This window comes from Rhinolophus hipposideros (genome assembly GCF_964194185.1).
Source record: "Rhinolophus hipposideros genome assembly, chromosome: 1".
Taxonomy (NCBI): Eukaryota; Metazoa; Chordata; class Mammalia; order Chiroptera; family Rhinolophidae; genus Rhinolophus; species Rhinolophus hipposideros.
The window spans coordinates 51,301,890-51,414,685 of NC_138047.1; the positions used below are offsets into that span (position 1 = coordinate 51,301,890).

Genomic DNA, 112,796 nt, shown 5'->3' on the forward strand with positions numbered 1-112,796 from the left:
TGCTAACTGCTGCAGATGCAGAGATGATTAATAGTTAGTATTTATTAAATATTTGCCATGTACTAGGTATGTATCACCTCATTTAAACTTTACAACAACTTTGTGAGGTGGTACTGTTCTAAATAAAGAGGGAGGTTAGAAATAAAAACACCTACAGAGTGCTAAGGTACTTTTGTAAGCACTTTGTACTTCCTTTTTCCTCACAATAGCTCATGTGGTAAATTCTATTATCCATATTTTAAAGATAAAGAAACTGACAAAGAGAAGTGACTTTCTCAAGGTCATAGCTATTGGTCTTTCTGGCTTTAGAGTCCTTTACTTCCTTTTATGATATCGTATATAAAGTATATAAAATGTAGTTTTTGGAGTTAACTTACTAGTATCATTTTCAGTTAATTACTGCAGACTCATTTTCTTCATCTGTATGGTATAATTATACCTACCTTGAAAAAGAGATATAATGGTTAAGAGCTGTGAGATCACAGGAAGTATATATACTGATGATTCCTGGCACAGAGCTCCTTTAAAACCCTTGTAAATTCCTAAGTAATAAGAGCACTAGGAGCATCTTTTGTTCTAATGAGGTCACTCTGCATGGGGTCTGAATGGCTTCTGGATGGGGACTGGTGATCAGAAAGACCAAACCACGAATAGACGCTTGGAATTTATAGCCCCACTCCCACTCTCCAAAAAGGGGCGAGGGGCTGGAAACGGAGTTAATGATTGATTATGCCTGTCTAAGGAAGTCTTCATAAAATTCCAATAGTATGGGGTTTAGGAGTTTCCAAGTTGAACACATACCAGGAGAGTAATGCATCCCAACTCCACCCGGAGAAGCTCCTGCACTCAGGACGCTCCCAAACCTAGTGCTATCAATGTACCATGTTTCCCCGAAAATAAGACTTAGCTGGACAATTAGCTCTAATGCGGCGTTTGGAGCAAAAATTAATGTAAGACCCGGTTTTATATTTAAGACCAGTCTTAGAGCTGACTGTCTGGCTAGGTCTTATTTTCAGGGAAACACGGTATTTCTTTCTGACTGTTCATCTATATCCTTTAGCAAACTCGTAAACATAAGTAAGTGATTGCATAAGTTCTGTAAGCAAAATAATCAAACTCTGGGGGTGGGGGGTCCTGGAGACCTAGGATTTTAAAGCTGATCAGTCAGAGAAGCGCAGGTGACAACTTGGACTATCTCCAGATAGGTAATTGAGTTGAACTGGAGGACACCCAGATGGTGTCACAGAATTGTTTGGTGGGGGAAACCCCAAACGCATCTGGTATCAAAGTACTGTGAGTTGTAGTAGTAGTGTAAGTGTAAAGGGGAAACACACAGGTGGAAAACAGGTTTTCTAATTCAAGGGCAGACTAGACTAACCAGGTTCCTAACCCAGCTCCATCACTTATTACCTAACTTTGGGCAAGTTACTTGATCTCTCTGTTCCTTAGTCTTTTCAACTAAACTAGAGATAGTAGTAGTACCTACTTCATAAAATTATGAGAATTAAGTCAGTTAATACATGTAAAGCACTTAGAACAATGCCTGTTATACAGTAATCACCTAAAAAGTGTTGACTTTCTACAAGGTTTTTTTTGTTTGTTTTTTTTAAAGACTTTATTGGGGAAGGAGAGCAGGACTTTATTGGGGAACAGTGTGTACTTCCAGGACATTTTTTCCAAGTCAAGTTGTTGACCTTTCAATCTTAGCTGTGGAGGGCGCAGCTCAGCTCCAGGTCCAGTTGCCCTTGCATCTGGGAGCTCAGCGGCAGCTCAGCTCACGGTGCCGTGTTCAATCTTAGTTGCAGGGGGCACTGCCCACCATCCCTTGCGGGACTTGAGGAATTGAACCGGCAACCTAGTGGTTGAGAACCCACTGGCCAATGTGGGAATCCAACCGGCAGCCTTTGGAGTTAGGAGCACGGAGCTCTTAACTGCCTAAGCCACGGGGCCGGCCCTCTACAAGGTTTTGAGAATTGACATTTGGCACATAGATGCTCAATAAATTGTAGCTAATAGTATAGGGATTCCTATTCATTACAGAAACATAGAAAATAAAGTGTAGTCATATATGTAAAAATGCATGAGAAATTAATATCCTAAGTTTGGAAGGAGCAGAGCATTGGGTAAGAACATGAAGAGATATAGAAAATCTGGCACAGGACAAAAAGCAAGGAAATGAATAGAAGTTGAAAGTGTTTGATGTTCTATGTCGAATTCCTGACATCTGTATATAAAGTGGTGAGGAAAAAAATGTTTTAAAGGAAGAAAAACCTTTTCTTTTAGGAAAGTGGAAAAAAATGAAGTCTGTTATATATTCCTCTGGATATATCAAACATTCCTGCAGAGAACTCACAACACTAAATATTAATTCATTCTGGAATAGCCAGGATATAGATGGCGCTATCCTATTTTATAAATGTAAAAAGTGGCATTACCTGGTGTAAATTAGTAGCAAAAGAAGTAACAAATCGTTGGATTTAATATTTACATTGTAATCCAAATTTTATATTTTCTTAAACATTTAAAGAGCACCAAGATGTGCTGAATACTATCCTAGCACATGAATAATAAATTGTTAACTACTCAAGGTGATCATTTTTCATAGAGACTCACTTTTTGAACTCCAGAGAGTCTCATGGACCAGAGTTCCAGTAGATTATACTGGCTATGAGGGATCAATACAAAACAACCTGTTAGTTTTGTTAGCATGTTAAGCTACAGGCAACTATTGAAAACGTAAAATAAAAAATAAGAAAAAGCAGACTAGTGAACCAGTGACTTACTCTGTCACTAACCAGCTGACTGACTTTGGGCTAGTCAATTTCTCTAAGGCACAGTTTCTTACCTATATTCTTAACTATGAAGGAGTTAAATAAAATAAACATATCCATTTAATTTTTGTATAGAAATTTAATTGCTTATCAGATCTCTACAACTACCTTAATAGTCAAAGCTTCTAGCAAACTGGAAAATAATTTTTGTGATCTTAAAGATAAAAATTAGCTTAGACAACTTGAATAACTTCACATACCTGACAAAAAATATTTGATGTATCTGAGGAATGGCTGGAGTTGGTTATTTTTCCTTGCTGGTTGTATGAAGTAAAAGCATTTTAATATGTTAAAGTAATATGACTTTATATTACTTTAAAGTTCACATTACCAAAATAATTTGTGAAAGGTGAAAATCAGTATAATTTAGATCTCAGGGATCACAATGATGAACATGTACCACTGTCTGAATAGTAGGTGATACCAAAAAAGAAAAATCACGTACAATTCAAGGAGAGTTCCAAATCATTCAAAATGCATATTGCTTCAGGTAATAAATCAGATTTTTAAAATTGTTTTAGATACTGATTCTTTTAAAACCATTTGTATTTTGCTATTGAAAGTTGAAACAGTACAGAAAATTTAAAACCACCCAAATCAACAAATGTTAACGTGTTTTTGCTTAGTGTATTTTCTCATATCAAAATTTGTATTTTAATATACTTGACTTAAGCCATGTATTTCAGATGTTTTCTTGATTCAGCTATTCGTTTTTGAAAAAAACGATTTTTTTTTCACATTTGCTGCAAAGTGAACCTTTAAATTACAGTAAATATCAAGAATCAACATTTTTTAAACTGCAAAAAAACCCACCAGAATAAACTAGTAAAATTGTTCTATCTTAAGAGAAACAATGTAGGGTAGTAATTAGGAACTTGACCTCTGGAGCCAGATTGAATTTAAATCCACTTCACCACTTATGTTGTGTCTACTTAACTTTTTTCTATGTTCAATTTCCTCACATTGAATAACACATGACTGTTATAGCCATTTAAATGGTTAAGCCATATAATACACACTTAGAACAGCACCTGGCAGGTAGTGCTTAGTATTAGTTACTACTAATCCATTTTTTAAAAAAACTATAAACATTTGAAAGAGTTCATTTTTTCCTTGGTTTTTTCATAATGGTTCTTAAACCAGAATGTCTAAGGATCAGTTACTTGTGCCCTCTACAGTTTCTGATTTAACTGGCCTGATTTTGACCCAGGGATGTGTATTTTTAACAGGTGCCTCAGATGATACCATCAGATGGTCTATAGAACATACTTTGGAAACACTGCTCTGGGCACACTGAATTTTAGGTTTCTCTTAGCTAATAAAAGACATATGAATGAAATTAATTACAAGAATGAAATACGATGTGGTATCACCATGGAACTACAGAACCTTGAGGGTAGCCCCATCGGAATTGTTGAAAGCAATGGACCTTCCCACCGCCAAAAAAAAAGAACAGGCCTAATCACACCATTTTACATACCACATCAGTGTGTTCCTAGACTCTGAAACCAAGAGCCCTTGGACTTCAGGAAAACTTATACTAGGGGACTGACAGTTCCTTTTACCCTTAAGCATTGCTTCGTTAATATGTATACTAGGTATCTGATCATCTTACTGTGGGTGGGAGAGGGGATTACTCAAAGTAAGTAGGTGACTGAACAAAATTTTATTAGCACCTAGAATTTTTTAATATTAAGTGAGCTCTTTTAGACATGCATTTCTAACTATATCATGTTTGAACATACAAAAAAAGGAAAATTAAGGCCAAGTAAATAAGTTTATTTTTTAAATTTCATAATCTAATTTTTCTTAATCACTTCTATCCAGGGTCCCTGATGGCCACAGAAATAAGAACTTTTGATAGGATTTTAGAAAGAAAAAATGAGTTTTTAATAAAAGGAATGGTTGAGAACTACTAGAATAAAGGGGTTATGCATTGTAAAAACTCAAAGATGTCAACTTTGGGAGTAGACATTTTGGTAGAAGAAATAGACACACTACAGTAAGCGCCATTACTGTTTAGTTAGGATGCAATAGGACCTCAAAAGAGGCATGTACCTCTCCACAGAAGGAGGGCAGAGATCTGTTTGAGTGGAATCTTGGAAGAAGAATAGGTGTGGCAATATGAATAAGGCCAAACCTTCAAGTTACCCAAAGGGGACAAGAGTGTGAGGAAGGTAGAACATGATACTGGAAAGGAATTGTGGGGAGGGGTTAGATCATTAAAGACTTTAAGGAGCTTAGATTATATTCCAGATATGGAGAAGGTAATCTCCGTAAGAGATTGTTTAAGAATCAGTGTGACATAATAAGAGCATCCTTCAGAAAAGCAAATTACTTTAGCTTCTGTAGAACAATGAAGTTGGAATAGATGAAAAACAGGCAGGAAACCCAGCTAGGAGTCCTTTGCAATAATACAGGCAAGAAAAGATGAAGATTTCAGTTAAAGCAGAACAAATTAAGGGATGAATTTGTGAGAAATTTAGAAGAGCATCTGAAAAAGTGCCTGGGATTTAGAACAAACTGTTATCATAGAAGGTCAGCAAAAGCAAACCACCAAATAATTTCAGCAACACAAATTTTAAAAGTCTAAAAGACTAAGTATGATAAGCTCTTCTAGGAGAGGAATTCTACTTCTCCACAGTATACAAAGTGAACACAACTTTGCTGTTAGCAGATCTTCATTAAAAAGAATAATTATCAAAATATTAATCAAAATAGTCCCTCAACGTGATTTATTTTCTACTATAAAGTTAACATTCACTATAAACTACTTGCAAATACACAAAAGTGGAAAAATGGAAAAATACATCCTTATTTCCACCACCCAAAGAAAACTGCCATTGTTTGACCTGGACTGAATACATTGCTTAAAATAAATACCTTTCTTAAGGGTGCATTGTACTCTTAAGAGTATTACATTAAAAATAGTGCTATTTTTTCTTAAGAGTATTATACATACAATAAATATGGAAAGGAAGTATATATTGTCTAAGCATTTTTGTAATTAATGTTTGAAAAACTAAGTCAATAACAGACATCAAAACGTAGTAATTCAAAAGTAAAGAACAGCGGACTTATAGGAGAGCTTTCACATGAAGGCTTTACGTTAACTAATTAGTGTAAGTAAATTCCTGCATTTATTAAAATCAGAAGTTTAACATGAATTAATTGCCTGGTTTTCAAGTAAGACTTTTCCCAAATACTGCACTATGAAAAACAAATGCTTAATAAAGCCATTATTACAGAATCATAAAACCCATATACTATACTGAAAAAAAAAAAATCAACCCTCCCAAGCGGTATCTTTTCTCTGATCACAGCTCTAAGAAGCTTATGTTAAAAGTATATCTTGACATTGATCTCTAAAAAGCTTTGTAATATATTTTAAGTGTCCATCCTGAATATCAGTTTCTAAAAACCAAACATGGATAAATAAATGCAGGTAAAGTTGAAAAGTACCTCTTGCTTTATTTTACAAGAAAATTAATAGAGCTTGATTCTTCAAGTGCTTTGATTTTGTCACTTTAAAAGAGTGTAAGATGATACTCTGTGCATTTTCAAGAAGGAGCAACATGTTTAGGCTTGTTTTCATAATCTTGGCTTCCCTAGATGTGTGCAGCAGCTGAATCAGCCCTTTATGTCAGTAGAGCTTATGCAGAGCTGTGATTAGATTGATCCAACAGCCAAAAGCATAAGAAACTAGGAACTTGGAGTACCATCCACTTTTAAAGAAACTGCTCATAAATAGCCTTGCCTGTACAATCTAAAGGACTCATATTTCAGCTGATTTTCTATATTCATTACACTGCCACTTAATTAATGACAAAGCATAAATAGAACTGTTTTTTAAAAGTAGAAAGGCATAAAAAAACAATACACTGTAAAATTCCAAGCATGTCAGTATTCCTAATACCTATAGGTATCCTGGCTAACTAGAAGGGAGAACTCTAGCAATTTATAGAGTAGATAGTGTTTCATGTGTTAACTTGGTGACTCCCTTGACTCCTTATTAGCCTTTCTAAAGAGTGATTTGTGAGGACTCTGCTCTTTTTTCTTCTACTTACAACGCCATAAGTGTATATTCTTGTCAAATTCTTTACTGGAACATTGCAAAATATCTCCGTGTAGGAACCTGACAAAAATACAATGATACTTTGAAACTTCCGCCAAGAAAAACTAGGCAAAAGATCCAATTAAGGATGGGTGTTAAAACCATATAATGCAGGGTTGGTGTGCTGGGGGAAAAGGTAAAGGGATTAAGTACAAATGGGCAGTTACAAAAGTCACCGGAATGTAAAGTACAGCATAGGGAATATAATCTAATATTGTAATTACTATTCATGGTGCCAGGTGGGTACTAGACTTAAGAGGGATCACCTCCTAAGTTATATGAATGTCTAATGACTATGTTGTACACCTAAAACTAATATATTGAATCTCAACTGTAACTGAAAAGTGGGGGAAAAATTAAAGTGAGAAAACTGATGCAGATAACAAGCTTTTAGAACAAATTGTGAATTTTGTGTCAGGTTCCAATAACTGAAATCTGTCTTAACCTGTACGCAACTTATGTCTGGGGGCTAAAATAAAATGTCAACAGTTCTTTACAGAATATATATATATATATATGTCATCTGGAATCTTACAGTTTTTTCTTTTCAAGGTATTATACAGTTTGCAAATACTAAAAGGCAAATATGTTTTCTTATAAAGACTCACCCTCACCAAAACTGAAAAGACCCATCAGACTTCCAAAATTGTAAAGATATGATGAAAAGCCTCCCCCCAATTTTGTTTTTATTATCATAAGTTATACGCTGTTCTGTCAAAATGATAAAATATAGCTAATAATTATTTTACCCTATGCCAGACCCTGTTTTAAAGGCTTTATTTATTTTTTATTTAACCCTCATAATATTTCTATGAACAACTAATAAAATCACTTTTACAGAAGAGGAATCCAGGTTCAGAGGACAAATAACTTACTGAAGTAGGCAGCAGGGCTGGGATCTACAGGTTAGGGAAATGCGAGAAAGTGAAAAGCTATTAAGAAATGTTTTGATTGCTTGAAGTTAGCTTCTTGTAGACATCTCCCTTTTAAATGTTTCTTGTTTAAAAGATTTGGTGGAAGATAATATTAGAAGTCTCATGGCGATTTCTTGTGGTAATTTCAAGAGTGATTTTTGGAGAATAATACCAATAATAAAAAGGTTTCCTTTTCCTTTCAGAGAAGTATAACTTCCCCTACAGAGGGAAAGACAGACCAGAGAAGGAGGAAAAAGCAGGTGGGCAAAGTGTTACACAACAGTGATTTTAAATTATGAGTTAACATGGATTCTATGCCAGCATTTTGCAACCGGAACACAAAGCTAATCAGGAAATACGGTGGCACGTTCATGGAAGCAGCATAAGGAATAATGACAGTAACAAGAAACTGTTTTTAATAGAGAAAGAAATGTTTACTTACGGGAATTACTGGATCAGTAATCATTGATTGAAATATTCAAAATAGAGCAGCAGTGGCCAATTACTAGCGAGACACAGGCAGTATGAAAGTGAAAACTGTCGACCCGTAGTAGACGCTTGTCACATGAATTCTAAACTATTTGGCTTAAAATGCATTCATTCAAACCCGGAGCACCAGATTTCTATACAGCGCCCATGACAGGGAACAAAAGAGGTGGTGGGAGGAAGTGACCCACCTCTAGAATTTCACGTAAAACAGCTCCTGAATCAAAACCGTGAATCAACGGTTAAAGTTCGAGTTTGTGAAAGGCAAATGGTACAGTTTAACACCGGAGGGGAGGGGGAACGGGGGTCCTTTTTAAAATAGCTTTTGCCTCTCATTCAACCCGGATCTTTGTGCCTCCGCGCTACCGATAAAGTTAGGCGGTTACACACAAAACGCCGCTAGACGTTTCGCCAGGTCTGCCACCTTTCAAGTCCCGGGGGGGCGGGGGGGACACACCTGCCCGCTGAGGAGGGTCAGGCCCGGGGCGGGTAAGGACCAGGCACAGGGCGCCGTCTCCTCCCGGGGTCCGCAGGGAGAGCGGCGCCTCGGGGGGGAAACCAACGCCGGGAAGCGGAGGACACCGCCCCCTGGGGGAGCCGCGCGCCAGCTGGAGGCCGGGGCGGGAGGGGCAGACGAGAGGAGGCTGCCGGTAAGGAGGCCGAGCCGTCGGGCGGGGCTGTCCCCGCGCTGGCTCGGACCCCGGCGGGGCGGGCTGGAGACTGAGCGGCGGAGCCCAGACGCCCGCCCGTGGCCAAGGAGAAAGGCGGCGGCGGCGGCGCGGATCGGCCGGGGCAGCGGCTCCCGGCCGTGACCCTCTGCTCCCCCGCCCGGACCTGGGTGCGAGTCGGAGGCGGCGGTGTAGAAAGAAGCCAGCATGGCTGAGACTTCGCCGCCGCCCACCTCCGTCAGCGAAAGTTGCAACGAGGAGCCGGCGAGGGGCGGAGAGCATGGGCTGGAGGAGCCGCGCCGCGCTCCGGCCGGGGTCGCGGACCGAGAGGGTGAGGCCGAGCTGCCGCTGGCCTCTCCGGGCGGGCAGTCGGAGCCGGACTCGCCGGTGGCCGCCCCCTTCTTCCTGCTCTACCCGGGCGATGGAGGCGCGGGTTTCGCGGCGCGCCCGCCGCCGCAGCAGCAACAGCGCGCCTGGAGGACCCCGCCGTCGCCGGGCTCCCCGCTGCCCTTCCTGCTGCTGAGCTACCCGAGCGGCGGCGGCGGCAAGCACCGTGAGTGGCGGCGGGGAAGGGGGAACCCCGGCGGGGAAGGGCCGGCCGGGCCGCGGGGCGCGGGGAGGGCGGCCGCGCAGGGGAGGCTCCTGTCTCGGGGCGCGGGGGGCGGCGACGGTCCGGGCGCCGGATCATTTTCCTCCGAGTCTCCCAGGCCGCGGGCTTCCGCCCGGCCGGGCCTCTCCTCTCGGGGCCGGGCGCTCACGTGCTCGCCGCGTCCCAGACCCGGTCCCGGCTGGGGGAAGCCTCTCCCGGGGTAGCCGAGGAGGGGGCGGCTCCCAGAGGCCCGGCAGCCCCGCTGGCCCGCCTTCTCCCGGCTGCGGGCGCCGCGGCAGCCAAGTAGGTGTGGCTCCGGCGCCGCCGCCGCCAGGGCGGCCTCAGTGGTACCACTGAATTTTTTACGAGCGTTCACTCCATACCCATAAATATTACAGATCCGTCCCCCGAATGGGAAGAGAAATCAGGAACGGTGCGCGAGACAACAAGAAGGGAATGGGTGGCTTTGCAGGGCACCACCCAGGATTATATCGTTTGGCAGGAAGAGGCCTTCCCTTTTTGAAACCACTGTCACGGGAGCCCTGTGGACGTAGCTGACCCCACTGGGTGCTCTCTAAGTCACCAAATGTTTATTGATCCATGTAATGAGCCGGGCCCGATAGAGTAGCCACTGTGTATAAAAGACTGTTAGAGGAGTGTTACATCTGGTTTAAAAAGACAAGATCTTACAGTACGAAAATGTGACTGAAGATACAAGGCATGATATAAATGCCAAACACTCTGCTGTATGAGTTCTGTAAAGGGAGAGAAGGTTGCCTAGGGTAATGAGGGAACCTCTCTCTCTCCCTTTCTCTCCCTCCCTCTCTCTTTTCACCCCCCCAAATTTTAACAGTTCTGCACTGCCAAGAAACTCTGACTTTGCCTTTTCTGCTCTGTGATCCACCCGCCAGGAAAAGATTAATGTTAGTTGAATATTTCCTATGTGCATCTACTATGATTATCATCGTTAATCCTCCCGTCTCTGTGAGCCATAAATACAATGCTACTTTTTCAGATGAGCAGCTGAAGATCAATATGATTAAGTGATTTGTCCAAAGTAACAGAGTAAGGGAAGGAATGAAGTTGACCCAGATTCCTTGCCTACCAATCTCATGCTCTTTAAGCAAACACCAGACATCCAAAACTGTGGTGGATGGTTCCTGCTAGATTAGGGTCCATTGCATTCAGCGACATGTACTCCAGTGTCACATTTATTACTTTATTTCTTTCTGTTTATTACTTTATTACTTATCTAGAAGGAGAGCCAACACTGACCATTGACTAAGAGTCTTAGTAAAACTGTAATTTGGGTGTTGCAGTGGTCAGCCTGAATCTCCAGGTGGGAGTATCAAATCAGGACAGAAATTAGTCCTTTTATAAAAATATTCTCAATACTGCTTTTCATTTTCTAAGGAATCTGCTTTCTACTTTAAGCACAGCATCTTTTTTATTTCTGTGTAATCTGTTTATTAACCACAACACTGTAGAATGAAGACAGTTCTATCAATTCTTCATAACTGTAACAGTTGTGGTACAAGGTTTGATGTAGGAAAAATGTTCAGCTGTTGGCCAGTATCAGTTGTGGGGGTTAATCTGAATTTCAGTTAATTATATTTGATTACTTCCTTTTATCAAGGGGTGACACTTTTTTAAAGTAATGTTAGAAAACTGGAGCCTAGGCATGATCGAGATCAGGAATGGAAGACTTAAAGCTAAAATTTCTTAAGTGTGAAATCTTAGTCTCTACAACAGTAGCAAATGGATGGCACGATTGGTTAGCACATAGAGTTCTAATAGTTCCTGATGGGTTTATTTCTGGAATAGTTTATTGGTGTGTAAGAGCTCAGAAATATTGCTGAGAAAATGCATGTGTCCCACTCCACTGTTTTTAAAGACCAGTTACTGAGGACATTTCATATTAGTAAAAGATCACTGGTACATATTTTTTCAAATAGAAAATGGACTTAAAATAGTTCTTGTTTTAGACTGTGAGTTTTTATTTTTACCTGCTTTTTAAATATGTACTTTATAACCCATGCATGCTTGGAAAAAGGAATGCTCTGTTTATTAATAAAAATACTTTCTTGTTGCTGCCCTGCAGAGTCAGTGCAATATTGCTTTCTATGACGTACCTGGATATCAGAACCCTGCATATCCTGTCTATTTGAGACTAAACAGTTTCTAAAAGACCTCTCATTGCAATTACAGGATAGTAAATGTACTCAGCCTCTCCACCGGATGAATATTTACCTCATCAATACCTCATTTTTAACTCTCACGAATGTATTTGCCAAAAGTGCATAATATATAATAACTTTGAGAGATGGTATATTAAGGCAGTATTATCTTTTTTATTTCAGAATCTGTACTCAGATTTTTAGTTAACCTTTACATTTGAGTTCAGAAGCTTTGCTTTAAATGACACTGATGAAGAGAGCAAAATGTGTGCCGAAGAGGTAGCCTAAACTTTTTCAGGGTTTGTGACGTGTACTGTGTCAGTGTAAAGTTCTGCAGGATATAAAGTCCATATAACATGCTTCAATGCAATATAAAAGAAAGGTTTCTGATGTGCCCTACTGGGTAATGTTTCTTTCTGAAGCTTTTGAGCACTGGTAACCTCATAAAGTTTTGTGCTTCTAACTTTTAAATCTCATAAAAGTTCTACCATGCTATTTTTTCATTGATTTATAAAAATTGCAAGTAACACATGGATCTATTCTCATTTTTAGATATTTTATAATACACAAGTACATTGAGTACAAAGTGAATTTTCCTCTCTGTTGGCCCCCAATCCCCCTATCACCACCACCATTTATTAGCAAAAACCACCACCTTTGAGTTCGGTGAGTTTTCCTTCAGAACTTTTGCATACGTTCATAGACATGTTGATGGTTATTTAATAGGGCCTTTTTCCCTTTGGGAAAAAGACAACTTTTTAATATAATTCACGTAGAGAAGTGCCGCATTTACAATATTGTGATTCACAAATCTGTTAGCATTCAGCTCTTTTCCAACTGTGTTCAGAATGCAAAGAGCTACTTTCTGATCCATTAAATGCTGCTTTGTCAAACGGCAGATATAAGGGTCCATAAAAACAGAAAAAATCCTCAGAAACGTAGCATCTTCAGACAGTGTGTAATTGTAGATTAGTGACTACCAGAGCACAGGAGTTTAGCCCTTAAGAGTATCAAAATGCAGGTGGGTTCTTTCCACACTCATCTGAAATGACCTGGGACATCCTGAGCTTCTGAGGTACAGGGAGCTGGATCATGCCCCCATTTTCTGCCTTATGATTTATCAGCCTGTTTGCTTGCCTACCTGATTTGGCTTTTATCACCACTCTGCCTAAACTATCACAACTTGTCTTTCCAGCCAATTTCTCCTTTCTCTTCTGCCTTCCTTTTTTTTGTACTTACCTATCCTTCTAGCCCGGTCTTTATCAGAAAGTCAGATCATACTTCTGATTGACAAAGCAACAATTCTAGAATGTTGTCTTTGACTTAGGTTTGGCTGCTCCCGTCTTGATAACCATAATCTCATCTTCTTTTTTTTTTAACTTTTATTTATTTTAAGTGTGTTCTTCCAGGACCCATGAGCTTCAAGTCAAGTAGTTGTTTCAATCTAGCTGTGGAGGGCACAGCTCACAGTGGCCCATGTGGGGATTGAACCACCAACTTTTGTTGTTAAGAGCACTACGCTCTAACCAACTGAGCTAACCAGCCACCCCCTTAATCTCATTTTTTATAGACATGAGTTTTCTTATTTCTGATCATCGCTTCATTCTGTATGCTAGAGGATCCTATCAAGCTCTTTATTAAGTAACAAAAGTTTTGCTGTAGTTATGTAACCCAAACAATTATGAATAAAGAATGTGACTAGTAAGATAATAATGGTATTTAGTGACTACCATTATAAGGTATTTTTTATGTGCCAGGCAAAGAGCTAAAAAATTCACATATACCATTACTTATAAATTTTTTGCTATATTTATAAGAGGTATTTCTTTAAATTTCCAATAGATAGTAGAGCCAATACATAAAACTACTCACTTAATAATGAAAGCTGAAAATAAAAAAATGGGGAGGAGGAAGAGTCCATATAGACTTCACCTAAGTAGATGGATGTAACATATGCTTTTCATAAGACTATTTAGTGTCTCTAGAGTGACTTACCTAAATTATTATAAAATTCAAAAAAATCTGATAGGATAACCTTGGATTTAGAAGATTATATTCTGGACATACAGGTTCTATGGTTTTAGGAAAGGTCTTATCTCAAATTTAACACACATCAAAATCACCTGAAGGTCTTCTTAACCGATTTCTGGCCCTATCCCCAGAGGTGTGTCTTTTAGTTTTGTTTGTTGTTTTTATTGCAGTATAATTGACATATTATATTAATTTCAGGTGTACAACATAAATATAATGATTCAATATTTCTGTATGTTGAAATTTTTTAAAACTGAAGGACAGATAATGAATCCATATTCCTGAATCGTCTGACTCCAAAGATCATGTTCTAAGTATGTGCTCCCTAAACAAAGGCCTTAAAGAAACCAGTTTGGGTCTAGAGGGCAGTAAAGTTGCTGTGTGGGAGAGAGAGCACAAGAAAGATGGCAAAAACAGCTTTTCAGACTGAAAGACTGGTGTTGGCCTCAAAACATACTCACCTGACTGTATTCTGTCTTGCATCTTTTCCCTTTTTGTATGACTTTTAACAGAAATCTGTGTATTAAAGAGGTAGAATTTTATGAAGAAGCTAAGAGAACATATTTTTCTAGTGTAGGTTATAGGTAGTAAAAAGTCTAGGTGGATGATGAGAGTGTGGCAGAATTAACTGAATGAAATAATGCTATTTCTTTGTTGGCCAGTGTTTTTGAAAATTCCTTAAATAATTAAAAGAGTTGCCTAAAAAATAGGCTTCCCCTTTATCATTGCACTATAGGTAACCTGTAGCCATCATAATAAAACTAGAATCTCATTTTAATGAATTTTGCAGGACGTCACAATGTTTATATTTCTACTTAAACGTTATTAACATCAAAACTTCTTACTATAGTGCAAAGTGGTTCAAGTATGAACTTTAAAATTTAAAGCTTTATTTTGAGAAGTTAGTAGTGCAGCATATGCATTAAAGAATCGGCTTGAAATTATGTGAAAGGAACTGCTTTTAGTTGCAAAGCAGTGGTATTTGAGGGTAGCTTTCAATATGGCCACGGCCTGTACTGTAGCTATATTTGAATAATTATTAAAAGTTCACAGTCTTCCTGAAACATATCAAGAGTTGAGAGCTGCTGGGCAACATGATATTCCTTTTTGCAAAGCCCATCTTAGTGACTGTCTGGTTCTATAGTTGCTCCATACCAAATGGACATGACACGCAGCATGTCAGAGAGAGTGGCGTGGAGGGGAGGGCGGAGGAGGAAAAGTTTGAATGAAACCTCATAATCATAGGAGAGGAGAAATGGCAGGCTGTGATAGCAGGAAGCATGTAGAAAGCAGAAGTTGTTTCAGCATGGTGGCTTTTAGAATGTGGTTCATCTAACTTTAGCATCCGTTTAGGGACTCTCCACAGACATCTATCTCCTTCCCTTGCCTTTTTATGAACTTAGGAACTCTGGTCACCTGATGTGATTGCTGGTAAAATTCTGACCCCAACTCTTCTTCCTTCCTCAAGGCCAGAGAGATACACCAGCATACCCTTTGCTTGGATCTCCTTTTTATTTTCCTCTGCCGCAGTCCCATGGCATTCATCACTACTGACTTTTGTTTCATGTGATGATATAGGTTTTGCTTTTTGGTTTTTCTTTCCAGAACTCTCAAAGGCAGAAGCACTTATAAAGATGACAATGCTGACATTTACTGACTACTTACTTTGTGCCAAGCACCGTGCTAAGCATTTTACTTGCATTGATTCATTTAACTCTGAAGTAGCTAATATTGTTATCCCCATTTTGTCAGTGAAGAAACAGGCACAGAAACAAGCAATTTGCCAAGGTTACTGAGCTTCTAGTGGTGGTCTAGGATTCACTGTGGGCGTCTGACTGCAGAGTCCACATGCTCTCTCAGCCTTCTCCACTGTCTCCCATGACTGGAATCATGTCCTTAACTATAAATTAATGCTTAACAGGCAGCAGCAGCCCTTCTAGTTCCTTGTCCTACTCAGTAAAGCCACATTTGCTATGAATGAATGATTCACAAGTCACCAATTTGATAGAGAAAATACGTATATAAATAACACTGAATAGCCATCAGTGTGACAAAGACTTAGGAATTTCTAAAACACCTGTAATTGTCTTTTTCTTGTCTATTGCCTTGTTCTTTCTTCATACCCCTAGTATCTAGCACATAGTAGATATTCTATACCTGTTAGATAAATGATTCTGTTAGGCATAAATGAATAAAGCCTGTTTGTTGGGGCATAAAAATGTAACTTAATTTTATAGAACTTGGAGGTTTTGTGGTTAAAGTGAAACAGGAAGGCGGAAATATACCACTGCAAGAATATGGAGTACTTTAGAGTAACATCTACGAGTATAGCAACAAGAATCTATTGAGAGTCTAGTATTTGGTAGGTATTGTGTTAAGCAGATGTATAATCGTGTGCAAATCAGGCAAAGTTATTCTCATGGAGCTTATGACCTTTGTGAAGCAATTTATTTAGTTTCATTTTATAGAGAGCAAATTGAGACAAGGGGATAAATTTTCCGAGGTCATTAATAAGTCTTTGGTAGCTTAACATCTGTAAATCATTGCCTATTGCCATTTAGCCATGAAATCAGTTTTAGTTATTAAGGTAGGAGTTATTTCTAGTCTTATTCTGGTTAATTTTAACAAGTGAAAAAGATTATGCATTATGTAATACTCTTGGTGATGTTTGTTTCTAACAAAAACAACAGCTTAGGTATAATCATTTTATAGTAAGAGGTCTGACAATTAAGTACATGAATTCATCTAGAAAAAGTGCTACATATGTCATTACTGAATATCAGTACAGTCACCTTTGAAGTACTCCCCTTGGGAAGCTGTGCACTGATGCCACCACCTAGTCTACCCTTCAAAGCAATTTTGAAACTCATTCTGGAACAGCCATCAGAGCTGTCATCATATTATCCTTGATGTCCTGAATGTCATCAAAATGTCTTCCTTTCAATATTTCCTTTATATTTGGGTAAAGAAAGAAGTCATTGGGGGCCAGATCAGGTGAGTAGGGAGGGTGTTCCAATACACCAGTTATTTGTTTACTGGCTAAAAACTCCCTCACAGACAGTGTTATGTGAGCTGGTGCTTTGTCGTGATGCAAGAGCCATGAATTGCTGGTGAAAAGTTCAGGTAGTTTTATTTAACTTTTTCATGAGCCTTTTCAGCACTTCCAAATAGTAAACTTGGTTAACTATTTGTCCAGCTGGTACAAATTTGTAATGAATAATCCCTCTGATATCAAAAAAGGTTAGCAACATCGTTGCAATAAGTTTGCAAACTTAATTGTCAGACCTCTATTACTATACTAAGTAGTACTGAGTCTGCCGAATATATAAATCTAAAATTATAGAAATATCAGCATCAGGGGTTAGCATAATAGATCAGGTAAGTAGGGAAGTGAAAGGGAGGGAAGACTGGAACATGTGAAAAAAATCATAATTGTTCTATTGAATAATCTAATTTAGCAAAACATCTGGGCTTTCCACCAATGTTGTCATGACAATAATTTATCAAGGAGACCCTTTTGTGGTTAAAGCAACTACTGAAACAGGGGTGGGAGTGGGGGGGGGCGAAGATGAGGGTTTTTTTTTTCTTTTTAAATTTTAAAACCTTGATCCAGGAAGCTTTGGGAAACAGAACTTGTGAAACTTACAAACTGATTTAGTTGCACAAGTTGACACACTTTAAGAAGCATCATTATGTGTAAAATAGGAGACATCTAACTATAAAAGAAATACCCTCAAACTTGTTAGGCATCCTTGCAAGAAATTACTTCTGAAAAGTATCTAAATAATATCATTTAAAATGAAAAAATTAGAAATAACCCAAATGCTCACCACCATGAAAATGGATCAGAATATTGTTTATACATGCAGTGGAATATTACCTTATAATAATAGCAGCTAATATATCTTCACACTACAATGTGGGTGAATCTTAGAAAACACAATATTGAATGGAAGGTTTAGAAGGTTGAAACAGCATTAAACCCTTTCTATAAAGTAAAAAAAACAATTAAAGCTAAATCTATTGTTTAGGCATCTGTATATTTGTAATATTTTGAAATTAAGATAACAATTTACACCAAATTCAGAAGTGGTTACACAGCAGGAAAGATCCATGCTGGGTTCTGTTTCTCAGAAGATGCCCACTTACTTTTTAAAAACCTGATCTAAATGTGTAAGGATAACTAAGTGGGATACATTGTGAAGCATTAAGGTATAAAGTGTGAAAGCTTTTTTCTTCAAATCCTAAATTTGTTGAAATTCATATTTAGGAAATTTCATGAGGACCTTTCCTGTGTTTTTTAGTTTGTTTCTTTTTATTTTCCCTGAGGAAAACGTAATCATTGGCATGGAGTATTGATGTTGCAATGCATAGAAGAAAACACGGACTTTGGGACATCTAGACATAAACAGCTTGGAATCGCGTATCTGCCACTTGCTAATTAGGTGATCTTCAGCCAGTCACTTGGCTTACCTTTGGTTTGCGTGTATGTGAGGAGGGGATATTACGTATCTACTATGCAGGATTCTTGTGAGGATTTGCTATGGTATTTATAAAGCATCTAACGGAAAATAGAAATTCAATAAATAATAGCTACCTTAAGTAATAATTTTTCCTCATTGTGTAATAGGGACATTGGGCATAACAAATCGGTCTGTCTGATAATAGTAACTGAATACATATACTTTAAAAGGAGTGTAACTTCTAACTTTGAAACGTGAATCTCATTTGCTTTGAATCAATCATAATGTGGAAAATTCGGACTGTGTAAGCAGCTAGAACAGTGTTATTTAGATCATCATCTTGGATTTGAACTTCACATAAGCCTATTAATTCTGTTTTAGGGCCACAGAGTGTACCCCAGCCCTTCTCACCACTATCTTACAAATAATACCTTTATTCAAAAGTGGGTTCAAATGAAAACATAGTTCAGTACATTTTATATGTTTATGAGAAAAAATGAGAATATGAGCTAAAATGTTCAAGGTTTGTCTTGAACCTTGACAAGGTTTGTCTTGTCTTACTGAGGACTTGATATAATATTACCTTTATATTCTAAGCTAATATGTTTACTTCGTAAAAACCCACATGTAAAAACAGCACTAAGCAATATTTAGAATTATTTTATTAGTCTTCTGAAAGTATTGCTTGTTTTCATAGTAAATTCATTGCTTGTGAGCAATGAGTAACTGTTCGTGCTGAAGAGTCAAGGGTGTTTACTTGTAAACAGGTATAACTAGGTAATGGAAGTACAGGTTTTCCTGCCTACCTAGATCTTATTTCTGAAATGGATGCTAATACCTACTCAAACTGGCAGACCTGGGAAACTCAAAGGTAACCAGTGCAGGAAGGTTTTTCTCTTCTTGGCAAAAGGTTTAGTTGCTTTGGGCTGCCCTCCCTGTGTCCTCTAACTGGAGAGACGACTTTTGGAAGGAAGATTAACCGAGTTTCTCTGCTTATTAACCTAGACATTCTTGTGCTGGTATGTTGTAATCAACCCGAACCTCCTGTTCAGGGTTCGTAAGTGCTTATTGGTTGGTTGGTGGTAAGATTGTTGGTCATGGTTTGTGTGACAGGCTGACTTGGCGTATTGGTGGACCCCAGGTAATCCCAGAGCGTTCAGATTCGTTCATATAGTCCCCATTCTATTTTTAAAGAATGTGTCAGTGATGTAGACACATGTACAGAGAGGACTGTGTGGCATTGTAGTTCCGGGAGCTATTCGACGTGAGTTTAACTTAAAAGTTTTAATGCCTACGTGCTACGTTTTGAAGTATTGCCTGGCTTAAAATGAAACTGTACGCTATCCCCTTTAAGCTTTAATGTATAAGATGGAAATATGTCTAGCTAGAAAGGAATCAAACTGCAGTTAAACGTGAAAGTGTTTAATGAAGGCTTGTATTCAGTGTTTGGATATGCCAGCCCCGGTTCCTGGAAAAAGTGATCCTGTCTAAGTGCTACATGCCCAGCGCCTGGATTGCTGCCTGGCAGGTGGAGTACTCTCAGTGAATATTGACTGAATGGATGAATGAATGAATCAATGAATGACTAACAAATAACTCTGGGTCCAGATGTAAGATAATGTTGGAAGATATTTAAATAGAACTGACGAAATCTGGACTATTTTATTTTCCTTAGTAACTTCCTGATCTTTTTCCTAATTTTAAATATGCATATACTTATATGTATTCTTACATTGTGCCAGTTTGCCTTCCTCTAACAATATGAAAAATGCCTATTTACCTACAGAATCTGGTTCTTTGAGCTCAGTCTCAAATTAGGATTAAGCATTTATGAAATTTTAATTAACTCAAGGATAATTGTTTTTAGTTTTCAGTAATTAGTAAATCTAGGTATCCCTCTGATAAGAAACCCCTAAAACAAAATAAATCATCTTGGGATGTATTTCTTGAAGTTTATGTTCCTCCTTAAAACCAAACCCTTAAATAGAAAGAACACTTGTTTTCAATAGTCCAAAACATTTTCAAAGAAATCTTTATTATCCTTATCTCCTTGTTGTTTATGTAGTTCAGAAAGCAAGTACCTAACTTTCTGCCACCAAGGTATAAATGCCTCATTGGATAATGTAGATGTAGGTGGATGGATGGGTGAGTTGGATGGTTGGTTGAAGAGAATATGATAATGTGCCCTTTAGGATGTTCCAGCATGGGAGAGTTTTTAAAATATAACAGTTTTATCTTCTGATTAGAAACATAATACATATTTAATGCAAAAACTTGGTAAATACAGCAACATCAAAAAGAGTGGAGTTGCTATCAATTGGAAAGGATTTTACTTTTTAAACAAATATTAAATTTATTGGGGTAACATTGGTTGATAAAATTATATTTGTTTCAAGTATACACTTCTAAATACATCATCTGTATATTGCATTGTGTGTTCACCACTCAAAGTCAAATCTCCTTACATCACCATATTTTTGACCCCCTTTACTCTCTCCAATCTTCCTCCCTTACCCCTTCCCTTCTGGTAAACACTGAACTGTTGTCTGTGTCTGTGAGTTTTGTTTGTCTGTTGCTTTCAGTTTTATATTCCACATATGAGTAAAGTCATATGGTTCTCGACTTTTTCTGTCTGACTTATTTCACTTAGCATGATATCCTCAAGATCCATCCATGCTGTCACAAATGGCAGTATTTCATCTTGTCTTATGGCTGAGTATATGTGTACCACATATATATATGTGCCACATCTTCTTTATCCAATCATCGATTGAAGGACACTTTGGTTGTTTCCATGTCTTGGCTATCATGAATAATGCTGCAATGAACAGAGGGTACATATATCTTTATAAATAAATGTTTTCAAGTTTTGCGGGTAGACACCCAGAAGGAAAATTGCTGGGTCATATGGTAACTCTAGTCTTAATTTTTCGAGGAAGCTCCATACTGTTTCCCATAGTGGCTTTACCAATTTACACTCCCACCAACAGTGTACTGAGAGTTCCTTTTTCTCCACAACCTCTCCAATACATATTATTACTTGTCTTGTTGATAATAGCCACTCTAACAGGTATGAGGTGGTATCTCGTTGTGGTTTTGATTTGCATTTCCTTATTAGCTCGTGATGTTGAGCAGTTTTTCATATATCTGTTGGCCATTTGTATGTCTTCTTGGGAGAAGTGTCTGTTTAGGTCCTCTGCCCATTTTTTAATTGAATTGTTTGTTTTTTGTTGTTGACTTGTATGAGTTCTTTATATATTTTGGATATTAGCCCCTTTTGGAGGTGTTGTTTGCAAATATATTCTCCCATTCGAGTGGTTGCCTTTTTGTTTTGTTGATGGTTTCTTTTGTGTGTGGAAGCTTTCTGGATTGATACAATCCCATTCATTTATTTTTGCTTTTACTTCTCTTGCCTTTGAGGTCAAAGTCATAAAATCCTCTCTAAGACCAGGTTCGTAAGTTTGGTACCTACGTTTTCTTCTATATATTTTATTGTTTTAGGTCTTACATTTAGGTGCTTGATCCATTTTGAGTTAATTTTTTGTGTATGGTGGTAAATAGCAGTCTCATTTCATACTTTTGCATGTGGCTTTCCAGTTTTCCCAGCACCATTTATTGAAGAGGCTTTCTTTTCTCCATTTTATGTTTATGGCTCCTTTGTTGAAAATTATTTGCCCAAACAAATGGGGGTTTATTTCTGGGCTCTGAATTCTGTTCCATTGGTCTGTGTGTCTGTTTTTACTTTTTTAACTTCAAGGTTTTTTTTCCTTGCGTTTCTGTCCAGTCTGAAAAATTCAGGTTTTTGTACCTTTGAGAAGGAAGTTATACAGGCCTGAGAATGATATTTAAATTGAAAAATCTGCTTTAGCTTTTCTTAAAACACCACTTTTAGCAGAGTAAAGAATATTAATTGGCATGTAAGGATAAAAGATAGAAGTGAATTATGTGTTTGTTGAATTAATTTAACTGCCTCTTTTACCATCTTTGCTATGGAGTATTATTACCCAGTGTTAACTGTCCTCCTGTTATCCAGCCCTTTTACCCAAAGTGAGGGGAATTGATGAGGATATGTGCGTTGTGTTATGTCTGATCACAGTTTGACTAGCACAGTCTGGAAGTGGGTTGTGCAGGATGAGAGCGAGCAGCTTAATTGCTCCCCCTGCATCAGCAGCATCTATAAAGCATCCTGGGAATTGCTCGCCCGACGTTCAGAGCAGCTGGTCACATGAGCCTGAATTTTCAGTTCAGTTCATTAGTCAGCCATTTTGGTCAACACCCTGCTTACTGCGCACAACCAATCCTATTAGAACTCAGCATCCTGGCTCGTCTGAGCAGATCCTGGAAGTGATTTCTGCAGTTCAGGATTTTTTTAAAGCTAAATTGAAAATACCGGTTTATTTTTCATTCATTTTTTTTTCTTTTGTATTTTTTTTCTCCACCAAGAAGGAAGATTTTTTACTTATTCTTGCGGAGGACAGTTTTCAAAGCCCGCTAAGGTGGCATCGACTGTGCAGGATTTAAAGCCTTATAGCTCAACTGAAAAAGAACGGGGTAGGGAAGGGAAGATAGGACAGAAGCTGGGAGAAGACAAGCATCACCTTATTTTGCTATGTGGTAGGAACTGTCTATGAGAAAAGATAGCATAATACTGTTTATCTTGAACAGTTGGTTCTTAAACCATAAGGTATTTTTCCTTGTGTGTGTTTTTTTTTAACCTCCCCCACCCCTTTTCTTGAGAGCTTTGTTCCAGAGCCTTGGATTTGGGGTTTTTTTGGTGAGGAGGTTTTATTTATTTGTGTGTGTGTGTGTGTGTGTGTGTGTGTGTGTGTGTTGTGGTCCCAGCTGAGTCATCATGTCTGCCCTGACGCCTCCAACCGATATGCCAACCCCCACCACTGACAAGATCACACAGGCTGCCATGGAGACCATCTACCTTTGCAAATTCCGGGTGTCTATGGATGGAGAATGGCTCTGCCTGCGAGAGCTGGATGACATCTCACTTACGCCTGACCCAGAGCCTACCCATGAAGGTATGGTCAGACCTCATCCACTAGTATCTCACCAGCATCCTCATTGTTACAATGGGCTGGGAGGGTTAGGGAGAGGTAGGAAGAACCCACACTCTAAACTCTAAACTGTTAACAACCCTGAAAACCTTTCGTCTGTCTACTGCCCAGCTCCCCTTCTCTACTGGGAAAAAATATTTTTCCCTCTCCCCTGAGGTATCCTTTCAAAAGGTGCTGGTCTCACTTAGAGTTCTTTGTCTTTAAGCCTCCAAATGAGAACATTTGAGGTCACTTATCACATCTGACCCTAATCGATAATGAAAAAGCTATTAATTTTAATTATATACTAAACTATTGCGGAAATCACACTGATTCTTAATAGAGTGAGTTAAGACAGCATGACTATTATTGTAGGATTATACATGACAGTTAAAATGTTTGAGGAGTATCGTATCATCGGGATGTAATGTTAACCAGGCTATGTGTGATATCTAGAAAAATATTTGCCAAACATTATTGTTTTTTAATAATATGGATTATTAGGTTAGGCAAGAAAGCAGTTTTTACATTCAGTGCTTGTTTAATGAATGTAGACTCTTTAAAAAAGCATAATGCGTGAAAAAGTTAAACATGATCAATAAGGTAATTTCTACTCATGGAATCTATTAGCTATTGCTTTTTGTAAGTTATTTGTGGTAACTATGATGACCCATTTGACATTTCTAGTCAGTAGTTCTGAGTCCTTTGTAGTCTCTTGGCTTGTGACTTTCTTCCAGAACCTTTTCTAAATTATGAGAGGTTTGTAGCCTATCCCCCTTAATTCTTTTAACTTAGTACCATAAGGAAGAGAATGAATTTTAGTCGTAGCCTCAAATTGTTTTGTTTTTTTATATGGTAGTGGCCTCTTAGCTAGTGTTTATTTTGTACTGTAAAAATGAAGACAAATGCTCACATGAAGAGAAATTCTTCATAAACATCTTTCTAATGTTTAGGCATATCTATAGGACAGAGGGCAGAAGGTGAATTGCACATAGCAGATTGTGTTAGGAAAAGTGATTCCTTGTCCTTAACCTTGCCCTGCAATCTTACCATGACTCAGATTTCACCCACTGGGTCTGATAAGGATTTTATTTTCCCAGTTAGACTTAGCCTTGAGAAATTATTGGAGAGGGTTGGCATCACAGAACACAAAGTAGTCATTTGGGGTGTGTCTTTAGGGGCAATGTTTAAGTAGTTTTTAAGACCCTCTGTATCATTGAACAATTGCTTTGTCAGTTGGACACTTCCTTTGGCTGTGAGTTTCAGAATGTGCACAAGGGTTGGAAGACATCAACTGGAGTTCCATACAATGTCAGTGCTGTTTAAAACAGCTGCTAGGGATGAAAAATACATTTTTAGAAGGCTACCTAGAAGTCTTTTAGCAAATGCCTCAGTGTACATATTTTATTTTAAAAAACATTCCCATCCATTTTGAAAGTCATGCAATATGAAATATTCCCTTAATTATAAAATCCAGTGTAAAAAAAGCCAGTGGTATCAGTGCCTCAAAGAGTTTCGAATAATTTTAGTACTTTGTATATAGATTTGTTTTTTGATCGAGATTCCTATGAGTGAGCAAAAGTGAGCTGTTTGATTCATGTAAGCATTTGTAGCAGTGCTGTTTGAGTTCATGGAGAAATTGTGACAGAAAAATGTATGAGGGCTGCAACGTAAAGTATAAGTGACATACCCTCCGATTAAGGAAAATAGACAAATAGGAAGTTCCCAACACCTTACAAGCAACTATAGAGGATGTGGAGGAAAAATAGAGAAATGCTGACAATGAATTTTGGAATTTTGCCTTAAACTTTGCAAGAGAAGCAAGAATTTCATATGGTTAGAAATGGAAATAATAGAAGAAAGCGCAGGCCCGGGAAAGGCATCGGTAGGTTAGTGATCTAGGAAACTAGGTGGCGCTTTATGGGCTTCTTATCTCCTTGCTCCACTGGCTAACCCTGGATGTGTACACAGTCATTTGGACATAAGAAATGTCTGCTTTCATATTAATACCAGTGACAACTATTAGGTTTAATTTAGCTATCAGCATTTAAGTGGTGGCCACCAGGCCAGTTGATAATGCACATTTCACCTTGTTGACAAAATGGAGCCCCTGGTGCCTGGACCCACAGGAGTATTCACAGAATACTTCCTAGCTGAGCAGTAGAGGGAAAACCATCTGACCACACAAATCCTCCACTGGGCCCCCTGACTCCCACAACAGAAAGTGGGCAAAAAGCATAATGAACCCTCTTAAGATGATAATGTAGATGGTGTAGCCTCAGCAATAGAAGTTTTATGGTTTCCAGTTTTTGTTTTCTGATAACAGAGTTCCCGCCTCACTGCAGCCCACAGTGTAGGCCTGGACCTAAAGTTTCTGCCCAACTTAACCTTTAAACACATTGGAATAAATAAAAACTTTCACTTCATTATGTTTATGCCCATTGGTGGTCAAGTTGGTGATCTCTCTTTCTTTTTGTTTTTAATTAAACATACTTTTTAAAAAAACCAGAAGCTAATCTACAAATCTTTGATTGTAAGTAGATTTTCCCCAAAGACAGAAGCCTACAATTGACTCCACAGAAAAGGAGAAGGTTCAGGAAAGGCTTTATCCACTAAGTGAGAGGGGCTGGACCCTGTGCAGTAACTAAGTGACCACCAAGCAGATGTGGCGAGGAGGGCAGTTCAAACAGGGCATAGTGAGCTGGCCGAGCGGGGGCATAGCTAGTAGTTAGGTGGGCTACCTACCTGATTGTAAGTTAGGGGGATTAAATGGGATAATTAATGTAAAGCACCTTATAAACATTACTTATTTGTGTAATAGTTAGTCAAACTATAACAGTTTCAGCCACCTTCTTAAATATATTACCAATTTAATATATATTTCTGTTCTTATATCTAACCTTCTGAAATAGTCTAAACTCATTGTTTACCAGACACACTAAAAGTGAATATGAGTTGCTTAAATTCATGTTTTAGCATTAAATAAAACTCAGGTAGCAAGAAATACTTGTTTTCCTATTAACCTTCTTTTGGGGAATCTGATATTGAAAAGTGATGCAAGGTGTTCAGTTTAATAAAATATACCATTTGGTTACAAAGACAATTATAAGCTTTGAAATTACTTTTTTAACTTAGAAAACTTTCTTCTCAAATACAGATAATAAGAGACAGACTGAAGAAATGATATATTCGACAGACACATTAAGAAGAGAACCTTTCTCAAGTCTTTGATTTTAGGGTTACTGTGCAGAACTATGTGATGGCAGACTTCATACATGCTGTACATACTATTGCATAGCTACAGTTTTGGCAGTAGCATTTTGCTTTAGTTTTCATTTAGGATATCTGACATTCATACCGTAATGTATAAAGTGAGAGCTTATATGAAACATCTGTGTGTGTAGAAAAAGTACTGCACTACACTCACGGAATGTGTTTTAAGTCTGTCAGTTGTTCAGAAATATTTATTGGGCATCGCCTGATGCAAAGTCCAGTTGTAGGGACTAAAACAGACAGGCCTTTAGTGAGTTCACTGTCAAGATAAGGAGATGAAACAAAGATGTCAGAGGCTGCTGTAAAACAAATGTGAAGCACTTAGTTGCCAAAGGACTACTCTGTTTCTTAGTAACTGGGACATGAGTTCAAAGCCACACAGCATTTAGAGTGATCACATTTCCCAAAAGACAGTGTGGGTGCAGATTTGGGATCAGGTTTTTCCAGTCAATAGGGAATACTCTACTGATAGGATATAAGCAGGGGAAAATCCCCTGAAGATGAAATGGAAAGTGTTTGTTATTCAGTGTCTGTGGGAAGTGTCTGGTGCTGAGATAACTCCAGTGACATTTACTAAGGTACTTTTACTCATTAATATCACTGCATGCTAGTGTACCCCATCCTGCCTGGGGACTGCATGTTTTAATGAAAAAAGTGCACGTCCCAATGGGCATTTTGGCAGGAGAAGTCAAATGGCTGTTTACCAAGAAACTTTATAGCATGAATTCACTCAGGTCTAGTGCAGGACTTCTAATCCTGGGATCCACGATCTTAAAAATTATATATAAAATCTTATATCTGTGCATTTTTTTTCTGGGGGAGAATCCTTAGTGTTCATTAGAACCCCCAAAGGGAAAAAAAGTAATTCTTAAGAAACATGTAGTTTTTATCGTAAGATCAGACCCTTGGCCCTTCATTCAACACACATTTAAGTGTCCCACTTATAATTGATGTCCCACACTGCACTAGGTCCTAAGGTTCAGCACAGTGAGCAAACCCAGTCCTCTGTGCTTTCCGACCGCATTAGCAATGGGGAGGGGGGTCGGGGACTTCAAACAAGTACAATGGCAATTGTTGCCATACAATAGTATAGAGTCAAAAATCTAATCTTAGGGAGTTCCAGGGAGGATTTCCAGTTGAAGTAATGTTTGGGGTCAGACCTAAAAGGTGTGCAAGACTTATCTGGGCATTAACTGGAGGCAGTGGGATGCAGTGAGGTGAGGTGGGGAGACAGCGCTTTCAGAAACCCAAAAGCCAGAACTGGAAGATTTCCAGTATATATTTTCAGCCCCTTTCCAAATTTCCTTTCCATTAAATTTGATCAGAAATGCGATCTGTTTCACCTCTTTGCTCAGAAATGTTAATAAAGCCACATGCTCTACTCTGGACAAAATGGTAGGGGTAGTGATAAAATAGATTTTTTTTCTTTTCTGGTTGTGCACAGTATTAATTTTTTAACATTAAAATCTGAATATTTTAACAGTGAATAAGTTCATTATGTGTGTACATTTATTTCTATACTTTAATAAAATAAGGGTGTAGTAAATCATATAAGACTTAACCAGAATCATTTCTCCCAATTAATAGAAAAATAAAATGATTACTTAATATTGAATATCAGTAACATACAAATTTGTGACTAGGCTTCCTATTTTCACTTATTTATGTGTGAACCTTCCCTTATCTTTTTTATGACAAACATGTATTTCTTCTACTAAGAAAACTATAAGCATGTAATGAATGCTCAAATTGACATTCGAGGATACAAGTATAATAAGTAGTAGAGCCAGGATACAAACACGGGCAGCCACAGTTAACCTGTGATACAGCACTCCTGTACCAGAATTCAGTGAGCATAAGTCCAACAACAGACCTTTATATAATAAGGGATGTCTTCTTCCCAGTTTCTGGTGACATATTTCCAGCAGTTATGTACACAGTTGAACACAGCGTTGGCCAGCTTAAGTCCAGTGAGCATCCAAATGAGGCCAAAGGCAAGTCATTTGGGACAAATATTTACATAGTTGTACAGATACTGCCAAACAGCAAAAATGGCACATGGCTGAAACTGACCTGGCTGGCAGGCAGCACCTTTATGTGTTAAATTTAAAGTATTTCTCAAGCAGATGTACAAAATGATGTGAAAAGCTGTTGTCATAGCAGTAGTGTTCATAATTATGGATTGTTTGCAGTAGTAACTACATTGAATCCTTACTCTTTAGCCAAGTATTCCTGTGCCCTTCTTTGAGTGATCTTACTTATCCAATGTTTTGTCAAACTCCTTTTCAGTACTTACCTACTTACCTGGAAGTACCTTCAGTACTTCCAGCTAGGCTGTTGCTTCTGTACTTCGCCAAAACCCTAATTATTCTTGTTACACTACTCCCTCTTGAGATTATTCATGCTGACATTAAATTAGGAAAGGGAAAGGACCCGTGACTCCCTTCATCCCCAAGGCCTTCTCTAACAATCCAACACCCTCATCTTCTGAGTCATTGGGTACTGTCTGCGTCACTTGATTGAATGCGCTTGGAATCACTCTCCAGTGACTTATTTACGTATTTTAATCCATGTGATTCCTCTTTTGCGTCCTTCAGAAGGCCTCACAGTACTGTGTACTGTTTATGATAGATATCCAGCACACTTGAAGTGAACTCATTAATGCCCCATAACCCTAGAAAATAATGCGTTTTAAAAGAAAAGATTATTGGAATACCTTCCCTCCATTGCACACAATTTATAATTTCTAGGTTTTTAAATTTTTCTTTCTTTTTAAATCGTTTATCTCATATTCCAGACTCACTGTATCTTATTTAGAAAATAGAAGTTTACATAAGTGAAAATATAATTTATTGTTGTTTAAAATATCGGTGAGTAATATTTAGTGCTGATGAAAAGTATGAGAAGACTCAGGAAGAGGCTCTGCTAGCAGAGTATTACATTGGTACAGCCTTTTTGAAAATCACTTTATTAGTATGTATCAAGAACCTTAAAAAATTAGTTCCCAGTGATTATACCAGACATCGATCCTAAGAAAATAATCAGAGAGATAGACAAAAAGTTTGCATATGTATGTTTATCATGGTATTGTGATTTATTGTAGCAAAACCTTAAAAGCACCTTTAACAACCTAACAGGAAAATTGTTCAATAAATTCTAGAACATCTGGACAATGAACACTAAAAATGGTGTTGTAGAAGAATATTTAATAGCATAGGGTATTATTTAGAACATAATAGTCGTGTACACTATGATCACAATTTGTTTAGAATCACAAATTGTTTAGAATATAAAAAGTAGTATACACTATGATCACAACTTGTTATAAATGTAGGTACACATACACACAAGTAAAAGGGAATGTACCAAAAATGTAAAAAGGGATTATTCCTGGACAGTGGAACTACAGGTGATTTTTATAATAGTCTTCAAAGTTCTTTATATTTTTCAAATATCCTACAAGAGCATATTAATATATAATCAGGAAAAATGCTATTTTTTTTTAAAGAAAAAAGCTTTATGTAAACTATAGGTATGCAATCATCCGTCCATCTGACTCACATTTATTAAGTACCGTCTGTGACAGAGTTTCACACAGCGATGAACAAGAGCAGTCGCTTAGAAGTGGAGCCACTGCTTTGGATTCAGTTTCCAGTATCATTTTTGTCTATTTGTAGTAGACATTTTGGATTTTTCCAGGTCACAGGCCTGTGTTTTCTTACTGCCACGCTTTGTTTTCAGAGCTTTCTAAAGGCTGCGAGTAGGGCAGCTTTTTAAATGCTGCGACCCACAGTGCCTGACCTTAGTGCGTTCTGTACAGCATTTGACGTATATCTTCCCTAAGTGTTCAGAAAATAACACCTGAGTCGTTGGGAATCTTCCCCCACACACACAGAATCATGTTATTGTTCTTTGCTTTCTGTATGGCACGCATCCTTTTGTCATCTGCCCTTGGTGAGATTACTGGAACATTTGTTGTTCCGCCCAGTTAACCTCATATTTATACCTTATCAGGTTCTCTGGGTGATTACATTACATGCACGAGGCGGTCTTTGTGAACTTCTCAACGTGAGAAGGTGGTAGCCTTTTATGCCGTCTCAGACACCTGCAGGGCAAAGTTCTTTGGGCATGGTTCATCCCAGCTTGTTGCTCTGCTCTGGGAATAGCCCAACTAGACACCCTTTCAAGGTAAGTTTTACCCAGTCGGGGATTTTTGTAAAATCCTAAACTGGGAAGGGATATCAGCAGAGCATCATGTGCACCCCAGTCTGTATTCAACTCTCCTGAAAGCTATATGGTGCCTCTGGGCTGACTGTATCGTGCTTTCCCTGAAATCAGCTTTCTCCTCCTTCCCATTTCAGGTCTGCTTTCACTTTATTCCCAATCCCTTAATACTCTTGCACTGCTGTCCACTTTAGTGCACTGTCATGAACCACGTGCCTTACTGTCTTTCCTCCCTATTGGTGAGCCCTTTCGGGATCTTTCTTAGAACAGAGCTTTTACTGTAATCTTTTATTTGTGCCTTTCCTAATAGAGTTCATGTTTACTCTTTGGATTATCAGCTTCCAACACCAAAAGGTCATTTGTTCTAAACTAATCCCTGACATATTTATCATTTTCCTGAGGTAAACGCTGTGTCAGAATGAGATAACTAGTACTCAGTGATGGAACTCAGATTGGAATTCAAGTTGTTGATTCCCAAAACCAGGTGCCTCTGAGACCTGGCTGGCAAGAGAGCAAGTGCTGTCATGTGAGAGAACCCACACAATTCTCTGCTCTTCAGTTGTAGTTCTGTATTGTTTTGCTTCATTTTTTTTCTTTTTGGTGGTGCCCCTTTTGGGGAGGTGGTGGTACAGAGTGTAATGGGGCACAATTTTCAGTAGTGGTTCCTCCAACCCCTCACCAGTTGACTGACTGCTATGAAGTACTTTTGAATACAGGGGTATAAATACTAAAATCTGTTCCCTTGCAATATTTGGTATTTGAACTTTTATGAAGAACACATAGAAGGATTTGATGAGCTTGGAAGCATAAGTATGGAGAACAGTGAAATGGCCCCTAAATAATTATTGATTTTTCATCATAATTAAATATTCCCATAATAAAATGATAAAATGTACATGTCAGTGTGGTGAATATAGTGTGTGTGTATGTGTGTGTGTGTGTGTGTGTGTGTGTGTGTGTGTGTGTGGAAACTAGTGTTACAGAATACAGAAAAGTAGAAGATACAACATAGTATAATTCATCTAAAATTTTAAAACCTATCAATAACCACTGATCAGATTAATCACCAGATTTTTTTAAAATATATACACACAGAGTTCACCTATAAGCTCACACAATTTTATACTTGTAAAATCATACCATATCTGTGTTGTGTGAACTACCTTTTTCTCTGCAGTATCTTTCCACATCAGTAAATAGAAATCTGTATCTCCTCACTTAATGTCTTCAGTTGCTTGAATTTGCCATAATTTCTTTGACTTCCTACAGATGTACCACAGATAGTTTTGGTACATTATTATATTTATAACTTGAACACTTTACCAGTTTTCATTTTCAGAAGTGGAATTTCTGGGTGAAGTAGTAATATATTTTAATTTTTTAAGGCACATTTCCAAGCTGCTGTGAACATTTAAAAAAATATGTATGTAATAGCATGGCATCATGAACTTCCATATTGGCTACTTCTTTGCAACTCATTTTTGTCTTTTGCTGCTGTACTTGGTTGTGGTTTCTCACACTATTAAAATACGAGCTTTCCAAAGGAGACAGTTACGGTTTTTTAGAACAGTTGATTCAGCACCTGAAAAAATGCATGATACTGGGTTTTTCTTTGTTTGTTTTTTTTCTTTAAGCTAATGGCAATGTCCTAAGCAGAAGAGGGTGAGTTTTACTATTAATGTGCAATGAGAAATTTCATGCTTTTCTAAGAGCACTAGAGTTTGCTTTCTGGGATGAAAAGGCTACTGGGATTTCTTTTTTCTTTCTCCTAAAGAAGTAAAATAGAGTGTGTATGAGAAGTGCTATGTTTCATCTGAGAATCCCACAATGTCTAGTATTGTGGGCAGCAGCTTCCCAGTTGAGGTGTATCAGAGACATTCTCTGCCATTGCAGCCATTCAGGCAAGAGGGCAAAGGACCTACCGATGGGGGCCCTTTTCCTCATCCCCTCACCATCAGGCCCTGGCCTCCCTAGCCTTCCAGTGTCACCTAGCTGCTCACCTGACTTAGGAATCCGTTTTATCTTCTCTCATCTTTCTAATACCAATCCCTTTTGACCTTGTGCTATAGCTGCTTAGTTCTCCTTAAGGATGATGTTTATGGATATTTCATCTTTGGAACGTCTGTACAAACTACTGTACAAACTGCCTTACTAAATTCCTTTGCTCAACATACATGCCCAGTAAATATTAAATTTATGACTCTGTATATCTGGAGATAGCATCTCATCCTACAGGTTAAGGCCTCAGTCCCATGAGAGTGCTCCTGCACCCCTATCCCAACCCCTCCCCACCCCCCCTCCTCCCACACACACCCTTCAAATGCCAATCGAAAGTTAAGAATTTATAAGGATTTCAGGAGCCCTTTGTTAGGGACTGGGAATGAAGACCAAATATGTATTTTTTATTATAAATCACAATAATGTTACTTTTTCCAGAACGATTTTAGTTTCTGTGCTGTTTTTTGTTGTTACTGTACTCTGGGGAGAAGATAGACCTTGGACTAAATTACTGGTTTATTGGAACAACACTGCTTAATCATTTTTTGAAATTAGCTTGACAGTTCCTTTGTTAATTTTTATCATTATGTTACCAAGCTAATTATATTATTGTTAGTTTAACAGCACCTCAGCTGTTAAATATGTCATTTGGTCTACTTACATTTGACTTTTTCCCCCTGTGTTCAATATTTAGTTTTTTAATACCATCCCCTCTGTTTTCTTTGAATAATTATGGCAAATAGAGGAATCCAGTTTGTAGCCAAATCAGATTACAGGGGCACACATTGGTTTCTTGTAAAGGTAAAGTAGACATTGAGGATCTGTGATATGCTAAGAACCTTAAATTTGTTAGCTTTTATTTTTACAACAATCCTTTAAAAGTTATTTGTGATCAGTAATTGGGGCTTCAGGTAGGATTTTCCCCAAGAACAAATAAACTTTTAAAAAGTAGCACTCTAAATAAAAGACAGCCTCAAGGAGATATATAACTTGGTTACATTTGTCTATAAACTTGACTGTAACTCTGTTGTCTACAGTAATAATACTCCTGCAGAAAGAATATATCAAGAAGAAGCAAGATCTTACAAACATGTTTACATAAACAGTGGAGAGGCACTTTGAGCCTATTCAAGTGCTGCTTCTAAGGAGGGAAGAAGTTTCATCCAGTTCCCTCATCCAAATTAAAAAGCAGTAACTAGAGCAGTATCTCCACCCCAGGTCTGTCTCAGTGCCAAAGCCAGCACCCCTTCTACCAGACCACACTGCTGTCATCATTGAGTCACTATGGACTTACTGTATGATCAGTTATTTTGCAGTACAACTTAATTGAATATTTCCAGAGCTACATAAATTAGTCTATTGATTTATTCTTAGACCTGAAACAGAATAATAGCCAAGAAAACAGTAAACGTCAAATAAGCCATGCATCTAATTCGGGGCCCTTAAACAGTTCCAACCTTGTCTATTTTCTCTTGACTTTAAAAAATGCTTTTGTTCATATACATCTTAAAAATAAGATTGTAGAGTCTGTTAGGCGCAGCATTTTTAACCATTTAATGGAGGCGATTGGAGTGGAGTGGTGGTCCTGACATTTTGTTACCAGTCTTATGATACCACTCGCAGTGACAGTACCCTTCGCATTTCTGAACTGTTCATTCCTTTCCTTGTGACTCAGTGTGGTGAGTGGGAACTGAGGCTGTTCAACCACAGTAACTAGAAGCTCCCCCTTACTTTTTGCTTTAACATTTACAGTACATATCTGGCACAATTCTGATCGGTACAACTGTAGATTATGCATTATCTGCAGCAATATTTTAATCCAGACCTATCTTCAGTATCAACTAGCCAGCCTTTAGATTACTCCTCTGTGCAATTTGTGAATATGTGTTTTAATGATACAAATTAAAGTTAATATAGTTTTTTAGACAAGACAAACCATGCTCAAGGCAGCCAAATATTATGTCTTGAGAAATTAAATGTTCTGGGAAAGAAACAAAGTTGTCCATGCTACCATCCACCTCTTTGATTCATGTATTAGATGCTTCTGTTGTTTTAATAATTTGAAGATATTTCAGAGGGCACACTTTTTAAAAAATATTTTATAAATCCTTCTTTTGGGGTTGTAGAGAACAGCATTGTATCCATTCTTGAAAACAATAAAATCCTGACCATGCCAAGGTAAAGTGGAGAACAACTTCAAAAGGACATAACACGTCTTTGACCTTTCAGGGGAGGAGGACTCTTTTAAATTGATTCCATTGCTCTGACTCTCATAACTTTAAATTTTGTTTAAAAAGCCAAAACAGAGAATATCTAGTTGGAACAGAAAAGTGCTCTAGATGGGTCATGCTGAAGGAAAAGTTGGAGAGATAGATCCTTGTACTTACCACCCATTTCTACCTAGAACTTCACTTTCTACAGCTCTTTGCACTAATCTTGGAGGAATTTTTTATTTTGCTGTAATAAGGTAGACTTTTGTTTTATTAGGTGACAAGTATGGTTTCTAGTTCAAGAAAATAAAGAATAAAATAAGAATATTTTCCTTACTGATGTTCACAAGGTTGCATAGCAAGTCTGTAGGGCAAACTGATGTAACAGTTAAAAGAGTACATTCTTGTGAATATATAATCCTACAAAGACATACGAATCTGTAACATTGTCATAGGAATATACCTGAAATTATATTTGCAAATATATCTATGTAATATATTTTGACACTAATTTACTATAAAATAATAGTAGCTAACACTTATATTGTGCTTTCTCTGTATGAGACTCTTTCTAAGTACTTCACACATACAGATCCACAATTGCAAAATCCAAAACTCTGGATTTTTCTTAAATTTGCCTGGACTCATTTGGTGCTAAAACATGACCTGAATTTACTTGAGGCTCTATATAATCTTTATTCATCCTATTTAATTTGAATATTTATTTCATGCAAAAGTATTAATGTGTTTGATTGTGAAGTGCTGTCCCCAGACCCTGCTAGTTCTGCATGTTTGTAGGCCTCGCGATGTACCATTTTACTTTTGTAAAATCAAATATATATTCTGAGTTTCAAAATACATTTAGCCAGAAAATATTTAGATAAAGGATTTAGGACCTATGTTTACTCTTTTACTCCTCACCACAGTACTGTGAGACAGGTACTGTTCTTCTCCCTGTTTTATCGATGAGGAAACTGGCTGAGGCAAAAGGGATGAAGTACCGTACCTGGACCAGTCATACAGCCAGTAAGGGAAGGAGCTGGGATGTGAGCCCAGGCCTCTAGCTCTTGAGTCTGTTCTCTCAACTGCTACGGTTTCCTACCTCTGTTTATAAAATGACTTCCTTGGGATAGTGACGGAAATTAGGAATTTAACCCTGGTTCTAAAAAATGTTCAACATGTTTTTTAGCTTCACTGAAGTGATTAAATGTTGAATGAGGTCAACATTGTGTACACTTAGACTACAAAGAACCTAATCTTTATTTTCAGTGGGGGAAAAAAATCTGCGTTACTTTTTTATGGGATATGAATCTTTGTTTCCTTTTATTAGAAACTTTGAAATTATTAATCTTAGCTTGAAACATATTTAATATAGTTGATACCTCTGCTTAGTTAGTGTCATATTCCTCCCGAGTGTGTTCCCAGCCCTTTTCACTGTTAATCTCTGGGTTAAGTGGAAAGAGTTCTAGAAATCTCCCTTCCAATTATCCCTTTTGAAACCTTGTTTTTAATAGCACTTTTCTTTCTTGGCTTGCATGACACTTTATCTTTCTTTTCCTTTCTTTTTGCCGTTTGCAAAGACTCTTGGGAGGATTTGACAGATTTGGTGGAGCAAATGCGCGATGATACAGAAGGTGCGTGCCACACCAACATCTTTCAGCTTTTTTCTTTCTTTTTTTCAAAAAATTTTCTAATCACCTTTTGATTGTTTTCCATAAGAGGGAATGTGAGCTTTAGGTTTTATTTCCCATGGCAATAACTGGCGCAATAAGCATATTTGCCAGGTTTTCCATACAGGATTAGGGTTTTCACAGTCTTGCATTTAAAAACTTTATCCTTGTGGTTTCAAGTAAAGTGGCATTAACATATGTTTATACTGTTCCTTTAGGATATTTGTTAAACGACATGTTCAAAAGGGACTTTATTTCAGGATTCTATCACGTTTTTCTATGGCTGTTTCTTCATTTGTGTGTTGGGAAGATGTAAATTTTTTTTAATCATTCATGAAAGTATATTTATACATATTTAATTATATATATACTATGTATACTATATACATTTTATATGTGTGTGTGTGTATATGTATTTGTGTGTGTGTGTATGTGTATATATGTATATTTGTGTGTGGGGGGTGTGTGGGGGGGGTGTGTATGAATCCCACAGTCGTCAAAAGAAACACATCCCAGTAATCTAAAGTATTTGGTCTGGAATGTTGCTCTGACTTGTAGCTTTCCATGACATGAAGCACTTTGAGCTTGGTCGGCATTCCTTTCTGGTGGAATTACTTTGAAAAGTAGCACGTATGTTTTAATGTATGAAGGTTCCCAATTGTTCAGTAGTTGGCACCTAACTTTAGGGAGCTCAAGGTTTACATGTTTTATAATAAAAATAGAAAAATTCAAGTTTGGCTCTACTTTGCTATATCATCTTACATTATTCTCTCTTTGCCTGGGCAACTAAAGGTCTCCCAGCTTTAGCACACATTCTCCTCGTGTGCACACACTGCTCTGCACACACTGGCCTTTACACCGCTGCAGCCTCTCCTGCCTTGTTCCTGTGACATCCCACTCAGTGCATTTACTGTCCTTCTCCCTGCCCATGGGCCACCCGCATCACCCTCGGTGTGGCTGAGAGCTCCAGGAGGTGCATGTACCTCGACAGCTTTGGCCTATATTCATTTCTCCATTCACTCAAGTCCTGAAGAACTTGGAGCTTAAAACTCTTTTTCTCTGGTTCTTGTGCGTTTATCATCCTTGTTACAGTGTTAAATCCTGGAGAGCAGAGATTGTCTGAAACTTCTTGGTATCCAAATCAGGCCGGGGATGGTCACACAGACAAAACCAAGGCAGTTTTCCCTCGGCAGCGATGCCAAATCTTCTTCTGCACTTTGCTTTGAATCAGTAAATTATCCTGCATTTCATCTCATGTCCTATAGTGAAACTATTTTTTATTACATCTTTGATTCTGCTTTTAATACAATTAGTTATGTGTAATTCAATGAAAAAACAAATCAGTATCATCTGGTTGATTGGCAGTTCATAGAAAAAAAAAGAGGATGATGTTGATTCATTCAATGAATAGTTTCCTATTATGTTAGCTGCTATTATTATTTACCAGGCACAATACAGGTTTAAGCTTCCTTTAATAGATTAGGTACTTTAAAAATGCTACATAAAAGCCAACAAATCTATGCCCTTCTTAAGGTCTTCTTTGACTCAACCCTGGCAAAATTCCATTTTTTTTAATACAAAGTACTACTGCAAGAATCAAGTCTACTGTGAGAGTCAGCCTCCTGTTTCATTTTGTTTTTGCTGGAATTTTACAATAACAAACTCTAGGTTTCAGATTTGATCTGATAGCTTTTGGGGTTTTGTTTTTGTTTTAATTTTGGCAAGATTGAAGGTTTTTCTGGTGAACTGACTTTTTATAGTGATGGTTGGTTTTACATTCGGTGTGTTTGCAACTCCTGTCTAATATAATGTGAAGTGTCTTCTTAGGGTAGAATAGTATCGTGCTTACAATATTGATTAATTATCTTGCATCTTATTATATGCTACTAATTTGTGTCTACAACTTTGAAACTCAGTAGAAAATTATGAAGATTAAATGAAATAGTAAAATGGACATAATTTACTGTCTTTCGTTTCTCAATAAATATTGAACTCCTTTCTGTGCTCATTACAAGCCTTTTAAAAAGATTCTGTGAATTTGCAGTTGCCCAGATTACTACTTATCTCTCTGAGCATTGAAATGGTCGGGACATTACTTGAATTAGAGAAATAATATAGATGTGTGAAACATTACCTGATTAAGATTGCTTACTGGTTCTTTGAACTGTTTTCTTTTGGGTTAAGATTTTATGTCTACCATCTTAAAAAATGGAAGGAACATATCTAATAATAGATTTTCTTAGCATCTAGCACTCTGTCATGTACTGATTCAATAGAGGTTTATTTTAAATTAAATAAAATTGTAGTACTTATATTTATGAAAGACCATAATACTTTTAATAGCTAATAATTTTTTTGTGCTTAGTATGCCCAAGCATTTCTAAATACTTAACATATATGAACTTGTTTAATCTTCAAAACCCTATTATCATTTTATAGATGAGGAAAGTGAGGCCTACAGAGTAAGAAACTTTCCCAGTCGAATACTACTCAGCTATAAAATGGAACAAACTTCTGATGCACGCAACAACCTAAAAGAATCTCTAAAGAATTATGCTGAATGAAAAAAGCCAGTTAAAAAGTTGCATACTATATGATTCCACTTATATAACATTCTTGAAATGACAAAAACTATGTAAATGAAGGCTAAATTAGCAGTTGCCAAGGGTTAGGAGAGGGTAGGGAGCAGGAGGAAAGTAGATCTGGCTACAAAAGGGTGATATGAGTGATCCTTGTGTTGATGGAAACATTCTGTCTTGACTGTAATTCAACGTCTGTATCCTGGTTTTGATAATGTTTTCTAGTATTGCAAGGTGTTACCTTTGGGGGAAATAGGTTATGGGTACACAGTATCTGTATTAAAACGTACAGCGGCATGTGAAACTGTAATTATCGAGAGAGAAAGAGAGAGAGAGAGAGAGAGAGAGAGAGAGAGAGAGAAATATTCTGAGTCACACAACTTGGGAAGGGTTTTAGTTGAGTTTAAACTCCAGCAGGCTTGCTACAGAGCTTATGCTTTTTCAAACAATTTTGATTCAAGATCCACTGTAAAAACATATTTTCATCAAAACTCAGCACACGCATCATTTATGTTTGTATATCTAGAACAAAAGTGTCAGGAAGCAATACATGACCTTACTATGTGGAACATACTAAATCAATTTTATACTGCACTAAGAGGTATGACCTTTATTTAGTTCAGGACACTCCAATATCCTGTACTGCCTCTCTGCTTTGTATCCATTTCAAAGACATAAGCTACTAAGATATAAGCAAAAGAATGCTTCCTGAAATGACTCTTTTGAGTTCTGTTTCCAGCCTATAATTGTTGGCACCCTTTAAAGGCTGGGTCAGTAACCTCGAATCTCCCTATTTCCCTTTAAACCATCTCTTTTGGTGAAAGCATCTTTTCTAATACGTACTGTTATTATCCTTACACTAGTGATTATCCAACACCAAACTAATTTTATTTACAACTATGCGATGAAAATTATGCTGACAATGTTTCCATGTAAATATCCTTTACTGTATCCCAAACCAAGCTGATTTTTACTCCTTAGCTCTATAGTAGTTACTCAGTGTTTTCGTTTCTATTTCCAGTCTCATAGGGCAAAAACCCTGAGTTATTTTTTTTTCGTGGCAAATTGTTCTAATTAAGAGCTTAAATCCAAAATTTTAAAGAGTCTTGTATAGCAATTATTTTATTCTATATTTTAAGTATCACTGGATTCTCAAGCAGTTTCAAACTTTTCAATGTGAAAGGTACTTGTAATGCTTAAGGACTTTAATAACAACAGCAAGAGTCATCAGTCACTACCACAGTTGTTTTAGACAACAAATAGAACTTGTTAAATACACACGTCAGTGAGGAGGAGAGCTCTTTTTGAAAAACAGCTCACCTCAAAATGATGCAAAATACTTAAAAGGGCTTTTTTTTAAAAGTTACGATTCTTCAATATGAGTTTTGAAAGCTTGACACAGTTGTAAGAGGACACTATGTGGAATAAAATATTTGTGTTCTAAAAAGTGACCATTATACTTCAAAAACCCAGAGTAAAAATGCCAAGGCATGCTCGACCTGCTATCAAACATGACATTTTCCACATCTGAGGTGCTAAGTCGGCCAAGTGCCCCTCTTCTCTCCTGTGAAGAATTCAGCACTCGTGCTTCTTGTCGATTCCTGTCTCCACTGGATGGGACCAGTGTTCCTCAGAACACATTGTCCTGTCCCCAAAGCAAATGTACCAAAGAGAAGGAGCATGTCATTTACATACTGAGGTGTACACCTTGCCTTCTAAGTGAGATCTACCAGCTGGGAGTCTAGGACTAAGGTATTTCAGCCAAATGTCTTACTGTGCATCACCGAGGCTTTGTTACCCCTGAGTCTTGAAGAGGAAAAGTGAACACAGCATCTCTAATGGGCATCCTAAGTTTTGTCCCTCATCCCTCATGAGCAAGAGAATCTCAGTTTTATTAAATGAAATTTCAGATAAGTTCTAGATGTCACTGCCAGCTTACTAGGAAAGGCCACAGCGGATGTGAGCCTGCAGCAAGGGACAGATTCCTCATTATGGGTCCTAAAAAAATCTCACAAGAAAAAAGTGAATCTGACTCCAAAGAAGCTTCAGGACCCTGCAGACACACTGGGCGGGGCACTCCTATAGGAACATCTGAACTATTAAAACATCTGTTAAATAGTAACAGTTTACTAGCTAATAATTTAAAGAGAAAAGATGACCCTCGCCCAGTCCAGCTAATTCTCAAATGTGAAGTATACATGAAGTCGTGCTGAACTGAAATACAAATAAGTTGAATTTTTCGGAAACTACCCAAGCTCTGCTTTCACGGTACATGGACTCGGTGTCGGTACAGAAACTCATTGGGACTTGACGTTGTTTCACAAAACTCTACGGAAGGAAATGAGTCTGTGCCTCAAGTTGTGGAATGATCTGAGCAGCTCAGGGATCTGAAAAGCTCTGGGTCCAATAGGATCTGCCTGAATTTACGAAAACAATACTGAGCGTGAAGCATCTATAGCTATTTAAAGGCATTTGGTGTTGCTATCTTGAAGGATTAACTAAGATGTTTTAAAACAAAACCATTGTAAGAATATCAAAGATTTAGGGAATTATCTTCATAAATAACCAAGTGTCTATGGCTTCAACTGTCAGCCACCTTACTGCTGAGGAAGGTGAACAGGATTCATCCAAATAGAACAATCTTTTGCAAATTCCGTAAGAAAAACCTTGCATAGCCAGTTGGTTTCTTAGACCTGCGTCCAAGTTTCTTTTCATTTTTGTTTGTTAGCTCTTGCGTTTCCACTTCTTAAAGGAGGCTGTCCACGCAGCTACTTCTTCCTCTAGGCTCGAGCCGAGTAGCACCTCCTGTACTCCGTCATCCACGGCTTCTCCCAGGACGAAGGCTTGGTCCTCCTGCGTTTTTCCACATCTGCTGAGTGAGCCCGCTGCCTCTGAGCAGCCAGCTGCCTCTTTTCCATCTGTCTCCTGGTCTTGGCGCGTAATGCTGACTCGTGAATCGCACACACGGGGGCGGACGCGCAGACGTTGTGAGTCCTTCGGCTCCCAGTGTCCGTGTGCTTTTCTCCCCAGCCATACAGAGCGAAGGGGTGCTTCTCTTTTGCCTGCCTTGGATTTCTGTCCGCTTTCCCAGCTCCCCTCGCCCACAAGACCCCTTGCTGCTGTCGGGGTGCGCAGCTGGGCGGGCGGGCGGTCCCCTTTGTTCTAACCTGTGGCTCAGGGTTTTCTGTGACCTCTTTCACTGGCGCTGCTGGCAGAGCCGTGGCCCCCGCGTCGCCGGCCGGCTCCTCCGGGGCCCCGCGCTCGGCGGGCGGCGGCGGCCAGTCGTCCCGGAGCCAGGCCGCGTGCGCCTGCTCCAGCAGCCGGCGGCCCCGGCGGTACAGCAGCCGCGCGCGGTAGCTCGGCGCGTACTCGTCCCAGCGCGGCGCCCGGTAGCGCGTGCTGTACTCGCTCTCCATCCCGCCGCCCGGGCCGGGCCGCTCTCCATCCCGCCGCCCGGGCCGGGCCGCTCTCCATCCCGCCGCCTGCGCACCCGCGCCCACGACACAGAGGCCCGCCCCGCCCCGCCCGGCGCCGCCCCGTCTGCCCGGGTTATCCTCGACTCCTCTGTCTCCCTAAGGTACAGTGTTTCTCGGCGGGACATGCTGACCCTCTTCCCCCAGGTTTGCACAATCCTCTCAGGCTAATCGTCCCCGTACAAAGTTTTCATCATACTGTTAATTCCCTGCTCAAAACCTAGGGCGGTTCCCCTTGCCTATTTCATGAACATGCAAGTCTAGTTTTAGAGACCTCTGTCGTCTGCCTCTAACCCCCCCGTGTTTTCCAGTTCTCCCTGGGAACAACTCCCCGTTCCATTCCTGTTTCCTTCACCTCACTTTACACACCCATTTCCGTCTTTTGGAATACTTTCTTCCATGTGTTCTGCAATTCCACATTTGGAGTCTGCCTTCACATTTGGAGTTGCTATATATATTTCTTCAGTGTGCTGAAATTTATCATGCTTTTGCAAGCTAAAAAATTAGCCCGTTCCTGTTTCTTGGATACTGGCAAAAGACACAGGACTCCTAGGTCACAAACAAAGGACCTTATCGCTCATGGCTCTGCAGGCAGCCTGAGCACCCACACGTTTGTGCAATTCCTCTTCTCCAGAGTCCCATCTGGGAGGCATTGTATGGCGCGGCAAGATTCTCCTCATCTGGTGGGCAGTTTGTACTGCATCTGAGAAACACTGAGTTTGGGGGATCCACGCTTTTATAGGAAGCAGTAGGAAAGTCTCATATCTCTTGATTATCAGCTGCATACACAACCTTGAGAAATGGCCTGGGTAAAATAGTCAGGGTCTTGCAGTGCTGATACAATCCAGTGAACACATATAATAGTGTAAGAGGTCCAAGGACAATTGTCTCTCAACATTTTACAGGTAAGATATATAAAGAAATGAAAAATTTCCCCAGTATCACTCAGGGAATATGAGAGAGACAGAAAGATCTAACTCTTCTAGATCAGAGTTCTAGGTCACAGTGTTGCCCCCTATCATTTACATTCTTCCATGGAGTAAATTAAGCAAAACAAGGAACTCTTGCATTTGTACTTACCATCTAAATGTCTTATGTTGTATCAAAACAAAGAAGACTGACTATTGTCCTAAGTTCTAAGTGTTCCCAGACACCTTACAGGTATTCTTCTGTGGTGTAGAATTCTTCAGGTGAAGATACCTGAAGAAGTTTGGGAAACTTTCCAAAACTAAAATTGATATTATGATATGAAAGCCCAATGAAGAGGAAATCAGTGTGATTTCATAGGGAACTCTTGGACAAACTTGGATTATAAATGGACATCTTATAAAGATTATAGAAGTGGATACCTAAAAGAAAAGCACTGTGTTTTCCTCTATTACTCACAATACTTCTGACACTAAATGTGTGGCAGTTTTCCCTCACCAACCAATTCTTCAACACCTGTTCAATTCTGACACTGTCTAGCTGGGTTAATGCACACTCCACAGGGTAAGGGCTCAATCCTACAATTCACCCCTCACTTCAGATGCCCTTTGCAAGTCCACGTTTTCGCCTGTGCTTCTCACCCACCAGCTATAGAAATCAGAGATTTCTATGACCCCCTCCTCAGGTTGCATAATTTGCTAGTCTAGGTCACAGAACTCAGGAAGAGAGTTTACTTACTAGATTATCAGTGTATTACAAAAGAGTACAACTCAGTTACAGCCAGATGGCAAAGTATATGGGAAGGGGCACTATGCCCTCAGGGAGCATCACTCTCCCAGCAGCTCGATGTGTTCACCAACCCAGAAGCTCTCTGAACCTTTTTTTTTTTAAGTTTTATTGGGAAATATTGCGGAACAGTGTGTTTTTCCAGGACCCATCAGCTCCAAGTCAGGTCATTGTTTTCAATCTAGTTGTGGAGGGCGCAGCTCAGCCCCCACGTCAAGTCGTTTTTCACTTGTTGGTTTTCACTCTACCGTGTTTCCCCGAAAATTGTTTCTTTAGTCCACTGCCCCTGCTATCTTACCCACCATGGTGAATGCAGAAGTTCTTCTCCATTCTTTCTCCTTCCCTCACATCCAAGTTGTGGTCATCAAGTCCTGAAATCCTGACATTCTAACCCGGGGTCCTCCCTCAAAGCTAACTCCCTCGTCTCCACAGAGCACCTAATGCTCTGGTTCCATCCCTTATTATTTCTCTCCTCAATTATTGCAGTAGACCATTTCTTGCTCCTAGGCTTTGATCTTGCACCCTTCCAATCCATCTTCCATAAGGCTATTAGAATACTTCTCTAAAATTCAAATCTGTGACATCACACTTCATATTAAGTCTTGACTGATGTTAAGGCAAAATCCTTAAACTATGTCCTTAGCAATCTGTCCCTTATCTATTTCCCTTATCTCATCTCCCACCCTTACTCACGTGTATCATAAACTTCTGGCACTTTTTGTTTTTATTTTCTTAGTGTGCCGTGTTATTTCATACCTCTGTGCATTTTACCATAGCTCTGACTTCCATCCTACTCCCTTTACAATTCTACTCTTACTCCTTCTTTGCCTGACTAATTTTTTTTGTCCTTTAAAATTAAACTCAAAAGTCTCATGCTCTGTTACCGAAATATAGTGATTTCTGTATACTCATATTAATTTTGTACTCTGCTACCTCTATGAATTATTATATTTTTGTACAGATTTCAGTTTATTTTGTCTGACTTTCTAGGTGTAAAATCAGCCTGTGTGAGAACAGTAATAGTTGATCTACTCTTTACAGTTTATATATATACAATTTCTTTATCTTCTCTAATTGTATTGGTCTGCCACCCTCAGTACAATGTTAAGTAATAGCCATGTTAATGGATATTTCTTAATTTCCTTAAAATGCTACAAGTGAATAACATGTTTTATAAGTTAAAAAAAAAAACACCCTTATCCTCTGAGAGCTCTTATATACACATACCTGCCCCTTAAATTTAAAGGAAATAATTGGGCGCAAGGTCGGGTAGCTTTCTTCTATGTATATTCCCGTAAGTAGTCTCGTGTTTATACTTTTGTTAGCATTCTTGTTGCTATATATTTTCAGGGCTTCTCAAACTTTTCCAAAGAAGTACATCAATGGCAGAGGAGATTTTATTGGACGAGCAGCCTGCCTGATATCCTACATTAATATCATGTCTACTGTCTTAGCCTTAAAAACGTATATTGAATTTACATTCAATTCCATAGAATGGATATTAAATTTGATTTAATACAAAAACATTTCAATTTATTTATCCTGGAATAAAACTAATCTTTGTCAAAGATGATAAATATCCTGAAATTCCAAGTGTTCTCTGAAAGCTGACCTGTTTTGTTTTCCAGACTTCTGTATAACCCAAGTTTGATAAATTGCAAGCACTTTGATGTTAGGGACTAGGTCTTTTGTGTCTGGATTCCCAACATTAAATACAGTATTTAACACCTAGTAGATGTTTCGTATTAATTGGGGAAAAAAAGAAAAAGAATGAATGACGAAAAGTTCAGTTTGGGAATAATAGTGGTTAATATTAGCATTGTGACAAATTTTAATTTTAATGATTTTTAGAGAAATATGATTTTTTTAAGAAATATGACTCAACAATATTGTTAAACCCCTGCAGTTTTAAAAATCATTTTCTGGCCTATACTATATAACAAAATTTTATTTAACTTTTATAGTTAAAAGTATAAAATACACAGAAAAGATCACACAAGTTTAAGCTCAATGAATTTTCACACACTGAACAATTTTACGTAACTGGTAACCACACCAAAACACAGAGCTTTACCAGTCCCTCAGATCCCTCTGTGCTCTCATGTGGTCATTGCAGCCCTTTTTAACAGCATGTATTAGTTCCACAAAGTCATTTTATACTTGAATACAGGTTGAATACAAATTGATTGAATACAGAATTTCTTATCCTGTGACAAATTAAGTTAATGATTTTAGTATTCATAATTAGTAGCCAGTATTACAAAATAAAAAAAAAAGATATAATTGTCTAGTACTAATCATTTGCAGTACTAGTTATTTTCAGTAGTTTGATTTAGTACTAACCAGAAAATGTAAGTAGAATTATTTGTGATGCTCTTGTATATCATTCAACACAAAAATGTTAGCATTAAATAATCATTTTTAACTTATGCTTAAATTAAGCAGTTAATAATGAACAGTAAATTCTTTTGAGCTTTTTTGTCTAATTGTCAAACTGCCTTGATTTTTGTTTGACTTTTAAAAATTTGTTTACACAGGATGTGGAGTACAGCATAGGGAATAGAGTCAGTGGAATTGTAACAGCTGTATACCATGTCTGAGGGGTAGTAGATTGGGGGAAAGGGGTTATCACTTTGTGAGGGGTGTAAATGTCTGACTATTACATTGTCTTGTACACCGGAAACTAATTTTTTAAAAAATTGTTTAGAGTAGTAGTTCTCAATGGGGAGGGAGGTCGATTTTGTCTCCCAGGGGACAATTGGCGAGATCTGGAAACATTTTTCGTTGTCATTATTGGAGGGTGCTCCTGACATCTTAGTGGGTAAAGGCCACTTAGTGGGTAAAGGCCTGGGTTCCTGCTAAACCTAAGTCACAAAACAGCTCCCCACAAAAAATGATCTGGCCTGAAATGTCACTAGTGCCAAGGTTTAGAGTAATAGTTTCTAAAGAATGTGTTTGATACAGGTTAGTTCAAATAGGTTATAGCACAATACTAATGGAGTCCAAGGTATTAGTAATTCAATTTCCCTAGGCACCGATTCCATCTTTCTGTAGTTGATGCACCCCAGACCCCAACCAGAAGTCTTGAGCATTTCTACTACTGATTACAAGACCAAGATGAGAGGCGACATAGAAGAGCTGATAAAAATCCATTACCACTTTTAGAAAAATGTCTTAAAGTGTGGTCTTATTTAGTACATACTACAAATCCAGCTCTCCCAACACTACTGGTTCTCACTAGGTTGAAATCAGATTACATGGTTTGACTAGCAGCACTGTTTAATTTTGTTATTATTGTAGCTCCCTGAATTAATCAGGCTTGAGGCAGAGGGAATGGTTCCTTAAGGCAGCCAGGTATCCAACTTCAGCCACATTTTCTTGCCATCTGTTGGGAGGCATTAAATGGCGACTCCAATAGCTGTCCGCAAACATTCATGCATACCCACACACCGCTGCCCTGCTCCTTTCTCCCAGTGATTATGGGAGGTCAGAAACTACCATAAATGCTAGTAACAAAGTTGGAAATGAGTATCCGATGAACTTGTTCTTCACAGCGGTTTTCAGGGGGTAGTTTTTGGTGTTTGGTGGTTTTTAGTTTTGTTGTGTTTTTTGTAGTTCTCTGTCCCCTGTGAGTTTATTCTAGTTTTAACAGGTTGACCTACCCTGAACAAAGAGAGCCACATTTGAGGCATGGGTCTAAACTACCCATGCTACCACATTGGCTGGTATGCAAGAAAATATTAATGGTGATATAGAGCAATATTGACTTTCATAGTAAAGTATTCTCTGAAAATATTACCTCAGTGAATACTACATAAACAAAGATTTGTATACTTGAAACTGTAAATCTACAAGTCCTTAAACTTAATGGAGAAGGTTAGCTTAGAATTTGAGTATTTAATTCTCATTTAAATGCAAAAGCAGATATAAATGAAAACACTGTATGAAGAAAATCATTTGGGGCAATTTGAATAAAATAATACCTGGTTTGTGTTATGGCTTGTTTGTATTATGGAACATAGTTTTATTAGTATTTTTTAGTATTCCTAAGAAGAGGTAAAGTATTTCATAGGTCTCCAGTGCTTTTTCAGTTTTTATAGAAATTTGACCTATTTGATGTTTGGGAAGATGTTCATATAGTGGAAAGACATTAACTTTCTTGTCAGATCCAGGTCCAAATTCTGCCACTTATGAACTGTTTGGCCTTGGACCACTTACTGTTATGGGCCTGCTTTACTGCCCAAAGAGAAGGGACAATACTTAAATGATAGAGTCACAAGAATTAAATAAGATAATCATGTAAAAGATTGGTCAGCAGGAGGGAAGGATAAACATTATTTGGAATCATTGATTCACCTATAAGTGGATTATAGTGCTCATGAGCACAGGGTTTGGAGTTGGAGATACAGGATCTAGATTCTGGCTCTGTCATCTATCACTGGCTAGGCCCAGGGGCCGGCTACTTTACTCTCTCAGTCTCATCTTCATTCCTTGCAAATTGGCAGTACGTATTGGTAACTGTCTCATAACCTGTTGTAAGATTGAGATTATAATTGTAAGAAGCAGCCCACAGTACCTGACACAGGGTACACACCAGTAAATGAAGGGTAGTGGGTGTCTAGATTGTTCTGAATTCTGTCAGATAAAATATGGTACTTAGTCCCTTTCCTCAAATAGTTTCTCTGTCTGGTTGATGAGAGCCACACACTCTATGCTAAGCCTTAAAAAAGTGGGGAGTTGAAAAACAAATTGGAGACTTGATTAAGTTTTAATACTGCATTATACGAATAATGTTAATTATTTTTAATTCATAGTGCTTAGTTTAAATAATAATAATGTTAATTACTATAAATACTAATACTAATAACGCAAATAGTATATTTGGAACAAAGTTTAAGTACTTTATCCTGTTTTTCAACATTGGATTTATTTTTTAGAGCACTTCACAAAGTGTGTAAGAGGATGAGGGGGACAGGGCGAGGGTGGGAGCAGACTAGTGTGAAGGTTGTGCAATAGCGAGCTATTATGGGCATCCCAATTAGAGTGGTGGCACAGGCGGTGGTAAAAATATTAAAAGACTGTACTCAAAGCTTAAAATTTGATAAAATACATAATTTTTACTGTTTCATCAAGGATATTCCTAAGGGAAACTGACATCTTTTTTTCCTGACAACAAGTACATGGCGGAGAAGATTACAAGTACTGGTATGGTTTGGTGCCACTGCCTTGATTCTTGCCAACATACCAGCAGTTTGCATCATCAATACAAATGTCAACACAGCGAAATTATATTGAGTTTTAAAATGCACTATTTCCATTAACCAGGCATCATCCTCTTCCCCTTTGGCTGCAGATCCTAACTATCTCATGGCTAACGAACGCATGAACCTGATGAACATGGCCAAGCTGAGTATCAAGGGCTTAATTGAATCCGCTCTGAACCTGGGGAGAACTCTAGACTCTGACTACGCGCCTCTCCAGCAGTTCTTCGTGGTGATGGAGCACTGCCTGAAACATGGCTTGAAAGGTAGGCCATTGACTCACTGCAGATGTGTGCTCAGCTGTTTCCTAACAATACATGCTCAAGGAGAGAAACATTCTTTGCAAAGCCAAAGAATAAGAGGCTAGAATGAATGTTAGTCCATTGGAATGTAATCTATATGGATGCAGGGTTGTGGTTGACTTAAAGGACTTACAGGGCTTAAACACAGATCATTAAATGCTAGAGCTGGAAGGGCCATTACAAGTATCTAGTCCAATATGGCAGTTCTGTTTGACAGGTTGGAAATAAGCTTGAAATGGGGCGTGACTTGCCCATGATCACACAGTGAATTGGGGCAGAGTTAGTGCTAGAACTCAGATCTCCTGACTCCTGCTTCCGTGCTTTTCCCACTTACCCATAACTTTTGAGTGCCGGACTTGGTCTTGCTCTCCTTTGCTTCTTTTCCTTCTCCCTCCTCTAGTATTTGATATCCTGTTTCTGGATTACATATTCTCTTCCATTGGACTGTTTCCTTCACTAATACCACACAGCTTTAAGTACTATATTGTTAGAATGTTTTGTTATCTTACTGGGCTAGTCCATAACTTCTTCACGAAGGAGGAAGGACTGAGTCTTGGGAAGTAGGGGATTTTTAATTTTCATAAAATGTTATGTATTGTGAAAGCGTGAATAGTTTTAGAAATGTCTAATAATCTAGGATTAGTTCCCTGAAAAGAGCATTGAATAGATAGGGGTGGGTTTTTTTATTTGTTTGTTTTTTCTGGGAACCGGGGGGGGGGCGTATGTTCATGTTGTACAGATATGAAAATACTGCTTTGTTTTTATCTTCTTAGCTAAGAAAACTTTTCTTGGACAAAATAAATCCTTCTGGGGGCCTCTAGAACTGGTGGAAAAACTTGTTCCAGAAGCTGCAGAGATAACAGCAAGTGTTAAAGATCTTCCAGGACTTAAGTAAGTTTAAAGTTGAATTCTGTTTGTCAGGAGAAACATTATTATTAACTATCTCCCTGAAGAAAGGAGACTAAGACAATGACGACCATAATAATTGATTTCAAAGCAATACAAAACGCGTACTGTTACGAATAAGCACTGTTATGAGAGGACTGGTGATGCATACATAGTATTAAGAGAAATATGCTCATGAAGTATAATTATTAATCAGTGTGCAGATTCTGCTGGGGAATTATCAGCAAGAGGAAGTGCATCTGTCCCTCTGCTACTATTAGTTGTTTTGTTTCTTGTGTTTTTTGTAGGACACCAGTCGGCAGAGGAAGAGCCTGGCTTCGATTGGCATTAATGCAAAAGAAACTTTCAGAATATATGAAAGCTTTGATCAATAAGAAAGAACTTCTCAGGTACGAACATTTTCTTGTTGAACTTTGTTCTTTACTTGCTCTGTTCTACATCATATGAGGTCAACTCATATAAATTAACCATTTTTGTAGATCAGAAACAGTTTATTCATAATAATGTCACATAGTGCAACTGAAACCTTCTCTCACAACTCACACACACACACTCAAGAACAGGTGTTTTTATATTACATGTGTCTAGTCTATCACTGTGGCACATATCTAGTCCTTTACAGGGCAGTTCAAAACTTAGCTCCTCTAGAAAACAGGAAAGGCTTTTGACACCTTAGCATATGCCTAGATTCATTAAGACAGGAAGTTGACATGTAACATTAAGTTCAAATATAACACACAAAATTTTTTTCCAGATGGATCATATATGTACAAATGGGAAAGGGAAAACAATAAAAGTTAGAAGAAAACATAATTTAGACAAAAATTTCTTAAATAGGATACAAAAAGTTCTGCCTATAAAGGAAAAAAAATGGGTAAATTGATCTACATTAAAATGAAGAACTGTTCACAAATACAAATATGTAGGAAAAGCATGAATACTCACTGCAGTGAAAATACCATTCTGATCATTTTTCTTTCAGCTGGACTGTTTATTATCTAGGGTCTTTTCATGTGCCTATCATCTAAATAAAGTATCCAAGCCATTTTTTTTTTCTTTTTACTTTTTCTCTAATATCATAGATGACTGTTCAACCATGAGGCAAGTGTTTTTCTCCTTGTCGTGATTACATCATTGATTCTTGGGGTTTATTACAATAGCTCATCCCATGGATTTCTCTTACAGTGAATTCTATGAACCAAATGCCCTCATGATGGAAGAAGAAGGAGCCATAATCTCTGGTCTTTTGGTGGGTCTGAATGTCATTGATGCCAATTTCTGTATGAAAGGCGAAGATTTGGACTCTCAGGTATGAGAAAGATATTCAGTTGCCAAGTGTATTACTCTTGAGTTCTATTATCTCAGAAGTTGGATTGGTATCATTATACCAATCAAATTAGGGGAAATTCTGTGAATGATAAATAGAATTTTCTTTAATTTTGATGTGAATATAAAAAAATAGTTTATGAGTCATTTAAGCATTATAAGTGTTTTTCAAATTCTTATCTTGACTGTGATCCCTGTTAAAAATATTTTACACAGGCTAAAATAAATACACAGGCTGAATACTAAAAGCCAGTAATATTATGGTAGTTATGAGTGAGGTCTCTAAAACACAACTGTTTAGGTCATTGTGGCTTCTTTAGTTTCTAGCTGAATGTATTTTTTAGTTACTTAGTTTCTTGATGCTTCAGCTTCCTGTAATAGGAGAATAAGAAAGACTATCTGTATCTATTTCATAGGGTTATTGTGAGGAATAAAGGAGTTAGTACATATAATGCACTTAGAACAGGACCTGGCACTTCTTTTTTTTTATTGCTTAGTCAAGCTGCTGCTTTCACTGTAACTATTTCTCACCCATTCTGTATGAAATACTATGATGAATTTCTGTTACGTTTTAGTCTGAAAACATAGAAAAGGAAATACGATATTTGGATGTAGATTTTATAAAAAAGAAATAAGCTGAGTGATAAACCAGCAATCTTGAAAAATTTTGACATGCATCAAAGAAAGTTTAGAAGAATAGATAGCAAAGTGTCAAGTGGTCATCTTCGAGTGGTTGCGATGCTAGGTGTTCTGTACTAATTCCTTCTGTTTACCTGTAGTTTCTGAAACTTCTATATGGGCATGTGCGTTGTTTTTGTAATTATAATTTTTAAGAAGTTATTTCCAAAAGTGAATAGGGGTTTAGTAGCAGAATACTTAATATAATCACAAGAGAAACTTTAAACCTTAAATTTATACTAAGTATTCTGTTGATTTTCTTAATCTTACCTAGTCTTCTAGTCCTATTGATTTAATCTTGATTATTTACTCACAATCCTTGTCAATTCTTGGTGATAATAAAATTAAAACATTAAAATTTCATCAAAAATTTCTAATGATTGTCATGACTATATTAACTATTTTGAGTGCCTAGAAAGAGACGTCACGTTATGCCTTGGAAAAAGTATCTAATTTTACAATAAATTCTGAAAATTCTCTCTGTAGGTTGGAGTTATAGACTTTTCAATGTATCTGAAGGATGGGAACAGCAGTAAAGGTAGTGAAGGGTATGTACAAAGAAAATTAGTTTTCCTTTGATTTTTCTTGACAGTGTTTAAAGTTTACAACAGCACTGCTTTTTAACAGACTTGCTGAAATAATTTTTGATAATATCGCTGTAATAGAGTCTTATCAAAACTGTCTGACTGTTGTGCCAGCTAAAGCCTAAAGGGGGTTTTAGTTAAAGTGAGTTCCTGCTCATGTGGTTCGGGGGCAAACAAAATTAAAATTTTTATAACAGGGACCCAATGCTCCATCTCTTCAAGTACTGTTTGAAAACATGGTCTTCTTGATGAGAACGATTTCATTCTCGTTTTGAGGGAATTTGCATCATGGCGTTACGTACAATGTTGATATTAAGGGGAGTATATGGAACTCTGCACTACTACTTTTAGAACTCCCAAATTTAAAATTATTTCAAAATCAAAAGTTTTTAAAGTACTTATATAGTACTTAGAAATTAGACGTCAAAAACACACCTTATACCCTTTATAAATTTAGCAGCTGAAAGCATAATTATTCTGAAGTTTTTAATCTTGGACATTGAGCTAAGATTATATTGCTTGTTCTTTAAGTAGCTGTGTTGTGGCCTTGATTTGTCTTCAATTGAAAAGTCTGTTTAACTTTTGTCTTCGTAGATGGTTCTAGAACTGAACTTCCCTTTTCCACACTTTTTCTCATGAAATAATAAACACTTGATTTTTTTTTAAGTGTCAGGTGTGAAAAACAGCATAATGATTAGATATTTATACCCCTCACAAAGTGATAACCCCAACAAGTCTAGTGCCCCTCTGACATTGTACATAGCTATTACAATACCAGACTATATTCCCTATGTTGTACTTTACATCCCATGACTATATATACAGAGGGTGCCAAAAAAATGTATACACATTTTAAGAAAAGAAAAAACTGTATTAAAATTGTAATACAATGAATGACACTAGCATTCGTTTGATTAGCGCCATCTTTTGAGCGAACGTCATACTACACATTGCTATCCTAGTTCAACTTCAGAAAGTAATACATAGATAACATCTCTTAAAATGTGTACATTTTTTGGCACCTCCGGTATACGTATATATATATATTTATATATATATTTTTTTAAGTTATAGTTGACTTCAATATTATTTTATGTTACAGTGTTTTGCCATGCATAATGGGCACTTTTTTGCCCAAATTTGTAAGGGGAAAAACAAGGATGCGCACTATACATGGGTAGTATTAATTCCATTTCCCTGAAAGTTTGGGCCAAAAACATGGGTGCACGTTATACACGGCAAAATACAGTAGTTTCAGGTGTACAGTGCAGTGGCTAGGTGGTTAGGCACTTACATAATGTATGAAGTGATCCCTTCAATAGTTCCCATCTGACACATACAGTTTTTACAACATTACTGACTATATTCTCCATGCTGTATTTCACATCCCAGTGACTATTTATTTTTTATTTTTTTATTTTTTTTTTCCCGGTGACTATTTTGCAACTACCAATTTGTACTTCGCAATCCGTTCCCCTTTCTCACCCATCCCCCCAACCCTGCTCCCATCTAGCAACCATCATTTTGTTCTCTGTATCGATGAGTCTTTCTGTTTTGTTTATTCGTTTATTCTGTTCTTTAGATTCCACATATAAGTGAGATCACATTGTCTTTCTCAGTCTGATTTATTTCACTCAGCATAATATCCTCTAGGTCCATTCATGTTTTTGCAAATGGTAGGAATTAATTCTTTTTTATGGCACAGTAATGCTATGTTGGTTGTTTCCTTATTTTGGCTATTGTGAATAGCACTGCACTAAGCATTGGAGTACAATAAACACTTGATCTTTGTGAAGTCTTACACCATTCTCTCTGAAACCCAAAGGACATGCAAAGGCAAATAGATAGCCTTTGAGAACAACTATTATTACACTAGAACAAACTTAATTTAATACCCATGACAAATGGGAAATAGTTATTATAAATAATACTAGCATAACTACAAAATCTATCAATTGTGAGAAGAAAATGTTTAGTCTTTAAATGCCTCTGATAGATTATAATGTTATACCTATAACCTAAGTTAATGAGGTGTGTAAGCTATAAGAAGGACTTTTTTAATATGAATTTTTTTGGTTTGTTTTTGTTTTCATTTTTAAGCTTCCAAGTATTTCTTGCTGATATGTTAAGGGGGTTATACATCAGGTCTGTCTTCTGATTCACTGTATCTGTGCCACAATTTTTTTTCTATGTTATGAAAAGATTAGGGGGTGGGAAATCTTGATATTTCTAATGTTACTTATTTTATTTCCTTTTTCTCTCTTCACCCCCCATCCCCAGAGATGGCCAGATTACTGCAATTTTGGACCAGAAGAACTATGTGGAAGAACTCAACAGACATCTGAAGTAAAGAATGAATAAACATTATTACTTTACTGGGGGTTTTGTTGCAGGGGAATGGAAGGGTAAACTGATGAGCAATGAAGATAAATTCAGAAATACTCAACAAATTATGTAGAATTCCTGCTTACCAGGCAACAAATTAAGCAATGGTAAAATGGCATTTAACTGTTTTGGTGACCTTTAGTGAAAAGCAGTATAAGATTAGTATGTAATTATACCTCTAGTGATTAAAAAAATACATTCAGTTAAGAATTCTTAAATATGTGACATACAGTAAGTCCTCACTTAATGACCTAAATAGGTTCTTTGACTTTAAGTGAAACGACATATAATGAACCAATTTTAGCATACACTGATGTAAACAAGAGTTAGAGTTAAGTTCCTGTGGCATCTCATAAACATTATAATGAAATGGTGTTGAACAAAACGACGTTATTCAAGGATCTGCTGTACACAGATGAAATTAGTGGCCCTCTTGGTTCAGTAGATCCAGCCATATATTCAGGACTAATCTTGGGTAAAGCATTACAGCTTTAGTACCTTTAGATTAATCATATCTCATTGGTCCCTTGCATTTCTCATTTATACATTGGATTGATAGTACTGATTTACCCATTCCTCACTATCACTACCATTAATTTACCAAGTATTTTGTAGAACTGTCCAGAATATTAAACAATCTCCTCTCCTGAGGAGAGTGATCCAAAATTTATTGGTATTCTCAAGTACATTGATGTTCTAAAGACTGTCAAATAATTCAAAAGAAATAATACATTCTCAAGTACATTGATGTTCTAAAGACTGTCAAATAATTCAAAAGAAATAATATATCCATTATCTTGTTTATAATTCTCTTATGGGAGATAATCATTTTAATTTAAATAAGACCTATAAGGTGATTATACCAATATCAATTTAAAATGTAGTCTTAATTCCAACTAGGAAATTCAAGAACAATTTAAATACTTTTTCTCTTGGGACCAAGAACTAATAATGACTGCAGTAAACTATGGAGATATTAGTCAAGCAAAGATATGGTTACCGTTGACAATGGAACATAAACATGACACTATTATTTACTCTTTTAATGCCTCAGTTTCATTCTTTTTTTTTTTTTTGAAAATGTTTATAAGAGTTTGTTTGAGCCAAACTGACGAAATAGGTCAGGGTAAAAGATCTCAAGTGCTCCTCTCAGTTTCTTTATCTGTAAATAAGGATCCTTAATGCATAGGTTGTTGAAAGGAGTAAATGAAATAATGCCAAGTAAAATCATTTAGAAGAGTGCTTGGTGTATGGCAAGCCCTTAATTCATGTAGCCTGTTATTATTATATAGATAAACCTTAAACTTTACTGTATATTTGCTCTTTTATTTCATTCAACAAATGCTTATTAAATACATACTTCAGTGCCAATGATGTACAGTTAAGACACACAGCATCTTGTAAACTGTCTTAGAGCTTGCAAGTCTATCAAAAATTGTGGACATTGTAGTGAATGGTTAGTGTGATGGGTGTTTAAAAAGAAAGTACCGGATATTGTTCTGTTTCTCAAAAGAGACCATTATGTTTTTTCTTCTCTTGATAGTGCTACTGTAAACAACCTTCAGGCAAAAGTGGATGCGTTAGAAAAATCCAACACTAAACTGACTGAGGAAGTAAGTGTTCTGGAAATTCTTTGATTGACTTAAAGAATTTAGTAATGGGTATTAGTGGAAAATAATTTCGCTGGCAGCTTGAAAATACAGGACTTGACTTTTCAGGTAATACTTACTATAAGGTATAATTCCTTGTTCTAACGAAAATTGGCCTACTGTCTTATCTCAGGGTTTATCCAGATGGATTATGAAAGCCTAGAACCCATGCTGATCAAATATCTTGCTTTCTCTTGTGTGAATGTTTTATCTGGGCTAGCCTAGAGTTAATGTTTAGCATGTAGCATGATATTCAGCACTTATTCATTCAACAAACATTTTAAGTACTACTTATATGCTAGAGCTAGACAAAGATTTGTGTGTGCCAGGAATTGATTTATGTGTGCCAGATCGGGAAGCTCCCCACCTTCAGGGGCCTTATGTTCTCCTTGGGGTGGTGGGTAGATAAGATAAAGCACACTGGTCAGAAGACTAGTAATCACTGCGTACATGACATGCTAGCTTATGTGTCATGTGCTGCTGAGCAAGTAAGTCACTTGACCTCCAAAGGCCCAGTTCCCTTGCTGGCAAATGAGTGTTTATACTTCCTCTTTCAGCCTCACAATTACTCTGAAGATTAGATAAGAATATTTATGTGAAAACTCTTAGAAAAGTCCCTAAAATAAGAAGAGAAAAAGAACTTCATGTTTCACTTCTGATTAATATATTTTTCCTAATCTATTAAAGGCTAAGATACATATATTTTTTTTCTTCAATGGCATTAGATGTTTCTATAAAAAACATTAAATAAAGTTTTCCAGGTGGCAAAGATTTTATCTTCTCTTTGTGACTATTTTGTTACATATGGTGGAATAAATTTGGTTTAAATAAAACCACGTTAAAGCACTAGCCAGGCAATGCTATTTAATCATTTCTTCTTCAGAATAAACATTTTCATTATTATAACTTTAAAATTCCTTCCTTGTTACTCAGCTCTGTGGGCTTCATTTTTGGATGTAGATTCTTAAATTATATTAAAACTTTGTGGATATGACCCTCTGTGATCCCACAGGCTTTTGAAATATTCTGCACAGAATACGTTCTGTGATTCTGCTGCTATTATACTGAGGCAATGTGACATAGCAATTAAGCATGTTCTCTAGAGCTAGACTACTTAAGTTCATGTCCTAGCTCTGGCTTTCTTGCTAGCTTTCTAATCCTGGGCCAATTATTTAAGCCTCTATTCCTTGGTTTACTTATCTGTAAAATGGGGATGATAAAACAGTAAGATTTTTGTGCAAATTAAATGTTCAATACATAATGGCCTAGACCAGTGCCTAACACATCGCAGGCACTCAGTAAACATAATTGTTAATTTATTCCCTTCGTCACAAGACTTGTCCTCCTGACCTAGATTTATTTCACTAATGCTATTTATTCATTCATTGACTTATTTATTTTACCAGTAAGACCTATTTTCTTGAAACATTGAACTTTTAGAAATAGGTAAGCATTGTGTGTAGGCTTTATACAGAGCAGCTAAGGCTAATTGAGCCCTGCCTTTTCTCATTTCCATCTATTTTGGATTTAAGAGGACCAGTTTAAAAAGAAAAAACAAAACAGACCTTTTCTCCTCCTGATTTCTGAACAAATATAAAAGAGAAGAATTAAGCAGATGAAGATATATAAATATCCACTTTATTTTTGGTAAAGCTGATTTAGAAAGCCTACTTGGATCTGCAGTCATTGTTTCCTAACACTTTCCCTGATGTTGAGATCTCGGAAGAAGCTGTCTGCAGATGCACCCGGATCACGAGAGCAGACCCACTTGCCCAGAGTTACTTCTTTACACATTATTAGACCCATGGAGCAGAGAGAGAAATGAGCTTCCAAACTGCCTCCAAAAAGCATGCTTGAGCCTAGCTCCACATTAGAACAGGAACCAAGCAGAACCTACACCCAATGATAGCGTAGAGATACTAGAAAGAAATCCTAGCCCTCCTGCTAGGAACTGAGTGGGAAAGGAGCCCACTCAGTTCCTTTCCCAAACTCTTTCAGTCACCTCCACATGCTTTGTGGGGGATAGAGGTCAGTAGGTACAGAGCAGGAAAAGGTGTTTCCACGTTACTTGTCCCTCCTATGGAATGGGCATATAGGCATTCTCCCTTAGCAATATTCTGCTAATAACATTTCATACCTTTTTAGGTGCTGAAATGAAAACTCTCTTCAGTGCTTAATGTGGGCAGCTGTTAGAGTGAGAACTTAGAAGAGTTCATTTCTTTACTCTTCTAAAAATCACCTATAGAAAGTCTTACGCAGGGTTCGTAAGATGGGTCCCAAAGCATGAGGTGACCTCTTAAACATTTTAGAAATAGGTATTGTAACTAAATATAATTATAAAAGTTATCCACGAAGACACCCTTGAGGTAAATGATCTTAACATTTTGGTACGGAAAAAAAGTTTACATAAAAAGCAGCAAAAGGAGATAATTTTTATCTACCCTCTTTTTCAAAATATTTCTTCTAAGTTCCCTACAAGGACATTTTTAGGAGGTTATGGATAGCTTTCTTTCCTTTTAAGAATATCTAATCTTGAAAATTATATCCTAGCAGATCATGAATTATTTTACCCTGTGTTAGTAAAAGAAAGAGCAAAGATTATTTTTCTAATTTTATCAATAGCTTGCAGTCGCAAATAACAGGATTATTACCTTGCAAGAAGAAATGGAACGAGTTAAAGAGGAAAGCTCCTACATGTTGGAATCCAATCGGAAGGTAAATCTTACGGGATTTATAAAACACTCCTAGAGAGCATGTCATTGTGTACCAGTGAGAGGAGCCTCTAGAGGACTATGTGGAAGCAGCAAGTGTTCGCATGTGTCACATACTGTTTTTACTGAGACCCCATGCAAAACTGAGTGCACAGTGACGGTTATGGGAGTGTGGTGCCCCGTCTACAGATGCTTCTTGGCTTCAGTGCCATCTACATGTGTTCAGAGACTTCAAGAGAAGGTCTACTTCAGTTTCTTGTTTTTATGTACTAATGATTTGTGTTGTATTTAAGTGTTATATTTGTTATTTTACATATACCATTATTTTAGATCATGTCACTGTTTTGTAAGAAGTGTTTCTCTGCTACCACTGGGAAACAGTTTCTCTATCAGTAGTTTTCTAGATAACTTAATCCCTTAAAGTCCCAAACTTTTTATATATTTCTAAACAGATGTCTTACAAACCTTTTATGTATTACACAATTCTAAGCCTTCTTAAGTAGAGGATATAATTTAACATATTTAGCCCTTTATGATGACTGAAGATCATAATTATCAACATTGGCAATTCTGCACTAAATTATAATGGTGCTACTTTACGGGGCTATTGAAATTGATAGAGCTTCTAGCATCTATACTTAAATATTCCCAGATGGCTGTGGGTTTGGGTTTTTTGGGTTTTTGGTGTTTTTTTGTTTTTTGGGGCCTTTTGGGGTTTTTTTGTTTTTGTTTGTTTTTGCCTTTTATGATTTTACTGGCATTTTTTACTCTTACTGCTGTCAGTATTGCTATCTCTAGAAAGGTTTCCCTATTTCCTTTTATCCTCATGCTTCTAACCTACTGTGTGACTTAAGAATCCAAATATCTGGTTATTAAAAATTGTCCCTGAAGACTAAGTAAGGCTCTGAGTGAAGACTAAAGTAGTTTTCTATGAGTGACATGTCTGACTTTAATGCAAGGACTTTGTAAAAACAACTGTGACCAACAATTTTCTGATGACCTTATTTTTAGCAGTGATCTCTGTGAATAGTTGTAGATACCAGATGTGAGATCTCTGAAGTAGATCTCATTTGAGTCTTTGGCCCAAATCATAATTGACAGCGAATGCTATTTTGTTTTTAGAAGCTGATTTTTAAGACTTCTACCATTTGGTTTGGTCAACTATCTTAGGACCTTAAACAAAATAGCAGGAAATTTCCAAAACGTCAGCTTAAGAATTTTTAATTTCTTTGTTGTGTTCATTCATTGTTATACCTGGTTAGGTATGATCATTTTTCCTTAATAAATAGCAGTGCTGGTGTCAGGTAATTGTATAGATTCTTGTAGTCTTTAAGTATGTACTATTTTATTTATCTTTTCAAGGGTCCTAAGCAAGACAGAACTTCAGAAGGGCAAGCACTAAATGAAGCAAGAAAGCATTTAAAGGAGGAGACACAATTACGACTGGTAAACTTTGCCTACAGTCTGATAGTGCAGGAACACGTCAAAATTAGTACACCTGATTTGTACTAAAAATTATCACAAACCAATAGTGTACAGAACAGAATTTCAGGTTTTCTGAGAAAACAATAACATTTTAACATCCTTGAAATAATTATCATTTTTCTCCTGCATCTCAAACTTTCCATTAGGAAGGTCCTACACATAATACATGTTAGTGTTTTAAGAAGCAATCTGACTCATTTTCCGTCATGCTAACTATATTCAGAGAAGTGCCTCAGTTAAGTGGCACGTGATAAAAATCTTACACAAAATTTTCCACATCTTTGTATCACGATAAAATAAATGTTTATTTAAAAAGAAAAGAAACCAAGAAAGTAGGGAAGGTCCTAGGTGTGCCTTGGACATAGCCTGAATGCAGCAGAACCTCAGGTCTTTGTATCTTTCGTCATCCAAATAATATTGCAGTAATAATAGTTGAAACAAAAAGGGGTTTCATGTGAAATGACCATGAAAATTCAGTTAGCCATGTTGACCATTCTCAGTAATTGAGATGTTACCCTGGAGACCCAAAGTATCTTTTAGGTTCCTTGGGCTTCCAAATGTCAACAATATTCAAATTGAAGAGAATTTCAACTGCTTCATTTTGTATTGGCTCCTGTAACACTTTACATATATATTTCTATAATAGGACATGACATCAACTGTCTGTCACAATATCTAATGAAGTGCCTTATGTGTGTGCATATTTTAGACATATTAAATAGCACTATCTTTGGCCTACGAAATATTTCAGATTTTTAAAATATTGAGTAAATGTTATAATTATTCTAATTATTATTGTTGTTAATGCTTCTGCATTGAATGATAGCTTATAGATATTTTGTCAGAATATTCAGACCTGAGATTTTGGTCTAACTTTTCCTGTGGAATTTTAGTTTGTGCTTAGGTGAGGAACAAGCGAGTAAGCAATTTTATTTACCTTTGGGGGCAGGATGTTGAAAAAGAACTGGAGATCCAGATCAGCATGAGACAGGAGATGGAGATGGCTATGAAGATGCTGGAGAAGGATGTCTGTGAGAAGCAGGACGCCCTGGTGTGTCTGCGGCAGCAGCTGGATGACCTCAGAGCTCTCAAGCATGAACTTGCCTTTAAGCTGCAGGTAGGAAACAGGAGGAAGAGGCTCGTGGCTCTAAAACCGCAGGGCTTCCCTCTGCCCCTCTTTTCTCTACAGTCACACTTTAAATACAAGAGGAAAGAGTCAACCTCATTTGGGGGCTTACCGCCGATAAACCACTTTAGGAATCACAGGGTCCTGTGTGGCTATTCTGGAAAGCCGTGGCCATTTTTCAGATTGTAATGGGAAAAGGGGGTCCCTTCTATCCTGTAAGTTAATTTCTACTCTCCAGCCTAACCTGCCAGCTGAGCTAGCTGTATCTCCCATTAGCTTTTATACTGGAATATGATACATGGATGAACTTGGATGTTGATCTTTGTGACAAAGCCGCCTATAACAATACTGACTTTAAACATTCCTTTTTGTTTTTTTTCCACTTGAGAATTAACTGATGTACAAATATATGAGCATTTCTATTTCTCTATTTCCCACTTACCATTAGGTTCAAAAGGCATGTGTCATTTATTTCAGGATTGTATGTTACATATACATCATCCATAATTCTTTTTCATAACAGAGTTCAGACTTAGGAATAAAACAGAAAAGTGAACTAAACAGTCGCTTGGAAGAGAAGACTAATCAGATGGCTGCTACCATTAAACAACTCGAACAAAGGTAAAGTGCCATTTCTTTAGTGAAACACTTGGGTGCTTCAGTGCTGGATGTTCAGAGTAGGCGCTATATGCGTTTGGGAAACAGAAAGTACATGAAACTCCCATCCTAGCCTCAGGCATGCGGGCAGGGAGAAAGCCGGTAAAAGTTTGTGTCTTCTAAGATGTTAATGAAAACGTTTTTAAGAAACAGCAGCTTTTCGTGACTGTTTTGAACAGCACAACTCTAACTCTCTCACTTCATTCCATTTCAGTGTCGTGTGTGAGGGAGGGGTACTTAACAAGTATGAAAGAACGTTTAAATATGTTTGTGATTCTGTTATTTTATTGTTCACCACTAAGTGTGAGGTGATGTAGGGGTGTTAAGGGCCCTTCTAATAACTAAGCCCTTTCTCTTCTCTATCCCATCTTCCTTTACTCTCTTTCTCCTTAACAGTTCTATAGCTTCCACTGTCACCTCCTGCTCACGACTCTTACATTTGTCTGTCTCCAACTCTGTCCTCTGTCTGGAGACCAGTCTCGTGTTTTCATCCTCTGACCAGCTACTTCCCACCAGTAACTACAATTCACAAAGTATATCCTAAGCAACTCTTATGATTCTCTTTTGGTCTGAAATCACCATTTCTTCCTGGTGACTCAGCTGCCTCGAGCTCGAATGAGCCCTGGCATCCATTTAGTGTTGCTTGCCTGTGTTGCCACATTTAACACCCACTGAACACCCTTTTTACACTTGAGGAAAACTATACTTCGTGGTCCCTGGACATGCTTCCTATGTTTCCCTTCTATTTCTTTTCTAATAGTTCCACCAATTAGAAATGCTGTTCCTCTTCCCACTCCCTTGTTCTTCAGGTACATTTTCACATTCAAGCTCAAATGCAACCTACCCAAACTTCCTCTGAAATTTCTTCCCAGCTAAAAATAATCTGCCAGCCTGCTCTTGTTGGAATTCCCATGGCCTCATATCTATACCCGTCCATACTGCTTATAGCACTTCTCACTTTCTGCCTTACCTTGTAGGCCTTCATATACGGGTATGTATCTTGCCTTCTGATGAGAGCGTGAGCTCCTTGCGGTTAGCTCACAGTGCCATGACTGTACAAGGCATTCATTTAGTAGATGCATGAATGAATGGATGAATGGATGACTTGTTTAGGAGGGTCCTGCGTATTAATGTTAACAGTTATTTGCAAATTAATAAATAAGTCTGAAACTTCTTGTTTGGCTGATTTAAAAATAAAAAGGTATTGGTCTATCCAGGAAGTTATCCTAGTGCTTGCTTATAAGCAGATATGTGTTTATGATTTAACAAATCAGTTTTAGGGTTCATAAGTTGTGTTTTTGAAATGTATCAAATTATTTTTCAGTGGATTTTTGACTTGACATTTAATGCAGACAGAACTAAAATAATGACTTCATCTCTTCAAGGATTAAGCTGACTTATTGTCTTGCTATTTTTCTCTTTCCTGTTTATCCATTTTCTCATTTCCCTTTCACTCCACTTTTATTGTTATGAATTTAGTGAAAAGGATTTGGTGAAACAGGCAAAGACCTTAAATAGTGCAGCAAATAAATTGATCCCAAAACATCATTAGGCATTTCGCAGTTGGTCACCTCGCAAGTTTGATACCACAATTTAATTGTAAATTTAGAAATCTGAAAGTTATAACATTTAGGCTCTGATTTATATAAAATGTCACCAAAAATTGACTTTGAATTTATTGGACTTTTAAAAAAACAGTTTAATATGTAGGCTGTGTTTTTTCTTCTTTTTTATTTTCTCCCCAGAGTTAGAAAATTTAGTATAAATTCTTAAATGTCAAATAAACTTTGCGAAATTACTTCTGAGTTGACCAATAAATAAATACTCAATTTAAAACAGCCTAGGGAATTGAAGCTTTGTATATGATATCGATGCCTTTACAACCCAGTTCCTGACAAGATCAGATTCTAGGTGCATTGTCTCTCTCAGCGAGCCTGTTCTGCCATAGGGATGTAAGGAACTAGAGGTGACTACCGTAGGGACTCGGACTCTTCTAAAGTAGTTCTGTGTTTCTTCGTCCATGACCCTTTTTCACTTTTGTTGTATAGGTTTAATCCCCAAGTCAGGATAAGTACTTAGTATTTCACTACACTTCTATTCTCATTAACCAAGACTGCTTGCAACTTTTTTGCCTTAGTGACTTTGGGGGTGGGAAACAGCATCCTTACATTTCTTTAAAGTACATAGAGATAAAGTTAGCGATTAGGTAACTTATAATAACATAATAATGTGGAAGCTTGGGAAAACCCTCCTAATATTTGTCATCTTCTACCTCTGCCATTTTCCTGCAATTCCACTTCCTATTTAGGTAGTTTGAAAAGAACAATTTTAATGAAAATACTCCTCTCCTATAAAAAATATACAGTACACATTTAAAAAATGTATCCTGCTTTTCCTTTTGGAGTAAAGATGACCAGATATAGACATGAGTGATTGTTTCCTGCCTGTCATTCCTTGCTGGAAACATTTGCTTAAGAGTTTCTGTTACTTTTTGTTCAAATAGGGGTTTGCTAAAGTTTCTAGGAAACTAACAATCTGATTATTAGAAAACCATTTCAGAGTAGGAAATAGGTAAATGATAAACTTATATTCTTTATTATTATTTAGTCTAAAAATAAAGATTCCCAGTAGATATCCGCAAACAATAATTACCAGGGCTTTTTTCTCTGAATAACCACAGATCTAACCCTTTCTAGGCTTTACATTGTAAATAGTCGTATACTACTTGGATGTTTTTTAATGACTTTTGATTTGGAGGTATAGGTTTTATATAAGCCTTCATTCCTTCGAAAGGTTGTGGCAAATTTTTCTCTTTTTTTCTCATTCTGGTATGATTTACAGCATTTCAGCTGTTTCGATGGGAACAAAGATAACCCCTTTGCTTCCAGCTCTTGAAATCCTTTACCTTCTTGGAAAAACAAAAACTAAGAGAGTAAGATAGACTTCATATATGCTTTTACAGGTCTTTGCAGACTTGAACCAAAGTCAAGTCAAAGAGCACATGACCAACCTCATGGAAGATCCTGTGCTCTCAACTTATTTCAGTCCTTATAATTTTGCACCTGTGCTTATCTTCATCAACCTTTTGTGAGGAGTTGCCTTTCTATGAGCATTTAGAAGGAGTGCTCAAACAGCAAAATAAAACATTTTAAAAAGTACACATAGCATGTTTCCAAATTCTGTTACATAGAGCCCCAGATATTTCACCTGTTAGAACATGCTTCTTTATAGGTGCAAAGTTATAGGATATATGGAAGAAGACATTCATCAGAATCTTCCAGAAAATATGGTCAGGAATCTTATACAGGCTTGGTGCTGAATTGTTTGCCACTTAGTCACACACCACTTGGTAGGAATAGAAAGGAAAAAGATGGCCAAACTCTGACAGAGGTTTCTCCTTATATAATAACCTGGGTAAGGGTTAATGTATAATGTCCAGTGATTTAATACAAACTGTGGTTTAGGGAAAGGACCGGGAAAATGTTCTAATTCCACATATAAGAAGGTAGTCACCCACTTGCAAGTTCCAGTTATATGTATAAAACAGAAATAAAAAGTACCAAACCAATTAGGAAATAAAAAAACAAAAAAAGTGGATTTAACTTTAATTACTATGTGCTTGAGATTGGCTTTGGATATGGATTTTCTAAAAAGTGATGTTTTGTCGTTTATCATCTAATGGCTGTAAACTGTAGTACTAGAATAAAAAAAAAATGGAAAATCACTTTTCCTCTGCCTGGTTCACCTTCATCTTGCTTTTGTTTAGAATTTGTTTCTTCTCCATCCTTTTCCCCCATAATTTCTTCCCTTTGTCCTGAAAAGTTATTTTTCCTCTCTGTGTCTCTCCATGCCTTCTTCGTTGGGTTGTTTTATTTTGTGTTGTGGACTCTGGTCTTCCTCCCACCATGGCTTTTGTTTTTTATCACAAGTTCATGTGGCTCACATCCAGATTGCGCCAGGCTGAGCGAGGCCGCCAGTCTGCTGAGTTGGACAACCGGCTCTTCAAGCAGGACTTTGGAGACAAGATCATCACTCTGCAGCTGGAAGTGGAGGAGCTCACCCGGCAGCGGTGAAGAGAGGGCGGCTTGAGCTAACAGGGTGGTCGTGGGTAATTCTATGGTTACACAGAGAGAAGATGGGACCCCATGATCCAGCCGTCTCCTGTCTGTCCAGTGTCCTTTCTCTAGAATTAGAATTCAGAAATTTTCACATACATTAGCATTCCCAAAATCTTGTCAGCATCCTTTGCAATCAAAGAATTATGAAGTTAGAACCCAAGTCCCCAGATGAATAGAAAGGAGTGACAGAATTAACAGCTAACAGAATGCTAATAATAGTATTTCCTGAATTCTTACTGTGTGCCAAATACTTTACTAAGTACTTCACATACATTCTCTTCTAACATCTTCCCAACAATCCTATTAGCAGGTGATCTTATCACTCCCATTTTCAGGTGCAATTTAAACTGAGAGGGGTTAAATTTGTCCAAATTGACACAACTAAGCCAATAAGTAGCAACATTAATTTAAAAACCTCTCACTGACTTCTAGACCTTAACTCCTCTTCTGTCTTATCTTTCAAATGAGACTTGATTCTGTGCTAAAGCCACTGACTTCAGACAAATATAACTTTGTTGTTGGATATAAAAGCACATAGCTAAAGCAGAGAACCCTATGATTTCACTGATATGTGGTATATAAACCAAAAACAACAAAAGAACAAGACAAACAAATGAGAAAGAAAAACTCATAGACACAGACAATAATTTAGTGGTTATCAGAGGGTAAGGGGGTGGGGGGTGGGTGATGAGGGTAAGGGGGATCAAATATATGGTGATGGAAGGAGAACTGACTCTGGGTGGTGAACACACAGTGGGATTTATAGATGATGTAATACAGAATTGTACACCTGAAATCTATGTAAATTTACTAACAATTGTCATCCCAATAAATTTAATTAAAAAAGAAAAAGCACATAGCTACTAAGGACACTAGTGGAATGGTTGAGGGTGTAGCTGGGGATTGAACACATAACTGTAGAGAAAGACCAGCTAATTAATATGAAATGAGAACACAATGTCAGTGCTTTCACACTGTATCTTGCTAAAACTATGTAAATACTGTCTTTCAGTTATAGTAAATCCACTACTTGTCATTCAGTTGTCCACAACTCTTCATTAAGAGTTAATATTTTTTAATTTTACTTTTTTTAATAATTTTTCATTTTTTCAGTTACAGTTGACATACAATATTATGTTAGTTTCAGGTGTACAGACATTTAAATAACTTATGAAGTGATCACCCGGATAAATCTAGTACCCATCTGACATCATATATAGTTATCACGATATTATTGACTATATTATTAAGTTAATATTACATATTGATATTCAGAATGGTGACCCTCAGAGACTGGAAGATCCTAAAGTACATTCTTAACCTAAGAAAGATTAAGATGTTGTATGTATTTTAAACACGTTGTGTGGATTTTAGTGTCACTGGTTTTATTATATTTTAATACTTTAAAACCTGGTGTTTGTGTGTGTGTGTGTGTGTATTAATTTTTTATTAATCAAGTATTAAAATTTAATTATTGAACTTCAAGGAAAGGGCTTGATACTCTTTAGAGAATATAAGTACACAATGCAAATGCTTCCTTTTCGTCTCCCACCTACCCCAGGAACCACATTGAGTTAGAACTAAAACGGGAAAGAGAAAGAAGATTACAGAACAACAGGAGCATCCTCGGAAAGGGTTCCCAGAAGCCAGAACCCCAAATGGTAATTGTTAGTCCCGTGTTCATATTAGTTAACATGTAGAGGCTGCCTTGCTGGGCTGGACAGTTTCCTCTCATGGAGCACATGCCACTGCTGCAGCCTGGGGTGTGTGGCTAGCAGGCCGGAGCTGGTGTGACCACACAAAAGCCTGATTCTTAGTGTAGCACTGGGAAGCTGTGTCTAACTTGATATCCTTTGGAAAGGGGGCATAATAACCACAATTTCCAGTGGCCCTCTTATCCATTTTAATGTGCAATCTTAATAAGTAAGATTATTTTGGTTTCTTAACAAAAATATGTGTGTCTTGGACTTCTGCTGGCTAACATTTTTAATAATATGGTAGTAATCCCACCTCAACCCTGAACTCTCCTTTAACAGAATTGTCGTAAATGTGGATTTGCTTCTGTACACTTTTTTCAAAATCATGAGGATTTCGTTTGAGCATACTCAAGGTACTTCTCTTGGAAAAATTAGTAAAAGAAGGAGCTAGGCTTGGGGAAGGGAAAGTAATGTAGACTGATAGTGAGGGAACTAAAATTGGATAAGATCCTCTCTGGGACCTAGAAATCAGAAGCCCCAGTCTCTTCCATTAATAAAATCAGAAAAGCATGAAATACTTTTTCTGTCAAAGACAAACACAAGGAAAAAATTACCTTCTTTGTATGTATATATAAAACAAAGCAGGTTAAATTTAAGCTTGTTATTTAAAATTTCTAGAGAATGAGCTGCTAATTTACCAGAGAATAGAAAAGAATGGTAAATGGAAATTTATTATATAGTACTCATTACTGCTGATGTAGTGGGCAAAGTAACACTCTCTGTGTAGCATGCTATCTTTATTATTTTCGTTTAGCAAACATAGAATGTACTTAAAAGGGCTTACAGAGATTTACTGAAATTTTGGCCTATCTTATTTTGTTTTTCCATTGAGGCCTTACGTTTCTCCATCTTGAATTGCTCTGCAGTAGGGTTTCCAGCAGGGTCAATATTGCATTGACCTCCCTTCCTTGATACTTGAGTAGTCTAAGAACATGCATTCTCCTTTTGGAGGCTGATAGCCAGCAGTTCAAAGCAGGCAGCAGTGTGTGTGTGCCACAGAAAGAATTTGTCCCTAGAAGTTGCCCAGACAGGGCTGAAGGGCATTGGTAAAAATGCAGTTTGGGACTTTACATTGGTCATTCAGAGTAGAAAACTCCTCGAGTTGTACAGGCTGTAGAAGTTGTCGTGGCATTGAGGCATCTACTGGATTGAGTGTCCAGGGGATTACACAGTCTGCTGGATATGGCCATCCTTGATTTGACCAGTTTTCCAGAGCTAAGCAGGTGAGGGGCAGGGGGAGTAATACACGTGTGTGTGTGTGTGTGTGTGTGTGTGTGTGTGTGTGTGTGTGTTTATTTCTAAGAAGTAACTGATACCTTGAGCCCACTTTGCAAGTAAATAGGATACATTCTGAATTTCATTTGAATCTCAAGAATTAAAGAAAATATCTACAGTGAAAACCATTTGTTGCAAACTCTATCAGAATAATTTTTTAAGAAACTACTTGGAGCAGAGAATAAGGAAAACTACCTTGAAAGTTAGATTCCTTCCCTAATAAAAAAACTGCTTAGATTTATACCCAAGTTAACACAATATAGGGGGAAAATATGTCTGCAATGTCATCGTTTACCATTCTGACTAATTAATAAATTGGGCCATTTTCATTTTCTTTTTGCAGGATGGGAAGCACAAAACTCAAGAGGAAAACGTTAAACTAAAAAAGTCCCTGGAAGAAAGCAACAGGTGTTTGTTAGTAAATTATTAACTAAGATATGAAGTTATTTTGGGGTGATGGGAAACAGGGAGCTTTTGATACACATTGGCAATGACACAAGACTGGACACTGACTTGTGATAGTAATATTCCAGAAAGACATTTTGAAGGGGAAATGTGTAAAAAATAAACCAAGTAAATATTGTAACATTAAACCAAGCCCATATAGTCCAATTCAGAAAGAAAAAAACCAAAAAACAGTGATCAAGCTGTTCTTGGACTCCTCCCTGGTTAATGCCCAAACTCAAATTATCACTTAAAAGATTATTTCTGTTCTTGGCTGTACTGCTATCACAAGAAAAGAAAGCACAAGTCATAGCATTTCCTACATTCTTAAATGTACTTGAGTATGACTTGTTTCCACCTGCATGCTAAGTGAAAGGCAGCTATGTTGCAAAATAAATCTTATTTCCCTTACGTCCTTTCTCTTTAGGGTCTCAAACAGTTTGACTTGATTCCTTTTTCTTAATTCTTCATCTGATTTGGTCATTGTGAAGGGCATAGGATTGTTTCCAGCAAATTGACTTTCATCGATTATGTTAGCAGGTAGAAATATAACAAAATATTACATAATGCCACTAAAAAAAAATGAAGGAGGTCCAACTATTCGACATTCTGGAAAAGGCAAAACCCTGGAGACAGTGGTTTTCGGGTGGGGGTATGGATGAATGAATAGGTGGAGCACAGAGGATTTTTTAGGACAGTGAAAATACTCTGTATGATAATATAGTGATAGGTACATGTCATTGCACATTTGTCCAAACCCATAAAATGTACCAACCAAGAGTGAACTCTGAGGTGAACTATATGGGCTTTGGGTAATTACGATGTGTCAGTGTAGGTTAATTGACTGTGGCACATGCACCATTCTGCTGCCAAATGTTGATACTAGGGGAGAGTGGATGGACTATATGGGAAATCCCTGTACTTCCTGCTCAATTTTGCTGTGAAACTAAAACTGCTCTAGAAATAGAAGTCTATTATAACAACCAAAAAAAGAAAAGGTTAGTAACAAGGCAAGATACCACAGAGAGGGTTTGAGAGAACTATGCAGTGTGTATTTCTGGCATCTGTCCGTGTCCAGGCTTTGGTGCCTTAACAATGAGGTTGTGTGTCATCTGGAGCAAAAGCAGCTGCTGGAAACTATAGATTACACGGTGCAGCAGTAGGCTGGTGATGCAGATATGTAGCCTACACAGGCCTTCGTCACCTCCAAGGCCAGAATGATTCTAAAGCCTTTAAATTTACTCCCAAAGAGCATGGCCTGATCCAGGACCAACCTTAAACTACAGTCCATCGAACACATCAGATCAGCATGAGCCACGGGAGGGAATTACCTAGAAAGGCCATGAAATGAACCAGGACTGAAAAGTGCCTTTCAGAGTCAGCCTTGTTCCAGACTAATCAAGTCATTTACCATCAGGAGCGTCTTACATGCCAGATTGTGATTTAGGCCCTGGGAATGTATGACAATACTTACTTTATATCTGTACTGTGCTCTGCAGCTTGAACATTTATTGTCTCCTTATTAATTTTCTTTACAAAAATGTAATGATCTCTTCCTACTTTACAGATGAGGAAACTTGAGAGCACAGAGAGGCTAGCTGGCACACCATGTTGCCTCTACTTATCCTGTCTTCTCTTTTTAAGTCCCTTGTCTCTGCACTACATAGATAGCTGCTTCCAGGGCCTATGGTTTCCAGAACTGCAGTCCTAAGACATACCCAGGCTTCCTGAGATTGTGGTCCAAGGAACAGCTGAAAACCTGGTCACACTGGTGGTCACACTGGTGGTCACACTGCCACTCAAAAGAGAATTGGAACCACTGTACATCTCTGGTACATTTTCCCTAGAGCTGAAAGCGTACTTTGCTTTCCTCTTAAATTCTATTTCAAATTGGGAAAATCAGGGTTTAGCTCAGCTGGGTCTCATGAAGAAATATTTCAACCTGAATGGTACTCATCTGACAGTCTTATTCATTACCCTTTCCCTGACTAATTTTCTGAATTTCACATTTTTAACTATTTGGGGGAGGGGACTAATACATGACATAATGAATAGATTTCTATATAATATTAGATAGGGGAAAAAAGCTATTAAAACGTGGCATATGGCGTTGGTCATTGGAGAAAGGTTGGGAGAAACAAATGCTATTTTCTTGGTAGTAAAAAGGAAATATAAAATATAACTCCAAATCAATTTTTAAACAGGAACCATAATGTAGATCAAGGGTCAGATTCTGGTAATAGATTTAACAACCAAAATTTCCTCACCTTGGAGGTCAAGATTAGTGGTTATGCTGGTCCCCAAAACAAGGGAACCATGGTATTCCTTTTTTGTGTGGTTTTGAAATGATAAAAATGGAAATATAGTAAGTTGCTGTTTTTAATTTTCCATTCTAGGCTGCAGTCTCACCTTATGGATGAACAGGTAATTGAGTGTCCTGTTCTAAAGCATCTTGTTTAAATTATGAAGTTGGCTATACCATGCCTGGCTGTAAATAAGGCAGCATGGGAGGGAGATGAATGCACACAAGCCTCTGGCCTGTTCTTTTAACAATGTCCTGAATAAACATTAATTTGCCTGAAACTCCCACAGGGAGTAGCACAGCTTTGAAAAATTTACTAAGTAAACAACAGTTCGCACTTATTTGAAATTCTCTTTCACATACTATGAGACCTATAAAATGGAAAGAAAAAAATATTTCTTGGTCACTTAGAAATTTGCTAATATAACTTAGCAAACGTCAATGGTTATAAAATACTTTGCAGATAAATAGTACATGACAACCCCATGAAAAAGATGATTAATGCTACTATGTGAGACCCTGTCATTTATCTATTAGGATATAAAATTAAGCCTACTGCTTTCCCTTCTCTATGGTAGAGTAAGACAAGAGGGATGGGGATTTAAAAAAAAATTTTTACTTTATGCTTTTATACTTGTTTTCTTTTTATAAATAAAATCATGTGTTACTTTATTATAAAAATTAAAAGAGCTCCAAGGCTAATGATAGTATTATCATAGTTGTATTAAGATGGTGTGACTATATATAATTTGTTTCTTTAGTTTCCAGATAATATGTAGTGTGGTTATATAATTTTTGTAACTAAAAAAATGCATATTCTGAAAGTATTAATATTTCTGGGGCTAAGGGAAACTAACCAGCTCACTATGTGGTTTAGGATCAGCAGCTGCTTTCTGAAAAGCCCCAGATGTGTCAGCTATGCCAGGAAGATGGCAGCCTAACACAGGTAACGGTGATGAGAAACAAACCCCTTCCAATAATAGGGACCTTGCTGTGTAGAGCGCAGAGTGGGGAGAAAAGCAAAAGGAGCAAGCATTTATTGTATACCTGTTTTGTTTTTTTGTAAGTCATGTCGGTAAATCCCTGTGGAAATAAATATAAACAGCTAACATAATTTAAAACAAATGTAAGTTTATAAATAAATATTTATTGAGTGTCTACTTTATGGAATGTGCTATTCCATGTGCTGGAGAAAGAGTGAATGAAAGTGAAGACCAAATCCCTGTTCTTGTGAAGCTTGTGTCCTCTGTGCCTTCAGACGAGAGCCCTGGGCTCAGAGATGCTAAGTACATTTCCCAGAATTATTCAGGTCATAAGTGGCAAAGCCCAGATGCAACTTGACTTTGGCTCCAAAGTCTACACTCCTTCCAATACTCCCTGCTGCTTAGAACAGATAAGATAGGTCTGGGGAGGTGGGTTCATGCAGAGTGCCTTAGTATGTCAGGAAAATTCCTCCCTGTCTTTCAAATATAAGTGACCCTGTACCTCCACTGCGCCCTCAGGAAGATGAATAGTTTGGGAGAAAGTGGCATTATTCATAGGGGACGTTCTTCACAGCCTGACGTGGGGACTCTTGCAGCTGTGTGTGCACCACCCTACCACAGCCTTACAGTGAGGGTGCCGTAATGACCCACGGGCCGTCCTACTGCTTGGCCTCTGGAGACTCAGAATGCTTAATTAAAACACTAATTTCCCTGCACACAGGATGCAGGAAGCTGTGCTGCTGCTGCACTGGTGTCCCAAAGGACGTGCTTGTAGAGCCTCATCGGTGCATCAGGGATTATACTTCTGTTCATGCGCAACAAACGTTTAAATCGTAGGCTACCCAGTCCATTGGTGGGTCGGTGCCTTCCTTACTGGGAGGATGCTTAGGTACTTGTAAACTCCTTTTAGAATTAGCCCACCTACGTGAACATAGAGAATGAAAGTATGTTTTCTAAGCATTTGTGTATTATCTGTTCTTACTCTGTGGCACTGCTTCTCTTCATTTAGAACGAGACTGTGAGCTGCTTGGTAGACAAAGATCGTGTTTGGTCAGATACTTTCTGGCGCATAACAGCCATTCAGTCGGTACTCGATTAGGTTTGAGTGTTTCCCGTGTTTGGCCTTTTCCATCGCATGCATCCATGTGCCTTGCTCTTCAGTTCCCCTCCTAACCTCCTCTTCTCCTTGTAGAATGTGTGTAAGAACTGCAAAGGAACCTTCTGTGGCGCCTGTTCAACAAACGAACTGCCTCTTCCTTCGAGTATCAAGCCTGTGCGAGTTTGCAATCCCTGTCACAAGCATCTGATGAAACAGTATTCCACCAGCCCATCGTAAGACCGGAGGCCAAGACCTGGACCAGAATGTCTCTACCTGTGTTAGGTACCAGGATCCTCTGGAGCCCAGACCTTAGCCTCAACTCAAGAGTTGATAGGAATGATTTAAATAAACCAAGTCCAGGGAGAAAAGGCAGGTTGGGGGTGCTGGAAATTTGCTCGTTTTCCCTAATGAACTCTGAATAAAAATTACTCCTTTGAGCCTCTCTCTTCTAAATCTAAACAACCCCATTTTGAAGGGTTTTCTTATAGCATGTATTTGGAAGGGCTACTCATTTTTATGAATAGTGGTGATAATACTGGGGTAGATATAACAGGAGAGAGGATCCATAGATAAGAATAAAAAGGAAAATGATCATCTTGCTCTATTAAATTTGCAGATTCAAGGGGGAATGATAAATATTAACTGAGATCAAAATGACAGATGTTACATGTTTTCCCTATGCTGCTAGACATAAACATTGTTTCCTCTTCACCCCACTGAACTACCTCTTCTTTAAAGTATCTCTACCAAACTGTGAACCCAAACTCAGGGAAAAGAAATTAAAGAGTAATATAAATTCTGAATGTACTTAAAACAATATTGTAATATATTATAGTTTCAGGACCAGAAAATTCTGGTCCTTATCAGAACAAGGAGGAAGAACATTTCCTGTTTTTCTACTTAATGACTTCAAAAGTAAATATCTGCCCTTTTCAGCGTCTCCTACTACGAAACAAGGAAACTAAACTCTTCCCCAGTCCCTCCCTCCTCTCCAAGTCATAATGGAAATTGTTAGGAGATTTAAAGATGGGGTTTGACTTTTGAGAATAGGAAGTGTTGAAAGCAAAGCTAAATCCAGTGTAAAGTAAAATTTAATTTGTCCATGGCTGGGAACTGTTAGCTCAGAATGTTTATTAAATTCTTTCTTGCATAAGGGATCCCTTATTCTGAGCCAAGAATTAGAACTGGTAGACAGGTTCTTGGGAATTACGATACTCAAACATCTTTTAGTAACAACCCTTTGGTGGAAAAGAGGCAAGTGCATTCAGCATGGAAAGGAAAGAAATGGTATATGCTGTTAAGATGTTACGTGTGCCTAGATTGTTTGATTCCAGTTAAGACCTAAGAAGATAGATTCTGTAAGTGGTTTAGAATTCTGGGGTGGAAAATCCTGGAACCTTGGTATTTAATAATTTCTGTGTCCTGAAAAGGGTTACAGCCCAGGAAAAAATTATTTCAGAAGTCTGGCCTGTTACTTAGTGAAGTTTTGAGAGTACTAATGAAAAATAAAATATAATAATTCCAGCTTAGTTTGTTGTCATTTTTTTTCCCTTTAAATGTTTATTTTCTGTGATTCTTGATTTTCCTTATTTTTAGCTACTTATGTGTGCTAGCAGCGTTTTAGGTGCTACAGATAATCTGGGGAATTTAGGAATTATCCTAAATGAGCAAAAATTATTTTATAATTAGTTTTGAATTAAGTAGAAAAGAGGCAGCACTGTTCATGGTTTATAAGGTGGAATAAGTAATTAGCCATTTGAGATTTTAGTTTGAATTGCACATAAGCTACAAGGTTTGACAATTAAGTTCAAGAGTTTGTTGCAACAATGTTGCTAGTCTTTTGATATCAGAGGGATTGTTCATTATGAATTTGTACCAACTGGACAGTTAACCAAGTTTACTATTTGGAAGTGCTGAAAAGGCTGCATGAAAAAGTTAGACAACCTGAACTTTTTGCCAACAATTCATGGCTCTTTTTTTTTTTTTTTTTAATTCATGGCTCTTGCGTCACGACAATGCACCGGCTCACACGGCACTGTCTGTGAAGGAGGTTTTAGCCAGTAAACAACTATATTAGGATACCCTCCCTACCCACCTGATCTGGCCCCCAATGACTTCTTTCTTTACCAGAAGATAAAGGAAGTATTGAAAGGAAGATATTTTGATGACATTCAGGACATCAAGGGTAATACAACGACAGCTCTGACGGCCATTCCAGAATAAGAGTTCCAAAATTGCTTTGAAGGGTAGACTAGGCACTGGCATCAGTGCATAACTTCCCAAGGGGAGTACTTCGAAGGTGACCATAGTGATATTCAGCAATGAGGTAGGTAGCTCTTTTTCTAGGATGAGTTCGCGAACTTAATTGTCCAACCTCGTATTTAGCCTTTTCTTTTTAAAACAAAGCTCCAAAAATCTTGTTAGTAGAGCTGTCCACGAAAGCAAGGGAACCAAGTTATGAATACGTTGAGTTAATATTAGGCCTATCTTCCTTAAAAATTTTGCTTTCCACCATTTACAATAGCATCAACAAGAATATCGTATTTAGGAATAAACTTAACCAAAGAGACAGAACACTTGTACACTGAAAACTACAAAACACTGAAAAATATTAAAGATACCAATAAATGGAAAGACACCTCGTGTTCACGAATTGGAATACTTGATATCAAGCTGTCAGTACTACCCAAAGCTATATAGATTCAATGTAATCTCTAGCAAACGTCCCAATATTTTTTGTAGAAATGGAAGCATCCTTCCTAATATTCATGTGGAATCTTAAGGGGCACCCAAATAGTCAAAACAATCTTGAAAAAGAAGAGCAAAGTTGGAGTTCTCCCATTTCCTGATTTGAAAACTTACTACAAAGCTACAGTGATCAAAACTGTATGGTACTGGCATAAAGACAGACATAGAGACCAATGAAATAGAACAGAGAGCCCAGAAATAAACCCTCACATATATGGTGAAATGATCTTTGGCAAGGGTGCTAAGACCACTCAATGGGGAAAGGACAGTCTTTTTAACAAGTAAGGCTGGGAATATTGGATATCCACATGTAAAAAAAAAATGAAATTGGACCTTTATACCATATACAAAAATTAACTCCAAATGGATCAAAGATCTGAACATAAGAACTATAAAACTCTTAGAAGAAAACATAAAGGTTTATGGCATTGAATTTGGCAGTGGTTTCTTGGATAAGACACCAAATGCAAAAGGCAACAAGAAAGATTAGCTGGACTTCATCAAAATTAAAAGCTTGTGTATACATGGACAATTCTGTTGTGTGAATAACTTGAAAGTTTTATTCCTTGGTTTTTTTCAAACTTAAAAAAAAAAAACTTGTGGAAAAACTGGAACCCCTGTGCACTGCTGGTGTTAATGTAAAATAGCACACCCACTGTGGAAAACAGTATGGTAGTTCCTAAAGAAATTAAACATCAAATTACCATATAATACAGCAATTCCACTTCTGGGGGTACACCCAAAGGAAATAAAAGCAAGAACTCAAAAGATATTTATACATCTATGTTATTCACAATAGAGGTGAAGCAACCCGTGTCCATCAACCAATGAATGGATAAGCCAACTATGGTAGATCAATATTAATACAATGAAGTATTTGGCCTTAGAAGGCAATTCTGACACAAACTACAACACCGATGAAACTTTGTAAGGAAATTAGCCAATCAGAATAAACATGATTCCACTTGTATGTGGTTCCTTATGCAATAAAATTCAGAGACAAAGTAGAATGGTAGTTGCTGGGCAGTGGGAAAACGGAAAAGTTCTGCTGATGGATGGTGGTAGTGTTTGCACAGTATCAGTGTACTTAATGCCACAGAAATGTACACTTAAAAATGGTAAAGTTTGCCGTGTATATTTTACCACAATATTTTAAAATCATGCTTTGCAGGAAAGATACAGAAAATAACTAGGTACATATGCATATGTGGGTTGGTACATAATGCTCTGTGTGCTGAGGAGATTCAGAAGCCGATACTCCAATAGCAATGGGCACACCCAATGACCAAGTTTTCATCAGAAACCAAAGCTTGGTTTCTAGCAACTTTCTCCAATAAAAGGAACCAGGGCTTGTTGGAGAAATGGCTGACTGTAGGTCTGGGGCATCTTGTAATGCCAGAAAGGAAGGAAGTGCTATAAAAGCCAAAGGATGAGGCTGAACAGCAAAAGGACATAGGAACCAACTGAAAGCCCCCAAGGACCAAAGCTGAAACAATGTGAGCAACAAAATAATGTATAGGATTTTAATCCAAAGTATTAAATATCCACGAGACCATATTGATACAGAGGATTAAATAAATGGAGAAGTGCAGAAAAATTCCAAAATAATTTATGTAACTACTCTTCCCTCAAGGAGATGAAGCTTAACTCCCCACATCTTGAATGTGGGCCGTGCTTAGTAGCTTGCCTCAAGAAAAAGAATACGGAAAGAGAAAAAAGGACTGTATAGTAACCTAGCAAATACTGTCTTGGCCAGGTGACCAAAATTCATATAATCACTGATTAAGTCATGTTGATAATATGAATCCTTGATAAGATGTAGTGAGAATGACACCTTTGCGTGTCATTAGACAAACCCAGTCTAACCATGAGAAAAACCTCAGAAAACCCAAGTTGAAGGACATTTTACAAAACACCTGATCCTTAACATTTGTCAAGGTCATCAAAAACAAAAAGCCTGAGGTTAAGGAGGTATGATGACCAAATGTCAAGTGGGATCCTGGAACAAAAAGGATATTAGGGAAATGCTAATAAAATATGAATGAAATGTTGAATTTAGTTACTGGTAATGTACCAATGTTAGTTGTGACAAATATACTGTAGCAATTAAGATGTCAACAACAAGGAAACTAGGAGAGGTGTGTATACAGGAATTCTATTCTTGCAACATTTTTGTATATCTAAACCAATTCTGAAACAAAGTTTAAAATTTATTTGAAAACAAATTTGTTTTCACATTCAAAACTATAGCTCTAACCTAATAGAACTTGACTGAACTCCCTAAATGCAGTTTATTTCCAAATAAAATTTGATGATTTTCCTTTGCATCGGAATTTTAAATCAGATTTACAGCTCAGCATAAGGTCCTCGGTACATTATTTATAGTCATTATAAAAACATATGATGAAATTCTTAAAGGGAATTTGACTATTCTGTGAAAGGACTCCAGGTGTGGCCTAGTGATTTTGAGGTAGCTCTCAGGATCACTGTATTATAGCCTCTTTTCAGTTTTGCTCAACAGAAAATGCCAGTCCTTTTTACAGAACTGTATTTCAGAAGTGGTCACGTTTTGATTAATAGTAAAAAGTCTTTCCAATAACAACCTAATACATCCCCCTACATATTCTCCCAAGTCATATCTTAATGAGTCTTAGACATTTGTTGGGTTGGGGATTGTCAGTTACTGAAGTCATGTTTTATTCCCTACATTCTTGAGAACAGTTGGTTTTGTTAACAATTTGATTACTTTGGTCTAAGAGATTTTTGTAAGCATGTCAGCCTACCAAATCAGAAATCAAGTATCTCACAAGCACAATTTCTATACCTAAAGTTAGACAAATTTTATTCAAAGTGTATTCTTAAAATGTACAATTAATTAGGAACAGAACCAGTGACCAGTTGTATGCATTGCTGAGGGCATCACATCCTAGCAGTTAAATAACTAAGCTTGGCAAAGGTAGAGAACTCTGGCCTCCAGTGGGCAGGAAGGTAGAAAAGCTATGCGTCTCCAGGCAGCAGTAGTGCCTTACCATTTTTGGGGTGCTTCTTTCTGGCACAATTGTATCACTCATACTCATAACATTTATCACAATTTATTCTTGTAAATTAAGAGGTTAAAATTTAGCCTCGTATTAACACTTGTATTCCACTTGCTTTGAGAGGACAAGCAATGGATGGAATTACAGCCAGTGTATCAGAAATTTTGAATACTCAGTTTCTTTTTAGTTCTTGGTCTTTATGCCCAAATGGCATTGTCAAAGTGGCAGGAAGGTTGAGAGCCTGTTTCAGTTAGAACGAGGTATGTTTTGGGACAAGTCTTTGAATATACCTGTGAGGTTTCCCCTGTGAACTTCAAATTTAGTCTGCATCATTTGAAAAGCTTACTCTTGTGTCTTGGTGATCCTTGTGAGTTCCACTGAGTCCATCTATGTTCTAGCCTACCGTGGTTATACACCTCCATACCGTACCACACCAGGTGCTTTCAAAATCATTTCACTGGGATGTTCTAATTCTTACACAAAACCTAGAAGCCATAAAAGGGAGATTTAATAATTCCACCACATAATTTCTGCCATAAGCAGAGACAAACTGGGGAGGGAAGGTATTCAAAGCTAGCTCATTACAAGAATAAAGGGCTCCTGCTAATTAGTTAAGAAAAGACCAAACACAAGAGAAAAGTAGTCAATAAACATCACAGAAAGGCAATCAGAAAAATTCAGATTATGGAAACCTCTGCAGGTTAATCTTATTTCAACAAAGGAAAAAGAAATGGAAGAGGAACCTATAGATTAAAACAGGAAATAGGCATTTCAACTTCATTAAAGAAGCTATTTTAATGGCTGATAAGCTTATGAAAAAATGCTCAGCATCATTGATTGTCTGGGAAAGCAAATTAAAACCAGTGGGATACCTCTACACACATAATGGCTAAAATTATAGGATGACACCACCAAATGGTGAGGATACACACCTACTGGAACTCTCATATCCTTTGTGGTGTGTGAAATACAATGGCCACGTTGGAAAAAGGTACATCAATTTGTAGCACAATTTAAAATGTATCAATCTTATAACTCAGGATATTCTGCTAAGTACTTACCCAAAAGAAATTGAAACATAGGTCCACAAAAAGGCTTGCACAAGAGGTTCATAGCAACTTTATTTATAATAGCCAAAAACTGGAAACAGCCCACTGTCATCAGTTTTTCACCTAACAAGTGAAAGGTTAAAAAACGGTGGCATATTCACACAATGGAATACTACTCAGCAATAAAAAGGAACAAAGATCTGAAATACATGGATGAATGTAAAAACACGCTGAGTGAAAGAAATTTATAAGAATACATAATGTGTGATTCTATTTATATGAAATTCTAGAATAGGCCAAATTAATCTATGGTGCAAACAAAATCCTAACAGGGAGAAGTACAGGAACCGACTGGGTAAAACAAACTTTCTAAAGTGAAGGAAACATTTCATAACTTGCTAACGACTGTTCAATTATGTCATTATGTCAATTTTATAAGGAAAAACTCGTTAATCATGTATGCCAGAAAGCTTAAGTACAGACACTTACAACTTTCTTTGAGATGCATTAAAAAAAAAAGAGAGATTGGTGGACACACAGATAATGATAAAGAAAATATGGCAAAATGTTACTTGTGGAATCAAGGTGGTAGGTATAAGTATGTTTATAATTGAGTTTTTCTGTATGCTTGAAATTTTATATTAAAAGTATTGCAGAAAAAAAAGAAACATAGTCACCAATTGCAATGTGTTGACTGCTGTGTAGATCCTGATTCAAACACACATTTTTAAAAAATGACATTTTAGATATTTGGGTGTAAGAAATTAGTATTTTTAGGAATGATGGCATTTTTAAAAATCCTTTTTAAAAAGATGTATACTAAAATACATACAGATAAATGATGCTGTCTTAAATTTGCTTTAAAATTAATAAGCAGATGGGGATTATAAGAGAAAAAGAAAAATGGGAGAGGATGTGAAGAATTCACAGTAAAGAAAATCCAAAAGCTCTAAACATGAAGAAATGCTACCTCATAATACCATTGCATGTGTTTTTTAACCTTGTCACACTGGCAAACAATAGATTGCTAATATAGTGTGTTAGTGAGGGTATGAGGAAATGGGCACTTGCATTGCTGGTGCAAACTAAGAAAAAAATATATAGATATAAATTTAACTTTAGATATAAATTACAAGTGCACATACTCTGACCATTTATCTTACAGAGAAATTTATGTATGTACAAAGTGACATAAATCTACACACAGTAATTAATTTCAGCACTATAATTGCAAAAGATTGGCAACAATTTACATGTTCATTAATGAGGGGCAGGTTCAACTGCATACATCTGGACTGTACAATCATTTAAAAAATGGGATCAAATGATCTTTAAGATGTAATGAATGGAAAAAAAGGTACAGAATAGTATGTATAGTATAATTTATATTTTAAAAATAAGTGTTTATTATATTTGCTTATCTATAGTTAACGTCACTGAACATTTACATCAGAAACTGGTGACCAGGTTACCTGAGAAGCAAAACTAAGTAGCTGAAGTACAGGATGGGAGGAAGTCTGTTCGCTGTATACCACTTTATATCTCTAGAATTTTATTTCCTTCAAAAAGTAAAATATAAACAATTTTAAAATTACCCCTCTACTTACCTTCAAGGCTTAAGAACTAAACTAAACCTTCTTATATCCCCTTCTTAAAATTCAGTATGAAAACCACCAAACTAAAAAAGTAGGCAAAGGATGTAACAGACACCTCACCAGAAATAATAGATTCAAATAAAGATATAAAAAGATACCCGTCATATGCTACTATGGAATTACAAATTAAAACAACAAAACTCCACTATACACTTACTTAGGAGAGCTAAAATTCAACACACACCACCGAACGGTGACGAGGATGCCACAGGAACTCGCACTCATTGCTGGTGGGGATGCAGAACGGCGGCGCAGCCACCTTGGAAGACAGTTTGGCAGTTTCTAACAAAACGTTCTTACCGTATGATTCAGGAATTGCATGCCTTGGTATTTACCCAAAGGAGTTGAAATATATGTACACACAAAAACCTATGCGTGAATATTCATAGCAGCTTTATTCCCTTCCTATAAATTTCAGGTTATTTTCTAATGTGCTGAATTCAGGGGGTAAAACTATTCCTAGTACATTAAAGACAATTTGTTTTCAAAGCCCCTGGAATTTAGGTCTGCTTCTACTCTACTGCTAAGGTAATACCATTCTCTACAATACAGGTCCTACCAATTGAATGTGAACCCTTCAACATAATTTAGGGAAAACTCTCAAAACAATGGAATGTTTTAAATTATAAAATGAATAGACTGTAACCCAGAAAAAAATCTCCAAATGACAATCTGCTAAGGGACTGTTGAGGGCATGTGGACTAATAATAAGCAGAGTCATTGCCTCCAAACATTGTGGAGAAGGAAGCGGCTTTCTCCTGCCTCTTCCTCCCTATACTGCGGACGTAGGGAGAAGGATTTCAAGCCTTCCACTCCACAGCAGACTCAGTCACCCTGCCCACCTGGAAGAGCTCATCACCCATGAATAGAGGCACCAATATTCTGGTCCTGCGTCATTCTCTGACATCAGTGAGTATCAGAGAGTATATCAGATCACAGTCTTAAAGCAATTTCCTCCTTGGTATCTACATATTACGTATCAGAGTTCTCCTTTGCAATTCCTTCAGAAGTAGCTAGCTAAAGCAGGATATGGGTAACCTGGCCATATCTAATCTCACTATTTTTGATAGCTTTACATAAAGGAGATTATGAAGACACAAATAGAGGGGAAATTCAGTCATTCTTTGAATAGCAGATATGATATACAACCCAGTTTTGTCAAATTCTGTGAGAAATGTTTTTGATTGGATAAAAATAAAAGATTACTTTTATTCTATTATGTGCTTTTTATATTTGCCTTGTCAGCAATCATTCATTTACTAGCCTAAATTACTAAAGGGAGTATAGGAAAATATATGAATTCATAAGATGACTTCCCTAAAATGGCCACCTTTTGTACTAAGAACTCAGACCCCAGTGTGGAGAGATGATAAACCCCTTCAAGCTTACCTACTACGTAAATTTTAATGCTTTTGCTCACATTCTTTTCCCAGAGATGTGCAAATTAAACTCATTAGCTTTAAAATAAAGTAATTGCAAATGAATTCCTCACCAATCCCAATCCCAATCGACCCTACAGATTTTTTCCACAGCAAATTAGATACTACTGCTTAAGGGAGAGAAAAGATCACATTCCAATCAGTAGATCACACAGCTACAGACGCCAGTTTTCATAGCTCGCGAGTACACATATATGAAAACACGTTTCCACCTAAGTAGTAATACTGAAGCTGTTAAGCTGATTAATGGAAGTCACGTTCTTAAAGGATAAAAACAAACACAACTGAAAATTAATTATTCTTATAATATACCAGAACTTGATGTAATAAAAATATATTCAATTGATTCACGCACTCATAAATAAATACTCTTAGGTAATCTTCAGCCTGAAACAAGCCTTCATTTATTGACTATATACAGTACAGTGATTTTGTATCTTAGCTGGTAATCAAAGATGGTTATGTACTGAGTGAGAAGACATAATCTCTCTTCCAGATATCACCTCTCAGAAATCTGGGCTAATTCAATTTTAAGAAATAGGATTGCATCTCCTGGTAACTATCTACGTAGCAGTCGTCACCCTGAGAAAAGGAACAAGGCAAAGAAAGTATACAGGACTTTGATTCTCCTACAAGGTGCACATAAAATTAGTTTATTAATGACTACATTTTGAAGCCAGCCATCTTGATCCAATATTTAAATAACAAGCTGTTTACTATTAAAGCAGAAGATACTGCCATAATGTGACAGAAATACAGCTTTATCCATAAATCCTTCACACAATTATACATTAAATGCTATTTTTATTTAAGCAAGGCACCCCTACTTGTACTAAAATATGGGATGTGCTACCCCATTGAAAAAGCAAATGAGACTGAGATTTTTTCCTATCTAGAGCTGGTTTAAATTCAAGTGAAGCCATTAATGTCCTTACCAGTCGGGACTTTTTTGACATGTCACTTCACAAAATTGAGACTAAAACCCTTAGTTTACCCAAAACCAAAACAAGGGGGTGGAAGGTGTTAAGACAACTTTTAAGTTGAGGCCAGAATTCCCTCCTTAAGTATACAGGCATTCATGTTAAATGCCTTAAGTACAAGGCCTAGAAAGGCAAAACATTTCTAAAAATATGAAACTGCCAAGTAGTTATTTACACTCACTAACTTGTGGTATTTATTGTTTTGAATCTTTTTTTTAATTTCTACCTCTAAGTCATCAAATACACCTAAAATTATAACTACTCTGTAAATCCATAATGGTTCAAAGGTTGGAAACCTTTCCTTGCTTTGGTGAGTATCTGGTTAAAATAAATCAATATTTTCTTCTATAAAGTTTTATATCAGAGCTCTCAAACATCATTTTTAAAATGAGAGAAAGACTTTAAAGGACAGTGCTGAATAAAAATATGCAGTCTTTACATTGAGTAACATACCCTCTATGAAAAAAAAATGTTTAATCATATAAAATAAAGACCAGATTTTTAAGTTAGATCTGGGACAGTTTAAACAAAAATTTTAATTTTGTGGTTTATTTAATCCCCAATTGAATCTTTCCTTTTTTTACTAAACAGTCCACTATGGAATTACAAGCAATTAACCCCAAATCCCAAAATTCTTTCTCTAGCAGTTGCTGCTAAAAAACTGGAACTTTATATCCCATGTCCAAGAAAGATGTGCAAATGAAATGCTTCTTGCTTCATCCTGAAAATAAAAAAAATGTTGCACATTTACTAATAATGAAAAAGTGTTGCACATGTTCCCATACCATTTAAAATTACATATTCAATAATTTTTTTCTTTCTGATTCCGTGCAACTTACTTGACAAATTAAGTTCAGGTGAAGAAAATTAGGCATTAGTATTTGCAACCTAACATGAAGATAGATTATTAAAGTTGAGCACAGAATATAATTTACATAGATTTTAGCTAATATAAATACCTATTTAACATCACGAGATTGTGGGACTTATATCTAAAAATAGCGCATGACAACTATTGTAAAGAAATGTCCCAGGTGTTTTCAAAAAATCATTACAGTGAAGTGTCTCAAAAGAATGCACCACTATATGGAGAAAAATGATTACAATAAAATACATTGAAAGATTTTATGGGGAAACATAAAGACACCACATAACATTGAGTTAAGGGAATGAACATCATGACATAGTAGATAGATTTGTTGCAGATAAGTTAACACTATGAAATCATGTACTTCTGAGGACAACCATTTTCATAATACCATTTTAGGAAAAGAAACAGTGGTATGTTAAGTGTACCAACCATGATATGCCCTGGTTTCAAATGTATCATTTTAGACATCTTAAAAATAGCTTAGAGCTCAGGAGATGTATTTAAATTTTATAGGAAAAAAAGCTAATGCGAGGCACATTTCCAGTGTATCATGATTTATAGCTACAAATGGTAAAAAATTATCTTTCAGCACATAGAATGACGAATGTTGGGAAAGATGCAAAAAGACTACATATAGGGAAAATACTCAAAGCCACTATACTATTACGAATTCTATTTCCAAGGTGAATTTCACTCCTTATATTGATGCTTTAATTATAGGATGATAAAAACAAACACAACTGGAAATTAATTATTTCTTCCTATAACATACCAGGACTTGATGTAATAAAAATATATTCAGTTGATTCACTCACTCCAAAATAGTTTCATCTTTATTAAAAAGAGTACGGTCTCCACCATATGACAAATTACTAAACTGATGATTAATTTACCAATTGAAAATAATTTCACCTCTTAAGTTTACCTTATTATCTGGAGTCCCTGGAAGTCTTATTTTCCCTTTGGACATGAATTCAGGAACAATTCAATATACCTATGTTCTGAGAAAAACAAACAGAAAAAAACTCATTTAAAAAAGTTGAAAAGGCAGAAATTAACATTGCAGACATTTTTCTCATAGTTTCTAGGCAAATCCAAAGCAGAAAAAGGCATTTGTAAGCACAGACAGACACCAAAAATGCCAGTGAACACCCTAGGCGGCACTTACGAACATGGGAGCGATCCTTGAGCATGGCTGCAACAGCATCCTCGTGCGTGTCGAAGTGCACGTCAGCTTCTCCCGTGGCCTTCCCGCTGGAGCTGTACTCCATAGTGATTCTAACAGGCTTCAGTGGAGCAAAAAACTAAACCATGAACAAAGAAAGCAAAAAAGGAACATAATGGCACTAGGCCCAAATTCGACAAGTCTCGTGGCTCTGCATGTTTTTTAGATTTTGATTCAAACATTGGAGAAAGGTGTTTTTAGGAAACCTCTTTTAAGTAACAAAGTAACTACACACCTACCATCTCTTCTGGCTTTTCTGATCCTCTTAGAACTCCAGGTTCATTTCAAATATCTGTTCACAGACAACTTAATACTATACAAATAGTTCTGAACTTTTTTTATACCAACAAAGACCACTTTGATTATTCCCCTCATACACATCCTTCCCTGTTTCTCAGGACTGACCATCAAATACACATCATTTCTTAGTAATTCATTTTTACCATTTTTTTAATCAGACGTGTAGCCTGACAATCGGTTTCTTATCAGCGCCACATAAACAGAGGAACCACACTGAGGGTTATCATTCCAAACCAAAGTAATGGAAGGCTTTAATGTGACTGTGCAACCTTCATTTACATAAAGATCTGATACCTATTAGGCTTTTTGAAATAATGAAAACAACTCTGAGGCCCCACTACTAAGTGAAGACTCTAGGTTTGGATCCACTTGAAGTCTATGCCCCGAAGTTCATGAAGTCAGTAAGGGCTTTGTTATCTCTTCATTTCATACAGTATCTATTATAAAATAAAAATAGTTTAAAAATTCCTTTTCTCAAAAATTAAGGAATTCGGATGCAAGAAGGCTACATGGTCTGATGAAAGCTCCAGACATTTAAGAGTACTAGATCTTCTCTAGCACATAACTAACTGTGTGTGAAAAATTCCTCTGGGTCTGTTCCTAAACAACACTGAATGGGTTGAATGAACAAATCTACAGAAAACCCAAAATTTCTTACTTTGAATACTAAACCTGCATCATATTCCGCATCTATAAAATCCTCTTACCCACTACACATTTGAGCTTAAAATGTAATAAATCCCCTACTTAGGTAAAGGAAATAAAACAAGCCTCCACAACTATGGAGATACCTTCTTATTGTCCAAAGATACTGCGGAAATTAACAGAAGTTCAATTTTAGAACTTTTGCTCAAACCTACTGAGACTGGGTATCTTCCTGCCACTCACATTTATAATGTCTTGGGCATTGGCTTGGAAAGGCAATCCTCTCATGTGAACAAAATGTACTGAAGATGTAGTTCCATAATCAACAGCCTCTGGAAGCTTTTCTGACATCTCCTTAGGCAATTCTGAGAAATGGAACAAAAAGCACAGTCAAGAACATAAAAGCTTCAAGAGATATTAACAGATTACAATTAGGTAATTTTGACCTTATGTCAAAATCTTCAATTCTTCTTGAACCAGTTAGGAAGCAGGGCTTTCATTTTAAAAGCCAAAATGATGTGAAATTTCTGCTACCTTACAAATATCACCTGAACACCCATAAGACTTTAGGGCCTCAACCCATTACCAGATTACAAAGGAACATCTTTCTGTAACAACAGAGAGAAGGAAAGATAATTACTAATGAAAAAATAAAGGCAAGAGTAACTTTCAGGATTATAGGGAAAGGAAGGAAGGAAGGAAGGAAGGAAGGAAGGAAGGAAGGAAGGAAGGAAGGAAGGAAGGAAGGAAGGAAGGAAGGAAGGAGGAAGGAAGGAAAGAAGGAAGGAGAAAGAAAACAGAAAAGAAAAGGGAATGGAAGGGAAAGGAAAGGAAAGGAAGGAGAGAGAGAGAGAGAGAGAGAGAGAGAGAGAGAGAGAGAGAGAGAGAGAGAGAGAGAGAAAGAAAGGAAAAGAGGATAATCCCAGGGCACCAGTTTAAAAAGGATTTATCAAACTTCAAAGATTCCAAATGTTGCTTTGGGGTTAGGAATCAAAGCAGTAATTACAGAAACAAACAAAACTCCTTACTTTAGTTAACATTTCCGCTCTCCCCCCACATCTTTTCCCACCTTAGTTTAAATGTTGACAGTTTACTTCCTTTTGTTATATTTGTGCCACCCAGCTTTTCTGATACAGAGTCTACAAAAATGATTAAATTTAAAAACCTCATGAAATAATTACGCCCTTCTGCATATATTCAAAGCACGTACTATACACAAATACATACTCGTATTAAATCTTTAACTCACTTCCCTTGTCCTATCATCATACAACATGGTCATTAAAAAATATTTTAACAAATACCAAAACACATAAGATAGACCCAATTAGTCTCAACAAGAGGCAGGTCCTTACCTATTTCCTTCTCACTTTCAAAAGAGGTCATTGGTCGAATATCCTCATTTACTTCGTGTTCTTCAAAGACCATTTCCGGCTCAGTTATATATTTAGCAGTAGGAGAAGATGCCATTTTCTTTCCCTTATGAGAACCAACATGTGTTCGAACTTCATTCCTCCTGCTGGGAAATATCTCTATATATCTATGTCAAAGCAAAAGTGAACAGGCACAAATGGTGTAAAGTAACTTTACTTTGAACTCATTTAAAACAAAACATGCACATATAATATTTCCAACAGCTTATGAAACACAAGTGTCCAAGGATGACAGGTGGGATGGGAGGGGGAATAGAATGGATATAGATATTAGCTCATGAAAAAGAACTCTCAACAGATCACTGATTTAATCTTCCCCACCCAAGATAACAGTTTTTGCCATATGCATTTTAACAATATTTTCTACCCTGTTTTGCTTTACGAGGACAACTATGCTAAGGTAAATTGTGTGGATGGAAAGAATTAATGTGGTAAGAAGGGTTTTGTTTTTCACAGTGGGTTAATCTCTTGAAGTCTTATAATTCAATTCTGTGAAAATCAATCATATCTGTGTAAGATATTAAAAGTCACAGTATATGAGGAGCTAGCTTCCTCCAGAATTTCACTAAATAGTTTAATGTGAAATCATGAACTAAATGTCAATTCTGACTTGCTATCTGCTTGGCAGTGAGACCATTAAATCGAAGATTCTGGATCCGGTTTTCTTTTTCTCAACACTACTTTTCCAAATCAGGTTAAGGCTGAATTATGAAAATCATTTGTATATAGGGGCAGCCAGAGAGCTCAGCTGGTTAGAGCGCGAGCTCTTAATATGGTCACCGGTTCGATTCCCACATGGGCCAGTGAGGGGCACCCTCCACAACTAGATTGAAGACAAGCTGCCGCTGAGCTTCCAGAGGAGCAGCTGGATGGCTCAGTTGGTTAAAGTGCAAGCTCTTAACAACAAGGTTGCCTGTTCAATTCCCACATGGGATGGTGGGCTGCGCCCTCGGCAACTAAGATTGAAAACAGCGACTGGACTTGGAGCTGAGCTGCGCCCTCTACAACTAGATTGAAGGACAGCGACTGATGGGTCATAGAAAAACACGCTGTTCCCCAATATCGCCCAATTAAAAAAAAAAAGGAAAAAAATCATTTGTATTTAAAAACATATAAAGATTAGATGGGCACCACTTCTTAATTTATTGAAGAGTTTTGTACACTGTCTTAACATTTCCACATAAAATCATAACTTTGATGTGTTTCAAGAAACAAGAAAATATGAAGAGTGCTGAAAAAAATGGGCAGGGGAGCTCTGCATATACATTTTTCATTTAAAAAGAAATTTAATAAAGACCTTTGAACCAATTCTATAAGTAGATCTTGAAACAATGGCTTTGAATGTCTGGTTTTTTAAGCTTCAAAGAATTAAAAAGGCCAGAAAGCAGCAAAGCTTTGACACTTTTGAATACTCCTCCAAAATTAAGTTAAAAGACAAAAGAAGCCACCTATTACACTACATGCATCCTAGCGCGATGCGATATGCAACATACACCGCTCCTATACAGCATCCATATCAAAATGTTAACCTGAACCGATTCAAGACATTAGCTCTCACTTCCAGTTTTCAGGAAATAATAGAGGATACAAAGGAACTAGTTAAATGATACTATGAGGAAGCAATAAGATAAATATAGAACGTGAGACATTGTACAGGACAACTGACCCAATTTCTTCAAAAGTTAAATGCATTTAAAAAGGGGGAGGGAATAAAAAAATAAAGAAGGGGATTTGTTCTACTTTAAAAGAACAGCAGACATAACAATCAAATGCAATGTGTGGAAAATGTCCAGATTCTGGGGCAAGTCAGTAGAATGCAATTTTTCAACTGTAAAAGGACATTTTTGGTATAATTAAGAAAATATGATTATGAACATTATGACATTAGATAATAAATTACTGCTAATTTTGATCAATGTGATAATACTGGGATCATATAAGGAAATGTTTTCTTAAAAAATGCATACTGAAATAACACATCCAGCAAATATAACACACGTGAATAGTTCATTAATATAAGCGCTAGGCATCTGACAGCTCATTGTACATTCTATTTTTCTATGTTTAGTTCAGTAGCATTCATCAATATGACCCAAAGTATGATACTCCTACACCATTAGTATCTACTTTACTCACCGGTTACCAATTTCTTCCCTGTGTTTCAATAGGGCTTGGTTGGCCATTTCTGGTTCTTCGAACTGCACATAAGCTTCTCCTGTTTTCCTTCTCCCTCTGTAGTCCATTACAAAAGTAATGTCTACTATATTCAGTCCTAGGACACAAAAAAATTATTACAAATTAGTGCTGCCAGCATGAGCTTTTATATCCTTAAAATTAACACATTCATTCAGGTACTAATTGTTTTACTTTATTAGTAAAATTTGGGATGTTTTGTCAATCCCAAAGCTAGATACATGCCTAACGGAAGGAAAATTATTATACAGCCAAAAGCTAACAACACCTACACATCTGTATTTCCAGAATGTTTACGGTGTAAGCAGGCCACCTAAAGTACCATTCTCTCTTTTTTTTTGCCATTAATTATATAGTAGGGGAAATAGAGATTTAGACTAACATCACTACTAATGGTGCATATTTTATAACTAAGAATTAGATGATAATGCTTTTACATCATAGAAATTGCTATTGTCTTAGACAAATATGGCCACTCTTATAAGATATTTTCCTCAATAGTAAAATAAACTCACTTGAAATGTGACATCCCCCAAAGATCAGTGTTATAGGTCAAAATACTTATATAATCTATCAATATTGGAAATCCAAATGAAGAATTCTCCCCTAAAGAATCTAAAATAACTGTGTACAGTTACCTAAGAAAAGGTTTACATAAGATATAGAAGGAAAGAATGGGGATAAAAAAGATTTGAGGCCTCAAACATAAAACCAAAAAGCACCTGCAAAGAAGTCTATAATGTCTTTCTCGTTGCAACTGTAAGGAAGTCCTCTCAAACGAACCACACCATCATTTACCACAGGTGAAGATTTGACCTGCAGGTTTTTCATTAAGGCATCCACATCTTCATTGTTTATCTCATATACTACAAAGAAAAAGCATAAAAAAATATGCAAAATGTATATAACTAAGGAAGAAGGCTTTTTTTCTTTTAAATAAATCACATTTGGTGGGTTATCTAAGAGTTTAAAAACCAGTATTTTTTAATCTTTATGTACTTCCCTGGAGAAAATAACAAGTGACATTTACCGAATATTTATTATGTGCCAAGTGTCACTCATTTATACATTACAATTTGTGAGGTAAACTTGATCAACATCCTCACTTTGTAGATAAGAAACTGAGATTATCTCTGTGCTCCATTTTTGCATCCTGTAAAAGGGTGTATTCATAATATCTAACTCCTTCATTACTGTTAAGGATCAAATGAAACTGCGTTGGAAAGAATAAAGTTTACTGTAACAATCCTAAAGAGCCACAACATGACTTCACGTACCTTCCACATACCGCTGCCCCATGTACATGCGGTGCTTTTCTAAGGCTTTCTGCACATCCTGCTCTGACTCCATTTCAATTAAGGCATCACCCCTTCGTTTCCCATCTCTATTTAAGAGGAAGTGTATTCCATTCTCACCATTGCGGATTCTGCAGTCTAAAAGCATGTGAGTAAAATCAATTAAAACCAGAAATCAAACTTTTAGCTCAACTATGCAAGTCAGTAGAATGCAATTTTCCAACAACAAAACAAAGCAGGAAACAAAATACCTGTCAGGTTCCTCACACAAACCCCCATCATTGAAGCCATCCAAATACCATGAGGTGGTAGTTTCTAAAATGTTCCACATGGAAAAGATACTGTGTTTCCCCAAAAATAAGACCTAGCTGGACAATCAGCTCTAATGCGTCTTTTAGAGCAAAAATTAATATAAGACTTGGTCTTATTTTACTGTAATATAAGACTGGGTCTTATGTAATGTAATATAGTACTGGGTCTTATACTAATTATTGCTCCAAAAGACACATAGAGCTGATTCTCCTGTAGGTCTTATATTCGGGGAACAGGGTAAGCAAACCTTAACACATAAGTTTATGATCCCCTGATCATTAAATGGCTATTCAGGCTAGGCGCAACGAAAAATGTATTATGTCCTTCCCAATGCTTCTACAATCAGTTTCAAATCACTTAAGGAATTAAAATATAGTTATGTTTATGCATAAGTGTCTTCTTTTGTTTCAATGATAACAAAAAAAAGTCTAAAAATGTCTCCTGCGATTTTGCTACCATAATTTAACTTTCCCCCTTTTTCGTTACCAAGGAAAGACATCCCCAAACTGCAAACTTCTTATAATGTGAGCAAATGGAAGATGTAAATGGTTTTATAAAATGCTTGACCCACACAAATGCTATGCATATTAAGGTACTTAATATGTTGTTACATCATTTTTACATTTAAGATGCCATGTTCTAAAAGCCTTTTAAAAACTTTGCTCTTAAAAGCAAAATTAAAAATCAGTCAGATACAGAAACTAAAAAACTAACCACAAATATGTAAATCTTCCAAATGTGTTACTAAGGGAATTATATCACTTGATACTAAGTAATCTTGTATTCTAAATGTATGTATTACATAAAGAACTATTCTTATATAAATTACCACTAACGTATTTCCACTAGTAGGTTTGACTTTTTTGATATGTACTTATTAAATCTTCAGAGAAAACTGATTTCATACCATGAGTTTTAACATTATTTTTGTTCCCTTCAGTCTTTAAACCTGGTATGTATCACAAATGGTACACATGGTGTCATTTGGTATGCATCTGTAACCAGCCAGAATGAGAGAATTCCCAACCATCAAATAAGATGTCTGTAGCATAGCTTAACTTGGATTCTGTGGCACTATCTTTCACTCACACAAAATTACATATTTAAAACATACATAAAATATACCTGAGAAAAAGCTAAGCACATCTTCTACAGTGCACGACCATGGTAATCCTTGAGCTCGAATGAGATAAACATCATCCACTTCCTCTCCTAACTTGGATGGAGCCAATTCATATTCAGGGAGAGGTGGAAGGTCTTCCAGGTAGGTAGTTTTGGACTCCTTCAGAGAGAAATGAAGAAATGCAAAAATATTTCTTTGCCAATGTACTTAGAAAAATGTTTATTTCTACAAATGAATGTGATTGATATTATTCTTAGGGGACAATTACTATTTCAGACACAAGAGGTAAGCTTCACAAATCTAACTCATCCTATCCATTCAGCCACCATATTTTTTAATGGAGCAGAATAGATAAGAAAACAAGACCCTTATATATGCTACCTATAAGAGACTCCCTTCAAATTGAAAAGCACACACAGACGGAAAGTAAAGGATGGGGGAAAATATATTTCATGAAAATGGAAATGAAAAGAAAAAATCTGGGTTAGCAATACTTATCCCAGACAAAACAGACTTTAAAACAAAGGCTATAACACGAGACTAAGAAGGACCCGGTAATCCCACTTCTGGGTATTTATCCAAGAAACCGAAAACGCTACTTCGAGGGGACATGTGCATCCATATGTTCACTGCAGCACTGTTTACAATGGCCAAGATGTGGAGGCAGCCTGGGTGCCCCACAATGGATGAGTGGATAATGAGTAGGTGGTACATATATACAATGGAATATTGCTCAGCCAGGGAAGGGAATGGGTTCTTGCCATCTGTGGCATTACGGATAGACCTCAAGGGTATTGTGATGAGTAAAGTATGTCAGGCAGAGAAAGACAGATGCAATGTGATTTCACTTATATGTGGAATCTAAGGAACAAAATAAACAAATTAACAAAGAGAAACAAACTCATAGGTACAGACAATATTTTGATGGTTGCCAGATTGGAAAAGGGTTGGGGGTGAGTGAAAAAGGGGAAGGTATTAAGAAGTACAAATTGGTAATTACAAAGTGGTCATGGGGATGGATGTAGGGCATAGCATAAGGAATACAAACAACAATATTGTAATAATTACCATGTTTCCCCAAAAATAAGACTTAGCCGGACAATCAGCTCTAATGCGGCTTTTGGAGCAAAAATTAATATAAGACCCGGTTTTATTTTACTATAAGACCAGGTCTTATATAAGACCGGGTATAACATGATATAATATAATATAATATAATATAATATAATATAATATAATGTAATGTAATGTAATGTAATTTTTGCTCCAAAACACACTTTTGAAAAAGCAGCCAGACCCAAAGATGGTCTGGCTAAGTCTTATTTTCAGGGAAACACGCGACATCGCTATCAGAAGTCTATCCTCCTTTCAAGCCCCTTCTCATATCAGGTCTTGATTTTTCTTCTGTTAGTGCTCTGTTTTGAATTCTTATGATAATCTTAAATCTTAACACTTAAAGCATCTTGTCTTGTATGCTTATGTTAGTCTAGATGGTAAACTTTTTGAGATGAGGGCCTAATATGAGGCACAGTGAGTAGGAGGCAGTCGTGTGTTTGTCAAATTGAAGGGGCCTCTCTTGTTCTGCCTTAACCAAAACACTATTATTAGATGTAATTTGGGACTGATAAATTTCAAAACAAGTCCTGAGTAAAATTTATGTCCTGCCAAACCATTAGGATATACTCACTTATTGCTTTAGGATGTATAATGTAAGCCAAAACAGGATGAGTTAGATTCCCCCCCAATGCCATTTTAAAATTTTATTTATTTAGATTTTTATTAAACTACAGCTAACATACACTATTAGTAAATACTTACAGTAAAATAAGACTGGGTCTTATATTAATTTTTGCTCCAAAAGATGCATTAGAGCTGGGAGTCCGGCTAGGTCTGATTTTCGGGGAAACACAGTATAAAGGAAAAGGAATTCCAGTTTGTGAGGAAATGGGAGGAAGCAGTATAAACAAATGCCCATTTGCAAAACAGCAATAATCCCATTTGGCTAAACTGTAGGGTACAATTAGGAGCCAAGGAAGATGAGCTGACAAAAGGAATTTGGAACTATATAGGAAAGGGATCTGAGTGTTAAGCTCAATGTGACTCCTTAACCTAGTAGGCAAAGGGGCACTAATGAAAGACATTCAGACATTTAGGAGTGACAAACAGCAGGATGCTTGGAAAAATTAATCTGTCAACTGGTATGTCAGACCAACTGAGAAAGGGAAAGACCATGAAGGCAACAGCTGTGGTGTGGGGTAACAGAAGCCCGAGACACACCTGAAGAAGTCTATTTTACAAAACTAAGCAAAAATTGATATTTTTAATAAGATTCCAACAAGCACCACAACCTTAACAGGGAAGACAACTCAGGTTTTAAGACTTGCACTCTACTGGGCTAAGGAAAGCGATTCCTTTGTACCATTCACCATTTACATGAAGACTTACGTCTAAATTTATGGACTCTGACAAATGTAAACCTCTAGCAGACGTCTAATACATATTTAATAAGAATGCAACAATCACTACAATTAACATGGGAAGACAACTCAAGCTTGCACTCTCCTTGAGCTAAAGAGAGATTCTTCGCTCCGTTGTATGTTCCCAACATTTTCATGAAGACTTACATATAACTTTAAGAAGTCAACGATAAATGGAAGCACAGTGTGAAACACCAGTAGAGGCTCAACAGATATTATAGTCAATTTCACAGAAAAAAATAATCGAGTAAAGAGAATAGCCAGTTCACAAAGACATATTAGAGATATTATGTTTTTTAATAACGGCAACATTCCCCAATATCCCAGAATTCCATAAGCATCACAAGCTTTTACAGAAAAAGGCAGGAGAAAGTATTGGGCAGGAATTCAAATCAATTAGCTCAACCACGGGCAGACAGCAGCCATGCTCATTAGCCTCCCAGTTTCCCTACGTTCAAGGAGAAGCACAAATTAAGATAAATATGACCCAAGACATCAGGAGCTGGGTAGTCAAAAAGTGCGGTGACATCCCCCAGATGCCACGTAACAAGCAGAAAGAGAGCTTCCTACAGGGCACAAAATATTTGCAATCTGAGTTCTTAAAGCACACACTGCACGTAAAAACAAACAAACAAAAACCCAAAATAACAACAACAACAAAAAGCACTAGAGTCACTCCTGGATCCTCAAATCGTGGCCTCAACGCTAGACGTCCCCTCCCTTCCACCCCTTCCCCAAATATCAGTCTCCAAACTGTCCTCCCCGTCGGCGGTGACCTATGGTCCTAAAAGACCTTCCGTCAGAGAAAGTGGAGGTGCAGAGGTGACCTTCAGAAAAGTGGGGCAGCTAGCCTTTCCCCGGGGACACGAAGAGCAGGGAGCGCTGGGGACGAGCCTCCTTCCCCACGAACCCAGATCACGCAACTGTGCGCGTGAACCTTGTCACCAGCGCCCAGGCCTGGTGCGCCGGCTGCACGGAAACTCCCAACCCTCCCCCGAGTCCGGCCTCCCAACTTCACAGCCAGCGGGCGGACCACGACAGGGACGCGGAGTGGGGGTGTCACCAAGCCTCACAAAACCTACCATGGGCCGGCAGGAAACAAGGCCTCAACATTCATCCCCAGCCACACTTACACTGCCCAGCCGACCAGAGACTCCAGGAGAACAAAACAAGGAGAGAAGCCGAGGCCTGGAAGCACGGCCCTTGTTCCGGGGCCCAATAGGAGGACTAGGCGGGAGGGGGTGGGGGCGGGGGGGCTGCGGCTGCGGCGCGCGCGCGAGGCGCACACGAGGGGCGCGGGGACACGTGCGCGCGGCCGGGGGAGGGTCCCGCGCGCGGTCTCTTACGGCGCCCACGTACCTGGCCGTATCCCCGCGTCGGGCCCGCGGCCGCCGCCAGCGACTGCGGCAGCAGCGGGGCGCGCAGGGCCGGGTAAGAGGCGGCGGCCGCGGCGGCGGCGGAGGCGGCCGCGGGGAGAGGCCCCGCCAGCCTCCCGGCGGGCACAGGCCCGGTGTGGAGGCCCCGCGTCTGAGAGGCGGCGGCCGCTGCGGCCCCGAGCAGCAGCAGCAGGCGGCGACGGCCGGAGACGCCCGAAGGGAAGGAGCCGGCAGCCGAGTAGAAGGGCAGGCAGGCAGCGCCGGTGCGCCGGCAGCTGCTACAGTTACAGCCGCAGCCTCGGAGCAGCGCCCCGAGCACCCAGCGCGTCCCGGCCATGGACTCCGGAGGCGGCGTGGGGCCCGTAGGTGGCTGCGGCTGCAGCGCGAGCGGAGGGGAAGTGGAATCCAGGGCCGGGGTGGGGGCGCCAGGCACATGCGCGCCGGCACCCGGGGCAGCGGCGAGTCCGGAGGAGGCGGGGAGCGCGCTGCTCCGCCCGGTCTCCGCCCTCGAGGCGGGGCTGCCCGAGGCCCCGGGGAAGGGCCGCGGGGCCCTGGCGCTACCGCCGGGCTCTTTCGCTCGGTGGAAACTGAGTCTTAGAGGCTGCGAGGCGAGGGCCTTCCTACTTCGGAGACAGCCCAGGCCTGGAAGGCCGGTCCTCCGACGCCCCTCCGGTACCCGTGACCTGAGGTGCAAAAGGGCTGTTACTGGAAGGAATCCTGATACGCGGCTTATTAAAAGAGGTTGGGGTAACATCAAAGGAGGTTTGGTAACCCCCAAATTTGAGATATGAACGGAAGGCCAACTTCTTTTAAAATAAAACGGATACTTATATGCTGCTTATACATGTATATAACAGAGATGAAGCCTCCCTTAATGAATCAGTGTATTAGCAAGTGGACAGGCAGAGGTTTGCAAAAGAACAGGTTGTGCAGTTTTCCTCCTCCTGGGGCAGGACCGTCTCGTTCCTTGGCAAAACGGAGTTCTGAGAATAAAAAATAGAAAAATCTACATTTAAAAAAATTTTATTGTGGAAAGTCTCCAAAAAAGTAAAATGAAGTTACAGAATTTCAGAAAATATTAGCATTTTAAAACTTGTTTCATCGACCCCGCCACCACCATAGCCCAAACATTTTTTTCTTTGCTGGACTATTTCAAAGCAAATCCTAAAGATCATGTCAATCACCCTTTCAGTACTCATTTTAATCTGGTAAGGACTTAAAATAAAACGACCTTCAGATTAGCTGTTTTGAAGCATTCGAGATAATTGGCGTTTAAAGTTTGAGTTGTTTATCTACTCTGGCCTACTTTTAGGGAAAGGAAAGCTCAGTATTTCAAAAAAAAAAAAAATCAAAAAAATCCTTACCCCATCAAAGAAAAAAAAACAGGAAAAAATCTAATTGGCTTGGCTCTGTGGACATAAGAGTATCAAAGGGAAGGGGACATCCTCATCTGCAAGATTTAGGAATCCTAGAGGTTTGGTTCTTTTTTTCTTTAATTCTCTCTTTCAAGAAGGAAAATGAGTTAGCCATTCCTAACAGATTATCACTATAAATGACAATTTGTGGACATGTTAGGGATTCTGCCCATATTTACTCTTGCCTTTATTTTGTTAATAGCTGAAGTCACCATCCATAATGTGTAATTCTGAATGAGTTAGAAACCTAAATACATAGAGTGAAACCTTGCAGATTATCAGGAGTAACACCTAAGTATTAAAATGAAAAGTTTTTAAATTATAGTTGACTATGTTAGTTTCAGTGTACTGCAGTGATTCAACATTTATATACCTATGATGTGATCACCATGATAAAGTCTAGTAACTATCACCATACAAAGTTTGAAAATGGAAAGCTTTCATTTTTACTTAGAGGAAATTGGGAGGATATAAGGGAGAAAAAAAAACTAATTGAACAACTATTCATTCATCTAACATACATTTTAAGTGCTTTTTGTGTTCCAGGCACTGTGCTATGTATGCCCTGTGCATTCAAGGATATATAATAATAGGCTTACAGACTATCAAATATCATTTAGATTTATATGTGTCTAGATTATATGTAGAGAGAATAACAAGTTTTGTAAATTAAAACTAATAACTTATGGAACACCAGGTTTTAAAATTTGTGTTAAGATTATTTTAAACCCAGCTAGCTAACTAGCACTTTTTCATGATAAACTTATATTATGAAAGTAAAAAGCCTCTGTTGGACAAAAAAATTTCAGAGACTTTTTGACTAGGGTTGTGACAATGGAGATGAAGAAAAGGGAAGATTTGAGAATTTTTTCTTTTAGGCGGTAGAATCAACAGGATTTGAAGCTAGGTTAGAGAGAGAGATAGTGTTTTCTGTTATTGTTACTTGGGGTTTGGTGGGGGCGATGGGGATGACTCTTAAAATGGTGGGGAAGTTTACATATATACAAATATATGAAGCAAATCAACCCCATTTTGTGTTAAGCCAGAGAAATACTCATTTTGGTGGTGTCACTATAAATGTCGCTGCTAGTTAGGATGAGACTGCTTGGACCAAGTTTAGAGGGAGAAAAAAAACATGTAGAACAAGACTTGAAGTTTACAACATTGAATGACCTGCAGAGGAAAATGAACTTGCTAGGACAGAAAGAAGGAGCAGAAAGACAGTTAAGAGCAAATTGAGGAAAGGCAACAGTGTTTCTGGAAGGGAGTATTTAACAGTATCAAGTCCCGACTAGGATCAGTACTTACTCATCAAGTGAGATGAGAACAGGAAAAAATGTATTGGATTTGGTGATGTGGGAAGGCTTCAGTAACCTTACCCGCACTTATTTGGGGTAGTAGTACTGGCAGAGGCTGGAATAAAGCAGAGGTGAGGAAATTGATGTACAAGTGCAAAATACGTTTGATTTTATAGGTGAAAAAGGGATAAGGCAGTAAAGGAAGTGTAAGTCAAAAATGGATTTTGTCTTGCTTTGTTTGGATTAAATTGGATGATATTAGAACATGTTGAAATGACACTGGGAAAAGATTCAGTTCATAAGGATTTAATTGAGTAAGCAGGAGAAAATGGGCATAATTGAAGTGTGTTTCCTAGAATGGTGAAAGGATAGGCTTCAAAGCTCCAGTACAGAGATTAGCTTTAAATAGGAAAGAGCTCCTCCACCTTTTCTGTGATAACTTAATCATAAAGCATATTGTTCTTCTGGTATGTTCCTTTTTATTTAGCATTTATTACAGTACTATATACAGAGTAGCACTGCCATGGTGTCAGCGCTACTCTGAGAAGAATTTCTGTGGTAGAGCAAGTCAAAATTGGTAGAAAAAAACTCCCAATTTGGGGGGAGGTTTAAAGAAAGGAAGAAGGAAAATGATCACCTCCCCTTCACTAGGAAAGAATGTTCAAAAGAAGCCCTCTTAGCTCCAAAGAGCACGTTATTATGAGCTAGAAGAGGAGCTGGACGGGGAATGATTGTTCTGATTACTAATAAATAAATTAAGGAACTCATTTTATTGTCTGTGCCCCTCAATACTTAGAGGTGAACATACTTCTGATATGCAATGAGGTTGAATTCATCTCAAAGGGTCCTACCCCAAGCCTTCTTTGCATTTGAAAGAAACAAAAAATCATGAACCATGGATGTCAATAAGCCTAGAGTGGCAAAAGGAAAAGGAATTGAAGTCAAGCACCATAAAGAAATGGTGCCCATTTGTGTAACCTGTGATTGAGGTGCTATTCATCATCCAAGATTAAAGGAAGAAGTTTATTACATTGAGTAGATACAAAAGAACTTCAACAATTGGAGCTACCAGTTAGTTACTCCCAAAGGAAGATAAAGAGGTGCATTTTATCACCACTATCATCACTACTTCACTTATCTGACAAGAAAAACTCATCCACTGGAGCCACACGCTCAAAGATTTGTTTGCTGCAGTGATGTGTTTCTTAGGTTAGCTTTACCAGTTGGCCTGTTCATGTTAACAAGTTTATGCTAACCAATTTTCATTATATCTCTCCCATAGATTGCATTTGGAAAACCCTCTGTGAAGGAATAAAATGAACCTACTTATGATCGATACGTGACAGACCAACAAATGTCTAAATAGTACAGCTTCTTCACTTGTTAAAATTAGCTTATTAAAATTAAAATAGGTCTCTGAGAAAGAGAGTAACCAGAGAGACGAAGGCTCTGATTATCAACTGACACACACAAGATGCAAAATAACCAAGAAGTCTTTAATAAGCATCATTATTAATAATCATCTCTTTAAAATACATGAATATAGTGTTTTTTAAAAAAAGCCAAGCCATCCGAGATTATATACACACATGTACACTCACATACACGACACACAGTAACGTTTGCCTTTAACCACAGTCCTCAAGTCATCCATTTCTCAAAGAAAGATCCGTTTCCCAGTTTCTTGTGTATCCTTCCAGAGATAGTCTCTGCCATGCTTCATTTTTAAATTTGGTAATTCCACTGTACTTTGGATTTTGACAAATTTCCCACCTGCTATCAAAGGATGTTCTGAAGCCAGTGTGTTCCTAAATTGAGAGCAAAAGAAAAAGGAAGCAGAACAGATAAATGAGATCCTGTGTCACAGGAAACAAAGGATACTGGGGTGAAAACGGCATGAAAGGAAAAGGTAAGTCTGCTATGATATTTGGAAGAATAATTTTTTTCCCTAGTTAACAACATAATTAGAAAAAACATAAGACTTCAGAGTCAGATACTGATAAAATCCTGGCTACCTCACTGTCTGTATGACTTAATCTCTGTGAGCTACATTTTCCTAAATTATAGAAATAGAAGTAATATTAACTATCAGATTTGTGAGGTATCCAGCACAGAAAGAACCTAGTCAGTGGTGACTATTATTTTCTTAGATATGTTTAAAGGAAATTGTTGTTGTATTTTAATTAATTCTTCCCTCTGATTACACCTCAGTATTTTTAAATTGAAATATAATGGACATATAACAACATCAATATTTATTTGTTAATAATTTAAGGAAAATAAATTTTCCTTGGAAACAAATTCTGTGGAATTAGAAGATACCACACTGCAAGTTAAGTTCTAAGAAGACTGTTCAAGCATATCCTAGGGTATGAGGCAGGTATATATGTACCCCACCAGGCTGAAGGACAGCAGAGGGATGAGGATCATCACGGTAAAAGATCTTGGAAGTGACTATAATGTACTATATGTAGCCTGTTTCCGCCACTACATTTAAAACAAGGCTCTGCATTATAATAAAATCTTTATATGATACATATATATGAGTGTGTGTATATCACATGTATATGTATGTATACCTCACACACGCAGATATGGAGACCTACACTGTTTTTTGCTCATAATCAGTATTTAATGTTTGTTGAATTAAAATCAGTAGACTAATATGTATGTATGTGGGTTTAGGGATATAATGTTGGTTTTATAAACAACACTTCTATTTGGCCTAGAAGTAACAAAAATGAGAAAGCCAATGGTAAATTGGACATTAGATAGGACGTTTTTCTAGTAAATATAGAAACCTGTATTTTCTAATCTTCATATGTATTTTTAATTTGACTTAATTTGTAGGCTCCACTTATAATACTAGTGGCTGCTAAAAGTACACATATGATACCTAATTTATATTGAGGTCCCTTAAAGCAAATACAATATAATTTGTAGGGTGGCATCGGAAATGATTCAACTAGTATATAATTCCATTATGATCACTTGTTCTTCATTTACACAAAATGATTCCACTTTACTATAATCACAAATTAATCCTCAAGATTTCAAGGGGTAAAAAGTTAACAGTAATCTGTGGGGCCTGCTTTCTAGGTTTTTTTCTTCAAGTAAGAACACAGCATAGTTGGCATCTAAGCTATCACTAGAACTATCCCTAGAAAAACTCAAGAAAGTAATTGCATTTCCACCCTCCACCCCCAACTCCACTCTCATTCCATGCCACCTCTTACAACTTCATGGATACAACATCATGGAGCTTCTAGGTCTCTTCTCCATTCAGAATGTGCTTGCTGGACTTTATCTTCATAGTGTCCCCTCCCCCAGTATGGGCTGGCCTTTTGAGATATTTCCCCACAGTTTTGTTTCTTTCCTCATTACAATTTTTGATGGTAGCAATTCTCTTGAAGGCTGACCGTGAATCTGACCTAATGCTTTTAGTAAGATCATGGAGTTAGGAGTCACTATTCGGAGAGTCATTACTTTCAGAAATATGTATTAATGCATTCTTTGAATTAGATACTGAGGAATATGTAATAAAAAGTAGTCCCCACTTTCAAGGTTCTCAGAGTCTAGTAATGAAAACAGATAAGAAAATCACCAATTGCAACACAACACACTGCTGTAAGGAGGCACATCAGGATACCACTGGACTTCCAAAGGGGACACTCCCAGTTATGGATCAAGGACAGTTTCAAGAGAGTTGACATCAAAGTTGGATCTTGAAGGAATCAGTACAGATCAGTAAAATGAAGAAGGAAATGCTGTCCTAAGCAAAGGGAACAGTTTTTAGAAAACTCCAGGGGTATAAGAGGACCTAGAGAATTGAAGAAATTATAAATGGTTTGTGGCAGGAATACTAACATAATGGGAATTTTGAAAACATTAATACATGTCAGATCATTAGAAAGCTTTATACATGCATCGTAGGGAACTTGAACTTTATCTGGAGGATAATTGGGTGCCCATTGAAGTAGCAAAGGGATATTAAGCACATTTACATATAGAAATTGGACTCTGGCAATAGTTTGGAGGAGGAATTGTAGGAGGATAAGAGACCTGTTATCCAGAGGTAGTTAGGAGGCTAGTGCAATAATTCACAAGAGAAAAGGGGAGTGCCTAGACCATGAGAGCAATTTCAAGAACTGTTTGGACTGCCTGTGGATTTCTTAGGATCCTGAAATTATCCTCTGTAAGCCTTATGACCGCCCTTGGCGGGGTCTGCCAGGTAAAAGTCAAACTGAAGGAGCTAACAGACATGTATCAAAAGTAAAGGTTTTGATTTTACTTGTCACTGCCTGCGGAAATATCAGACCAAAAAAAAAAATTTGTTGTTGCTGTGTCAAAGGCTCATAAAGTCTTTGGGATAGAAAAAACTTTTAAGGTTATTGAGAGATTCTAATCCAATGTTTGAATTCCCTTTGCAACATGCCTGCCAAGTGGGGATTTAGTCCATGTTAAATAACTCCAGCGAGAACAATCCACTATTCCCTAAGAATGATCTCAAACGTTTCCTCTAATTTAAAAAAGAAAAAACAAACAAAAACCAGGAAGCTTTGTGGGGACTTGCAAGTTAAGATTCCAGGTGCTATCTAGATTTTTCGTTGACTTCACTCACACTCTCTTCCTGAAATTCATCTCTGTATAGTGATGCATAATTTGCATGTAGGTCTGACTTTATGGGAAGGTAATAAAAGGAAGTTATTCCCTGAGTAATGTCATTAGGGGGTCAAGAAGCAAGGCTTCTCCTCCCTCAACCACCCTCACCCCACGCTATCATAGAGTCTCAAATACTACATTAGCATTTCTAACGAAATGACACATTAAGTCACACTAGGGTGTTAATGACATAACGGATATATTTCCTCCTGACATTGGGGTCCCTGGGAAGTACAGAACCACTAGCAAAGGAAAGCGCACTAAAAGTGAAGAGAAAAAGCAACACTAAAGAAAGATGAGGCAGAGGTTTTCAGTGGTTCACAAACAGGTTTATTGCATAAAAAGTACCTGGAATTTGTTCAAAAAGCTGTTTCTAGAACTCCTCGATAATTTTTGCCTCAATAGATCTGGGTTAGATTCCTGGGCAATTGTGATAATGCTGCTAAATTTAGGAACTGTTAGCAGAGAAGCCACATCAGAAAAAAAACAACCCATGACCCCCATCTCACAAGAACACACAGTCAATGTCCTTATTCTGCCTAGGGCCATCTTGCTTTGTTCATACATAGCTCTTGTTCTAAATTCTCTAAGGTGAAGGTTATGGGGGAGTTAATGGCATATTAGGTGCCTGGTGAAATGTGCCACTGACTTTGTTGGTGTCTAAGACTACTTCAACAACAGTAGGCTTTCAATGAGCCTGATGAGTACAGGACGATACGTAACACTTTGCTTTAAAATTTCTTTTGGCAGATGCAATATTTATGTCTCTCAGGATGAGAGTTTTATGAATTTGTAACAAAGATTAGATCATTGGGCCTCATAATATTAATAGGTTTCTAAAGTAAGTGGCAAGTTTTGGCTCTGAATTTTCTTAACAAAATGGATAAGGGGGTAAAAATGCATTGTTATAATGGTGCAGTGACAAAAATGTTCTCACATTATAGTTGTAGCACTCGAGCAATTTGCAGTTTACAAAACTCATTTACATACTTTATTTTTCTAACAATTCTGTAATATAGGTAGGATAGGTGCTGGGATACCAAAGTTTGAAAAAAATTTCCCAATGTTTATGAGTATTCCAATTTTTGAAAAAAATCCAGCTATGAAGCAGAATGTCTTACATTGTTTTGTTTTCTAAATTCTAGTAAACAATATATTAATTCAGAAATTTTAATAATTTTTACAAAGACTTATTTAATTACTCCTGGACACATGTAGTAAAAGTTTGCTAGTGGATCACTAGGGATAATAATGAAAGGAGCCACTCTCATTTCACCCTCTTACTTCCCAGACCCATGAATCCTGGCTATAAGGAGGAAGAGCACCATCTAGATTATTTTCAGAATCAGAGCATATACCGTATCCTGGAGGACACTGCTTCAGCTGTATAAGGTATGCCATATCCCACTTAGCTGATGCCATAAATGATTCTTCAAATGGCCATTCCACCATTCTTTCAAGCCAGTGGCTTTACGATGAAGATGGTCAGACTGGTCCATTCTGTGAACATGGTTCCACTGCCTTATTCATTTCTATGCAAAGACTTCCTTCAGCAGCAGTGATGCTATGTGTATTACTGTCACAGTGGATAAGCCATTCTGTAAATCCATGGATGGTGGTTTTGACATGAACTTTATGTGCAGAGAAAGAAAATACAGGCAGAGAGTGTCTATTTGAGTGAGAACAAAGTACTGCTCCCCCCCACCATTGAAGTAAGTGGTTCAACATAATAAACCTGATCCCCAGGTAGGAGACAGATGCCCCTCAGGGAATGGTTCTGTATAGGGGGTTCAGTTTTTGTTTCTCCTAGCAACAAAATCACATCTGGAACAATGGCTAAAATTGGAATCACTATTCGATTAAGTTAATAACAATCCACTATTATTCTCCAAATCTGTCTTCTACAGGCCAAATTGTGCAATTTGAATGGGGATGTAGTAGGAATCACCATCTATGCGTCTTTCATGTCCTTGATGGTGACGCCAATTGCTGCACTCTCTCCAGGAATGCAGTGTGCATTTTAATTTACTATATTCATAGGTAAAGGTAGTTCTAGTGGCTTCCAGGTGGCCTTTTCTACCACAATAGTGAATCCCAGAAAATTACCATGAATGACATTATTGTCATCTCATATCCACCAGGTCCAAACTAGACAATGATTCTATAGCATCACTCAAATTCTATAAGGTTAGTGAGTCTAGCTTTTCAATATAAACTATACATTTCTATAGCTGCAATTCCTCTCTGCATTTTACTTAAAATCTGTATTTTCATATTTATTAAAACAAATTGTATGTTCACTATTAAGATGGTTAATTCTTAATCTAGTAATCAATTTTAGCATCACTATTAGTGGGACAATGCAAAATAATGTGTTTGCTAATGTGATGCAAGATGAAAAATACAACATCACTTATAGTGTAGCGAAAAACATTTAACTGGAGTCTATGTAAGCCTTTAAATTGAACTTCCAGTATACAGGAAATACAGGGGTAGAGGAACAAGCTAAATAACTTTATGAGAAAGCCGTCAGACAAATTCAGAATGTGGAGCATTCTATAGGACAGTTGATCACTTGAGCAAGTCAGTGTAATGGGAAAAAAGGCGGTGGGGGACAGTTCCAGATTTAAAGTGTGTGTCAAGCACCGCTTCTGAGCTCTTTAAAAGTGGCCTTTGGCCCAAAACAACATCTGTAGAGAGCTATACAGAGCTCTGTGTGAGCACCTAAATCAGAACCACCTCGAGTGGGTACCACCCTACACCACTTGACCTTTGTTGGTGCTTCTCAACCCTTGCCTCCTGCCCAGTGTTTCTCGGATGATGAGGTATGACATGCTTTGGCCTGCTAGGTGCGCATGCATTTGTGACCCAGAAATAAAGGGAGGTATTACTCCCTTTATTACTCCCATGGGGCAAATCTTTGGTCAATAGGAGACGAAGTGGCAGATAAATCCTCCTTGTTCCTCCACAGACTTTCCTGAAATACGTTTGTTTATCCAATCTCCAACGAGACGGTCCCAGAGGAATAAACAAGCAGTCATCCTTGATAAAATTGGAGTTCAGTTTGGTAGGGAACTCTCAGATTTGTCCTCGCAGTTTCCCTGCCTCATTTCCCTTTTCCCTCACTCCTGCTGCCCTAGGATTGCACTCTCTTATAAAGTAGTAGCATTTTGCTTCAGGCTCTGCTTTCTTACTAAGGCAAAGACGCATAAGGGACATAACCAGATACAATATGTGGCCCCGATTTAGATATAACAGCTTTAAAAACACTTTGGGAGGTAATTGGAAAAATTTGTAAATAGGCTGTATTTTAGGAATTATTAATTTTTAGATGTGATCATATTATACAGGAAATATTTTTTAGAGATATATACTGAAGTACTTAGAAGTAGAATGATATAGTTTAATTCACTTTCAAATACTTCTGCATTGAAAAAAAGTGATTTAAGAGTAAAAAAATTACAAGATGTTTCTTTCTCTATGGCTTTGTGAGACTTAGCTAGTGATATTAATCTGGGTCAAATTTTAATTTAAAATTTGAATTAAATTAAAAAATTAAAATTTAATTTAAAAATAGGAGGCCCAATAACTGATGAAAAATAAATATGATAAATTAATGTTAATTTTTATAATTTTCCAGCTTTTCAGTCATATATTATAAATCACAAATTTAATATTTTTAAAAACTGAGAAGGGTTAATTATTTGTATATATATATGTATATATATATATGCACATACATGTATCTACGTATGTATATATCTGTATATATGTAATATTATCTAGAGCCTAGATAACTAAAGTGACATCCAAGGCTACATAATAAATCAGTAGGGAGGTAAGTAATATTCATTTAGTCTTCTATAGGACCACACTTCTTTCTCTAGCACACTATTACTATCAAAACTGTAAACAAATCTTTGAGACTGGAACTATGGTAAATACACCACACTCATCTTCTCACCTTTCATTGGTTATATAAATCTACTGCTAGTTGGCAAGGCTATAATTTTACTAATGTCAAATTATTGTATCCTTTACAGATGGTTCAGCAGAAAGTGAATGTAGATAATATAAAATGAAGAGATCTTTTGTTTCCTTTGGGGGAAACTAATGTATGCCAGTGGGCGGAGGTAAAGGTTCATTATTGCCCAAATCATGTCTGATTAATGCTTAGTTGCTGCATTTATATTTTTATCAGAATGAAAAATGATAACCAGTTCAGGGTTCAAAGGAACAAGGACCTCAGCAGTCTGCCTGGAGCTTATAGAGCTTGAAAATGGGCATTTTTTTCTTATTAGAATGTATTTTTCACTTCATTATTCTTTTCCCCAAGTAAACACTATTATATGTCTTTTATTTATACAAAGACATGAAAATATAACTATGAGCACTCTCTCTTGGATTCAGTAATAAGACACTGTTTTTCTAAGACTTAAATAGCTTGCCTTGGAAGTGAAGTTGGGTTGCTCTCAATAACCCTTAGTTTACTGGCCAAGAGATAATGTTTTACAGATGGAATTGTTTTTTCTTCTTAATATTAGTATAGGCATCTTTTTAGACTCGGACACTTACAGAATTCTATCAAAACGGGAAGGAAAATAGGAAAATTGGAGAGTATTTTTCTTTAAAGCACTATGTTAGGAACCTCAGCTGTAAAGAAAAAGCAAGCACTTCTATCTATTTATAATTATAAATGTAGTTACTGTTTATTGTAACAATCCTACCAGTTAAATATTAATCCCATTTGTTAAATTGGAAAACCGAGATGCAGTGCAATTCAGTGACATGGCCCAAGTCCAAGAACTGGCAGAGTAGAGCAAGGACTTAAGCCAGATTTCTAACTCCGAAGCTTCACACTACACTGCATCCTAACACACAGGATTATGTTATTTATTCTCTTCCCAGAACATAAATGACTCTGGTATTGTATGACATAATTTTATTCTTAAAAAGGATCTAAGAAGGAGGGTAATGAAAATAGTAAAACTTAAAATGTTTTCCAAGCACTTTTAAACTTTCTGTTTTAACAAACATTTTGAATTCATAAATACTTTTGTAGTATTTAGCTCATCTATATTTTCCATTCTTCAAGGTCAGTTGAGAATAATATCACAACAATTTTTGTGAAACTTAATTCTAAGGAGAATGATACCTGTGAAAAGGGTATGGAAATCTGCAACTCCCTATATAAATATTAGCAATGATTATGTATTGACTTTTAAAACTTTATAATGTGGAAAAGTTAAAACATATGCAAAAAGTTCAACAATTAACATCTCACAATCAATCTTGTTTCATTTTTTACATATGTCGACTTCTTCCCTCACCACACTTGCCCAGATCATTTTAAAGCAAATTTCTAGATAATTTTATTAGTCGTAAGAGTGAGTATCTTTCCATATTTAAAAAAATTAGCAATACCCAAATGCATATCACTTATCAAACATCACATTTTATGAGATGGCGTCACCCAAGATTTCAGCTTCAAGGTGATTTTCATCCTTTTCTGAACTGTGTTTTCTCAAAGTCTGGAGACTTAGTTCCTGAGGAATGTCTTTCCTAGAGCTACTACAAGATAACTCTGATCAACTCTTGACCACACCTAAATTTTCAGAGCAGAAACTGGTAACGGTTCTTTAATAACACTGGAATTTTCGCTGGGCCACCAGTTAGACAATTATAGCTAATTGTTACCATTTGTCTAAGTTCTGGCCAATGGAATGTGAGCTGAAGTGGTTTTCTGCAATTACCAG

The 112,796-nt window shown here is 37.4% G+C and overlaps 3 protein-coding genes across 13 annotated transcripts; 1 reads left to right on the forward strand and 2 right to left on the reverse strand.

The window, feature by feature from the left end:
- Positions 1 to 8,307: 8,307 nt before the first annotated feature.
- Positions 8,308 to 77,034, forward strand: RUFY3 (RUN and FYVE domain containing 3). Of its 10 annotated transcripts, none has more exons than XM_081057342.1 (19): positions 19,413 to 19,537; positions 23,116 to 23,303; positions 49,812 to 49,985; positions 50,795 to 50,912; positions 51,215 to 51,316; positions 52,113 to 52,236; positions 53,418 to 53,479; positions 55,796 to 55,861; positions 57,444 to 57,513; positions 60,172 to 60,264; positions 61,623 to 61,706; positions 62,695 to 62,862; positions 63,395 to 63,492; positions 67,478 to 67,597; positions 69,208 to 69,307; positions 71,022 to 71,086; positions 73,519 to 73,546; positions 74,302 to 74,370; positions 75,600 to 77,034. In XM_081057342.1, the coding sequence occupies exons 2-19, from the start codon at positions 23,126 to 23,128 to the stop codon at positions 75,741 to 75,743; spliced, it is 1,863 nt and encodes a 620-aa protein (XP_080913468.1). In that variant the 5' UTR covers positions 19,413 to 19,537; positions 23,116 to 23,125; the 3' UTR covers positions 75,744 to 77,034. The 10 variants fall into 10 exon arrangements, with proteins under 10 accessions (XP_080913463.1, XP_080913465.1, XP_080913471.1 ...); XM_081057340.1 differs by having other exon boundaries at positions 19,423 to 19,801; positions 71,022 to 71,092; XM_081057341.1 differs by having other exon boundaries at positions 19,471 to 19,801.
- On the reverse strand, positions 40,473 to 42,771 carry LOC308501307 (centriole, cilia and spindle-associated protein-like). Its single transcript, XM_081057481.1, has one exon. It carries the CDS (start codon positions 42,686 to 42,688, stop codon positions 42,053 to 42,055), a length of 636 nt encoding a protein of 211 aa, XP_080913607.1. The 5' UTR covers positions 42,689 to 42,771; the 3' UTR covers positions 40,473 to 42,052.
- Positions 77,035 to 85,811: 8,777 nt separating the features above from the next.
- Positions 85,812 to 100,162, reverse strand: GRSF1 (G-rich RNA sequence binding factor 1). Of its 2 annotated transcripts, none has more exons than XM_081057438.1 (10): positions 99,649 to 100,162; positions 95,815 to 95,971; positions 94,360 to 94,515; positions 93,805 to 93,948; positions 93,026 to 93,161; positions 90,812 to 90,996; positions 89,700 to 89,821; positions 88,455 to 88,590; positions 88,212 to 88,287; positions 85,812 to 87,136 (listed from the first exon to the last, which is right to left on the reverse strand). In XM_081057438.1, the coding sequence occupies exons 1-9, from the start codon at positions 100,000 to 100,002 to the stop codon at positions 88,238 to 88,240; spliced, it is 1,440 nt and encodes a 479-aa protein (XP_080913564.1). In that variant the 5' UTR covers positions 100,003 to 100,162; the 3' UTR covers positions 85,812 to 87,136; positions 88,212 to 88,237. The 2 variants fall into 2 exon arrangements, with proteins under 2 accessions (XP_080913564.1, XP_080913565.1); XM_081057439.1 differs by lacking the exon at positions 99,649 to 100,162 and adding an exon at positions 99,372 to 99,509.
- Positions 100,163 to 112,796: the final 12,634 nt, after the last annotated feature.

Excerpts from the sequence above, each read along its gene's own strand:
- GRSF1 (XM_081057438.1), bottom strand. The coding sequence starts at position 100,002 with ATGGCCGGGACGCGCTGGGTGCTCGGGGCGCTGCTCCGAGGCTGCGGC. Across the intron at positions 94,516-95,814 it reads TGTGCTTAGCTTTTTCTCAG|ACTGCAGAATCCGCAATGGT; the intron begins GTATATTTTATG and ends ACATGCTTTTAG. Across the intron at positions 93,162-93,804 it reads CATTATAGACTTCTTTGCAG|GACTGAATATAGTAGACATT; the intron begins GTGCTTTTTGGT and ends TTTGTGTCCTAG.
- RUFY3 (XM_081057337.1), top strand. The coding sequence starts at position 9,221 with ATGGCTGAGACTTCGCCGCCGCCCACCTCCGTCAGCGAAAGTTGCAAC. Across the intron at positions 55,862-57,443 it reads GAACTCAACAGACATCTGAA|TGCTACTGTAAACAACCTTC; the intron begins GTAAAGAATGAA and ends TTCTCTTGATAG. Across the intron at positions 60,265-61,622 it reads TGTTGGAATCCAATCGGAAG|GGTCCTAAGCAAGACAGAAC; the intron begins GTAAATCTTACG and ends TATCTTTTCAAG.
- LOC308501307 (XM_081057481.1), bottom strand. The coding sequence starts at position 42,688 with ATGGAGAGCGAGTACAGCACGCGCTACCGGGCGCCGCGCTGGGACGAG.